This window comes from Delphinus delphis, chromosome 7 (genome assembly GCF_949987515.2).
Source record: "Delphinus delphis chromosome 7, mDelDel1.2, whole genome shotgun sequence".
NCBI classification, from domain to species: domain Eukaryota; kingdom Metazoa; phylum Chordata; class Mammalia; order Artiodactyla; family Delphinidae; genus Delphinus; species Delphinus delphis.
In genome coordinates, this window is record NC_082689.1 from 56,209,106 (window position 1) to 56,353,284 (window position 144,179).

The following is a 144,179-nucleotide window of genomic DNA, read 5'->3' on the forward strand; positions in this document are numbered from 1 at the left end:
CCGTAACGGGAGAGGCCACAACAGTGAGAGGCCTGCGTACCGCAAAAAAAAAAAAAAAAAAAAAAGATGGATCTAATCTAGCTTGAGTGGTCAGGAGGGCGACCCTGAGAAGTTGACATTTAAGCTATCTGAAGGATGATGGTGGAGAGAACATCATGTTCAAGAGGTCTGTGGCAGGAAGAAACATTGATTCAAGGAACAGAAAGAAGGCCAGTGTGACTGAAGTCCAGAGAACAAGCAGGAGAGTGATGATGCTAGAGGGGTGGTGAGTCCGGTCAGATCATGCAGAGCCTCATGGACCTTTGTAAAGGATTTTGATCTTTATTCCAAGGGCAAGAAGAAGAAGGTGAAGTGATTAGGTTTTCAGAAATCTCTTTGGCTACGGAGTTGAAAACCGATTTGGAGAGAATCTTCACATTTTTAAAATCCGTTTTATTCATGAATATCACATTTTATTTCAGATAAAGTTTATGGTTAATAGCATCCTCAGTCTGCAGATATTACCCTGTCCACATTTTTCTTTTCTAACAACAGAAGTCCTGATTCCTCTTTCCCACACTGAAGAATTTTCATTCACACTGTGTAACATCACACTGTGTAACATCTCCCTGGAGAAAAGATAAACGTTTATGAGGTAGCAAGTGTCACAGCTTGTGAAGATGCAGCATCTTTTGTTTGGCTGTTAAAAATAACACACTTTTTACATTTATAGAGATCAAACATAAATAGAATGTTTTATATGTAAGGTGCTAGAAGACAGTTTATCTTTAAATGCTGTAATCTCCTATAATCTGGGGTCCAGTGCTGGGTTCTTTGTGCACTTTGATTGGTGATTCCCACCTTCTGGTGGGTGGCTCTTCCCTTCCACCATCCCTTCCTTCTTTCTCTGAGGATCTTCACATTTAGAATTTCTAGGGGAATGCATGGATTGACTAAAGCCTGAGTCGCATGGGCTGCCTTGGGGAGAGGATGGTGACCAGAACAAAACCGGGGATCTGTTAGAAGGCAAGGAGAAGGAAGTGCATGCTGGGCCAGCAGCACCACAGTGTCTCCTGGTAACCTGTCCATGTCAGCACATCTAGAAAGACTACATTTTTTCCCAATGGCTCCATAACGTTCAACTGTATTGATATGTCATACTTTAATATTTAGCACCTCTCTATGAGTGGACATTTATGTTGTTCCAAGTTTTTACTATTGCAAACGATACTGCAGCTTGGAACACTCTTGAACCTCGATCTTAGCTCTTGTGAGATACATAGAAGTAAAAATGCCAGGTCAGAGTGCATGAAAGTTTTAAATTTTAATAGGTTATGATAAATTTTCCTGAAAAATGTGATGCCAGGTTTGAGCATATTTGAATAATCTTGAAGTAGTGCATAAGACCAGAGCTAGGAAGTCTGACCTTATGACAGCCAGTGAGGAGCAGGGCAGTGATGCAGGGATGAGGTGCTCGGTTTCTGATCTCCCATGATGGTCTTGGTCAGAGTTTGCCTCAAAGCTCGTAAGCCCCAGGTGGAGGTTGGCTGACAAATCCTTTTGTTAAGTAAATCCCTGAACTTCGGGTGTACAACTGCATAGAGGAGCAGCAGCCTTCTGAGAAACTACCACCTAGGAGCTAGAATCCTGGGCAGGTTCGCCTTGCTTAATCCCTCAGTCCTACTCTCTGAGGATCCTGGCAGTATTCAACAAAGCTAACCCCTCCATCCTTCTTGAAATGCTTTCTTTTTCTTGATTTCCATAACAACACACTCTACTATTTTTCCTTTTCCTTCACAGGCCACTGGGTGAACGCCTCACCTTTTTGTTGATGCTCCTCAGATTTTGATTCTTGTCCCTCTTCTTGTTTATCTCCAAACTCTCCTTAGATCACCTCTTTCCTTCCCATGTCCAGTGTCTTTTATATGCTGACAACTCCCAAATTTTTCTTGTTAGCCCAAACCTCTCCTCTGAATTTCAGAATCATATACCCACAAATTAAACTTGTCCAAAGGGACCACTTAATTTCCATTTCCAGTCTATGCCCTCCCTTATCCAGTCTTTCCCATATGGGGAAAAGGCACTTTCATCCACCCAGCTGCTCAAACGAAGGACCTAATAGTCATCTTGGATTCACCCTTTTCTTCACCCTCTCTATAGAGTCTGCCAACAAGACTAGTCTAGTCCATTTCCAAATGGAATCCAACCATTTTTCTGCCTCTTCACTTTCCCACGCTAGTCCAAGCCACCATCTCTTCTCACGTAAACATCTGCCCTCTCATCTATTCTGCGTAAATCAGATTGTGTCACTTTCCTGCTAAAGAACTGCCCAAGGATTTCTGTTGCTCTTTGGGTAAAAGTGTGAATGAATTACCTTGGCCTCCAAGGCCCAGCACCACCCGGCCAGGACCTATGTCCAGCAACCACCTCCTACCACTGTGCTGTCAGCTGGTGTCAGCAGGCCCCACCTCTCTGCTTTCCAGTCAGCTCCTCCGCCTGCCAAGCCTCTGCACATTTCAGGGCCTATTCACTTGCTAGGAGCTTTCCACTCTCTGGTCTTTGCTTAGCCAGCTCCTTTGCCTCCCTCATGTCTTAAGCCTTCCCTAAGCACCTGACATAATACAGGTTCCCTGTACTTGGCATGTACCTCAGCCCTTTGTCTGTTTCCTTCATACTAGTTATTGAAGCTTGCCATTTATTTACTTGTTTGCCTTTTCAGCTCTAGAATGGAAATTCCATGAAAGATGGCACATGTATGTCTTGTCCACTGTGGATTCCTCAGTATTATAGGGAGCAGTAAATATTTCTTGGATGACTGATTAAGAGTCCTATTCATTGCTCTTCTTCTGCCAAGCAAAAGCCTCATGTCCCTGTGATAGTGAATCGCTGGCAGCATCACTCTTTGCTGTATACCATGTAGAACATAGCATTAGTTGATTTTCTGCTTTTACTCTTTAAGTTTCCAAAGAAACAGCAACCTCTTTAGCTGTCTTGGCTGTGAAATTGCCTATTATCTTTTGGGCTTCATCAAATCAGAGACTAGAAACGCAACCAGGTCTTTTTCTCTGTACAACGTATAAAAACCACATCTCAAATAATGTGCTGTACCCTGAGTTAATTTTTATCAAGTGTATTTTCTTTGATTCTGGACCTACATATGCTTTACCATGAAAACATTTAATTAGCCTTAAGGAAGATGTACAAAGGTCTTTGACGGCTTGGAGTGATAAAAGCAGTGTTTGCTCTAGTGGTGTGGAGCTCACGCTGAGGCAGGGTGGAAGTCATTCCCTCAACCAGCCTCAAGGGAATGAGACAGGTCTCTGTGTCTGGGGCTCTCCACGTTCTTTCCTTGAAGCAAGAACACTCCTTTCCCATCTGAGAGCTGATCAGCACATTCAGTGCTCCATCCCTCCCACCTCTTCAAGACTGGTGAAGCAGTAGGTAACTGATGAATTAATCATGACCAGCTATCGGCTCTTTGAGGCATTGAAATCTACTAAATTTAGTAGTTGGCAGGAGAGCAAATAACAAGAGTCCTGTGACTTGAAGCTTGACCCTCTCGCACTTCTAGGGCCTCTTATTCTTAATCTATAAACCAAAGATTTGCATGTTTACCCTCACTTGCCTCCTGGATTCATGAGCTCTCTCTCCCTTTCTCTCTGCCCACACATGTGGATAAGGATGGAGGAGGAGAAGAGGAAGAAAGGGTAAAATCCTTTGTGATCTGAGAAGACATTATGAAAGTACAGTACTTACGGAAGAACTACATGAAACCTTTCCAAACAAAGTAAATCTAGCTTTTAAATGTTATCTGTTAGCACAACATGGACTCCTACCTCAATTCCAGCAGCCTGTAAAATGTCATTATCCTCCTAAACCAAAGTCCATCATTTTTTGGACATATGAGGGCTCTGATTAGCCTGATTTTATTGCACATTAAAAAATTTGAAACCAAATTTGTCCTAACAATGGCCAGTCATATTATAAAGCTATAGTCATTAAAATAGTGAGGTATTGGAGTCAAATCAGATAAATAGATCAGTCAAAAAGAGGGAGCTTATAAACAGAGCCATGCATTATATCGGAGATAACATTGCAAATCACTGAAGAAAGGGTATGGAATAGACCCACCCCAAGGGGAAAAAAATGAGATTTCTACTTTATATCATATGCAAAGATAAATTCTAGATGGATTAAAGGCCTAAAATGTAAATCACATTACTCTAAACCTATGTGGAAAACAATTCTTTTCTTGGAGTGGGAAAGGCTTTCTTTAATAAGATACAAAAACACGCACAATAGAGGAAAAGGTACTTAAATTTGACTATAGCAAAATTTAATTCTTTTATATGGCAGCAAACTAACAAATAAAACCCATTATAAACGAAGTTAAAATACAATCGAACGGAACAAATGGCCCTTTTCTTTTTATTGAGGTATCACTGACATATAACATTATATTAGTTTCAGGTGTTCAACCTTAAAATTATATATATATAAATGATCATCATAATAAGTCTAGTTAGCGTCCATTGTCACACATAGTTACAATTTTTTTCTTGTGATGGGAATTTTAAGATATACTGTCTTAGCTCCTTTCAAATATACAATACAGTATTGTTAACTATAGTCACCATGATGTACATGACATCACTATGACTTATTTATTTTATAACTAGAAGTTTGTAACTTTTGACCACCTTGACATTTTTTCTTTAATAAATAAATGGTGAGAAAGCAAGGGGGAGGAGGGCTGTTAGGAACTAAAAGAAATTTAAGAGAGGTAGCAACCAAATGACATGTGTGGACCTTGTTTGGATTCTGATTCAAAGAAACCAAATGTAAAAAGATGTTAGTGGGTTGGTTGGAGAGATCTGTGTACTGACTGGTGACTACGTGACCATAAAAAATTATTGTTAATGTTTATGGCATGATAATGACACTGTGGTTACTTTTTTAAAAATCCATATATCTTAGAGATGCTATTGAAATATTTATGAATGAAGTGATACAATGCCTGGCATTTGCTTTAAAATAATCTAACAGGTATGTGGAGAAGAGAATGGGGGTGGGTATATAGATAAAAGGAGATTTGCTATATGTTCTTTTTTTTTTCTTCCAGTTTTATTGAGACATAATTGACATATAGCATTGTAAATATGTTCTTAATTATTGAAGCTGGGTGAGGGGTATATGGGAGTTCATTACCTTCTTTTCTTTTATTCACATTTGACATTTTCCATAATGATTTCTTTAAAATACAAGCAATGAATTTATAGCTATGCCTGACGTATAATAAACATTCAATAAATGTTATCTGTTATTATTATATTAATCTTTAAAAAAGACGAGTGACACCTACATTGCTGGTGGGAGTGTAATTTGGTACGGCCTCTACAGAGGATAATTTGGTAATACCTATTAAAATTTAAAAATCACTTAGCTTTAACTAGTACTTTTACTTCTGCCAATTTACCCTACCGGTATTTATACATGTATAAAATAATATATTTATAAGAAACACAAGTGGGTTTTTTTTGTGGTACGCGGGCCTCTCACTGCTGTGGCCTCTCTCGTTGCGGAGCACAGGCTCCGGACGCGCAGGCCCAGTGGCCATGGCTCACGGGCCCAGCTGCTCTGCGGCATGTGGGATCCTCCCAGACCGGGGCACGAACCCGTGTCCCCTGCATCGGCAGGCGGACTCCCAACCACTGCGCCACCAGGGAAGCTCAGAAACACAAGTTTTAATAATAAAAAATTGGAAGCGACATAAAGGTCAATCAGTAGGAACTAGTTAAATAAATTTTGGTCCATCATTATAAAAGAAGACTGCAGCCAAAAATAATAAATAATAAAATAAAATAGAAAAGAGAAGGAATGTAAACTGATTTAGAATGATCTTTAAGATATCTTTAACTGAAAAAATGCAAGATGCAGAATGAATGTATAGTATGCTATCTTATGAGTTTACAAAAGGTACTTGTAGTAGAACATAAAAACTATTTTTTTGCATATGCATAGAACTCTTTGGAAGGGTGCACTAGAACATTGCTTTTCTCTAAGAAGGTAAAATGAATGGGGGGGGGGGGCGGTAATAGACCTAGAAAGATACTTTTCACATTGTACTCTTGTAACTCTTTGGATTTTACCATGTGAATGTATTACCAATTCAAAAATAAGAAAAGAAGATTTATTTTAAAAGAAGATGTATATCATATGCAAAAGATTACTATCCAAGGTACATGTAAAACCCTTACAAACTAGTAATAAAAATATAATAATCCAATAAAAAATAAGAAAATGATATGATAAAAGAAAACCGCTATTGCCAATAAACCTGTGAAAAGATAATTAAACTTACTAATAGCCATGGAGATGAGAAATAAAACCAATACTTAGCCATTTTTTTTAACCATTCAATTGGAAAAAAATTAAATGTCTGACAATATTGATATCATGTATTGACCAGTATGTGGGGGAAATGGTCCAGTCACCTTCTGCTGATGGGAATGTAAATCAGTATAGTCTCTTTCAGTCTTTTGGCAGAACCTAAGTAAAATAGAAATTGTGCATACACTAGGCCCATAGATTCTACTACTGAATATATTTCCTATGAAAACGGTTGTATGTGTGTACAAAGGGACATGCACAAGAATGTTTGTTGCAGCATGGCAGAAAATAGTGAAAAACTGGAAAGAACCTAAATATTCATCAGTAGTGAATTGGACATGTGATATATACATAATGGAAAGAGGCGAAATAGATCTACATACCTCAACTTGGATAGATTGCCAAAAACCTAATGCTAAATAGTGGGGGAGAAAAGCAAGTTGCAGAAACTATAAAGAATGGTGTCATTTATTTAAATAACAAAATACATATAGAAAGTAATACTATATATTACTTGTTGCATACATAAGTGTATAAAACATATATATTTTTAATAGATTGGAAAGATCCACACCCAACTCATGAAAGTGGCTTTCTTTCCCTTGGGTGTGGGTGTGGGAGGAGTGGACTGGTTGAAAGGGATGGAATTTGGAATCTGAAACATACTATTTCTTTAAAAAAAACTTGGAGGAAAATATGACCAGATGTTAATAGTTGTTAACTCTGGGAAGTATGAGTGTGAGAGTTTAACTTTTCTGTGTTTTTAAATTTCCCAAGAAAAGGGGTGAGGTGGGAGGAAACTTTGTCAGGGAAAAAGAATCATATAGATTTCCCTTTGAGCTTTGGAGGACCCCAGCAATGTGCACTTCCCTTTGTAAAAGGAAGAAAAACTGAGTGAATGCTTAACTTTCCCTGGAAAAAACTTTTGCTGATGACAGCTCGTTTCCCTTCTCCTGACTTTTCACCCCGTCCTACACCACAGACAGAGCCAAGAGCACTGTCCAAGGAGAAAGGAAAAAGGAAGCTACTTCTAATACGGGGAAGTTAAGGCTCAATCTGCCCACATGGAATAGTGTTTGTGAAGAATAAGTGATTTCCATGAACATGACTTGTAGGTTTTAAATTAAACTCAGCCACTCTGTGTGTGTATTATTACTAGTATAAATATTACTGGAAAACTTGCTGTATCATGGGGAATAAATAATAGAAAGCGGCTTAAGATGTGGAACCAAAATCCCAAAGAGTATATGCATTTTAAATGACATTCTGAGAGAGTAAGCAATCCTCCCAAATTTTCCAGAAGAAAATATTGCCAAAGACTATTCAGAAATTGTTCAGAAAAGAAAACATTTCAGACAATGTGACATTGACAGATCAGTAAACATATTTGGTGTAAAAGGCCTTCTATTTACATGGGCTCCTTCTACTGTACCCATGAATAAGGCTGACCTTGAACAGGGGGAAAATGACACCCCCAACTCTTGTGATACAATGTGGATGGGGATTGAGCACAATTTGGGTGTTAGGGTAGAAAGGCCATTATCTGGGCCCACTGTTGATGCTAGGCTTGAGCGCAGGTATGAACAAGAAGAGCACAGAGCCTTCTTGGAAGAGGATATTTGAGGCCAGTGAGCATCAAATAGCACCTTTTCTTTGTTTTTACATCTTGATAAAATAGTAGTAGCTTATTGCACCAGTTGGCGGCTACCATACTCTGCTGTTATCCCCTGGATGACAATGACAGAACTGTACATCCGTTCAGTATTCAGGAATGAGACTTGCTTGTTTTGACACCATTGTTTCTGTGAAAGAGAAAGGAACCAGACTGGAGAGGATAGTCATCAATTGGCAGAATCAGTTAAGAATAACAGCAGCCCCAGTGTGTGTCATTTGGGAGAGGTAAAACCTTGACTAGGCCCTGGAACTCATCAGGAAATGTTAGCCCAACTCTTCTTCCCTGAGCTCGGACAACATCTGGTCTCATTTCCACGCCTTCTATGTACCGAGTTGAAGGGAAGCTCACCCCCACCCACAAATCACTTAACCTCTTAGGATGCCTGATACTAAAAAAATAGTATGTTAGCAACCATAGGGATTCCTATTTGTAGAGATAAGTCTTTGCTTCTTACTTAAGCCTTGATTTATTGTCTTTGGTTGTTTGGGGTAGGGGATGGCTGATTTTTAACAAGAAGATAAACTTACAGCTGGAAATTCTTTTAAGCCATAAATACCACTAACTTGCCTGAACCAGGGAAGTTCAAATAAAGACACTGGGATTCAGCAGCTCCTGAAATGTTTTCCTTCTTTTCCCATTGGCCAAGAGAAAGACATGTCCCACCATCAGCAGTGTAGGCGCCAGGGCCTGACCCAGGCCTGGATACTTAAACCATTCAGAGCTCCTCTTGCAAAGAAAGGAAGCAGAAGATGACAAATTGGTCTACACCATTTAACCTCCAAAGGGCGCGCATAACTTTACACAGTAATCTCTGATCGTTTCCTTATCTGCTTTATTTAGTATAAACACTGTCCTTCTTGAGTCCTCTCTGATTCTCCTTCAGGGTCCAGGGATTAATTCTGTGTCATTAGCTGAATTCACCTCCTTTGTTCTGCTCCCTAACATTGCTTCTATCTTCCCTCTTAGTCTTATGCAGATCCTGGAAGATATCAACTCCTAGGGCTAGTGCAGCATCTTATTCACCTTGGCATCTACCACTGCATGGAGCACAGCACCTATCACCTAGTAGGTAAGCAATAAATGCTTGTCCATTGGCCAATTCTGTAGTCCCAGCGCTGTCTACACATTAAACAGCTGGGAGAGCTTTAAACAACAAATGAGAAATGCTGCCCTGATGTCACCCCAGACCAACTGAATCCTGATCTCTGGGTGTGGAGCCCCAGCACTGGCACATTTGGAAAGCTCCACAGGTGATTCTGGTGCATGGAGAAAGTTGGCAACTACTGGGTTAAATAACCTTGCTTTACTTGGCTGTGTTCTGTTTGCTTCCAAGTTTGGAAGAAACCTGTTTGAATTCTTTCAAGGAACAAATATCCCAATCACTGAAAAGATACCAGTGCCATTTCATATGAGAGTAGAATAAGTTTTCTCATCTGTAAAATGGGGATAATAGTAACTACATCTTAAGATTGTTGTAAAAAGTATATGACCTGATTTATCTAAGACTCTTAAAATAGTATCTGGAGTATAAGTATTTGATAAATACAGTCCAATATGAAGAAGAGGGTGATGTGTTTGTTGTTATTATTGTTGTTTTCTTCTTTGGTTAACGATTCCAGTTTCCTCCCAGACTAAGCTCCCAGAATAATTTTTGACTCCAGTCTGTCCTTTGCCCTGTCCGTCTCATCCCTTATCAAGTCCTGTTCCTCGGACCCTGTGCTGTCTGGAACCTGCCCCTTTCTTTTCATTCCCATTGCCCCAGTGCTAATCCTTGCTCCCTTTCCTCTCTCTCCCGGATTATGGCTGTCAACCAGTCTCCTTGCCACTGATCTGTCTGTGTGTCAGTCATCCCTATATGGTTCTCAAATTGCCTTAAAGTCAAGCTGTGACCGCCAAGCTTAAAACTCAACCTATATCCTCATTGCTGTGAAAATTCAAACCCAAGTTTTATGACTTAGACAGTTTGATTACTTTCTCCAAGCCTCCCTTATGTTTAAATGGGGATCATCTAATAAACACTTTCTACTCAATAGGTTGTTGGTGAGAAAGAATATTCTAGAATAACATCTAGAAATCTACATGGCACATGATAAGGGCTTAGTAAATGTTAACTGTTATTATTATTACTGTTATTATTTAATAACATTAATATGTTACTACTGAAAGTTACCAGCAACTCTTGCAGCCATCCTAGATGCTGGCCATATGGAAGTCCTTGCTGTTCCCAGACCATGCCCCTGGATCAGGTCTCTGCTCCCATTGCCTTAACCTTTGGAATGCCTGTTACCCATCTCCAGGTGTCTGAATCCTATCAGTCCTATAGGGCCATCTCCTAGAAGTACTTCCTCTTCTGACTTGGCATAAAAATCTCCTTTTAAGGCAGGGGTTCTCAAACTTTAGCAGACATCTTATTCACCTAAAGGGCTTGTTAAAATACTGATTCCTAGCCCTGAAGATCCTAATTCAGTAGGTCTAGGGTGGGACCCAAGAGTTCACATTTCTAACCAGTTCCGAGGTACTATTGACCTCGCTCATTCACAATTTAAGTAGCACTGCTTTAGGGCCCTGAACACCTTACAACTTCTATTGTAGTTATTTGAGTACAAATTTCTTTGCCAAGGAAACTCTAAGTTCTCAACAGAAGGGCCAACATCTACTTTCCCTTCTATCGGAGGAGGCAGACCTTGGGCTGGGACTTGAATGATGGGCGGGGTCGGGAGCCCTGCAACACGGAGTCCAGGATGGCGTTGGAAGGTATAGGAAGTGGCTTGGTTGTGAGATGGTGAGCGGATGGTATATGAAGGCATAAGGGGAAATAAGCCTAGAGAGATGTGGCAGGTTGGATTTTGAGAGGTGGGTGTTGGGGAGAACCTTGAAAGGCGGGCAGAAGGCTGTACATTTGAGCTTCTAACCTGCAAAAGCCAAGGGCTGAACTGCATGATGTCATGACAAGGGTCTCTCCCGTTACCAAGGCTGCGTGACTTACTCTTGGCATTCCCAACAAGGTGCACCTCTTAGAGGCACCATAGATGTTTGCTCTTCTAGCTCCCAAAGCCTGTCATTCTGCTAATGACTCTTGTCCGTGAAAACATGGACTGTGGCTCTGGAAGTGCCAACTGGTCCTGCATACTGGACAAAACCCGGGCCTTGAGGTCACTGTGACTGGTACCCCCTCCCACAAATTCTGGCTTATTCCTTCTCTGAACACCACTTGTGCTGGTTTGTTTGGAAGTTGCTTGACCAAGAAGCCAGAACCATCACTGCCTCTAGAAATTGGGATCTTTTCTCACTTTCAGCATAAGCTTGGTTTAAGGAGATAATCACGAGAGAGAGAGAGAGAGAGAGAGAGAGAAGGAAATGGCCACCTGGAGGCAACAGATCTGGGCTCAGTGAGAAGCCCTTGGTGCCATTCTGTGGGTTTTTTGCTCTGCCTGCCTCACAGAGTACTGATGAGGTTAAATAATTAATGTCTGTGAATGTACTTTGTAAGCTCTAAAGCACTGCAGGAATATAATTAATTATGTTTATAATTACAGGTAATGTAATTATAATTGTAATTAGTTTGTGTGTGGAAGCAGAATAGATCTATCCCATGCCCGTTTTCTAGTAGGATATCCTTGGTGGATATCCTTGGTGAGATTATCAGTTTGTATATTTGAGCTTGACTCACTCTCTCTGACTTTATTTTCAACATTGGGGATATATGTGAGACTTTGGCTCAAGGACTTCTGGCTGTGTTTTAGAAAATGGGAAAAAATGCATAGCGTGAAGCTGGGAGACCCAATACCTCGGTGGTAACATTCTTTGGCACTTATCTATCAGGTAGATAAAGTTAAGGCAATTTGTTTATGAATTTACCTATATATAGCAATAATGCTTGCAGGGATCCTATGGCTAAACATAAAAAAACAGACACACACACTTGTAATTTGTATAATTGATGTATGTTAATAATTATTCAAAGTGGCAGTTATTACCAGAAATCCACTAGAATTCAATACAATCTCAAACGATCATGCTATTGCTAAATTACGTCTGCTCTATACATCAAGCAATGCGTATTAACGCGAAGCTGAAAAACGTAATATGTTCTACTATTTTGTTTGTTCAGCAAAATGAATAAGCTTGATGGAAGTGCCAGTTAGTTTACTTCCTTCCATTAACATGCTTAATCTTAAAAAATGATGGTGTTTGGGCCCATGTTCTGGAGTGACAGCTGTATTTGTGTCCCAGAGAGATGTACCAAGGCTAGGAATTCTCAGAATTCATCAGAGAAATCTGTGCTGTTAAGATGTAGGACTACTAGAACCATTGTCTGTATTTTTTTCCCATTTGAAAGATCAGTATAATGGCAACCTATGTAACAGGGAAAATGCTCCTGGGGTCTCCCTCCTTGAAACCGCAAGATTCTACCCGAGAAGCTAAATTGTATTTCTTTGGAGTCTCTGACCTTCTGCCTTTGTTCCTATGCACTGTTAATTGTTGTTAATTTCTAACACCTCATTAATTATTTCCATTAAAGATGTGGGAGAGGGAGATGCCCTTCACTCGTGGGTGGTCACACAACTAAACCATTAATAATTTTAAAAAGTGTGTTACTTTAAAAGTGAAAAGTGAATTTGAGCCATTTGCGTAAGAGTCGATGTGTTTCTGATGGCTGGGCTGTGACACTTCGAAATCCTGCCACTGGCAATGTGGCTGGGGACTCCCACAAGGATACAGTCGTGGCTGAGGAAGAAGCTGAGTCTCCTTTTACTTCCCTAATGACTGTAACATTTGGCCTGTAGAGTGTAATGTGCTTTTCAGAGAACTTCTTCTCTTTACAGCTTTTTCTTCCTTTGCAAAAGAAGCCTAGAGGTGGAACAGTTTCCTCCAATGTCACAGCCCAAGTCAGTCACACGATTAGTACTTTACGTGGAGTTCCTGACTCCCACTCCCATTCGACCCACCAGATCATGCCGTGAGGTCAGCGCCGGGGCTGTGACGACTTCCACTCCCACCTCAGGCTTTCACAGAGATGGAGCCAAGGCCATTTCACTGACATTGGGCTGCCAATCTTTGAAAAACTGCTGGGATTGACATTCAGCGTTGAGATTTTTATTTAGTGCCTCTCTTGAAAGTTTAGGCAGAAGATGCTTCCCACAAGTTGTTAGGAGTGTTGAGAATTAAACATTATATTGGAAAAGAAGCAACAAATATGGTCTCTAGGCTTGATCAACCAGGGGAAAATTTTAGGGTGTGGACAGAAGATTTGGGAAAGTGGATGAAAAATTATTTTATGGGTGAAGATTTCAACAATGAAGATCTAGACCTAGAAGTAGATTCGTTGCAAGGATAATATTTTGAACTTAAGGGTGGATATAATTCTTCTAGTTGAACCCCTTGTTTTGCTAATAAGAAAATGGAGATCCAGAGAGGACTGGGAGAACCCTTAGGTATGAAGGTAGGAAATATGAGAACTGGTTACTTAGGGGGCTTCCAATTTTGATTCTGCTTTTCATCTGGACTGTGACCTCAAGAGCAAGGGGTGACATCTCTCTTTCTCCTCTTCTTCCTCCCCTCTCCCCTCCTCTTCTTGTTCTTCTGTGCTAGCATACTGGGGAGATCAGAGGGAACAACTTTCTACTTCCTGGAATAGACTGAAAACTATACCAGGCAGCTTGGGGTATCAGATGACATCATGGACAAAAGGCCAGGTCAGAAATGGAAACAACAGGCTGGTTCTGAGAAACCATTTAACTTCAGGCCCCTCTTCCTTCTCATCTGTAAAACGAGGCACTTATATTTCAAGTCTTAAGGCTTATCAGGCAGTTGGATTCTAGGGTCTAGATTCCCCTATAATTTCTTCCTGTCGTTTAAACAATGTCTTTGAATTGCTATACAGGATGGGAGGGGAGTTTGTGGAAGAATGGATACATGTATATGTATGGCTGAATTCCTTTGCTGTGCACCTGAAACTATCACAACGTTTTTAATTGGCTATACTCCAATATAAAATGAAAAGTTAGAAAAAAATAAACAAACCAAAAAGAATAGTCTATGGTTGACTCAATATTCCACATTTAATTTATTCCTTCTTCTGTGAATGAACATTTAAGTTGTCAGAAGTTGTTTTTTTCTTTAGAAGTCATGCTGCAAGAAACATTTTTGTACAAATATCTTTACATATATGTGTAAAAATTTCTCCAGAGTTTCAATCTTACCAAATACTGCCAAATTCACCTCCAAAGTAACCATACTAATTTACCAATTTCACTCCCTCTACCTCCATCAATCGTGAGGGATCTTCCCTTTGGTTAGAGGTGACGAGGAAGAGCCTAGCTTATATTCATGTTTGCTCCCTCCTCCTTCGCCTCTGCCCTAATAATGATGTCTTTATCACCCTAAGGGGCTGTGCTTTTGAAATATGCAAGTCAGGAAGAAAATGCTTCTTCTGCTTAATGCTCTTTCATCCCTTCCTTGAGCTAAAGAGCAAGAGACATGGTCAGCTGCGTGAATAGGGGAGGAAGAAGGTCAAAGGGGAAAAAAAGAAATGCAAAAAAATCAGATAATATTTAAAAAATTTTACCTTTCAACATATGCATTTTACAAATTACCTTTATTGAAAAATTTAAAAACTACATGAAATCTGAAGTGTCTGGGAAGTCTAGTACTTAGGGCCATTGTTACCGTAACACTCATCATTTCTGTCTTGGATTATGGGATAGTATTTCATTATTTGCATGTGGGTCTTATATTTCCTATAGGAAGGGCAATGATCTGGAATTAGGTAGACCAGCTACCCAGGCAGGGAGAGGAAAAGAGTGAATCCAAGAAACATTTTAAAGGGGAAGAGATTGAATGAAAGGAAGAGTGAGGAGGAGAAGCTCGTGATTTAGAGCCAAGGAAACGAGAATGCTTGTCCCTTTGATAAGAAATGGGAGAGGAGTGTAGCTTGAGACGACAGGTGGAAGTTGATGGATTTGAATCTGGATGCAGAGAGTGTGTTCATCCTCAGGAGAAAGTTCATCCCAAGAGATAATCCTTTTCTTTAAAACTGCAGCCAAGCTGTTATAGCACTTTTGCTGTGTTTCCGTGTGATCCACAAGGCTACCCTACTACTGTGCAGAATGTTGTTTTCCTGCCCACACCAGTCATCCCCCTTCAGCCTGCCAGGCAGCAGCTTTCTGCTTACTTGGTTCTTTCCATTCCCATCACAAGTCCTAGACATCTGAACTTTGCATGAGTGTGTATGAGCATGTGTGCATGTATGCAGATGCACACACACACGCACAACACACACACAAGTAAGTCCACAGACTGGAGACACTGGATTCATACTTTCCCCCAGAGGAAGGGCTAACTTCCTTCCATATCCTTAGAACAGGCTTCCTTGACTTTACCAGAGAGCATCCTTGAATGGGGGGCAGCCCTGCCACAGTCCTTTCATATATTTCTGGAAAGTGAATTACCCCAACCAGGTGAATATTCTACTGGACGTTCCCACTTGGCAGTTGAATGCCTCCCAACTCCACCTTCTTATTAACTCTCTGGTAATATTGCTATTCCTTGCCCCCTTTGAAGTTTTTCAAAAGTAAATTATTCAGCAAATTTTATTCCATTTCCCTCCTGTCACCTTCCACAACATCAAGGCCATAGATACCTCAATGCTGACTGTACCCTCAGTTCAGCCCAGCCAGAGGCAAACAAAACAAGGACATTTCTACCCAGTTTATTTGAAACACTATCTTAAACAGACTGCTCTGAGTCATCAGTGATGTCCTGTTTCTAGGACAAAGAATAATTGTTCTGACCTCATAGTTGCTCTTTTCAAGGACTCAGGTTTAAAGGTTGTGAGGAGCTATTCAAACTCAATTATTTCTAGTTCCCCTCTCACTTTTTCCACTGACTTTAAATGTATGATGGAATGCCTATTCATTGTCATAGACCAGTTCAAGCAACACATGCTTCCAAGATTATAGAACAAAGGTTCATTCATTCCTTTATTTGTGATTTCAACCAACATTTCTTGAGGACCCTGACATGCTAGGCACATACACTAGGTGCTGAAGGTCAAAGATATCCTGAGAGATACCTTCTGGAGTGGAATCCAACTACAAGCAACTGGCTATAGCTAACTTGAAATAAACTTCCTATCGTTTGTGTTGTTGTTGTTTTCTCTACTTTTCTTTTTTTTGTCTTTTCTATATTTATTTATTTATTTTTCATTCTTTATCTCTCTTGTTCTCTTTTTTCATTTTCTCTATTTTCCCCTTCTGTTTCACTGTCTCATTCTGCCATCTTATTTTCAGAAGTCCGATCTTGTCTTCTTCTTGTCTTCTTCTCCCCGACTTCTTTCACAGTGCCAATATTCATCAGTGGACGAAGGACAAACCACCACTCTGCCTAATTAAGTGTCATTTGGCAATCTTAGGCATCCGAGATTATACCAAAAGCATGAAAATATCTGTGTAAATCACTGAATGAGTGGATAAAGTTATTGGAAAAAAGATAAAGGTGTTAAGACTTGGAAAGAAGGACCACATTTTCTGAACAAAAAGTCAGCTCCTGGATTAATCAGGATTGTCTGGGTTTTACTGTGGTAATAAACAGTCTCCAAATGTTGGTGGCTTAATCCAAAAAAAGTTTATTTCTTGCTGATGTACAACGTGGGCCTGTGGAGGACGCGGCTCCACCAAGTCATTTAGGAATCTAGGGTACTGGGCCCTCTGTCATCTCAACACATGCTTCCAAGCTCACTTCTACAGAGGAGGAGAGAGCTGGAGGGTCTTCTGACAATAAAATGCTTTGGCCTGGAAGTGACATACAGTACCTCTGCTTACAGCAACAGACCAGTCACATGGCCTATCCAACCGCAAAGGAGCCGAGCCGTGTAGCCTCCATACTCCTGAGAGGAGAGGACCCTTGACTCTTTGTGACCCTAGTAGTGTCCAGCACAGCGCTCAGGGCCAGCCAGTTTGAAATGAAGACCACAGAAGATCCCAAATGTCTGGCTGCTGTACCTGAAGGACAAGTGTACAACAAATAGCCAGGCTATGTTCTGCACCAACAGACCTCAGTCCTAGTCCCTCTGGTTGCTGCTTCACAAGTGCATCTCTCTGGCTACACAAACTCCTCACCACCTCAGGCAACCTCTTGCACAGATCCTTGTATGTGAAGACAACAATTTATTTTTTTAAAGCTTATTTTTATTTTTTTAGACATCTTTATTGGGGTATAATTGCTTTACAATGGTGTGTTAGTTTCTGCTGTATAACAAAGTGAATCAGCTATACATATACATATATCCCCATATCCCCTCCCTCTTGCGTCTCCCTCCCACCCTCCCTATCCCACCCCTCTAGGTGGACACAAAGCACCGAGCTGATCTCCCTGTGCTGTGCAGGAAGGCAGCATTTTTAATAAACCCATGTGTGTCCTTTTATCCAATAAAGCATCAATCTCAAATTACTAAAATAATTCATCCCTAAGGTTGAAATATTCCTTTTAATTTACTTCTTTAATTAAGGGAGGTGTGGGGTTTGTGAGGCTTGGACCATCAGGAAGCATAACTGTTCTCAGCTAATATGGGGAGGCCATCTCTGGCCTGTGACAGCGTGATGGAGCGAGGCTGCCAGTGAGCCAGTCTGTCAAGGATGACAGGACAGCTCCATCTACTGTGGCCACCAACCTGAATACATAACTAAGTGCATCACCTCCCTCAGACACATTCTCTCAAAGTGAAATTAACTTTATGGGGTGCGCAATTGTAAAGTCTTTTTGGATGTTTTTATGAAACGACCCAGGAGTTTGCAGACAAGTGACTTTTGGGTAGCTGTAAACTAGAGGTCGCATATACTTCTGGACTTCCTGAAACACCAGAGATTGAGATCCTAAGGGTCATTCATCTAAGAGTGAGTACATGCTCATGACTGATCCCTTAATGGAGCCCAGTCTAGAAGAGGAGAAAGCTGACAAAATCAGCTCAACACAGTGGAAATTAAGAGCTGAGACTCCAAATCTAGGCTGATTCTTTGTATCTTGGCTGCCCAATTATGAGCTTTGTGTGACCTTGAGCAAGATATAGATCATGTTTAAACTTTAGTTTCCCATAAAATGAGGATGAAAATGGTACTTGTCTCAGAGGCCTGTTGTAAGAATTAAATGAGGTGATGATACTTAGCATAGAGCCTGGTTCATACCAGGAGGTCAGAAAATGTTACTAGTAGCTATTATATTATTAATATTGTTAGGGTAGCAAGCATGTATGGAGTGTGAACTTAAGCAAAACACTGTGCTAGACACTGAAAGGTATGCTTGAATGAATAGATCAGAGAGTCTGCCTTCAGGGATTTGCAAATGTGTGTGCACGTGTGTGTGTGTGTGTGTGTGTATGAGAGAGAGGGAGCTAGAGAGAGAGAACTGGAAGATGTAAGGGTAGAATGAAGAGAGAAGAACCAGGAGAGAAAAAATACAAGATAGCTAAAATAAAAATAAATAACATTTAATTGTGAGCTTACTCTGTAATAGGCATTTTACATAGATAGATTTTCATATAACAAATCTCCTTTAATGTTCATACAACCCTGGGGGTAGGCATTATTAAAATCCTCATATTGCTCTTGAAGAAAAGAAGCCTTAGAAAGATGAGGTCAGCTGCATGTGTCAGTTGAGGGTGACACATGGGGTTGGGGAAGTGGAGCGGGCACAGGGCTGTGGTTAGCTTGCCTGGAGCACAGGAGAGGGATGGCCAAGTGGAACCTGAGGTACCGGGTGTTCCAGGGAAGTTCTGCTCACCAGCACAGGTGATTATTGCCCACTCAGAGTCCAAGGCCATCTCTGATTTTGTCCACACAGTCATTAGTGGTGTGCTGTTTGACCAAGAAACAGAAGACTGCCTTGAAGCAGTCACCATGTCTTTGAGAGGCTGGAAGACTAAAATACATATTCAAGCTGTGCTTAAGCTCAGCTTCAAATCTTGTGGCAAGCCCAGGACACGCCAAAATGGCCGTCAGTGGCAAACCAGCCCCACACAGGGGCCACGGAAGGCAAAAAACTTCATGGTGATCCAAGGCTCACCACTAGATGGAGCCCGGCTGGACTTGGTGACAAATCTGAGGACCGTGGTTAGAACCCAAACCAACCTCTGTACCTCTCCACCTCCTGTCTGTCTTTTCAGCACTACAAGACCAAGATCATCATTACTACCAGAGTTTTTACTCCACCCCCCCCAACTAATATGTTTTATTACGAATTCAGAAATAAAAAATAGAAGTATAAAGAAACTTCCAGATTCTTCTAGACTTTTGCGCCATTAAACATTTTGGGAAGAAAGGTAATCTCCACGTAAAATCTCCATTAAAATAACCTTGTGGGCTTATCTGAAATTAGCACCTCCGGAATTCTTGCTCTGACTCTTGGTTTCTTGACCTACTTGTGTCTTGATCTTATACTTGATAAGTCCCTCTAATCAGATAAGAAAACAGTTGAGCATTTCTGGACTGTAGGCCAACATTAATGTTATTTGAAAATAGGAGCTGGGCTTGGGGTTTAGGCTTTTCCCTTTTTATTTGTGTATGATTTAGTGTTCATCCTGCACTAGACACTAAAATGCATTGTTTAATTATCTGAGCTCAACACACCATTTTATAATTCATTAGTCAGTTGCTCTTTGCAAAAGCTTATTTCTTATGAAACGAAAGTGGGAATCATGCAACTGGACTATTTATCTCTCTTTAGGGGTTGGGGGTTAATATCTGATAGCTCATAACATCTTTATTATAATGCATTTATAATGATTTACTGGAATCATTCTATGGCTGAGTATCTAATGTCAAAGCAGGGATCTGGCATGAAATAAAATGCTGTATCCTTGGGTAGCTCTAGGGGAAAAAAGGCCTCATCCAATATTTTCTGTGTAATTCTACAAACTCTAATAAGGGTAGGGGTAATTGCCTTAATGTCAATTAAGCTATTAATAATGCCCATCTTGTCATTCCTAAATATAGCAGTGTCTCAATCATACATTACTGTCCCCTGTTAAGACTATACAGAAATGAGATCACAGCTTCTGCAGATCGGGAAGTCTGTCTAGCAGCGAGTCTTTCCTCCTTTACATAAAAGGAAGTTTGGAGGTTGATTTACTTGTTTTTGATGAAAAATTTATACTTAGACACGTATATGTATTTATAAGGGCAAGTGTTGGCAGTCCTGTGAGCAGGGACAATCCATCTTTAAAAACTGTTCCCTGTTCTTATTCTGCTTCTAGATGATCAGAGTAGGGTGCTCCTTATCAGGACCAGTGTTCCAGGGTCCAGGTCCCTGAATGATGGTCCAGACAGTCCCGTAATAACTAGCCAGGCATTTTAGAGTTGGGAGCATTCATTCCAGCTACACGTGGTGCTCTGCTGTGTGCTTGTTGTTCCCAGGCAACTTGGATGCACCCAAGTTCCTCAAGGACAGACAGACGACAGGGTAAAGCACATGAGACTGAGATACTGTCACAAAGAAAAGGGTCCAGTGTTCCATCGGCAAATTTCAGCAGACGCAGTCAAGGGTAAAGGTGATTTGGAATAGGCCTAGGAAGTGAACTGTGGGCTCTCGGTGAATAGAGATAATGTTGCTAACTCTCCCAGACCAGCTCTAAATCAGAGACATTTATCTCACAGCGAAGAAGGACCCAGACAAGACCTCCTTCTGTAGTTGGCACTTATATTTCTCCTGGGCTAAGATTTCTGAGCAGCCACATCCTTTTGCCCCCCTTGTTGGCCATCTTGGTGAAGTGAACTTCTACTTGATGATATTTAGAGCTCATTAATTTGTCCCAAGGAAGCTTATTGTATGGCAGTTTAATGACAGAAACCTGTTTTAATGCAAATGGACATGTAATCCCACTAAGCCACTCTGAGGGTGTAAATTTAAAACAATTGCTAGGAGCTGACACCAGAGTTTAATAAGATGGAGGGCTAGTTCCCAGATCCTGGTACGCGCAGGGGACTCAGCCTGGACACCCAGCCCTGGCAGTTTTAGTGCAGCCGGCGGTTACCATGGCAATCAGAAGGGGGGGAGCTTCAGCCTGCCCCTCTGAGGTGATGGGGATCCAAGCTCTGGAGGAGTGGGTGGGAGTGCAGGGAGCGGGAAAGCTCTGTGCAGGGAGGAAATGAAGGGTGAGTGGGTGTCTTCTGCTCATTATTCCTCAGGGCACGAGGCTGGGGAAGATGTGACTGAGACCCTGGAGGCGGCTTTTGCTCTGGCTTATAAATGCCTCATCCAGGCACATCACCACAGAAAGAGCACAACACATTGCCTGGGACCCCACTTTTTCAGCAAGTAAAGGGGGAAGCCTGTCCCTTGAAAGGGGGCGGAAATGAGACTGAGGAGGGCATTGTTTGTGGATATTTGCTGGATAATAATGCTGTTGGGTACTACAGCATTCTCCTGAGAGCCCTGAATAAGGTTTTTATGGGTGAAGTCATTTTTGTAATAAAGTTGGCTCTAACTCTGGCTCATAAATCATGGGTTCTGGTACAAAAAAAATTACTAAACATGCGTCCGTTACCACATACTGTCCTCCTTTTAAATACTTTGATTTTACTACAAATCTTCCATTGACTGTGATGGGGGAAATACACACAATGAGCAAATGATTCCTTCCGTCCCAGGCAGCAGCCTTACCGGCATCTGGGCCTCCTGGAATGATTTCCTGAGGTGTGATGTTATTTATGGCATGCTTTCTCTATCAAAAAGGCAAACAGCATCCCGAGTGACCCCGGAGCATTTGCATCATTGCTTCTCTTGCTAATTGATTCATCCCTTGGCAGGGCCTGGGACACGAGCTGTTAGCTGGACACTCTCTCCCCACCACAGATTCTGTGGATTAAGGTACATAATAAGCAAAGATGTTAATAAAATTGTTAAATGTCAAAACTGCAAAACTCACACCCATTCCATCAGCTCTCCCGGAATGATTCCATAAAATACCATTTCCTCCCCTTGTCCTTTTCTCAGTCTAAACTTCATAACCTTAGTTAAGAAAGAAGATTAAGAACTGTTATTAACAACACTGATTGTTTAATTTCTTTCATAACTTCTTCGTTTCAAAGAAGAGTCCGGCACAGAATGAAAAGGAATGCTATCATATGAAGTGCATTTCAGACGTAATAAAGCAGAAAGGAGAGGGTGGCCCCAGTGGCAGTTGTAAGAGGGACAAAGTGTGGATCTCTATAGCTCAGTGGCTGCAAAGCAGAAAATGAAGATTGTAAAAACGTCACATAAAGAAAAAATGCACAGTGGATTCGTTCCGCGATGCCCATAATTCAGTAATGCCTTTAAGTAGCTAGAAGAAATATAATAAATGTTTTTCCACAACATTGATCATACTGTATCAGAGGAAATATTAGTGTGCAGGGAGCCATGATTACACTGGTAGTAATTCTTGGTGCAGAAAACTAGTAGAAGATGGGACCCTTTGTAGGCCCAGCTTTTATTGGCTGCAGTTATTTACCTTTAAGAATACGCCTAATACATTGTCCTATAGCTAAATATTTTTGTGAAAATTCAAACCAGCAGTATCAGTAAATCAGAAATCCTGCCACCATTTTATAGAATTTATATATATTTTTTCCTGTAGATGCTCTGATATGTTCCAGAATACAAAACCAGCCAACTGACCATGTAAAAATTCTAGAATGTCTGTAAAACAGATTCTTCTTCTGTATTCTGAACCTGGATAGGAGCAGACAGGTTTATGGCATGTGATTCCATTCAAATGCCAACTGTATATATATAACATCTCTCTAAAGAAATTAAATGGATTATTAGATATATATACTGCAGTAAAACTATACCCAAAGCTGTAAGCCAGGAGAGGATATGCACGTTGTGCAACTGCTTTTTTTTTTTTTTTTTGGTCCTGAAACACTGAAGAAAGCTTTGCAAGGCAGGATTTTTCTTTAGGGAGAAAAGAAGGGAACTGATCCCTCATGCCAGCCTCTGGCTACTCGTACTGGCAAGAGCTGGTAATGTGGTGGCCATGCCATCTTGGTGTAGGAGGTCCCAGCTTGTCAAGGGGAGGTTCTACCTTTGCTCTCGAGGGACCCCAATGTTGACTCTAGAAATCTTTGAATCAGAGTTCCAGGGTGCACAAGATAAGAGCCACCCAGCCAGACTCCAGCAGAACTAAAAGGAGAGGTGAGATCTGGGTGTGCTAATTCTCCATATACTCTCCACAAAGAAGCAAGAAGCCAGAGGCATCTCCAAGTGAAGATACTAGGAGAGCAGTGACAGGAACACGCATTCTTTCGCTTCAGAAACTGGATAATCCCCCTTACAGTTCAAAGGCCTCATAAAAGCAAAAAAAACTGGCTAAAGCCTGCAGATTTTCCTGCTCTGTTTCAGTGTACATCTCCCCTAACTCTCACTGACACAAACGGGAATCGTTTCCCAGACTTTCCTCACGGAGACCATCCCCACCTCTTTGTCCTGACGCTCTCTGCTGAGTGCCCCTCACAGGTTTCACATGCACATGCTCCTTCAATCCGACACAGCTTCTGTGTGGTTCTTTTTCCTCTATTAGGGCACAACGGGGGTATATGAGCTAAAGGGCATTTGGAGCTCTTTATGGAATTATGTCTTGATTGTCTTATTGGAGTTGGATAGTTCAGCTTGTTTGTTAGTTTCTTCCCTCCTCTAACAAGGAGAATTTGAGAGGGTGCCTGTAAGTTCTTCCCGTTGTGAGAACTTTAAGGAAGCAGGCGGATGAAGGGAAAAAAAAACCCAGTATGAGGAGGGAGTCTAAGATTGAGAAACGGCTTGGCACGAGACGACGGTTTCTCAGAAGGAGTGCCGCCTGGGAAGTTGGTAAGCAGTCACCTGATGTGCTCGCCATTGACATGGACATAAATAATTTACTGGCTGAGGTGACCTAACGGGCTTCTGTTGAGAGTTCTTTCCCAGCATAATGGAGGGGGATGCCTTGCTAGCATCCTCTTACAAGTGGCACTGTTCTAGGCACAGCAGCAGCAGCTTTTCTCAGATTGTTTTAAATGAAAATTATTATTTTTTATCTTAGTTAATCGGCTGGCAGTTGAAGGAATGCAATTTAAAACCAGAAGTTGGGGGGAGGCTAATTATCTTTTTGAATTTCCTCTTTAGATCTATTATCACACATGGACATATTACCAAAACTTGTTAAAGATCAGTGAGTAGTCCTGTCCTTTCTTCTCTCTCCTCCCTCCCTCCCTCCCTCCCTTCCTTCCTTCCTTTTTTCTTTCCTTCCTCGTCCTGTTTATTTTCCTTTCCTTTTCTTCTCTTTCCCTTTCTTCTTTCTCTTCATCTTCAATGACTTGGAAAAAATCATAATGAACTTCTTTGAGCAATTCCACAACGATGAAAATGTTCAGGGTCACAGACGCCTTCCCTGGAGTATTTAACAGTGGAGTCAAGTACAGCTTTCACTTCTGCTGTGTGTCTGCAGCATGCACACAGTCTCATCTGTGCTTGCAAAAATGTCTAAGTGTGCTTAGGAGGGTCAGGGAGACCCTTGGAGTGTAGACTCACTATAAATTTAGTTAAATTTTAAAACATCAAAATAAGACTAACAGGACAACAGACTTTGGAAACTACTTAGGAAATAAACAGAGTGAGTTTTGCTTTACTTGGCAACCAGCCTGAATTATTGACTTACACTGTAGCCAGATAAAGAATGTAGACAACATTGGACAATACAGAATATTCAATTATAATTTAAAACTTACTTTGTATTTTAAAATGAGATTCACTTGTAATTATTTCCACAACCGCTGGATGTCACTGTTGCATATGTCTGGGCAGTAAAAACTCAGGCAATCTGAAACTGGTATTTTAAGGGCTGTCATGTTACCTCCTTGACACTCTACCTTTTGATTGAACACAGGCTGTCATGCTAAGAGGACTCTCTTCTCCATTCAGTGCAGTCAGCCCAATTCTCATTTATGGCACTCTACTGGGAATTATTCTAATTTACACAGGATGAGATTCCTCAAACACAATTATCTTCTTCACTATATTTAAAAAGAGTATGGTACTTTTATAATAGTTCCCAACATTGTGTATTAATTATAACTAGCACATTCTGGATACCAAATGGAGTGAAGTCAACACATAACCATAAAATACCCTGAATTTATAAGTGCCTTTTTTCCCCTGTTGTATGAAAGTGCTTACAACGGTTTCATATCTATTTGCTCATCTGTCTTCCTAACATCCCTAGGGGGTTACCTGCTTTAATGCTTTTATGAGTCAAAGTTGACCTGTGAAATAAATTGAATGAAGTAATTATCTGCACTGGCATCCCAGGAGTAAAGCAAAAGCAAACACTGAAAATTTGTTCCAGACAGCTAATTATAGTTTGCAAAAGTAACTCGTTGAAATTTTGGTAGTTCTGTTTTTTTTTCCAATTACTTTAAAAACTTCTTAGTTCCTGGACCGTTTACCTCTTCTTTTAAGCATGCATTAAAAAAAATCCAGGCCATCTTGTACAGCTGACGTTATATAGAAGTTAGATCTGAAGACTTTTCCAAACCTGAAATAAGCCTGGCCCAATAGAAGTGCTAGACTAGAGCATGATCAGTGTAAAAGAAACGAGAGAACCAACTGGGACAGTAGTTAGCTTTCTCTGTAGTTAGAAATGACCACGAGCTTCACTTTAGCTGTTCAGTTTAGTCTCTTTCTTTTTCCTAAAACCTTGGAGTGGTTTTCTTTAGCTTCCTCTCGTGACTTTGCACTAGGGAAGCCAGAGCTGTTCCTGGAGGACTGTTGGCCTAGATTTTAGCGGGGGAGGTGGGAAGGGGAGGCCTCTCTGTTCTAGTGAATAATCAGAGAGTTGTGTTGCCTGCCATCTATGAGATGCTTTGATCCAAAATTTCAGTCATTGTTTCCACATTTAGGGGCTGGAATGAACATCAAAGAAGTGGGTGTACGGAATTTACTGAATTCCAAAGAAGTACAATAACATACAGAGGATATAAGCAAATCCCAGTGGCAAAATTTGCTGCCAATTCTTGCACATAATAGAGGCCCTGAAGTGACAGTCTATCTTTGACAAATGCATAATGATATCAATGCCAAGGGAAGGAACTAGCATGCTGAAAGGTGAATAAAAGAGTTGGGAACAATTCAGTGGACTTACACATTTCCTTAGTGTGTTTTCACACAACAAGGAAAGCAGATGACACAAATGCATTAGGTAATTATTGGACAGGGTTGCAAACTCACCAGCAGTTTTAAATCGACCTGGCTCTTTCAGGATACAGCTCTAAAGATGAAAATAAAATGTGATTAGGAATTACTCATCTTCTGGAGGAAAAAAAAAAGGAACAAGGAAAGTGAAAATAGCTTTCTTGTTCTGTCTTGGATAGTTCCAGGTTTTAAAGCCCATATGTTGTTTGCTGTAACTTCTTCGCCTCCCTGGACCAATGCATTCCAAACGCTTCAGCTAGTGTTAGGGCTTACTTGTATACACAGTCTTTGTTCAAATATGGATTAATTTTGGTTAATTTCAGTGGGTCCACATAAAGTAAAATGCCCAGAACTGAAACCACGGAAATCAGGCCATCATGTGATCATCTAAGAACCTAGTTTTCAAGCTCCTTTAAGTTTTATTTTTGAACGAAAAACAATAAAACGACTGTAAAAAGTTTCCAAAAGCATTGACATTATGAGCAATTGCTAACCAAGGCTATTCCCAGAATGATGGAGCAAATTTGGATATATTTCTAGAAAAGCTAACTGCCCTGCAGTGCTGGCTATAAATATTTCATTCAGAAGGTGATTTAAGAAGTGTCCTATGGTATATGGCTCTTGCCTCCGGGGCCAGGTATCTATTTAGAGGCATATTGTGCTGCTGTCACCAAGGTCAGCACTGGAGGGCAAAGCAGACTCTTGCCCATAAGCTTCCATCCTTTTACTATGGAGATGAGTACTTAAGAGCTTCTGGAGGCTGCTTTAAAAAACCAGACTGGGTGTGGATGTTTAAAGGAGGGAGTCTCAAAAATGCCACAGTACATGGAAACAGCTTACAGGGTTCATGAGCACAGTCTGGTAATGAATCAGGTACGAGTAAGACCAAGACGTGTGTGTTTATTTGAAACCCTCCAGGGTTGAGCAAAAAACTGTGCCAGCTGCAAATAGAGCCAGCGTTTCTGTCCTGTGCATTAGGCAATCAGAGCATATTTGCTTACACACACCAGAACCATTTCCAAAACACCCCCCCACAGTTCTCCAGTGTTGCTCACAAAATTCCTCCTACAGCCTTACACTGCATAATAAAGGAGCTCATAGAAGGATCCTGCTCTGTTTATTGTGCATGTTAAGTAAATGCAATGCTTTTCATTATTTCAAACTCTACAATGAAATGATTGAGTGCCCAGCAACATTAGAAAATGGACAAACAAGTATTCAACTGGCTGGATGAACCATAGCTTTCTGGTATTGAAAGTGTAATATTTATGAATTAATTTAATCATAGAAGAAAATATTGAGTAGGTGACTGAGTAAAATGATGACTGTGTCTTATGTTTTTGCCATGCAGCTGGATAAACATATTCAATGACAAACCTTGGCAAGAACTGCAAAGATGCTCTTGACAATGGCATGAATAAATATCAGGTGCTGCCTAGAATTCACTGCATTTGAGGACCTGAGCAAAGCCAGATGAGTTTTAGCAGGAAAATATGAAGAAGCCATGTATGCACATTAGGATTATGTAAACGTTGGGTTCTTTCTCTGCTGACCAGGAATTGCTCTAATGTTCATTTTCATCTACATCACTGACAGATTTTTTTTTTTTTTACACATTATCTTTGCACTTCTGGGAGTGTACTTTAGCATCAAGACCCAACTTTTGGGGAAGTTCCTGGTAAGTTTTTCAACAACATGGGCTTGGAGAGAAAAGAAATACTTTGCCTAGGCAAAGAAAAGAAATACTTTGCCTAGAGCTGACAAAAAAGATTGTATTTTGTAGTGATCCAATCCAATCTATGTAAAATAGTAAATTTAAAAATTCCTTTAGATTGATTCTTGAATTTCCTTAGAATATGTGGTTTCAGATTCCAAGAAGGACCTTAAGAGAAAACAATAGATGGGTAGATATTTTGAAGAGAGGACATCAGCAATAATAACAGTCACTTAATGAAGCATTTGATCCAGGGCAGAAAGAACTAGTGTGCAAGAGACGATCACAGAAACATGTTTTTGTGGGTTTTTTCCCCACAAGATTGTCATTTTATCAATAAAGAAAATATCTTTTATCAGCTTTATTGAAACATAATTGATATATAACATTGTGTAAGTTTCAGATGTACAGCGTGTTGATTTGATACACATATGTTGTGAAATGATATATATACCACCATAGTGTGAGCTAACACCTCTATCACCTCACATACTTATCATTTCTTTTTTGTGGTGAGAACATTTAAGATCTACTCTTAGCAACTTTCAAGTATATAATACAACATTGTTAATTATAATCACCACGCTGTACATTAGATCCTCCAAACTTTTTCATCTTATAACTGAAAGTTTGACCCACATCTCCCCATTTCCTTCACCCCCAGCCCCTGTTAACTGCCATTCTACTCTCTGTTTCTATGAGTTTGGCTTTTTTAGATTCCACAGATAAGTGAGATCATACAGTATTTGTGTTTCTCTGTCTGCCTTATCAATATTTCACTTAGCATAATGTCCTCCAGGTTCATCCATGTTGTCACAAATGGCAGAATTTACTTCTTTCTCATGGCTGAATAATATTTGATTGTATATATATCACATCTTTTTTATTGAAGTATAAGTGATTTATAATATTATATTAGTTTCAGGTGTAGAGCATAGTGGCTCAGTATTTTTGCAGATTATTCTCCACTATATATATCAAAATAATGACTATAATTCCCTGTATATACCACATCTTCTTTTTCCATTCAGCTGTTGATGGGCCCTTAGGTTGTTTCTGTATCTTGGCTATTGTGAATGATGCTACAGGTATCTCTTCAAGATCCTGATTTTATTTCCATTGGATATATACCCAGAAGCAGGATTTCTGGATCATATGGTAGTTTTAATTTTTTGAGGAACCTCTGTAACTATTTTCCATAGTGGCTGCAACAATTTACATCCCTACCAACAGTGTGCAAGGATTCCATTTTCTCCACATCCTTGCCAATACTTACCACCTCTTATCTTTTTGATAATAGCTATCCTAATATGTGTGAAGTGATATCTAGTTGTGGTTTTGATTTGCATATCCCTGATGATTAGTGATGTTGAGCATCTTTTCATGTACCTGTTGGCCATTTGTATGTCTTCTTTGGAAAGGACCTATCTATTCAGGTCCTTTGCTTATTTTTTAATTGGATTGTTTGGGTTTTTTGCTATTGAGTTGTATGAGTTCTTTCTATATTTTGGACATTAACTAATTGTCAGATACATGATTTGTAAATATTCCCCCCATCCCATAGGTGGGCTTTTCATTTTGTTGATTGTTTCTTTTGCTGCTCAGAAGCTTTTTAGTTTGATGTAGTCCCATTGTTAATTTTTGCTTTTGTTGCTTTTGCTTCTGGTGTCATATCCAAAGAAATATTTTCAAGACCAATGTCAAGGGGGATTTTCCCCTATATTTTCTTCTAAAAGTTTTATGGTTTCACGTCTCATGTTTAAGTCTTTAATCCATTTTGAGTTAATTTTTGTAAGATAGGGGTCCAATTTTATTCTTCTGTATGTGTCTACCCAGTTTTCTGAACACCATTTATTGAAGAGACTATCTTTTCCTCATTGAGTATTCTTGGCTCCCTTATCACATACTAGTTGACTGTATATGCAAGGGTTTACTCATGGGGTCTTTATTCTGCTCCATTGGTGTCTGTGTCTATTTCTTATGCCAGTATAATACTGTTCTGATTACTACAGCTTTGTAGTTTAGTGTGAAATCAGGAAGTGATGCCTCCTGCTTTGTTTTCTTTCTCAGGTTGTTTTGTCTATTTGAGATCTTTTGTTGTTCTATACAAATTTTAGGACTGTTTTTTCTGTTTCTATGAAAAATGGCTTTGCAATTAATAGGGATTGCATTGAATCTATAGATGACTTGAGCAGGATGGAGATTTAAACACTATTAACAAGGAATATCTTTCCATTTACTTGTGTCTTCAGCCGCTTTCCTCAAAGTCTTACAGTTTTCAGTGTACCGGTCTTTTACCTCCTTGGTTAAATTTATTCCTAAGTATTTTGTTGTTGTTGATGCTATTGTGAATGGGACTGTTTTCTTAATTTCTTTTTGAAATATTTCATTGTTAGTGTATAGAAACACATCTGATTTCTGTCTGTTAATTTTATATCCTGCAACTTTACTGAATTCACTGATTAGTTTTAACAGTTTTTTGGTGGAGTTTTTAGGATTTTCTATATATAAGATCATATCATCTGAAGAAAAGACATTTTTAGTTCTTACTTTCCAATTTGGATGCCTTTTATATCATTTTCTTACCTGATTGCTCTGGCCAGGACTTCTAGTACTATGTTGAATAGGAGTGGTGAGAGTGGGCATTCTTATCTTGTTTGTGATATTAGAGGAAAAGACTGAGTATGGTATTAGTTGTGGGTTTGTCATATATGGCCTTTATTATGTTGAAATATCTTCTTTCTATATCCAGTTTGTGGAGAGTTTTTATCATGAAAGAATATTAAATTTTGTCAAATGCTATTTCTGCATCTATTGAGATGATCATCTGATCTTTATCTTTCATTCTATTAATGTGGTATATCACATTTATTGATTTGCACTGTTGAACCACTCTTGCACCCCAGGGGTAAATCCAGTTTGATCATGGTGTATGATCCCTTTAATGTGCTATTGAATTTGGTTTGCTAGTATTTTGTTGAGAATTTATGCATCAATATTCATCAAGGATATTGGTCTATAGTTTTTTTTTTCTTATACTATCCTTATCTGGCCTTGTTATCAGGGTAATGCTAGCCTCATAAAACAAGTTTGAGAGTGTTCCCTCCTCTTAATTTTTTCGAAGAGTTTGGGAAGAATTGGCATTAATTTAAAATATTGGGTAGAATTCACCAGTGAAACCATCTGGTCCTAGGCTTTTCTTTACTTGGAGGTTTTTCAGTCTCCTTACTTGTTATTGCTCTGTTCAGATTTTCTATTTCTTTATGATTCAGTCTTGGTAGATTGTATGTTTCTAGGAATATATCTATTTCTTCTAAGTTATCCAGTTTGTTGACATATAACTGTAATAGTCTCTTGTGATCCTTTGTATTTGTATAGTATCAGTTGTAATGTTTCCTCTTTCATCTCTGGTCTTATGTATTTGAGTCTTCTCTCTTTACTCCATCTAAAGGTTTTAAAATTTTGTTTATCTTTTCAAAAAATCAGCCAGGTTGGGGGGAGAAAAGTTGTAGATGGAAGACTTCATTTTGGATAAGGTCTCTATGCTCTGATGCAAGTTGTCTTATGTTGTTGTCTTTGCTTCTTACATTTATATTTTTTTCTGTGTTTCATGCCCGAGAATTTCCAAATGCAACAACAAAAAAATGAAAACATAGTCCAAGCTATCCCCCTATTCCCCTATTCCCCCAATTTCCAATACTGATTGCTGTTTCTGTATTAAATTTTTTTCCAGCTATACTCTATTCCTAGTATCTGAACACAAAACTCTTATTTCCTGGGTATTATGTTTCCATTTTTTAATTATTGTCTCTAGTATACATGGCATGATGTCTTGAAATACCCCAAAAAGAGGCCAGTTGTTAGCAAATTTTCATAGCTATACAAGGAATCACTGTAAACAGACTTGATGCTATACTTCTCTTGCTACATGCATAGGGGAGACTATATATTACTCCAAAGAAAGAAGAGCTATTTAATATTTTGTATATGTAAAGTATTTAGGACAGTATCTGCATCATAATAAGTCCTTTGTAAATCTTAGCTGCTGTTGCTACTAGTACTAGTGAAAAGCCTGCAGTTATGTTGTGACAAGGGGTCAGTTGGGCTGGTTTCATTAGGTCTACCAACCCCTGCCATGGACCTAACACATGTGTGGTAGATTAGATACCGGCTTCTCACCTGTGAGGGACCTTCTGACCCTTTGGGGAAACCATCTTTGTAGATCTACATTTTTTGCCATTGGCTGCCCCTTGGGAACTGTCAGAGTGTCAAAATGAAACCCTGGGATGTAGCATGCGTGTGGGCTATTGCTCTGAAGCAATGCTTCTCAAACTATACGTGGTGAAGGATCAGTTTCTTTTTTTATTTCCAATCTGTCACAGCCTGATATTTTGCAAAGTGCAATAAAACATAATTTAAAATGGAATAAAAAATCAATATACACAAAATTCAAGTCCCATTTTTGAATTAGATTCAACAGACATAAACTTAGGCTGCCACATGGCTGTCAACAACTCTAAATGCTTCCTCTCAACTCCGTTCTTGTCTCATTTCTGAACAATAACCAACAGATTACAGACAGTGGGCCTCACTTTGAGCAGCAGCGTCACAAAGAACAACGAAGAACCGCAAAGGCCTGTCATTTCCATACTAGTTTCCTTCTGTAGAGCTCAAAGGGCTGTATCGTCAAAGCAGGGGATGCTACGGGTCCACAAGGCTCAGGCCCTACCTTCACTGGTGCAAAGCTGGTGCCCAAGGGGTAACAGATGCCACAAGAGAAAGCTGCTTCTGCCGGGTGCTGGCCATTCTCTCAGCTGGGAATTTACACACAGCTAAGCGGTGGGCTGTTTAGTGCAGATGCACAGGTGTGGAAACAGTCTCTGATAGGCAGGTTTATGGCAAATAAACACATTGTGTGATATACTGTAATCAACTATATAAACAACTTTAAAATTGTCTATACTTCATATTTCCAGCATTTGGTTTTGTTAATCATATGTCTTCTTGACAGCAATTAAATAGCCTTGAGAGAAAATGTACACCTGCTGTCTCCCCTGGGGAAATGACGTCTCTTTTGTGAATGACATAAGTTCTCCATAAAACATAAGCGAAGATAGGAGAATTGAATTTGAAGATATGTCTCCTTCCTCTCTTGTTTTATCTCTAGTTGAATTGGAGGGCACGGTTTAATGTAGCTAAGCTTTTTCTGGATCCCTATTCTAAGATTCTTTTCAAACCCAAATATTTCCCAGATGAGCAAATTGGAGACAGTAGATAAATGAGGTTGTGACAGGTGTCACTTAGTGAGGAAGGAGCCGTGTCTGCCTCACTTGGCCTGTGCTTTCACCCCGCCACCCCCAGTTCTGGACCCCAGCGCTCCCAGTTCTTCCTGATTTCTGCAGCCCATCTCATCTACTTTTCATGAACACCATACTGGTCCTGTTTTCCTTAAAACAGCACATAACAAAATGTTTCCTTTGCTTGAGTCAGGTTCCAAACAAGCTCCATTCATTAGGCTTGGTGTATTAAAAGTCAGTAAACCAAGAGAGAGGTGTCCCCACTCTTGGGATGGGGTGGCAGGCGAACGGCTGCTGCTAGGAGGGCCGGGAGGGCGCTCGGGGCTCAGCATGCGCCAGGTGCCACTGTACCTAGGGTGGGCTGAGTCTCCACTCCGGGCTGGTTCCATGAGGCAACATTTGGGGTGTAGTGGCCTGGAGTATGCTTTGGGTGCCAGCCTGGGGCAGCAATTTGTTCTGGTGGCACCGGAAGGGCGAGTGGCGGCCCCAGGACAAGCACTTCAGGTGTGACAACCACCCACCGTGCTTTAGCTACTTGGATTTGGGGTGGTAGTTCACCGAGACTTCTTCCACCCCAAGCAGGCTGACCTCTTCCAAGCTCCATATATAGTCTTGACCACAAAGCATCACCAAGGCTTCACAAACTGGCTGAGTCCTGTGTCGTGGAGCTGGAACTTGGAGGACCTGAGCCCCACTGTGTTTTGATAAGTTGATGAGTTGGGAGCAGCTGTCCTGAAGAGGAACATACAGCTATGGACTGTATCACCCATTCTTAGAATGGTTCCACCCACTCTACCTATTTTAAGAAAGATGGCTTCAAAAACACCATATTTTTTCAGTGTGAAAACAAAGGCAGAGCTTTATGACCTTGTTAGCAAGTAGAAACCTGACCTGCTTTTGGTCTGATGGAGAGTAAGAATATCCTGATACTTATTGGAACTCTACACATTTTCTTTCTTGGCTCTACAATGATATCCCTGTCAAGGATGAAGTGGAAGTGATTGACGATGGGGTCAGAAATACTCCTGTTATCATGGAGGATACTGCAACTATCAAGGTAAATTCAAACCAGGGAGGTTGCTAGATCACAAGTAGGAGGTGTGCACCACTATGGACAAGGCATCCTAGGACTATCATTAGGACATGGCCATGTCTGACGTCGCAAGTGAATCTGAAATCATTTCAGAACTGGTTCAGACAGTAAGTTTGGGGGGAAACTGTTGTCTCAACATTGGACCAACTAAAGATGGACTGATTGTCATCATCTTCCAAGAAAGGCGTCTTGCTGCTGGGAAGTGGCTGAAAATAATGGGGAGGTTATCTATGCATCTAAACCATGGAGGGTGCAATGGGAAAAGAACACGGTAATTGTATGGTATACCTTAAAAAGATCAGCTTTTTATGTCATTTTACTGTGCTGGTAAAAAAAAAAAAAAGAAGTCTTAAAGCTTCAATCCCTCATAACTACCTTAGCTACAAAGGTAAGGATGCTGGGATCCAGGAAGACCTGAAGTGGTCCACAGGTCTGGGTAAAGGCCTCCTCCTTTCTTCGATCTGACCCTCTGCTCTCCCAGTTGAGTTTGCTTGGGCTGTAAAGCTGACAGGAGCGGAATGATCATTGGAGTTCAAGAGGAAAGTGTCACTGCCTGCTGCTTGCTGCTTTGATTTTCCTCGTATAGTACCGTCATTATAATAAACTAACTTCTCTTCCCCATCCAAAGATGGCTTTTCCAAAGGAGCTGAGTGCATTACACCAATGACTCAATGGACCAAGGATCTGAGCTCCATCGCTAGCGTACTTCACTCTGGACAACAAAAGAAGGGACTGAATAATGAAGCTCTGAGTTCATCCATTCCTACCTTTGGAAATTATCTACAATGGAAACTTCCCTCCATCCTGTGTTTGATAAACTTACTTGATTACTCAATGACTATAGTTAAAGAATAATCCAAGTCACCCTGTTGCCTCTGGGAGGAGGTAGAAAGAGTTTGACAAATTCACCGTCTGATGTTTATTTAGCATCAGTTATCACCAACCCCTCCCAGCAGCACCCCACCCCAGCAAGTACGGGAGAGCCTGGAGGGGAAGGAAGAGGCTTGCTGGGCTGCTTACGTTCACTCTTCAGGAGTCTGTGAAGCAAGCTAAGAGCTCTGAAATTCAGTCTGTTTACAGTGATACCATGAAGAAAATGGATTTATTCTACCCTGCCTTTTCAAATATGATCAAATAAATACATTTGCATGTCAAAAAAATTTATAGGTCTTCTTACCATTTCTTTCTTTGTTTATTTTCCTTGCAATTTTGTTCGTTTGTTATTGTTGAAGAAATTGGCTGTTTGTCCTGGGGTTTCCAGCAGTTTGGATTTTGTTGATTGTGATGTTGTTTAATGTGTTCCTCTGCCATTGTAAGCTGTAAATTGGTAGTCAGATTTAGAGGCTTGATAAGATACAGGTTCAATTATTTTGTCAAGAATATTTCACATGCAGTGTTTTGCACTTCTATTAGAAGGCATAAAATACCTGATTGTCTCTTTTTGGTGATGTGAGCAGCCATTGGTGATCATTGCCCAGATTCATTAATTCACTAGGAGGTTGCAAATGGTGATATCCTAATTCTGTCATTCCTTATTTATTTATTAGTTGAAAAAATTCTGTAAAGAGAAAGTTCCTCTTGATTCTTTCTTTACTCTGAGACCAGTTTCTCGTTTTGTTTTGTTGTTGTTGTTGTTTGTTTCTTTTTAAAACACAATGGATTGGTTCCCTAGCATCCTCTAAAGGTGATTAATGAGTTTAGTTTTTTGGTATCGTACTGAACTTATGGATTTAAATATACTTGATATGTTTCAATCCATTGCATTTAGCATCTCCTACTGATGCTCAAATGATCCCATCTTTAAGCTAGAGCCCAAATCCTTTGGACAGAATCCTAGTAGTTTTCCATCGCTGCTTCCTTACTACGTGGTATGACAAGATATTCCAGATACATTTAATAAACTTCCTGCCTCACACCTGGAATCAGCCATCTTTCCAAGAGGTTTGGTTCCTTTTGGTGGGAAATAGTATTTAGAGACACAATCAGGGTTCTGGAAGTGCTCATTGCTGTTGGGTTAACCATTGTTTACAGGCTTTTCCAGTGGACAGAACTAGAAAATGAGTCTTTTAAAACACATTATGAATTAGTATTGCTACCTCAGATTCATTTTCAGAACTACAGGATTTTTACTTACTGTCATTGATCTTACATTTGTGTCTGCTCTCACCAAAGCTGCAAATCCCAGTTGTCAATGACACCAATATATATACATTTTTTGTTACATACACAACAGTTTCAGAACAGCAATACTAATACTACCACAATATGATTATTGAATCAAAAGACACAAAAACCAGTTAGAAGACATAATGGAAGAAAAGACTGTATGTCTGATAGCTAAAAACAAAATACCTCAGTGTATGTTTAACAAGAAATGTTCAAAACCTATGTGAAGAAAATTATAAGCAGTCATGAAGATATAAAATTAACTTAGTTGGAAAGATGAACTGTGTTCATAGAAAAACGCAACATTGTAAAGATCTTAGTTATTCCTATGTTTATATAAACAATTTCATAAAATTCCAGTAAAAATGCTATCAGGTTTTTTTCCTAGAGCTAAATAAATTGATTATATAGTATGTTTGGAAGAATAAACATGCAAGAATAGCCAGGACACCCCTCAAAAAACTGTATAGTATTAAATCATATCATAAACCTCTACGATTAAAACAGTTTGGTATTAATGTATGAATAGCTAGACAAAGTATAAAATTCAGAAATAGACCTAACTGCATATAAAAATTTAGTTATGATAAAAGTGTCATCCCTAATTAGTGAGGAAAAGATGGACTTTTTAATAAGTGGTATTAGGATAACTGGATAGCCATATGCAAAGAGGTAAAATTGAAGCCATTCCTTATACCGTATTCCAGGACAAATTTAAAATGATGGGGAAATTTACAGGTAAAAGATAACATATTAAAAAAACTGCATGAATTGACCTAAAATCTGACATGGGAATAATTCTCTAAATTACAACTGAAAATCCAAAAGTAAGAGGTACAAAGTTTGACACATACAATTACATGAAAACAAGTGCTTTACATTTAATCCACAGGAGTTACATCAGGCCCATTTTGCAGAAGAGAAATCTGAGACTCAGAGAAATTCAGTATCTTGCTGAAGTTTACAGTTAGTAAGTGGCAGAGGTGGGAAACTGTAACTTATTGCACACTGAGCCACCTAGACTTCTGTTCACCCTAAGCACATTGAGAAAATCAGAATATAGATTTTCCAGATCCCACTCATAATTGGGGAATAAAATCTTATTAATACTAGTAGGCCAGTCCCACTGTTTGATATAGACTTCATGTTGAGTTGAGAAGAGCTTTAAAAGGCATAGGAGGGCTTCCCTGGTGGCGCAGTGGTTGAGAGTCCGCCTGCCGCTTCAGGGGACACGGGTTCGTGACCCTGTCTGGGAAGATCCCACATGCCGCAGAGCGGCTGGGCCCGTGAGCCATGGCCGCTGAGCCTGCGCGTCCGGAGCCTGTGTTCCGCAACGGGAGAGGCCACAACAGTGAGGGGCCCGCGTACTGAAAAAAAAAAAAAAAAGGCATAAGAGTCTGGGGAGAGAGACTTCAGTGTATTTTGAGGTTAAACCTTAAATATAGTATGACACTTATCATGGAAATTTATGCCTCTTAGTTTTTATTCTCTGTCAGAAACTCTCCTATTACTGCAGCACCCTCATCTCATGCTTCCTCGTATCTCTATACAGTGAAACATTGTATCAATCCCAAGAATCCTGTCTTAAATATACGGAAGTTGAAAGAATCTTCAGATCTTTTTGTTTACTATCAGCAAAGACAGTGTCTTGGCTAAGTTATTTTAATGGGAATAATCAAACTGGCTGTTGGGTTTATAAAGAAAGAAGGTGCCAACTGATTGAAGGTTTCACTTCCCAGCTGGTATTTTGTGTTTGTGCAAACTAAGCAATTAGTACCAACCTTTATTTCTGCTCTTCCTGTCATTTAATTTGTTTACATTTTAATTTTTCATTTCCTTCCAATGCATCTCATGCCTACTCAACAAATACTGAATTTCTCTTTCTGTTTCTCCAAGAAACTTTTTAAGCCAATTGTGCTTACTCTCCATTAGGAACATGGTTATTTAAAGGGGCTTGTGAGAACAATGCAATTCATTCATTCATTTCATAAAGATTTATTAAGCACCAACTTATGTATCAGGCATCGTTCTAGGTGTTGGAGATATAAGGAGGATAAGGCAGACAAGTTTTTGTTCTCAAGGATCTTACCTTCTGTAGAAGGAGACAGAGGAAAAGCAATGAACAAACACAAAGCCAGATAATATCAGAGTGATTTGTTCTGTGAATAAAACATTAAACACAGTTATGTGAGAGGGACTGGGGCAGGGAACTTCCTTAGCTTGGATGGTCAGAGAAGTCCCTGTCTAAGATTTGAGTCACATTAAAACCCAGGCAGAAAGATGTCTAAGCAGAAGGAATAAGTGCAAAGGCCCTCAGGCAAGAATGCAGGTGTGTAAAATGACAAGGAAGAACGCATGTAGCTGGAGGGGAATGAACTACACTGAACTGTGACTGACCTCCAAGTAGTTAAGGATTTGCTTATTTGTTAGTTTATTCATTTATATTCTACCTTGTTCCAAAAAGGATTAAAAATAGCTCTTTGAATGTTGCTGTTTCTTAGAGTGCTATAGGCACACCTTTTATCTGAGAAAAATAAAAGTGAGTCCTTTAGCAAGTAAAATCCAACAGATAGGTCTAGGACAGGGCATAAAGACTATGGATGCAGGATGTTCACTTTTTTTTTAGAGGCTCACACACCTTGAAATGTCATTTAAGAAATTATTTTTAGAGAAGACTGTTGCACTGAATTTAATTTCAAATCAACAGACCCATTATATTCTCTAATTAATCATGGCACATGCTATTTACCAAACTCCTGTAAAAACAAATTTCTTTTGTACACATTACAAAGAAATGTTACATAAAATTAAGCACCAAGTAATGACTTTAATTTGCGGTTAGTTAATACTACACAGATGATCACGCGGCTGTAAAGGAAGCCACTTGGGACGTTAACAGATGTGCTGGCACAGAGGAATTGGAAACAGGCAGCCTGTGAGCTCTGGGAATAAAGAGGACCCAAGAGACAGTGGACATTAGATGTTCTGATTCCAGTCACAGGCAGAAACCTGCTGAAGACCTTTGTCCAGAGAAGCCTGTCTGAATGAATTTAGGTTTCTTCATTGGCTTCTAAATTATTTTTTACTTCTTGCCCAGCAAAAAGGTTTTACGAAACGGAATGAAATTTTCCTTTAGCCTGAGCTTTGCTGAATGGCCTTGACTCAAAAGCTCTTCTTTTCAGCTTTGCAAGAAGCTGTAATTGCCCCAAGTTCTATAAGCCACGTTACTTAGCTAATTTCTTGGCACTTAATGAATCCCAAGCTAAGAGACTCAGACTTTACATTTTTGGAAGTGAAAATAAAATAGAGCCAAGCCCTAATATTTGAAAGAAACCAATGTTACATTTCTCTGAGGTCTGCAGGCTACATAAGCAATTATATAAACAGACACACAAAAATGAAAATTCCCTATCCCATGTTGTAGCGGATGGGTTGGAAAACCAGAAGATTTGTGATTAGAATTTATTTAAACCTAAGGAGGAGGGAGGAATGGAAAGTTGGTAGGAGACTGAAGTGGCTCACCTTTCTCTTACAGAACTTTTCTGATATTTTCTCAGTTCCACTTCTTGCTCCCATCTAAAAGCCACGTAAAAGGGGATTTGTGCAGTGAAAGATTCATGGTGCCGAGTCTCAAGAGTGGACTTCAATGTCTTGAGAAGCAGAGACTCCTAAAAGTCATTTAAAGCTCCCAACAATTCACAGTGTGACTCTTGTTTGTTATTTAATCTGTCCATGTGCCTCCTTTTCTTTGTACATGAAATGGGTGTCAAAGAACTGTTTACTTCAAGATGATGTTTAGCTTTCCAAACAGGTGACAAACATCCTCATCATCTAGGTCGCGGATTACGTCGGTACCAACATTGCTTCTCTCAGCCATCTATGGCTGGTCTCTTGTTTCCCAAGGATGCTGGATTAAGTCATTCTTACCATTCTTCCTGGAACAAGATAGGAAGGAAGAAGTCTGTATGACTACGTCCAGAATAAAGGTTCACCATAGTCCTTACCAGGCTTTGGGACAACAAGAAAATGCACTCACACAACCTGGCACACACCCCATTACGGGACTAACGATGAGCTGAAAATAAAAAGGAAACTTAAGGGAAGCCTAAGGAAGGGATTAATCAACAACTCCAAGGCAATACCATGCTGTGCTTATGTTTTTTGCAAATATTGACTTTGAGGAATTAAACATGTGACTAAACTCTATGTCATTGTTCCTGTGAAAGAAAGTTTCTATGTGACTATTTCAGACCAAAGGCAATGCAGAACAGTAGAGGCAAGAGGGAACCCCAGCATAGTGCTGTAACTTTCCTCCCCTGTAGGGAGGGCAAGTGATGTGCATGTGGTTACTGAACATGGTGTATCACATATATAGAGAGATATCTCCCCACACACATGTAATTTGAACTGGGCAAAGGAGGGAGTTAGGAAGGGACCTCTGTTTCTTCTTCTTCTGAGTTTACAAAGCCATCATAGACTTCTCCAGAAGTAGTCTGGGACAGGGAGAGAAGTATGGTCCCAGGGGAGTTGAAAATGGGCATGGGATAGGGAGAGAGAAAGTAAATAGAAGGTTCTGGAGCCCAGACAACTCAAATAGCTTGTAATACAGTCAGAGAAGAAGGGGTGATTTCTTTGGAGATGAGGCTGCAGTGGTTCTGGAAACCAGGGTCCCTCACTGGGCAAGTCATGACTGTTTCAAACAAGATCATCCAGCAGCTGACCAAGAAGCCAAGTGGTAGTGCTTTGATGTGAACTATTTGTACTATATAAGACATGGATGTGTTCTTTCACATAACCTTCTTAGAGCAGTCTGTCTCAGGCCAAATCTTGACTTCATCCCGATGACATGTTTACTGACCCTGTACAGTTGGATTTGGGTGCATGGTACATTAGGTGATTATTCAGCAAATATTCACTCCTGTCCCCAATTCCTGCCCCTCCATACCTTAACAGAGGAGTGTACTTTCCTGCTCCATTGATGTTGGGCTGGGTCATGGGACTTGCTTTGCCCAGTGGAATAGTAGCAGATGTGACAGAAGCAGAGACTGGAAATGTGGTGGTACAGTTGGGCTGGCCCTTCTTGTGTTTCTGCCATGAGAAGATAATGCCAAGGCCAGCCTGATGATCTAAACAGGATGAGAAAATTCATGTACAGCAGATCTTGACCCAATCTGTAGCTTGAAATCAAGGCCAGCCAAACCAAGCTTGGACCAGCCAAACTCCATGTATGAGTGAGAATAAATCATTGTTCTTTTAAGTCACTGACATTGGGAGTGGTTTGTTTTATAACATTTTGTGGCTATAGCTAACTGACACAAGCAGAACTGCTGACTGAGCAGGTGAAGGAGACAAGGAATATGCATTGTATAGTGTTTACAGGGCACACTGGGTCAGTGGGATGGTGACATCCCTGAGCCATGAGTGGTGGGGGCTAGCATATAGGGCATACCCTTGGTGCACGGTAGCACGATGATCTAGCTGGACACAGATCAAGGGTCAGAATGAGGTTGCTTGTGAAGCAGGAGACTACTCTGGGTCTCCTAGTGTGTATACACACACACACACACACACACACACACACACACACACACACACACACACACACACACACACACACATATATACCAGTATGTACCAGTTACTATTGTGGGTACAACTTTGTATGAGTTGGTATCCATGAGAGCTCTTGTTTTTGGAACAAGGAGACAGAGTGTGCTAGTGTTGTTCTTGGTGGTGGTTTCTTTGTTTGTTTGCTTTGTTTTGTTTTGCATGGCTTTGAGAGGGACACAGAGACATGGAGAATTGAAGACATGGTCTAGCCTCTGCCTGCAACTGATTCCCTGGGCCGGGTTACCAGTTGATGGGAGAAGCTGAAGGAGCTATTTTCATGAAGGACTTTGTCATCTGGACCCCAAAGCGGCCCCTCCTGTGCACACTGAAGTGTGGCACAGAACCCAGATGAGGACCATCACCCTTACTGTTCTGAGGAACCCAGAGAGCTCTGGCTCCTTGCAGATTGGTGAGTGAGGGAGATATCGCCTGTGTTACAAACGCTGTGTTCCCATCATGGGCATCATCCATTGCTGCCATGGTGAGGTTCCCTCCTGCTGTGTCATGAGCGGAGGAATAGAAGGTGTTGGAGCGCTTGGGGACTTGCATGAAAGGTGTGCGAGCTAGAGGAGACACTTCTTTGGGATTTCCAGGAATATACTGGGAAGGCTTGCCAGGGAGGCTGGAGCTGGGTGAGGCTGAGAGAAAGCAATCTAAGATAATAATGTTAATGGGACCTCATTTGAATGCACATGTTGATGGGCCACAGAGACATACCAGTTACTTTATGCATGTGCTTGAAAGGTCTAGTTAACCCAATGGCCACTCTCAGTGAAGCTATCATGATGATGCTGGGCGGTCTTCCTTCAATGGCACATTTGCCTCAACAGATGACCCAGCCCTACTAAGGAGAGCATCACCAAACTAGTGCCTCTGTGGAAATTCCACTGCATCACTTTAGGATGATAATAACACAAAGGAAAATAGAGGAGAGAAATCAAAGGATGAGTGAGAAAGGGTGGTGTGGTCGGTGGATCAGTATATTTAGCAGGTATCTCAACATGCATTCAGCTGAGGATCTACCGAGTTCTAAGATAGGAAGTAGTTCCAGACTGTACCGAGAAAAGAGCTTTTCTCTCAGGTACAGACTCCCTGACTCCTCTGTATTGCTTTCTGTGTCTACATTTCAAATTCCCAATAGAATTAGCACATATTGGGTTGGCCAAAAAGGTCGTTCGGGTTTTTCCATGACATCTTATGGAAAAACCCAAATGAACTTTATGGCCAACCCAGTATTTAGGAGGGTATAGATGCGCTTAAACGTGTGGATATTGAATCCCAGCTGTGTCACTCACTAGCTCTATGACTGTGGGCAAGGCACTTAATTTCTTCCTGTCAGTTTTATTCATTCATTCGCTCATTCATTCACGCATCCATCCATCTAACACTTACTGAAATCATACTGTGTGTTCAGGTACTCTGCTAGGCAGTGAAACAAAAGACACACAACCTCTAGCCACATGGAGCATAATATACTAGTGAGGGAGATGGCAAAAACCCCCAATAAATGAACAAATAAATTTAAAAGTATGAAGAGTATTATGAGGAAAACAAACAAGGAGCTGAGATGGAGAAAAAGGTACTTGTATTAGGTAACGTAAGTAGGGAGAACCTTTTTATAGAGGTGTCATAATCTTGGGAATGTGCTTATGCATAAAATTGGGATAACAATAAAGCCTTCCTTGCATCATAGCGAGAGAGGCCTAATCAGATAATGCTATTTTAACACATTTGATTTAGTGCCTGTCACACAGGAAATGGTCAACAAATATTTATTATTATTTCTTCTATCCTTAGCACATAGACTTAGCACATACTACTTAGTACATAAACTTAGCAGACAGAACTTAACACATGACTTTGTACATAGTAGGGACTCAATAAATGTGTGCTGCTGATGGGTTATGAAAAGAATATGGTGGCATGGTGACACCCATCACTGTCCACGGTTTCTGGCAGCATCGGAAGGGCTAAAATTGCTCTCTTAGAAACATACATGTGACAGCAAGGAATACATCAACCTCTGGACCCCCAGAGCGAGCCCCTGCAAGATAATATTGTTCCAGGCAGAAATCAAGAGAAACTTGGTGCTGATTTGTGCCACAGTTGCTTACAGTGTAAACAGAAGCCACCAGGGCTGTCCACTCAGCACTTCTTACCAGTCACAGAAAAAAAATGTTTTTCTTCTTTAAAGGAAAGATGGAAGAAGGGCATTTTTAGTGCAGGCTGCAGCTCTTTACAACATAAATTGCACAGCCCAGGGGAATTGAAATGGATGAAGTGTATGAAAAGTCAGCTAATGAATGGAGTTTGGGTGAAAAAATGATAAAAGAAATTGCTTGATTTTATTTTTCTATCCATAGCGATGCTTGTTTTTAAAGTGGTCAGTGATGCAGGTCTTATTGACATTGAGCATTTGGGGGAAGAAAGCAACAGTACCTCTGTGATTGCACAGTGGTTATAATAGGATTAAGTATAATAATTTATTTGCAAAATAAAATTTCAATTGGATACTAATTCAATTGGATACTAATTTCCAGGGCCCTTGTTTATTAGACAGGAGAAGGAAAGCTACCACAGTGCTGGTCCACTGGTAGCATGGGGGAGAAATTACCTTCAGCTCAAGGATGGTATGTTGGCCAGATTATTAATAGAGATGCAGCTTGGAAAGGGGGGAGAGCACAGATTGAGTGGTGGACAGTGCCATTCTGGTCTTGGTCTGTCACTTGCAGACCTGGGCCTCATTTGTACCTCTTTGGGCCTCCTGATTGATGTGCTCAAAGAGGTTACAGGTATATTGTGATCTAGTGAACCCTCAGCACCTAAGGTCTGGGTTAACTGAGGTCCCAAGCTGGTTGTCAGTCCACGACTCATCAAGGGCAGCCTGAGAGGCTCTGACAGCACGCCGCACAGTACCTGTAAATGGCAGATACCATGAGCTTCTTGGCAAGGCACTGAGCTCTCCCAAGAGGTGCTCTTTACTAAGTACCTCAACTGTCCGCTGCAGAGCACACTGCTGCCCACGGTGGGCAGAGGGTGAAGAGATGCTAGAGACTTGTTCCAGGGGCCCGAGGAGACTCATGTGCAGTCCAAGCCTGGGCTGAGAGAGGAAGATGGAGAGAAGAGGAGGCCAGGCGGGACTCCTGCAAGGCATAGCTCCAAAGGCAGCACTGCACCTCTCTCTTCACATATACTGGGTAGTTAGGCCCATTTAAATGTGCCCTTTTAAAAAAGTCCACGCAGGTGGCTGGGCAAGGGCTCTAACACTGAGTGAACATTCTGCATGTTCAAGCACCTTTCTTGTGAAATACTTAGAACAAAAAAGTTTGATTTGAAATCCATTTCCATTATCAAAAGACATTTTCAACATTTACATCGGTCAAAGAAAATAAAAAAGAAGAGTTCTTCAACTCTTTAAAGATAATTTCAACTGTTGTAAATTTTTGAATGGCTATAAAAAACGGCTTTCAATTTTTTTTTTTTTTTTGCGTTATGCGGGCCTCTCACTGTTGTGGCCTCTCCCATTGCGGAGCACAGGCTCCGGATGCGCAGGCTTAACAGCCATGGCTCACGGGCCCAGCCGCTCCGCGGCATGTGGGATCTTCCCGGACCGGGGCACGAACCCATGTCCCCTGCATCGGCAGGCGGACTCTCAACCACTGCGCCACCAGGGAAGCCCGGCTTTCAATTTTTTATCACCACTTGTGGGAACAAAGTTCCTCATCAATGGTTACTATCAAGAATTTGAAGAGAGATCATTAAAAAGACTTGATCAGGACTTGCTTGTAGCCATTTCAAACATAAAACTTGGTATAAAACAGTTATGTGCATGAAAGCAAGCTCAACTTTCCATTAAAAATTTTGGAAAAGATTTTATTTTGGGCTTTTATACAAATTCAATATTTAATATCCATCTCTAATTCTCTGTATTTTATTTTTATTATCATAGTAATACAATATAAAGAAAATGTAATAAATATTTTCACCTAGCCCATGGAGATGTCCTCAAGTACCCTCCAGTTTATTCCAGTGTGATGAACAAGTATTATCATATTAAAAAATATCTTGGCTTCAGTCACACATAAGAACACCTGGGTGTTAATGCTGTCTTGCTGCTAACTTTCTTTGACAAAATTGCATGAACAACTTGGGCCTCAGTTCTCCCATCTGTAAAATGACTGGATTAGATTAAATTACTCCTAAGTTTTAACTTGAACAGTCTATTTACTTCTATGGTCATGACAAGGATTTATTTCTTATGAGGATACATCTTAGCAATTGATCATGATTTTTGAATAATTTTTTTTTTTTTTTTTTGCGGTACGCGGGCCTCTCACTGTTGTGGCCTCTCCCGTTGCGGAGCACAGGCTCCGGACGCGCAGGCCCAGCGGCTATGGCTCACGGACCCAGCCACTCCGCGGCATGTGGGATCTTCCCAGACCGGGGCACGAACCCGTGTCCCCTGCATTGGCAGGCGGACTCTCAACACCTGTGCCACCAGGGAAGCCCAATTTTTGAATAACTTTAATACAAAATGGTCTGCTACAGACCAAAGAAATTTGTTTGCATAGTACACATAATGGAATTGGGTACGACTTTGTGACCAAAACATTTATTAGTGAAGAAAATCTAGCCATCGCCTTGACTCCAAAGAACTCAAGGTATTATGCTAATAATGCCACAAGCCTATCTGCTCAAGTTAAAATTTCCTTTTCCCTTCAATATTTATTTATTTTGGCTGAGCCGGGTCTTAGTTGCAGCATGCAGGATCTTTTTTAGTTGTGGCATTCGGACTTTTAGCTGTGGAATGTGGACTTTTTAGTTGCGGCATGTGGACATTTTAGTTGCGGCATGTGGGCTCTTTGTTGTGGCACGCATGTGGGATCTAGTTCCCCGACCAGGGATCGAACCCAGGCCCTCTTCATTGGGAGTGTGGAGTCTTACCCACAGGAGCACCAGGGAAGTCCCAAAGTTAAAATTTCTGCAAGTATTTCCCTTGTTCCTTTAAGTTTGGGAACACAGATCAATTTGAAGGAAACCATTGTATCCTTTCCCTTTGCAATCAGACAGCACTGCTGATATGGACTGTGCCCATGTTGATCACTTTTACATCCCAACAGGCCTGCCCATTGGTTTCTAGCCATCTCTTTGCACCTTTGAAAACAACTTTCTCAGATTGAGAGTGAGGCCGAGGATCTGAAAGGCAATCACTACTTTTTTTTTTTTTTTTGCGGTACGCAGGCCTCTTACTGTTGTGGCCTCTCCCGTTGCAGAGCACAGGCTCCGGACACACAGGCTCAGCGGCCACGGCTCATGGGCCTAACCGCAGCATGTGGGATCTTCCCGGACCGGGGCACGAACCCGCGTCTCCTGCATCGGCAGGCGGACTCTCAACCACTGCGCCACCAGGGAAGCCCTCAATCACTGCTTTTTAATCAACTTGTTTTGAGCCAGAATCCTACCCTACCTACCTTCTTGTTCCCAGCCTCCTGCCCCTCTACAAGCAGACATAGAATTTTAAAAAAATAAGTGAGCCAGATACATTCAACAGCCAAGAGCAGATTAAAGCTTCCTGCAGACCCTAAAATCAACATACTTTAAGAAGAGGTCTGGAAAAGTATATCACTGAATATCAGAAAACTTTGAAGCATTAAAGCATCCATTTCAAAGGAAAGGGTTCAGAATACCCGAGCATGTGCTATCCGATCACACATACCATTGAATACGTAAGTGCATGACTCCCAACTGCTTACAGGCACTCTTAAAATTAGAAAATATGTGCAGCCTGGAGAAGCCTGAGTAGGAGAAAAAGTTGTACGTATGTATCGTGATGCCTTGTACTCCCTCTGAGATGTGTAGCCAGTTTTTCTCAGAAGATTGAACATCAAAAGCTATGTGAAGAAGTGATCTAACATTGTCAGCTCATTTGTTCTAAGGATTAGTGTCAGCATCACAGAAAACAGGCACTATAGAGTGGAAGCAAGAGTTCAGGGTTTGGTCTTTGGGTGAAGAAGATAAAATAAAAGTCAGAAATTAGTAAGGTCTTAAAAACAATGGGGTCTCTTGGGTTCCAGCAGGAACTCAAGTTACATAAAAGGAGCATTTAGTAAAGATGAAAGACACCATAGAAAACCATCTGTAAAATTCAAGAGCTTATATTGTGAAGCCATGGGAAGGAAATAACATTTATTAAGCACCATATATAGGGCACCGTGATAGGTGCTTTCAAATCCTTCAAGCTAAGTATAGCTATAGTATCATTTCCTTTCTAATCGGTGAGGAAACTAGGACTAATAAAAAGGTTATGCAATTCGGTATAGCTCATACAGCTGGTAGATGATCGAAACCTGCTAAGCTCAGACTTGGTGTTGACTTAACACATACATGTGATGGATGTGCCTATTTTTTGGCTTAATTAAGGGGAAAGTCTCCAACATCATAATATCTTCCCTACTGGTCCCATGGAGTCCCACAGATGCAGCTATGTTCTTTAAAATCTTGAGGATTTTTAAAAAGTATTTCTGATCTAAATTCACTCAAGGTATAGGGCAACTTAAATGGTTCCCAGGCATTTATTTGAAAAGGAAGCATTTCTTAATGAGCTCTACCAGGAAGCCAAGAATGAGTCCCCATAGGATTGGGGGTATCTCAGGGGAGGGGGTAACTCCTCTGGGTTATGGGTCTGCTGAGGGGGCCATACCACTACAATACGTTTTTTCTACACTTTTTTTTGGCTGCATACTCTGATTCACTCTTCATATGACGATTTTGTATTATTTACTCTAGAGAGAATAGAAAGATAACTGTCTTCCCTTTAACAAGATTGATCAAAATTTGATAGTTTATTAGTGATAGGTTAGAAAAGTTCTTTTAAGCTTCAAAACTTAATACTGTAAATGCCTTATCTGTGACTTTCCACAACAGTTACATTCCAAAAACAGGAAATGCTCCAAGGAAAAGGCAAGGTTCTGAAAACAAGCTTTCTATTTCATACTGTGGCCAGGGCCAACTAGAGGCGGATTCACAGCATAGCTGGAGAAGCTGAAAACTCAAGGTCTTTTCCAAGGCTCTTGCCCACAGGAGAAAGTAGTCAACTGAGCTAGGAGACAAAGAACACTGCTTCAGCCTTGGGGCATCACTGCCCTTGCCTGCGGTAGTCCTGGGGCTGCTGGTTGGACTGGCGCGCTGAGCACAACCTCTCCATCTGCCTGGCCCCTAATGACAGCTCCTTCCAGCAGGCCACCTTGAGCAGTCAGACCCATCTCTTCCTTCGGTGAGAAAGTATTCAAACCAGGCACAGTTCATTACCACTTTGATCTGGGCTTCATGGCCACCTGGTTTCCTGACCCCTTTCTCCAGGTCAGGCCTGGAGAGGAAGAAGAAAGTGAGGACTGAGGGTAGTAGAGAGGCTACAGTCTCCAAAAGCTATGGCCTCAGGTAAGAATGACCTCTCAGGCAAAAGAACTGATAAGGAATTTACAGATATGGCATTGCCAATAAAAGACTGAAGCAAAAAGTCACTTTTTGAAACCATCAATAATAAATGCATTTTGATCAACCATGCTAGAGGAAAGAATGAATTACTTGTCCATCTTCTTTCTAGAAAATATTACAAAATCGTTATAATAGAAAGAGGCACTCAAAGAGTATGAAGTCAAAAAATGTAGGGGAACCAGCATTACAGAACTGTATCAGACTATAAAAATATAGTGCTATTTGACATTTGTCAGTTTTATAAAATTTCTGATTTGATGCCATTTCTTTACTCATTCAAACTAATTTTCTCATTCATACCTGATTTTGCATTCATCTTTTAAAATTCTTTTAAGAAAAAGAATTTTCATACTGTGAAAATTTCATACTGTGAAAGAGTGCCCCATAAGTTTAAGCTTCAGGTGCCATAAATGAGGATCTGTTCCTGGAACTTCTGCTGGGACACAAAAGGCCATGCCCAGTATCCCTGTATTCTCAGGGGGTACCTCTGCTGACAGGGATGTTAGGAATCAGTGCCTAGTTCAGTTTCATGGAAAGAACAATGGACTGGAATGGGACTTCATTTCTATTTCTGGATTAACTTTGTTCTAATTATGTGCCCCTGGGAGACTCTAATGCTCTGTGACCATAGTTTCCCATTAATAAAATGGGATTCTAAATAAGAGCCCCTCCTCATTTCATAGGGATGTCCTTCCTGCATGTAGTATTACAATATAAATGTTAAAACCTTTGTAGAAGAAGATGGCCAACAAAAAGTAAATAGCCATTGGTCTCACTCCTTGCATATTCCTCTGGCTGGCAGCAAACTGAGGTTACTGGTAGCATCTTGGTAAAGATTTACCATCTTACTATGCTGTCGCCACACCACCCTTGAGACCAATTGAAACCTGTCACTCCCTTTCTAAATTTCTAAATTCTAAATTTCCTCAAAGAGGTGTTGTTGGTTGTAGTGGTAGTGAGTTTCCTTTTTTTCTTTTTCTTTTTTTATATATGGAAGAAGTGGAAACACTCATTTCCCTCCTGTTCCCATTTCTCTGTCTTTTTACCTTTTACTCAACCCTTCCTCTTCCAGATCCTCATTAGCCTTCCACACCATCAATAACCCAGTGCCACTGCCTCTACTCCCTATTGGATTCTGACCTGGCTATTATCGTCTTCCGGCTCTTCCAGAGGCTTGTGAAGCATCCTGGAATTGGGCTGTTATTCCATTCCCCCAGTCTGGGCAAGAGATGGTGGAAGAGTAACAGAGGGTTGACCTTGTTCAGATTTAGGGAGGGTCCCCTAGTGATGGAGCCATCAGTGCTTCGTGTTCCTCACTGGCCACCCAGTGGGGTCACTCAGGCTCCTCTGGTCCCTGAGGCAGAGGGACCTGCCTTTTAATTTGCAGGGGAAATAAGAAATGTATTGAAAATATGAGACTTGAATTGACCTAGAGATAATTCCAAAATGTTCTGAAGATGAAAAGGATTGAAAGAAATATCTGATGTGTCAGAATGCATCAGCAGTAATACTGGATAACGCAAAATGAAACTAGACTGTAGAACTATTTCGATGCCAATCCTATTAACTAAACAAATACGAGACTTGTAAGGCTTAGAGACCAGCAAAGACCTTGTTGGTTTGTTTGTTTATTTTTTACTGAAGTATAATTGATTTACAATGTTGTGTTAGTTTTAGGTGTACCACATAGTGATTCAATATTTTTATACATTTTGAAATGACCACCATGATAAGTCTAGTTACCATCTACCACCATACAGAGTTATTAAAATATTATTGAGTATATTCCCTATGCTGTACGTTACATCCCCATGACTTATTTTATAACTGGAAGTTTATACCACTTAATCCCCTTCCCCTGTTTTGCCTATCCCCCCCTCCCCCTCCCCTCTGGCAACCACCAGCAAAGATCTTATTAAATATATAGCTGCCTTTTCAGTGCTGGATAGGAGAATGAGGAATGGAATTTCTCTAGGCTGTAGACAGAAGAGAAATAGGAAGAGGGAAGCTAGTAGTACATGAGAACAACCTCCGTAAATAGAAACTCCTTACATGTATATCATATTTTTGTAATATCATTTTGTACAGGCTTCTATTTTCTCACCAGCCTTTCTCACCTTACTGTCTTGAATTGAGTTGTCTCTTTGACTCCATTAACTCTCCCCTTTCAAAGATCAATTGCCAAATTCACTTACTTGTGTCCAAATACTCATTTACTCAATGCATATTTACCAAGCATCAGCTACATTTAGGGCCCTCTGCTAGATATTGAGTGATATGATCCCTGCCTTCAGAGAGATTACAATCTGGGTAAAAGGCAGCTGTACTCAGATAAATAAATATAGAACAAGACAGGAGATCAATATTATGAGTTCTAAAAAGACAGTGTTTTGAGGATATGGTATATGAGGCAGGAGCTATGAATTTTCAGAGTTTAAGATTTTAACAATGACAGTAGGGATGTGAGAGGGTGTTCAAGGATGTGAGAGGGACAGAAATGAGCCAAGATGTTTTCAGGAAATGACAGGAAGTGGGGACGTCAGGAGAATGGAAGAAGCACCGTCCAATTGTGGAAGGCCCAGTTTGCCACACGATTGGTTCTACATCTTACAAAGATATTGCTCTCGGCAATGTGGGTGATTGGAGAGACAAATAGTCCTGGGGGGAGATAACAATGGCCTGAATGGAGGCTGTAGCAGAGGGAATGGAAAGGAGGGGCTGGGTTTGAGACACTGTGGAGGTGGAATCAACAAGACAGAAAGACCTGTTGAGTTAGGGAGAGGTTGGAACACAAGACTCTCTTCAGAGTTCTGATTCTCTTTAACCTTTCTTTCCCCCATGACACTGTTCACTACTCCCAGCTTCTTGAAGCTCTCTTCTGTTTTATTTAATGAGGGAGCACTACCTTGCTTCTTCTTCTGGTCATGAGCAAAAACTTAATAAATGACCTTTTGTAAGACATTCGGCTCTTCATTCCAACACTCATCTCTCTAAAAGATTAAGTGATTTATGTGACTCGGGTCAAGTTGGAGTTAAGTGGTAGATCTGAGACCCTAAGACTTATCTACCAGACTGAGTTCCATGCCCCAGGGAGGAGAAAAGGGGAAGAGGTTTGGTTGCAGGTGTGTACAGATGTAAGCCTAGAGAATTGAAATGTTCCTAGGACTCTCTTGGCTGGGGAACTTAATGCTTCATACTGGCAGGCAAAAACAGTTTAAAGTTCATTCCCAAGATAGTGAGTTTTAAATAGATATATGATTTGGAATAGTCTACATATAAATCTTCTTCCCAGGCTTCAGCATGAAGCTCAAGTTTGATCCAACAGACTGCAACGAGTCTTTAAGAGCTGTAATGGCCCATCATGTCAGAGGATATTTATGGGTTTACAGGGTCTTCAGATATCTGGATATTGTGCAAGCAAGATAAAAAACCCTCTGAATTTTTTTTCAGAAATAAATGAGTGCTTAGCTAGCTGTGTTTCTTAAATTAAATGACTCAGCCATTGTTCACTTGTAAAATACCCAAGGGTCCTTGTCTACATTTTGGAGGAATGTGCTGCTACATTTCTGTTGGAAGAAAAAAGCAGTTTGGGGGCTGTAGGAAATCACTAACTTCTATTTTTGTTTTTCACACTGCTAACTTAATAAGAAATATGTTGCTGTGTACAAGTTTTCATGACAGGCATTTCTTAGGTCATATCTCCAGTGACAAACAGGGGTGACAGGAACAAAACAGTCCTGTATTAAAAAAACTGATTTGGGACATAGGTCAATAATCTTAGGAACCATTTTGCTAGACTCTTAACTGATTGGATCTACAGGCTAATGTTTGTGCAAATGGAATTCCTGCGGTCAAATCATTGAGTTCTCCCATTCCTAGCAAGTAGTTGAAGAACTTTTTTTACTATTTCACAAGCCCTTTTCTTGGATAAGGAGAAAAATTAATGTTATTTTCTGTTTCTTTATGAAATTCTTGCCATGATATGGAATTAAAGTACTCCCTTTCATTCAATGTTTGAAACAAAACATTTTATAAATAAAGCTTTTCAATAAGTAGCTGGTACTAAAACAGTCAGCTCTGTCAGAGGACATTCAGACTCCCAAGGTCTTCTTTTTTTTGTTAACAGTGAACATCTTTATTTATTTATTTATTTTTATTGGGGTATAGTTGTTTTACCATGTTGTGTTATGTTAGTTTCTACTGTACAGCGAAGTCCCAGAGTCTTCTGTGTACCAGAAGCCAAGGCGCTTTGGCTTACTCAAAGCCAGGGACCAAAGTTTTCCTGATTTGTGTCAGGCAGGTAAATCTGGTCCCACGTGGATCATTTCTTTTTAAAAATGCTTTACCAATCTATACTTTTTGTGAGATCAATATTGAGGAAGGGCTGGATATAATGTTTCCCTCTTGGTTTGGGGTATTGAAATGGGAACATATCATACGATGGCCCTGTCTGGAACAAAGTCAGAGGGCCTGAGGAAGACTGTTACAACCATCATCTCTGCTGTAGCCCTCCAGGAAATCTCCTAAATCCGCAGGAGGGAGGCAGAGTTCTCCAGTTTGTTGATGTGGGGACTTAGGGGATTGAAAAACATGCAGGAAAGAACAGGTACTTTCTACCTCTGCCAAAGTGACCTGTCTTGCCTTTGAGTCAAGTCCTCCTGGATTTGAAGGAGTTGTTGCTTTACTTATCGAAGAAAAACTCAGTTTTTCTGAAGAAGAGCAAACTCAACTTCTATTTATACATGATTTAAGTGACTATTCAGAGAACACTAAAAAGCCATATGTAATGAAGTCTCCCCTAGGAATTACATAGAATTCCAACCAGATATACAAGCACACATTTAAAGAAAAGTAGATGGCTGGACATTAGAGGCACTGGGGCAGCAGAGATGAAGACTTGGTTCCAAGGGGAGAAAGGAATCAATTTTAAAAGCTGAGTCCCAAGTCCTCTATAGTGGATCTTCAGGGAGACTCCAAAATCAACGTTAGGGACTAAACAGCTTTTCAGGTGTATGAAGCTATAAACATTTCCTTGGTTGTGAAAACATTTAATCTTCAGGCAAGGGGAGAAATTCATGTGTGTCTCCCCTTAAGATTTCTCTAATCCAGATCACTGGGTGAACACTTAGAGGAAGTGATAAAAAGTCTTCCTTGAGTTTTTCAACCTCTCGCTAGCACTGTCGTCTGGTGCAAGACCACCAACTCCACCTGGGAGCCAAGGCTTAAGGGATTGGCAATGGATAGGTCTAAGGCGTTATCCTTTGGTTTTGGCCACGAGACTTACCTGGGTAAGCAATGCACACCAGCAAAGACCATTGAGCAGAGAAGGGGCATGACTGGAACTCTGTTCTAGAAAGATCATTCCTGCAGCACTATGGAGGAATGAATTAGAGCAGGAAGAGAATGATGGTAGGAAGCAGAGTCATAGCTTTTCATACCCTTCAAGTGAGAGATGATGAAAGTTTGAAGGAGGACAGAGGCAATTACATTGACCCACCTGTGACTACAGTTATTGCTGTCAAGAGAAACCATGGGCCTAACAAACCTCCACATGACCCCAGACCATGTCAGGCATACCTTAATGGCCTCAGGCCTATGCCTACTTTCTCCCATGCAATCTTCCACACCTTCCTCAGACATGAGTGTACATGTCATAAGCATGCCTGCCTCTAATAGGTTTTAATGGGCATTTTTTACCATAAGAGACTTGTGGCAAATTTATGGTTTTGGCACAGGGCCATTTCCTCATCCTGCTCATAACTAAACCCAGAAGGATCTCCTTTGCCTCTATCATATTTAACTTCTGATCACAAAGACAGGCGAGGCAGGGATGGGCAAATGATGACAGCCCAATAAACAGCCTCTCTCTCTCAGGATGAGCAAGGTCAGGAGGGTACTCTAAAGCTGAGATCAGCGTGGACTCACAGACTAATAATAAACAAATGATTATTACAGCTTTGTACTGAGCAGTTGCTTTGTACCAGACTCTGGGTAGTTAGTATTCCTATTAAACAAAGAGAAAAACCAAGGCTTATGTAAAATTTAAGAAACCTTAAATACACATTAAACTTGTACATTGTTATATGTCAATTATATCTCAATAGTACTGGGACAAAAATACACAGTCTATGACACACACACCAAAAAAGAAAGCTTAAAATTTCATAGGTAGTAGGTGGCAGAGCATGGGATCAAATCCAAGTCTGTCTTATTCCTGAGCTCAAGCTCCATGACCTTGTGCCAAGAAGACACTGGCACCTCGCCATCGCCTGCACAGATGCTAATCTATTTCTGTACAACCCCATAGTGTAAGGTCAAACTAAACCAAACAGCAGGCATTTCTTCCAGTCTAATTCAATATAGGAAGAAGAGTCTGTCCCAAGTCATGAGAGACTCTCTTAGATTTAATCCAGTACTTGGAACCTTGTCCTTGGCAGAAGGACATTTATCAAAGGATCCAGACCAGATGAAACCTCAGACCCACTACAGCATGGGTCCAATCTTTCCTATGAGAAAGGAACAGAATGTATCCAGCACCCACCATGTCCTTCCTTCCAGGGCTGGTCATTAGACTCATCTCAGTCACCTTGCAGGAACTTATTGGCATGGACTCAATTCATAAAACTTATAAACCAGTAGACAGTCTTGGCAGACTTACAAAAAGCCTCAGGTGAGGTTTTGTACCTGGGCACTGATGATTTGTAACCTCAATGAGCACTAGGTTGCCGTATCTGCCAAGGGAAGTGGGTCTATCAGCCAGGTCTCCAAGATCAAGCCTTCACCTGCCACTGTGAATTGTCAGCTAAAAAAGTCACTCAGTCCCAAATGGAGAAGCTGCTCCTGGCCATCACTTAAGAGTGCATTGCAAAGAACCTCTAAAAAGTCTGATGGCATAGAAAAAGTAAACAGAAGATTAATATCCAACATTTATATACAAGCAATACATCATTAATGATCATTATGGAGAACTTGCTTAGTTCAAATGAGGTTCCAGAAGACTGGAAGCATTTCACTGTAGCACCAGTATTTATAATAGCCACCCTGGGGAACAGCAGGCCCATCAACTTGACAGAACTAATATGCAAGGTAATGGAAATAAGCAGAGGTGAAACGGAGCCACACGGACACTGAATTATCTTGGGAACCAAACTCCATGCAAATAGAGACTGCCCTGTTTATTAGCAGAGTGGAGAGGACATTCCTCAGACACCTTAGGTCACACTTGAACTTACCATTTGAAACTGGCACATCAAGTCACCCTGCTGCTTAAAAATCACAGCAAAGAACATTTTGAGGAAATTTGAGGACGGAGTTTGTCCATGGGGTTCGGGAAGAAGCATGCTGTTGGAGAAGAGGGTGGTCTCCCAAGAAACTCACTGTGCAGCATTTTCCAATTCACTTAACCTACCCTCTTATTACTTTCCTCAACTATAAAATGTGGATAGTATTGCCCAGCCTCCTGTCTTACAGTTTGTGCAAAACAAAATAGAAGAGCCTCTTTGAAAGTGCTTGGTAGTGTGTAAGACAGGAGAGGGAAATGCAAATGGCTCAGTGGACGACAGGAGGGCACAGCGGGGATTTCGCAAACAGGTGATACACACCCCTGGAAAGGGCCCTTCAGCTCTTGCCCAGGGTTGCCTTGCAGGATGCAGTCCCCATGTCACAGGTCCTCCTATGTTAAAGCAAAATTGGAAATACCTTTTGTGCATATGAGAAATCTCCCAATTTTCAAATGCAGCAACTAAAACAAAAATTTCTAAAAGTCTATTCATGCAGACGGCATCCTATTCATGGACTATCAGTTTGCAACCTCTCCCTAATGGATCATCCTTCATAAGAGCAACTGGGAATTTTATTAGTTGATAATAATAGCTAACATTTACAGAATACTTACTAAGCACTAGGTACTCTTCTAAAAATTATAGGAAGTAGTCCCAAGAAGCCCACGAGACAGGTAATTTCATAATCCCCATTTTACACACGTGGAAACTGGGTGAGATTATCACTGGCTAAAGTTATCTGAATTTTATGGAAGCTTTGATTTTTTTTTTTAATTCAGCAGAGTGTAATGTAGAATTCCCCTGCTCTCAACTTTTCTTAACAAAACCCTTCTCTGTGATTGTTCCAAGGAAATATTTTCTTAAAGCGTGATTAATTGTATATATTGCCTATAAATAAAGACAGAGAATTTGTCCACATTTCCTCTTATACTTTTCTTTAGCTTACCCTGACTTGTGGAGTTAGTAAACAAAATAAAACTAACAATTCATTTTTATTTTGTCAAACAATAATCAATATTGAGGCTGCAAAGAACAAAGAGCTTTATTTGGGGGTCTTAAGAACTGCAATTCAGAAGACACAGATTCAGGTAAAACTGAAAGAGTATTCTGGGAAAGAGAAAACGTCTTTAACAAGGTTGTTAAAGTTGCCAGGCGAGAATTGTGATTGACTCTGATGTAGGTTGGGAGATACTTGTCCTTTAAGGAATCACAAGTTATTTTAGGGTAAGGGTTTGATAAGTAGATAGGCTGTCACGTTATTTTAGGGTAAGGATCCAATAGGTATCTTGAGTAGGACAATGAGTGATCAAAACGTCAGATTTTGTGCACGCTGAGACGTGCAGAAGTCCCACTTCCTCAATGGCCGCCCGGCTCCATGTTAGAGAGCTCTCTTAGCAACATCGACTTGATTGTGATTGTCCTTTCAGTTTACCTGGGCAAGTGGCCAGCGGAGGCAGTGTTTAGCCTGACTTAGCTACTAGAGCTGAACATGGAGTGGAAGAGGTGAGCTGCACAGTGTCCGTCTTGTGTCGACTTCCAACACAAGGGCACTGAGTCCAGAGGTGGCACAACAGTGTTTCATCTTCTTGTTATTGTGAATTAAAGACTCCAGCATAAGTCCTTCATCTGGAAAATAATATCTTGAGGGGGTCTTCAAGTTCAAGAAAGGTATTTCCAAGAAGATGTAGGAATAAAGAGAGAGGACGCGGACTGCAGAGGAGAGGTCTCTGTTTCTGTGTGAGCAGTCAAGGGGTCAGGTGGGTATCGGAATGATGCGACTCCCTCATCCGGTCTCCTACTTCCTTGGTCGGCCTTTGTCAATATCTTCGCTGATTAGCATGACTGCCAGAGAGTACATGGAAGAACACCTGAAAAGCAATGTTCCTTGTGGGGCAATTAGTAGAAAATGATCATTTGTTGTGATTGTTTGCAAAGGGCTAATGGTGAAAGACATTTCCTGATGACCTAAAATCCCGAAGTATGCAGGAGCTGATTGTTTTTCAGTCTGAGTTGGTATTCCTCCCCTCCTAGCACTCCCATTTTCCATACTTCAGTTTTCTCGGCCCAGCCATTGCCAGCATTCTCTTGCAGCACGGGCGTGAAGGACTCCCAGATGGTAGAAGGCTGTTAGAAAGATAAGGAGCTGGCCAAGGAAGGTCACAGTGAAGGGAAGTAAGAAATGGAATCTTACCAAGGGTCAGTGGGTGGCACTCGGAAGATTCCGGTGCACATGAGTGATGGACTTGGGCAAAAGAGAAGACCAAGTGGGCAGCACAGACACAGAGGAGCCTCAGCTCTGTCCGTGGGGCTCCGGGCCTGCACCCCTCCTCTTCCCGTCCGTCACAGGCTGAGTGCTTCCCCAAGGAACGGGGGAATTAGAACAGGATGTGTGTAACCCCCAAGGGAATCTGAAACAAAAGCAAAACAAAAAAGAAACTTCCTTTCATGTGCCCTTCACCAAAAGGGCATTCATTCTGAGAGGCAGAGAGAGTTCTCTTAAAATGGCGTTTCCTTGGCCTGTGAGAGGGAACTAGTCAGTGAATTCTCAGAAGCAACGATAAAGGTAGTCTGGGGATTATGACAACTTGTAGGTATCCTTGATATTAATCATGAAAGGAAATATCAACCATTAGAACCTTCCCAAGAATAGGTTATACTGGGACAGAGGGCAGAACACTACTAATTTCTTTTTAAAGGAGCCACACGCCTCCCCCTGCACCACCCCCAAAATGCAGCCTGTGCAACACATTCAATTGTGTCTGCATTTACAGAGCTTTGGTACATGCCTAGGACTGTGCTAGGTGTTTCTTTGTATGGCCATTAAGAGAAGGCTTTTTTCATTAAGCAAAGACATCACACTGGGGATGGAGCTAATGGGGTCAGGAGTGGTTTTCATGCTCCTCAAGCTTAATGGGGAATTTATGTCCCGGTCCTTGATTTGAGAAGGGAGAACTGTCTTCTGCACATTCCACAAGTGGGCATCTCAGAAGGTGAGGGCATCACGGGTATGGAAGAAGTCATGGGGCTTTCAGACAACCTGCAGCCCACTGCAGGCCCAAACCTAATGCTCTGTGGAGAACTAGACCCCGTTAATCTGGGGGACTGCTTTGCAAGTGCCAAGTTTCCTGCAACTTGCGATGATTTGGAATGAGGAGTAGAGGCAGGCCCAGAGCAAAATGAGCTGAGCCGGGAAAGGGGAGAATAGATTCAGAATGTAAAAGCAGGGTTCTCTGATGCGCTGAGGAACTGACACATGGAAAAGGTAATGCATTATTGACAAACATGTATGCTGGCTGCAAAAATAATTAACACAAGCAGAAAAGAAATAGGAATGAAATGGAGCAGAAAGACTTTGAAAGATTGTGAAGTGGCCGCTGAAATTGCCAAGCTGATGTCAGAGAGATGATTAAAATTTTCCAATAGAACAGGTGACTAGGTAGTTAGGAAAGTGGGATGTAAACCGAGAGAGAGTGGATCGTTCTGTGAATCTACACTGAGGTACTAATCAGCATTTCATGTGAAACTTTTCAGTGCACATTTTAGCAGATGGAGGAGGGTCTTAAAAGCTGATAGCTAAACCGAGTCTGGCTGCCTTTCTGTTCCATAATAACCGTCCTTGGAATGGGTACTTGCTCCTGTGAGCACTGCAGGACCACTTCTTCGAATAGAATTCCAGACATATCGATATGCTCACAAAGGCAAGATATCTGCAAAACTCCAGGACCAAGGGAGAGGAAGGGGAAGCAATGAGAGGTTTCAGTCTTCCTAAGTAGAGGTGCCTGGATGAACAGGCTCTAAACAGGTAAGCTGAAGGCTCAGTAATCAGAACTCAAAATGAAGATCGAGTAGCAACAAGGAGAGATTCATCTGCAGGCCAAACTACATGCGTGCACGCAGGCACGCACATACACATTCTTGTAGAAACTGTATTGCTGCCATAACAAAAACAATTAGATGGTGGATTGTGGGTATGTTAAAAGGGAATAATTGTTCATGATCAGAATGACTTTTTCGCTCATTCAACAGAAAAAGACTCTTATTTTTTATTTGTTGGCAAAGCCAAATTAGAAAAAATATATATCTTTATGACCATAGGAGACAAATGAGTGATACCAAATACCACTAAAAATGCTATTAATCTACAGTGATATAAAATTACCATCTCAGCACAAAGAAAGCCTATATAATCTGAATTTTTCTAGCATCATAAAAACGAATGAGAAGCGAAATTGAGAGTAAGTAGGCTTTTGAGATGCCATTAAGAGTTACATGCATTGTTAACAAATGTGGCTAGACAGACTGGTGATTTACCTTGAGAAACAAATCTATAGAGACACAGAAAACTTCCAGATGAGACCAACTCACTGCCCTTCTCGTTGGTTGATGACACCTTTGAGGGTGTTATTCTTCTTTTTTAGATATTTAAGTGTGGCTGACTAGCCATTGACTTCAGGGATTATTTCCCTCTGTTTTCATTTGCTCATTTTCTGCACATTTCAGAAGCCAGAAGTAGTTTGGGGTGGGGTGAGGGTGTGGCAAGGAAGGGAATACAGGTCAGGGGTTTCTGCCTCTGTCACCTTAAAAAAATTGAATGCCAGCATCTAATACCATTTACATTCATTCAGAACCTTTTATTCTCTCCTCTTCCTCAATGTCACCCATTTCCTGCAAGCACAAAACCTTTCCACTTGCATCACCTTCATCTGCATGTTGAGACTCTGCAGGTCCTATGGTCTCTAAGGACCTTCTAACAGCATTGCCAATAACCCTGTGAGACAGTCTGGAGTTGTCCTCACTTTGGTTTCCTTCCTAACAGCCAACAGTTAGCCTCAGGAGTCATCTCCCCCTTTCTCCTGCCTTTATACCCACATGTACAATGATAGCTATGGCCCAATTCTTACCACATCCAACAACTACTGGGTAAGTTGCCATATAATTATTATTGTCGACGAGCCAGCTTCTAGCATAGTTTCTGATTTACTCTCCCACATCCACCACTTTCCTCTATTTATCCCAAAGGATTCCCATTCCTTGGATAAGGCTCCTTAGTGATAAGGAGCCCTGCAACATCAGATGGAGAGGGAGTCCAATGTAATTCTGTTCCTCACCACCTGCATGTCCTCTACCCCACTATGCCATCCTCCAAGTCTTTTTTTCTCTTATGTGCCTTCCGATGCTTTTCTATAGCACCCCAAAGAAAGCCTCATTTCCGTCTCCTTCTCTCTACACCTCTGATTCATTTCTCCTTGTCTACAGAGTTATTATTTGTAAGAATAGCAAAAAATTGTTGAGCTCTTACTGTGAGCCAGGCAATGGACTTTGCATTTTATTTGGATTATCTCGTTTATTCTTCATTATGGTTTTATGAGGAAAGTACTACTATTTTCATGTCCACTTTATAGAGTGGAGAACTGAGGCTTTTAGATGAAATAACTTGCCCAAGTTTACAGAGCTAGGAAACAACAGCAGCAGGCATGGGACCACGCATTCCTGTTGTGTCTGTTGTGCTGGAAGGCCTTGCACTGTGAAGCCGGGGGCGACTCACTGACTGCTGGTGCAGCAGCGCAGGACAGAGATGCTGACATCTTGCCTCCAGTCCACTAAGTCCCAACCAACCTCCCTGGCAGAGCACCTAGTGATGGCTGCCATGGAAATGACCTTTCTCTGCACCTGCTCAGGCGACTTCCAACTGCGAGGTGGGGGGAAGGGGCTCCCTGCAACCTTGTCTGATTCTAGTCTGAGCCCCTTCTTCAGCTAACCTGCCTCAGGACAGGGGACACACCAAGGAGCGTTAGGCAGCAAGCAGCCACCTGTGGTCCAACTTGCCCTTGGAGAAACAACATTGAAACAGACTTAACATACTTCCTAACAAGACCTGCCTTTTCTTTCACACTTTTCTCTCACAGCCTCCTAGAAATGTACAACTATCCACATCATCCCCCTTGATGCAACCCTTGCCTGCAACTTATTAACTGGACTGCTTATCAAGAACTGATGAAAAATCTGAATACAGTAAAAATTGAATCCAGACACAAGAGAGATTCCCTGCAAATTCTTTCCTGTCATCTGTTCCTGCCCTTTGCTTAAATAGGCTATATTCTTAAATGCATTACTTTTATTTCCCCAAATGAAATTTTCAAAATCAACTGAAGTATTTGAAAGTGAATAAAACATCATGTATTATTGCTATCATCATGATCAGTTCTGCATTTGATGTAACGAGCTAAATATCAGATTGGTTTTAGCCCCAGCTCAGCTGTTGAACTTCAAAATTTAGGATGTTTCCCCCCTGTAAACCTCAATTGCCACCACCAACCCCGCCACCTATCAGAAGGGTTTTGAAGAGCAAAGGTTACTAGATTCTGATTTTTTTTTTTCAAGTATTACAATCCTGATTTTAAAACAACTTCACTGATGATGTGCTCAGAAATTCTTGAAATTTATATAGGGCTTTAGAAGCTAAACTTTTTCTATATGTCTTACAATTTTTCCACCAACTTAATTGTGTCACTGGCATAGTCTTCCTTAATAGAATTCAGCACCTAAAACCATGCTAGCCTGGAGATTTAGCACCACTGCTTTTGTGTTTTCAAGGCCATTGTTCTCTCACCACTTTTCATTTGAAGTACAATTACCTGGGCATCCAGTGTCACCATGTGCTTTCCCTACATCATAGTAAGTAGGAACGGGACAGAGATGGCTAACTGAGGAAGCAGGGGGGACCAGGGAAGAGCACATCTGGGCATTTGGGGATGGCGTGTTAGAACCCGTGGCTTAGGAGGAGGGGGCTGAGTGGATGAAAGGAATCAGCAGGTCTGAAGCAAGTGATGGTGGAGGGAAGACAGGAGCCCGACAACACTCTCGCGGTTTGCCTGTCCCCAGAGAACAGGATCTGGTCTCTCCTCTCCGCCAGCTGGGCCTACTGAGTTTCTCCTTTTGGTTCTCTTTCTTCCCCTGGTAATCAGTTCCCTGCCTCACTCTCTCCTGCTGTGGCTGCACTAAGTCTCTCCTGCTCTTTTCCTTTCTCCCAGACCTTGCCTTCGGCTGTGCCAGTGGTGTCCTTTTGTCCCTGCTGCTGGCTCCAGGGCCCCAAGCATTCCTGTTGCCAAAATCTACTGGCTTTGGGGGCTGTGACTGCACTTTTTTGTTGAGGAGGGACCAGGAGGTTTGTGTGTCTCTAGTGGGCTGGAGCTTAAAATGTGAACTCCTGGGCTACCTTCTAGGTGCTGCTCCCCATTTACTACACATGCGAACGATGTGGTTAGTGCCCTGGGTCACTAGGTCACCCTTTAGCATAGACAGTATATGCAACAGAGGGTTTACCTTGTAATAGTGCCCTGGAAAGTTGATCTGGACACATTGGTTTGTGGAGCAGATGGGAAGGAGTCGAGTGTGAGCCCTGCACGAACCTTGTGGATCCTGGGCACCTTCCATGCCCAGCCTCAGCTCCAGGCTTGGGCCTTGCCGCTCAATTAGAAGCTACAGGACAGGAAGGAATGAATGAATGAATGGGTGAAGGGTTGAATAATGCTATCTGGAAACAAAGAAAGACTGGAACGTGGAAGTCAAGGGATCGTACAGGCAGTGAAGGGCACTAGTTTCTGGGCCCCTGCAGCTCATGCCCAGCACTCAGGGAAGCCACACTGCCAGTGGCAGCTCTGAGGAGCTAGGACACTGCACAGAAGGCAGAGAAGCATATAAACAGGCTGCACTGCTCCACGGCTTAAGATTAATATTCCTACTTAATACTGGTTCTAGGGTATGAATTTTTAGACTATAATTCTTTAAAATTTATTATAGTTTTAAACTTAATTGGGTGAAAATATTTCTTGGTGGAGGAGGGGATGCAATTACCCAATTATCAAAGCTAGAATGAATCCTAGGAGGGGCACTAAAACTACCTTTAAGTACTGAGAGGATTTTATTACAGCAACTCTTAAAACAATAATGAATGTACGTGTTCCTCAGTATTTTTTGTTTTTACAATAGAAAAGGAACACACAATTTTCAAACAGAAAACAGATTTGCATTTGTGGAGAAGAAATAAGAAAGGGCTATGGGCCAGTGAATTCTCCTTGCAAACCCTCACCACCTAAAATTGTTTTTTCTTTGACGTTAAGGAAAAGGGGGTGGGGTGTGGAGGGGAACTCTAGTGCGGTGACAGACAATGAAATGGAGATGTGGGAACTAGCATTAAAAATACGCTGGCATTTTCCCAAACAGGGAGTGCTGACAAGTATAATCCTATTACTAAAATCACATCAGCAATGAGATAAATGAAATAAAAACAGGATCCCCTGAGACCAGAGTGGCTACTTGTCCACAAAATCTTAGTGCGTTGTATCAATCTGTCCCCACAAAAATAGTATGTAGTTGAAAACAATGTTAAGGAGGATTTTAAAACACATCATTGAGATTCCAGCACCTTTTAAAATAAACAGCGCTGAATACCAACACAGGTAAAATGTCATTGTGAGATGGGGATCTGATATTCGACGGCATGCTTTATGGCTTTCCAGCGTGTGATAAAATCTGTTCACCAGATGTACTATTTGTCTTCTGTGTAGCATACTTGAGCATCCTGTAGGCCTGAGGCCCATTTATTTCATGTAATTGCCTTTTCTGTGCACACCTTAGGGCACCCTAATTCTCCATTTTATTTCAGGCACTGTACAGGGTACCATCTGGTAGTTTAAAACTCATCCCGTTTTACTGCACTACCACAGTGGCTGTATTCAGCCATACTGCAGGCTTTCAGGTGGGGAAGGACTTCTTACTACCAGCTATTTATTTGTGCCTGAAATAAAGTCGCCTTGAACTATCAACATGCAGGATTCACACGTTGATCATCACTGGTCCATACAAGCTTGACAGAAGTTCCCGGGCAACCTGCAGACTCAAAGCAGTTTTGAACTGCTTCACGCACAGCTGTTAACTTATGGAATTGGGATTCTAAATTCTTCGCCTACTTCTGCACGTAATCATATCTTTTTAGTATCTCATTTGTATTACTTCAGTTCAGATGAGCACACAAATAAATGTATTCCATCACATCTGGAAAAGTACCTCAGAGAAATCGCTTAATATACAAAGCTGCACACCTCATTACGAGGTTCGTCACTCATTTCCAACCCAGCCTTACCTCTGTTCCTCATCAACGTGGCTTTTGTTTCACTGTTGTTTTCATTAAATTGTTAAATCATTTTTCAAGGGAATTTGCAAGATTTTGAAAAGGCGAGTTTGGAAATAATATACTTGGCAGAAGGAAAATAAATCTCAGGACCTCGAAGCTTTTCTGCAGCGGATCCCGGATGAGAGCGCCTTCCCCCAACTTGTGCACAAATTAGATAGGAAGTAACTCCGCTCTCCTGAGAATTCATCTCCCCCTCCACATCAACCCTCACACGGATGCGCCCACACAGCTGGGCAAGCCACTTTAACAAAGGGTCCCTGATATGCAAATAACACACACCCAGCTGCACGTTTCCAAATGAGTCATTGTTCACCTGCTGGTTCCTGCCTCACCAAATCCCTCTTGCTGCCTATGTTCTGTATTCCCCCTTCTCTCCCTTCCCTCCCAGTCCAACAGCTAAGGTCTGTCGGCTTCTGGAATGGCAATGAAAAGGCTGCAGCAAGAACAGGCCAGGCGGGGCGGTAGGGCAAAGTGAGTGATGAGTTGGCTTACCAGCCACTGCTGCCTCTTGACGTGTGTTATCTCGGCATTGCCCAGGGAGATTACCAGTCTTTGGCCAGAGACACAGAAAGACTTCCAGTGTACAATCTGCTAGCTGGCACCAGTGACCTGTGTAAATCAACAAACCAGTCAGGAGATGCTGCTGTTACCACAGGCACCTTGGCCCTTCCTTCTGGTGTTGGGTGACCACGGCTCAACCAGAGTTGGGGATGGAAGGATATTTAAGGTGGAAAAGGGCTGGCTAGAGACCCTTTTGCAGCAGATTCTTTACATGTTTTGCATTCGTGGCAATGACAAATGTAGCTAAATGCACCTGGTTGTAGCTGTCTGCTGCGATCTAAAGCCTGTTTGAGTGAAAAGAATAACTCCGTCTGTTATTTATTGTTGGAAGCAGAGTTTACTTTGCTGTCTTTAACCTCAGCAGAAATCAGCAATGCCAGCTTGAGAGCAAACTGATGAGTTCTACGCAACGGAGCAAAGAGTCGTTGGCTGGAGTCTTGTAAATCAGCAGAAGACCAGTGACCGAATAGATTCGTATTTATTTTCCTGGAGTTACCCCCTTCTTTGACTCTCAGGTAATCTCATTCTATAAAAATGTTAATGCTGGTCCGAATATGAAGGGTGATTTTCCCCCCACAGCTCTGTCAAACATATCTTCCCAATAATTAAATGTGCATCCTTGGGCTCTAAGAGCAGTCTTGTTGAACAAAGCAACCGCAAATCCAACTAACCTTTGAAGAATGAGGGTGTCAAAGTATAAGCAGATGTTTTAATTTGCACAATGCTGAGAATTTTTGGATGCCAAATGTTCCTGAAATAGTTATTGTATCTCAACAGAGGAAGAAAGACACACTCGGAAATAACCTACAAACCTCTCAGTTACAGCGACACTTTCTCATTCAGCAGAAGTGATATCGGAAGTGTTATTAAGAAAGCTATATATTAATCAGCATCTAACAAGAAAGTAAGATGACTTTATAATTATAAAACAAGAGGGCATAGCAAAATTTTATATGTACACACACATACACACAGTCTCTATAAAGTCCATAGCCAGGTTAAAAACAGATTTAAAAGAAAACACTCATGCTATCCCTTGTGTATGCATTAAAGATTTCTAAAATGATTTAGGGGATGTATGCTATTTTTTAAAAAAGGAGGATACATACTCTAGCCATGAAATTATAGCATCATGTTGTCTGGCTAGTTGAACTTGCATTGCTTTGGGGAAATGTTAGCACACGTTTTTCACAAGTGGATGAGTGCAGGAAAGATTTATATTACACATAAGGAAAAATGTCCTGACTTTCAGAAGAGTTGTGAGAAGTCCAAATAGTTTACCCAAGAAGGCTGTGGAATTTACCTCCTGGAGATTTTTAGCAGCAGACAAGAGACCCATATGTTTGGGTTTATTTCAGACTAGTTTGAAATGAATAGAATGGGCTCATCAAGAGTTTCCCAGTCTTTCTCATTTTGTCACATGCCTAGGAACAGCCTAAAGTCCAGCTGCCATCCACCAAGCCAGGCCTCTATACAGCCTTCCTCTGAAGCCATCTTCCGTCAGGTCCTAGTCATCGCTTACTAGACCCTCCTGATAGAAAAGGTTAAGCTAAGGAATTCTCATGTGGTGTTGGTGGGTTGGGGAAGGGGGGACTGTAAATTGGTGCAGTCTCCATGGTGGATAGTTTTTCAAAATCCACCAAAATTAAAGTGTATATCTCTCTGTTCCTACAATTACATTTCCAGGACTTTATCTTACAGATCTAGTCACATGTTTCAAAAGGACCTAAAAATTAGTGATTTACTGCAGCAGTGTTTGTAATAGCAAATAATGGGGAACAACTTAAATTTCCATCCAAAGAAGACTGATTAGGGCTTCCCTGGTGGCGCAGTGGTTGAGAGTCCGCCTGCCGATGCAGGGGACACGGGTTCGTGCCCCGGTCCGGGAGGGTCCCACATGCCGCGGAGTGGCTGGGCCCGTGAGCCATGGCCACTGAGCCTGCGCGTCTGGAGCCTGTGCTCCGCAACGGGAGAGGCCACACAGTGAGAGGCCCGCGTACTGCAAAAAAAAAAAAAAAAAAAAAAAGACGACTGATTAAATGAGTTAAGGCACATATGTGTTAAAAGAAAGAGGCAGCTCTATACGTCCCTGTAAAAAGGATCTCAAAGATACTAATAAATGAAAAGATTAGAATATCATGTATAATATGCTCCTGTTGGTTTTAAGAAGTAGAAAAGAGACTTTTCACAGTATAAAAAATAACTTTTGAACTATTATACCTTTTGGATTTGCACTGTATACTTACTAAATTAAATAAACCAAAATAAATGACTAGGGAAATAAGAAAACCTTTTTTCCAAGCTAAAATCCCCCAAATAAAGTAGGAGATTTATTCTGTGTCATTTCTGTTCTCCCTCCATCTTTGTCAGGAAGCCCCTAGTATAAGGTGGCATCCAGTGAGGACAGGCCTGTTTGACTCTGTTTTCTCTTCTCCTTCCTGCAGCTTTAAATTTCAGAAGAGAGAAAAGAGGAAGAAAGTGGCAGAGCCTGGTGAGAGGACACTAGAGAACATGTCCTTGCTTCACAATTTGGTTGCCATATAAACGTGAATTGAGTAGAGCTTCCTGAGGTTGCACAGAGGGCTAAACTTCTGCTAGGACCATGGGAAAAGCCTAGAGGGGCCAATGGCCAAGGGATGACCACTTCCATAGAGGAAACACTCTGACCAGGCCCCACTAGGCACAAGGTGAGTGTTCAGCCCAACCATTGGGGTTCCCTTTATTAAGGTCTGTGTCAATAAAGCCCGGTAGAAACGTAACTCAGCAACATTAATTCTGGAAAGTCTCAGCTAGAACTCTCTGAAAATTATTTGAAAACACAGTTGTGGAATCACTTGAAGGAAGAATCAAGCATCTGTACTTAACACTACAATTGAGTGCAGCAGTTGGAATATGGTAGTTAGCAGGTATGGGCCTACCTCTGAGAGATGAGAGATGAAAGTGTGCAACCATTCTAGGCTGTTTCATCATAAGGGATATATATCTACCTTACTGAATTAATACGAGGGCTCTTTGTTATAATCTAATCAAGAGTCTGCCACAGTGCTGAGCACAGAGACTGGATCAAAAGACCATGGCCAGTGGGTTCTCTGCCAAAATACTTGCCACCTCAGCCACTTTGACTCTTTCCCAGCTGGTTCCTACATGGATGAGGCAGAGACCCTCTAGTGGGGTCACGAGAGAGACCCTCATCCCATTGCGGACACTAGGCTGGTAAGTTAGCGATACTTCTCAACCAAATCTAAAAAGTCAAGACACCAGTCCACAAAAGACCAGAATCACTGTGCAGGCAACTGTTTAACGTGGTAGAGATAATATTTCTCCGCCTAAAAATATCGTACTTAAAAGAAAGGAGGGCTTCCCTGGTGGCGCAGTGGTTGAGAGTCCGCCTGCCGATGCAGGGGACACGGGTTCGTGCCCCGGTCCGGGAGGATCCCACATGCCATGGAGCGGCTGGGCCCGTGAGCCATGGCTGCTGAGCTTGCGGGTCTGGAGCCTGTGCTCCGCAATGGGAGAGGCCACAACAGTGAGAGGCCCGCGTACCGCAAAAAAAAAAAAAGGAGACCTCAGTTCCAGGCTCCTACTCTTGAGGGTTTTATTTAAAGTATACCCCATCTTTACTTGCAGCTGAGAGGCTGAAGATTAAAAATTAGCCACTGTATAGTAGCTGAGCAGTAACAATTTTTCATAAAGGTTTTTACTACACATTTGGGATTATAATTTCAATATTATGCAAATGCATTTTATGGATCTGTAATACGGAATGTGTACTGGCGTTAATGTGCATTAGCGGGTGAGCACAGAAAGGCTCCAAGTGAGCCATTTTGGTGTCTGCTTTCAATGTGTATTATGAACAATAAGTAAAATGTTCTGGTTTAGAACAAATAATATAAAATCTGAATTCCTCTTGATATTCATCAGTGATGAACAGCCCTACGCAACTCCCAAGGAATTCTTCCATTGGACACAATTAAAAACTGGCTCTTAACCAATATATTCCTGTTTATGGCTTCTCTTCTTGGATGCGATGTGAAAGTAAAACAGATACATTTAATAGGGAAAGGGGTAGTTTCCCCCTGTTGATCAGAATCAGGCATTAATCAGATGCGTGCATTAGGAAGGGCGTGACCCCTTCCATGTCAAGGTAGTGGCCCAGGCTACTTCTGTTTTCAGAGGTTCTAAGTATTATGAAGTGAAGAAACATCTAAACAGGGTTACAAAGCTTGTGGCGTATATTTTCAATTAATAAACAGATTTCATGCCTTTACCACAAAATATTTCAGACAAGATAACTGTTGTTCTAAACGTATTTAAATAACATGTAAATAATATTCCTTAATAGTTGTTGCAAGCCTTGTGATCCAACATGGGGACCCAGGTTGAATTTTGTCTGACATGTGTTTTCTTTAACTCTGTCAGTGTGTCTTTGTGGGTGGTTACAGATTAGAAAAGACGTTCAAAGACTAACTGAAGGCTCTTCCTGAATGCAGAGGCCTGAGCCAAACTGCTCTCCAGGCTTCTCTGAAATAAAGCTTAAAAAATGTTTCTTTCCTTTTTAATTTCTTTAATATTTCCACATTCTAATCTTGCATGATGGCAAAGAAAGCAAGACTAAGCAATGTCACATGTACTGAAGGTGGTAGCTGAGTATATTCAACAAGTAATGCAAAATTTCTATTTGCATTGATTTATTTAGGACCTTGGGGTCTATTGATCTTTTTTCTTCCACGTGTGTTTAACACCTGCCTCCTTCTCTGGCAGTCTGGAGGAAGGCAAGGTTGCACTGTCTAACAATTATAGGCTGGGCATTCAGTTGAGTAAGAGTAATGTAAAAATCTTCTCTATCAAACAGGCATCCTTAACTTAATGTATTTCAAAATGCCACAGATTCCATGACTTATCTTCAAAATGGTAATAAAAATATCCATGCATTGAGTTCTTACTGTGTTAAGTGTTTTATGTGCATTGTCTCAATTAAGTCACAAAGTAATCTCCCAAAGTAGGTTTTACAATCCCTGTGAAATGGCTGAAGAATCTGGGGTTTAAAAAGATTAGGTAATTTGTACAGTCACACAGCTCTGTAGGCCTGTCTAATTTTTCAACCCAAATTCTTGATCACTGTATAGCCCTGGGTCTACTATTAATATGGTGGCCAGTAGTCTTGGCTTCCTTTACCATGTAAATTACAGCAGTGGTGTTTGGTCCTTCAATCTGACACGGACACTACAATTAATATTAAAGTCTGATTCAATTTCAACCGGTCATTACATCACTGTTGTCTACCTTGCTGCAGTTGCTAACTGCTTTCCATTTCCCCCTGACATTTCTCCATTCTAGATAAAAGTCTGTGGAAGGAAAGATGGATACAGCAAGAAGGTCTATCCAAGAACTTAGTAAATAGGTGCTGAACAAATAATTCAGATTTTTAAGTTCTCCCATCAAATTCAACAAAAAGTCTTTGACTACCTGCAGAGTGTAAGCTATGATTTCTGTTCCTGAGTCGTTAAAATTTCAAAAATCCCAAATGAAAGCCTATTGGTAGTAGGGCAGCCCTTCCAAGTATTAATTTACAATCAGTTTTGAAAGGAGCTGAGTATATTGTGTCCAAATTTGAAGATGAGCTATGGGCTCTATGCCAATAAGCAGATAAGGCTCCTACCCCAACAGGTAAAATATGAGATGCTGAATAAGAAAGCCTGAAGTACAGTAGAGCAGGCCTGAGCAAACAAGTAGCACATCCTCTTGAAATATTCCCAGCACCATTTGCTGAGCCTTTTCTGGGCACTAGCCCTCTCTTAATCGTCACAGCACCCTGTAATGTAAATAATATTGTCTTCATTTTGCAGATGAGGAAATTGAGGCTCAGGTAAAGTAAACCATCTAGCATCACATTGTTAATAAGTTGTTGAATGAGTATTTAATTCCTGGTCTGCTTGATTTCAGAGAACGTGAGAGAGAAACAAAGAGAAGATAATGATTTTTTATTTTTAATAGTCACTATCCTCTTTTTTTATTGTGGTATAAGATACATAACATAAAATTTACCATTTTAACCAGTTTTGAGTATGCAATTCAGTGGCATCAAATACTTCACAATGTTGTACAACCATCATCACTATCTATTTCCAGAACTTTCTCATCATGACAAACAGAAACTCTGTACCCATTAAACAACCTGAACTGGGTTTTAAAGGAGGAGTGGGAAAGAAAATGTGGTGGGTCAGAATGGCATTGCAGACACAGGAGACACACAGAGTGTTATGTGTGTAGGAACTACAAGCAGCTGATTGCTGATTTTTGTTTTAAATAGACCCCCTTCTCCAGTGCTGTGTGGAGGTTGGATTTGAAGAAGAGAAAGCTGGGAGCAAGAGACCAGTAGAGCTGTTGCCGTGGTACAGGTGAGCTATGATGGTGTAAACCCGGTGGTGTTAGTAGCCATGAAGAGAGGGTAGAATCAATCAACTCATACAAATAACATCAATCTTTAGTGACTGACTGAATAGATGGGATGGAGGAGGAGGATTTTTAATAGTCACATAATGATTTTTAAAGAATGAATCTCACTATTCTGAAACCCTATAGCAAGTTTTGCCTTTACTGTGGTCCTTATCAAATTCTGCTTTGTTGTTTCTGATCTTCTTAATATCACCCTTACTTAATTATAAGCTACTCTATTTGGGAGAGGGGAGCACGTGCAGACCATTTGTTACATCCTTCACAGGCCTTGTTAAGTGCCTGAGGCAAAGTAGATATTCAATAGGTATTTCATTTATTCCTCATATATTTACTGCGTGTGTACTCTGTGGCCAAGTCCAGTAAAGAGGACAAGCCATGCCCTCCAGGAGCTTCCAGCCCAGTGGAGAAGGTGGTTAAAGAAGCAAGGCTCTCACCTGGGTGTGGATGTGCTCTAATAGGGGAAGCAGGGGCAGACGTCTAGCTGGAGGGCTCAGCAGAGGTTTCCCAGAGATGTCATCTGAACCCACTCCTGGAGCGTAAGAGCCAGGCAGAGTAGGGAGGACATCACAAGCAGAGGGAACAAACAGGGATGTACAAAGGCCCCCCCAGTCAGAGATAAGCTGTGGATGGCCTGTTCCAAGAATTCCAAGTCATCTGGAGCTTACTGTTCACATGTAGGGTGAGGGGGCTGCTGTGGGAAGGGAAGGCAGGGGCAGAGGAGGACCAGCAGGAGGGGTGGTGTAGAGGTTCAAGGGACCAAGTGCCCCACACTAAAGCGCTTGTCCTTTGTCCTGGCCATTCTGGGGATGGTTTTTAACAGGGGAGAGGGAGGATCTTGCCTTCTGGAGAAGAGAAGGCCATTTTGCATGTAATTTGGAAGGACACACATATTTTATCATTATTCTTAGAGCCCCCCACATCTGTTTTCTCTCTTCATTAATCTGTGGGAGCCACCTGGACTAAAATACTGAAGGAATCTTCATTTTGAATATCCTTGTGTTTAGGCATCAGAGTTTAGTGCTCAGAGATTTAATTAGAGCTGCATTGAGGCACTTTTTATCTTAACAATCTCTCTGTAGGCAGAGGCAACAGAATAACAGGAATCAATATAAACAACCTAAGTGGAATACCTCGGAAAGAAAGAAATATTATTTTTGCTGATGCACAAGTTTTATTCTGAAAAATCATGAAGGTCTCCATTAGGAAATCATTCTTCCTTGGCATTGTGTTGCATGCTCAACAAATAGAAGGTAAATATGCTAAAATTCGTGTCTTTTTCATGAAAATAACACATAACTATAAAGCTCTTTGTTTTCACCCAACTGCTGAAAACATTTGTGTAGGCAATTTCAGTAAACATTTGGAGAATTGGAAGTGCTGTCTCCTACACATATGGTTCTTTATGAAGAGGTAATTTTTATCTATGTTCTACTCAATTGAATATTTATAAGTCTGTTTGGCCTCAAAGGTGCCTGATCTCCCCCCAAAATACAATCGCCCTGTACAGCTAAAGTGAGATTTATTCAGTTACCCTTTAAGAACTTTGTGAGTTATTTTCATTTTCTCCCCATGAATTTATTCCCAGTACAATCCTAAATTTGTCTAATTTGCTGTGTTATTGCAATTAGTCAACTCTCCCTTAGTTACACAAATAATAGCCTTATAAGTTTGAGGCTGTAAATCACTCATCCATTAAAAATGCCATTTCCTTGTACTGCAAATTCGATTCATTTAGAAGAGAAAAAACCATGGCATGGAACAGAATTATGCAATGTCATGGACACATTAACATTTGGATCAAAATTTTACATTGTGTCAGCCAGTAAACAGTATAAATGGTCCAGATTTGCAATAAATAATTGTCTATTAATACACTGGCATGCTGTAGCAAATTACAGTCGCACTTCAGTAAACAGAGCTGTAGGTAGGCTCCAGGGCTGAGGGAAGCAAGTGCCACAATTGGTTTGAGTGGAAAGAGCCTGTCTTTCAGGGATGCAGGGCCACATTTCTCCAGCAACTGGGAGCATGGCTGTGGGTTCAAGGCCCCTTTTTGTAAACGCAGGAGGAAGACCCACTGGGCCCTTACTGTAGCTGGAACATGGGACACCGGGACGCAGCCCCTTGCCGTAAAACCTACAGGAAGCGTAGATGCTGAACTCAACAAGGGCATCCCTCATGTTTTCTAAAGGTGAAAGGGATGGCAGCACATTTTATTAACTAGAAAACTCTTCCTGGTGCACGGGACCGACCTGGAGGGGAAATAGGCTTATGGCTGAAACAGCCACAATATTGGGTGTTGATTATGGAGCCACTAAAGGACCCCCCCGAAGCCAGGATCTCCCCAGAGTCTGCCTTACGTGTAGCCAGATTTAGGCCCTCCTTCCATCTCTCCCCTCCAGAATCTTCCTCATTAGCCAATTGAAGAAACTAAAATTAATACTATTTTCATTGTTTGGCTTAAGGCTTTTAAGCCCTGACAAAATGCAAACAAGGTGTCAGGAATGGCTGGTAAATAGATACATTCACATTCATTAACATCTTGGCCTTCAGCAGATTATCAAGTAACCAAAATCAGGGTACTGAGTAGGATGAGCTGGAACTCAGAACAAGTAACCTTTCCTATGGGTGAGGGGAGAATGAAGTGTTGCCCAGAAGACATCATGAGGGCACAGGGCGTGACAGGGCGCAGGGAGCACACAGAAGGGATCAGGGAAAGATTCAGAAAAGTGGCTAACATTTGTATAGTTTATCTGTGAAAGTACTGCCACTACTATTATCATCCCCATTTCCCAGATGAGAAAACAGAGACCCAGAGATGTTACAGAACCTGCTCATCAAGAGTATCCAGCCAGTGTGACAATTTATACGGAAGAATCAGGTATCTCCAAAAGCTAATTTATCTTAGTCCATAATTTAGCCCAAGGCTTTCTAGGAATAATAGAATTTACTGATCTTAAGGCCATGTAGTTCAATTAATTGAAATTGTCCCTTAGCAAATACCAAAGTTTTATGGAATTCTCTGTAATACAGATTCTAGGGACTTCCCTGGCAGTCCAGTGGTTAAGACTTCGCCTTCCAATGAAGCAGGTGCGGGTTCGATCCCTGGTCGGGGAGCTAAGATCCCACATGCCTCAGGGTCCAAAAACCAAAACAGAAAACAGAAGCAATAGTGTAACAAATTCAATAAAGACTTTAAAAATGGTCCACATCAAAAAAAATCTTAAAAAAAAATAGATTCTAGATTCAATTCAAAACGTTAAATTTATTTTTTTCTACTACTATCCTATTCGGTGTCACTCAGCTCATAAAGAAAAAAATGTTCTCTATTTGCCTCCAAATTTAGTATTCATTTTCTCTACATCTGTACATTTAAAATACATAGAAAAGTTAAAGCAGCTTTATAAATCATATTTTAACAAAAGTATCGATATCTTAAAAAGCTGGCCATCTAGAGATATATGATTTTTCTTGATTGAATTAGATACTATTTTCATCAAAATTATAAGAAAAATTTATTGAGCACTTATTAAGTATAGGGTATTGTCCTGAATTTTAGATGATTGCCTAATTTTGCTTTTCATGTCTTCTGAAAGCGGAGCTTAATTTGGAGTTATTTCTCGAGAATGGGGAGCAGCTGTGACTGATTTATTTAAATACTTTAGAACACTTGAAAATTGTTTTTCTAATTCACCAGAGAATTATTAAATCCTTGTGATTGTATACCCTCTTGAGCAGTATTAGTTTCTCTCTCATGTTTGGACAATTGCTGTGGTCTCATAGCTGTGACTTTGCCAACTATAGCTACTTATTCTTGAGTACCACTGGGCTAATCCCCATAAAGGTCATTTTTATGACATCATTCTCCTACTCAAAACTTTCAGTGGTTCCTCACATTCTTCCAAACAAACTCTCAAGCTTGCATTCGAGGACTCTGCCATTTGGGTACTGCCTACTGTTCAGTACACATTTCCTATTGCTTCCTTTTGCAAACCCTCTGTGGCTGCCACGTCCTCTGACCCCCAGGATGCTGCACCCTCCATCCAGCATCTTCCATTCCATCAGCCTCCAACGTCTCTACCATTCTCTCCAGACCCCCTCCCACGCACTCCCCACATCTTCTTTGAAATCTTTTTTTGATTATCTAAGCTCCTTTCCTCTCTAAAATCCACAATTTAACATTTACCACAGAAGTTGAAAAGTTTTAGAATGGGCAGGGACATGACTGGGGCCATTTATTATCCTTTTACACAGCTCCTCTCAATCTTGATTCAGTGGAATTGTACTGGATTAAGGATGAGAAGACCTGACTCTCCCATCTTCTCCACAGCGGACCTTGGGCCAGCCATATGAGCTCTGTGAGACTCAGTTACCACATCTGTAAAATGGAGATACCTCGCCTACCTGCTCCACAAGTTTGTTTTGAACATCAAATGTGATCATTCATAAGAAAGTGATTCATAAATTCTAAAGCACTAAGTGCTGTTACCATGTCAGATGTCCTTGTACACAGCACAGCCCTCCTGTCTCCCCCACCCCATCCATGCAGTGCTAAAGAACATGGTAGTAGGATGGAGCCAATGAGGACTTGGCAAATACTCTAAAAAAGATGTTCCATAATTCAAGGGTATATCTCTCTGTATTGAAGAGAATTTGACAGATTGTTCATTGTATCCCCCTCAGATGGCTTTCTGGGTTGTGGAAATTTCTGCCACCTCCTTCTACCATATTGGAACTGGGAGGATTTCTGGAATCATCAGGTTCCACCCGGTGCTTAGAGGTACGACCTAAATCTTTAGCTGTCTTTCTCCCATAGAAAATGGTAAACAAATCCTTGTTGGCAAAATGAAGGAATATTTCTTTCTTTTTTTTTTTTTTTTTTTTTGCCTCTCACTGTTGTGGCCTCTCTTGTTGTGGAGCACAGGCTCCGGACACACGTGCAGGCTCAGCGCCATGGATCACAGGCCCAGCCGCTCCGCGGCATATGGGATCTTCCCGGACCAGGGAATGAACCCGTGTCCCCTGCATCGGCAGGCGGACTCAACCACTGCGCCACCAGGGAAGCCCGAATATTTATTTCTTATCTTTCAATGAGAATATAATAAATTTTGGTTATTTATATTTACACTTACAAGCACATCTGCTCATGTTATTTCAACCACATTCCTCAAATACACCTTTCTTCAGTGCTAACTGCTCCAAACATCTAAATATCAGCATAGGTACAGAAACTGTTGACTGTTAATACTTTTCACATTTCCTTGCTGAATGTATGCTTTAGAGAAACTTAAGATGATCTGTCTGATCGAGAGGCCCCTTGGTCCTCGAAATGTTCTTACTTTTAGCGTTGAAACAACAATAATGATTTGCGTCATTTGTGCACTACACACCAATGACACGAGCTAATTGTGTATCTACTATATAATGTCTATTATTACATGCATAACTACACATTAACTCCGTTGGAAACACTGGTAATTACACAGTATGTTACATTAATGCACCTGTGTTATCATCTGATTGCCATATCGTTAATTCAAGTGACCTCTATAAATCTGTTTCCACCATCATTTCCTCATTCTGGGCCTCTTTACAGCACTTTACAGACTGTTAGGAAAACAATCAATTAATCACTTGAACTGCACAGTTAAAACTATTTTTAGAGAAGAGGATCTGAAGTGTGATCTATTGCATTTTTTGTCTGTTTTTCATCACTTCTCCTTTGCTTGATATATGCAAACAACTTTAGATAGAGCTACATTCCATTTCCTTTTGTGTGAAATTAGAACTATTTTCACTTTGGAGAGAATCGCAGCAAGTTTTTGATTAAAAAAAATTTTTAACCTGTCTGGTTCACAAACAGAATCACAGCCTAGACAGGTCTAAGTTCACGCTAAAAAATGTCGATCAAATGTTCACACCAACACATTTAACAAAGGCAAGTTCACGTTTGCTGCTAAAACCTGAGTTGACTCCCAGTCAATTTGCATATCTATCTGGTTACACCAAACTGGACTTTTCTACTATCAATATGGTCCTCACCATCCCCTGTCCTTACAAGTCCCTCATTCAACTGCAAAGCGACTCCAGCCCAAAAGATGAAAACCCCATCAGCATTTTCATAGTTAACGACAGGGCTACAAAACAGAAAGTAACAGCAGGAATCTGAAGCCAGTGCTTTTATTGGACTAACTAACGATATAAATAAAATGGTCCCTGACTGAGCTTCAGAGAATCACTGTCTCTTTATCAGGCCATAGAAAACAGATCCAGGAGGGCAATAAATACGGCACATAACAGAGTGGAATTAAATGATTAGGCCTGAATTAACACCCTTTTTCTGAGCCTCACTTAGTGTTCCATGGCCCCAATGAAACACTCCAATTCACAAACGCTCAAGGCCCATTTAATTTTTATTTCAAGCTAGTTCAGAAGAAGGGATTACCTATAACTCCCCCCATTCCATTGTATAACTCTTGAAGTAACAACACTGATCCTGTCTAGATAACTGTGAGGAAAATAGGCTGTGCCAAAGGACTCACAGATTCTATCCAGAATCTTGCGTCTAAGAAGTCACATTAATTAAAAGGGCCCAAATCCCTGCCCTGTGAAAGTGACAAGGCTGCCCTCGATGGGAAATTAATGAATTAATTAAATCAACTTGATTGGTTCCCATGGTACTGAGAACATAACTCAGCAAATGTCGGTCCACATTTTTTACTTTTTGAAGTGTGACTTTACTATGACAAAGATCCTAAGTCCTAACTGCAAAATGGAATTTAATATCGCCTTGGAGGATAATACATGGTGGCCCCATTCCCCATTATGCTATATGCAATATAAGGTGAGTTAAACTTAAACCGTATTAGAAGGAAATTAATACTGTTCTACCCTTTTCCATTTATACAACGACTCTAGATGTTAGAGGACTTCACTATACCAGTGAAGTACTTAGAAATTTCAGATGAAATATGCAGCCCGATGAAACTGAGGCATAAAATCCACTTTGAATACCTGTGACGTGAAATGATGTATGAGATGGAGGGATATTTATAAGGCAAGGTACTTGAGAGTCAAAAGGTAAGGGGGCTTGCAGTTTTGAGCAACTACTAGATGCTTAGTTTTGGGCTGTTTGCTCATTTAATCCTCACAACGTCCTGTAAAGTAGTTATGATCATTTCCATTTTACAAATAAGGACACTCAGGCTCAAGGAGTAGTGTATATCTGCCCAAGTTCACACAGAAAGTGTGATATTCAAATTCAGTTCTAGCTGACTCTGAAGCTATACCTTTCCATCAGTACTATGGTATCCCTTGCTTAAGAGTGTTAGCGTCCCTAGAGCTTTGACTTAGAATTTTCTAGAATAACCAAAGAAGCCAGCCATCATGTAGAAGAGGGGTGAGATTGATTCAATAGAGTACCAAGAGGTAGAGAAAGAACCAAAGGGTTTTGGCTCTCTGTGAGAAAATTTTTTATAAAATCCCAGGAGATCCAGACATTTAACCAATTGAGGAACTCCCCTGGAAAGTAGATGAACCAGACTATCCAAGTTTGCTTCGGGTTGTGAGTTATGGCCTGAGTGGAGTCCAGAATTTATCTGTTATTGTCACCTCAAGAAGCATCATGAGCCCTGACTGGAATAGAGCAGGAGAATCCTTCCACATTCTCAAGAATATGGAGCCTGACCATACCCAAGGTTTCCCTAACAGCTCATTATAGCACGTAGTTGTGTACATGACAGTTTGGGAGGGACGCCTATTAGATCAAACCTTCTCTCTCTTGATACTTTGGACAACAAAATTACTGTAATCCTAACTCAAGTGTATGCTTGAGTACCTTCAGTGAAACATACAGTGACACACACATAAGTTTCTCATGGACTGGCACAGGCATTGAAGACTACATTGTGGAGAAGTTACAATAACGATGTTTTTTCTTTAAAGATAGGGCTTCCCTGGTGGCACAGTGGTTGAGAGTCCACCTGCTGATGCAGGGGACACGGGTTCATGCCCCGGTCCGGGAGGATCCCACATGTCCCGGAGCGGCTGGGCCCATGAGCCATGGCCGCTGAGCCTGCTCGTCCGGAGCCTGTGCTCCGCAACGGGAGAGGTCACAGCAGTGAGAGGCCCGCGAACTACAAAAAAAGAAATATTCACTTCAGCTTAAGAATGTCGAACTGTGTCTATCTGTTAAATTATGATTAGACATTTAATAGGCAGAAAAGCATCTAATTGCATATTCTATGCAGTATCCTTATACATTATTAGTACCCAATAAATTAATTAAAATGCTTTTGACAATTGATGTTACATGGTAATAATTATATCTATTCCTTTATGAGTGATGAATCCCTTGAAATTTTGTTCTGAGAAAAGATCTTTGTTTACTAAAAAGAGATACTAATATGATTTCAGTGAGTTTACTGATTTTTCATTCCTTGGCCAGCGATTCCTAAGAAGCAAAGGTCTAGATTATAATTGCTCACATCTGAGTCTCAGCTTTAGTGATTGTTCTTGGCTATGGTTTTTAAAAATAACAAGACCCCTGATATCTTCTGGCCTAGACTTAGACACAATCCCAGGCTTTCCTTTGACCTTCACTTTTCAGTAGTAATTTAAGTGAAGTGAAATCTGTCTCCACTGTGTCAGCAATAAGAGCCAAACTACATCTTTGAACTTAAATCCATGATGCTAAACTACAAAGCTACTTCTAGAAGTAGCTGCCTGACCATCTTGGTTTCTTCAAGGTCTAAACCCTTTCATTTGAGTTTGACAATATATTTTTATTTTGAGCTAGATTGTTGTTGTTTTTTAAAGAAAATGTTGGGGGTAGGAGTTTATTAATTAATTTATTTATTTTTGCTGTGTTGGGTCTTCGTTTCTGTGCGAGGGCTTTCTCTAGTTGTGGCAAACGGGGCCCACTCTTCATCACGGTGCGCGGGCCTCTTACTATCGCGGCCTCTCTTGTTGCGGAGCACAGGCTCCAGATGCGCAGGCTCAGTAGTTGTGGCTCACGGGCCCAGTCACTCCGCGGCATGCGGGATCCTCCCAGACCAGGGCTCGAACCCGTGTCCCCTGCATTAGCAGGCAGATTCTCAACGGCTGCACCACCAGGGAAGCCCTTGAGCTAGATTTTGAAGAAGCAAAACTGTTCAGGAAATTATTTTGTCAGATCTTCTACTTTTCTGATTTGACATTACAGAAGCTATCTTCTTGGGTGAATATAGAAATTCTCTGCACCCCAGGCCAAGTCTCAGCTCAAAGTTCCTCTTTATTATATGGGACTTACTGTTATTGTGATTTGAAACCATTCTGTTCACCTATAGTATTTATTTACCTGTTTATTATCCATCTCCTTTCTCTGATATGTCTGTTCCAGAAGAGATGAGGCAGTGCTTGTCTTTTTCGCCACAGTCCTCTAGGCCTAGAATACTTCCTGGAACATAGTAGAAGCCCAATAAATTGTTTACTGACCAGATGAATTGCTATAAATAGAAAAGGTCACAGTCGATATCACTAAAGCATTTAGGTCTCAATACCATTTTTCCCTTCCCCAAATAAAAACTTTACACTTTTCTAATCTCCTACAATAAAAATTTCACTAGCTAAGTCCTTAGCAATATTAATTCCTCACTTCTGTCACTGTCTTTCTCAGGGCCCGAGGCTGAGCCAAACATGACTGAGGTTTTCAAAAGATATATTTTTAATACAATGTTAAAATATACTCACTAGGGGAAGGCTCATAAAATTCAGCTTCAGCCACAAACTGGACTATGGGCTGCCAAGTGTTGCATAAATAAATCATCAAGTCATTTTGGCATCCTGTGGGCCAGAAGGAATATCTCCCTCAGTAGATTTAAAGAGACATGATTCTGAAAGAAACAGGAGCAAAGTGAGTGATTAAATGTGTCCTCTCATATTATTCTTCTAGAGTTTGGACAGGTTCCTTGAAGTGGTAATTGTCCATTTTACCAAGGGCAGATTCTCTTTTATCTCTTTAATTGAAATCCCTTGTGGAGTTGAAAGAATCCATTCCAATATCCACAGCAAATGCCCCCATCCACTTTGCAACTATTGGTACACTTGAAAGAGGAAAATACAACCCAGCAGTCGGAAGAGCAGGTTACAAGGACAGTTTGTGGCCATGTACGTGTAGCATGGATTCAGATAAGTCAAAGGTCAAGCAAAAGAAATCATGGATGACAGTGAAAAGTGGTCTGTGCTATGAAGGAATCTGGGGTGGAGGCACTGCTTGATGGGTAGATTCTGCATCAGTCGCCCAGGGAGGGTGTCCAGACTAGAGCTCACCTATGCTTGTTCCACACACACACATGCACACACACAAACACTGCGACCGTCTGCTTCCCTGGTCAAGTCTCCCTGGCTTATCCAATCCAGCTTGCTCAACTGCTGAATGAAGTGGCCTTTGGAAACTTACCAGAATGAAGAACACAATAAAAACGATGTGATGTATCCCATTTCCTGTGGATTCAGAAGCCAGGCCGGGAATCTGAATCCTTTCCATGACCTCAAAAAAAAAAAAAAAAAAAAAAAGGAAAAGCAACTCTGAGGTTTGCAGAAAGCTCTTTTTCAACACTATTTATAAAAAGAGACTGTGTAACCATCAGGGCCAGTGGGGGCAGAACTGCAGCATCTCTTTTCAGAACAGTTGATTAAAACATGGTACCACTGATGTACGAACGTACAAACTCCAACTCATCCGGAGTAACGCCTCAAGATCTGATGTATGCAGTACCTGTGGGAACACACATTCAGACACAGAAACATCAGGCAGGTCCACTTGTACCCCCAGATCTGAATGCGTACACATACGCAGACCCGTGCACACACACACATATGCAGCGATCCCCTTCTTGACAAACATCCCTTTTTTGCTGCCTTGTCTTACATGTAACCATGGCCCAAAATTAAAAATTGTGCTTTGTATTTACTAAAACCCAGGCCAGTTCAGTTTTTACTCTCAGGAAGAAATTTCTTACCTGGCTACTATCTGTATCTGTCTTAGTCAGTAGCTGATAGGCCCTCCTTGGGTTATTAACCAGTTAGTTTCTCCCAAAAAGGAGATGATTCGCTTCTAACATTACTCAGGGTGTCAAGACATGCAGGTACCAGATCCTCTCATCCTAGTTTATCTTTCATTTAATCTCTAGATTTCTCAGCTCCAGCTGTCAGCTGGCTTCCACTTAATAGCACATTTTTATCTGTTGTTATTGGTGATGGTGGGTTTTTTTTGGGGGGGGGGGTCAGTAACAACTCAATCACCAATATAATGATGACAGAATTGACAAATTCTGCATTAATGGATTTCCTTCCTGCACCTAGGCTCCAAGCTGCCAAAAGCCAGAAACGGTAAAATAGATTCCAGGCAGTTACAGGTTAAGGATCATTTGCATAAATTAGCAAATTTTGCAAATGAATTCATCTAGTGAGAAGTAAGACACGGGACACTGCATTTTAATAATTGACATTCCACATGAAATGCCTTGTTCTTGAGGAGGAAATTGAGCTCCAGGTTGCTATTAGAACCAGCGGAGCAGCACAAGTGGAAAGAAATGCCATCCCCCATTATGTGAGTTACTGCTCTTGCATAACAACTACCCGCATTCTGGTGGACTTCTTTTAATAAAAGTACTAGTGCGTGCTCACCGAGAGGGAGAATTGCGAGGAACCTACTCATCAGCAGCATCGAACAGGAAATGAAAATAAAGAGTTCTCTAGGATGCGGCCAGTAACTCTTTACATTCTCTTTCCAAAGTCATCTTTCATTTTCCATTTGGTTTGTCAGCCGGTCACCCCACCCCCTTCCTTTCCAGTTTTATGAAACACTCAGGAGATTATTTAAAACATACAGAGTGTGGGTAAATATTTTTAATTATCCAATTTGGAGGTTGTCTCTCATCCTGTTGCTTAAATTACAAATAAAGATAAGTGGGCAGTGTTGCTGCCTCCTTCTGGCCTAATTTGTTTAAGAACACGCCACGTCGCAGATATTGGTGGGAATGCCAAATTAATGCCTTTCCTAAGGTGTTAGCCAGCCAGTCAAAGTCAGGGTATCCAGAATGTCGGAAGTACAAACTGCTCACATGTACAGTCCAAGAGCTGGAAACAAGTCTACCCTTAATAGTGTTTCCTGGCATAATTTATAATTAACATAAAGTGAATTAAATCACTCACTCGATAGACTTTTTTCCAAGTTCATGTAGAGTAAGCGTGTCATATCGATTAATTCTCAGTGAACTGCAGCAGCCAATAAAATTTCTCCCAGACACTGATAATAATCCAAGATATTGATGGAAGAGGTATCATCATTAATATGGGTATAAGCCTCAAATCATGTACAGAGAACAGGCAGACACAGTTCCTTCCTTGGAAAAGGAACAAGATTATTGCTAGCTGCCTGTTGTTCTTTCCAATTTGTTAAGCTTTCTGTCTGTTCTCACTTTTCACACTGATAGCCTTTTAATTTTGCCTGCACAACTAAATTCCCCTAGTGGAGCTGTCTGTTTTCAGAGGATATCTAATCTGAAAAAGTTAATACACATGAACAAATTAAACAGATTCAAATAGAAAGGATGGATTATATTGCCCATATAATTGAGACATTTTCAGTGGCCTTTTTACATGTTCAAAACCACAAATAATTGATATATTAAAAAATTAATGCAACCAGATCTTCTGTCTGTATAATTCAAACAGGCATCTTAACTGATATTTGGGGGGAGTTTTTTTTTTTTTTTCTGAATTAACCAGTTGATTTTGGTACTATGTAGGCAAAGCTCCAAAGCCCTACATGTCTTTGTTGATAATATGTGACTATAAAAGAAAGGAACCGACAGCCATTTGATTTATCACTTCTGAGCTTGTGTTAAATGACACGTCACTGATTCACCAAGCTTTTCCTAAACAATAACACCTGTTAGCCATAAATGTTTATGATTTTATATGCATCTTTCTTTCACCTAGGGAATACTAGTTGCTCTCGGGTTAAATAAGTTTGATAGTTTGAGAGGACAATCTTTTGTCTGTGTCTTCCTCGGCATGCTCATGGCAATATCGAATGAGGGAATCCTGACAAGCCTGTTGGCTTGTGAGATGAGCTGCCGTGGCTCTTCTCCCAATAAAGGGTGTGTTCAGACTTGGCTTATGTATAGACCAATAAAGAGAAATTTCCACTGTTCTCTTCAGCAGGCTGAGGATAAATAGCTCTTCCGTTTCTAACATTTAATGTTCACAGACACAAAAACAACTGCTCTGAATATTAAGCCAACATTCGTATTTTTTTTTTTCCTATGAAGGGGAGAAATCCTTGACTATGAAACAATGGAGGGTCCAGATATAATCTTTCCCATTTTAGAACTGTTTTATTGCATTTTGTTTTCCTTAACAAAGAGGCACTCTAGCCTTAATCTGGTTACTGGATGAAGCATCAACTCACGTGCTTCAACAATTTTCTCTGCAACCTGAGAGCTTAGGACTCCACGGAATGAAATCTCATTCCTGAAGGCAGTGCAGCCATAGCACCGAATGCCCTCTGACAAGGCTGTTACTGCAGGGTTGAGTGCAGCAAATGCTTTCTGTTTTCACATTCTAGAGCAAGGAATAGCATAAATTATCCCTAACTCTTGATTCTGTGATGAAGTAGCCGTCTGGTCTGATAGTACAGTGACAGTGATATAGGAGTGAACACTCTATGCTTGGTCTACTGCACAGAAAAGGACAATAGGACATATTTTAAAATGTCAGGATCCATCAGAACCATATGCAGGAAAGTTCTCATTTGTGAAAATAGATAGTATTGAAGATACATTATGATGCAAATCTAATCATGGCTGCTGGGCTGCTGAATTAAATTAAGGACAAATCTGAATGTCTCCAATTAAAAATGTGTTACTCCTTTTCCTGCCGTGTTTGCCATCTCTGTAAAAAGATGCTTTATTATACTTCTTTCAGGAGGTTGTGTCACAAAGGCTGTTGACCTACCTACTCCTCTCCTTTGATACGTGTATGTGGAACTCTTAGGCTGTAGATGTAGGATGAGTTTAACTATTTCCAGTCAGTTATTAGTGAAAATTGTGTTCACCACTATATGTGTGTTAAGGTATATGCATCACTGGCGTGGGGGCTATTGAGAAATCACAAGTGTGTGACCACAAGGTGTGTCAACAGACTAGTAAGAGGTATATTTTTCTGATAGCCCCCCTTTGAATTTATTCATCGTCCATTCAGTCACTCAGTATTAAATGAGTACTTTTCATATACCAAGCACTGAATTTGGGGTGTCTGTGAAGTTTGGGGGAGGAGAACAATAATTTATTTTGATAGTCCTAGTGTGGTTGATGAACATTACGTTAGTATGAGTGATTTGCAGCTACACAGTGATCACCTAGGAATGCCCAGAGGCAGTGTCTGTATCATTGCTATAAGAAGACAGTCAGATGACTGTCAGGGCTGCAAGATCTTAGGTGGAACAGATGGGAAGCTGGCTGAGGCCAGGGAGAAGACGACCTGCTCATTGGGTGGGTGTTGTGGGTGCCAAAGCCAGCTGGTAGATGCTGGTATAGGCACAGAGTCCAGAAGATCTAGGAAACTTGCCTATGTTTCAAGCAGTCAGAACCAGGAGGTCTAACCCAAAGGGAAGAACACTGTATCAAGACCTGAGTAATAATGAGTACCTCTGTCTCTTAGTGGAGGACAACTTTGAATAAAAATTGAGCCTTATGAGATGCTAAGGCTGCTACTGCAGCCACCAAGAAGCCTGCGTGCAAGCACAGGTTACTATCCACACCCCCCTCCCGCAAGCCTGTGCAGACGCCACTGCCAGGTTCCCGTCATACAGGGATAACTTCCCCGGGAGAACACACGGCGCGCCTCAGGCTCGTGCAACGTCATGCCAGCCTCTGCTGCCGCAGGCTCGCCCCTCATCTGTACCCCTCCCTCCCCCTGGCCTGAGTGAGCCAGAGCCCCTGAATCAGCGGCTCCTTTAACCCCGTCCTGGGTGAGCGAAGAACAGACGCCCTCCGGCGACCTACACGCAGAGGCGGGGCCAAATCCAAAGCTGAGCCCCGGGAGCTGTGCGAACAAAGAAGAGAAAGGGAAATCTCTCCCAGCAGCCTCAGGAGCAGCAGATTAAATCTCCACAGTCAACTTGATGTACCCTGCATCTGTGGAATACCTGAGTAGACAACGAATCATCCCAAATTGAGGAGGTGGACTTTGGGAGCAACGATATATATATATTCTTCCCTTTTTCTCTTCTTGTAAGTGTGTATGTGTATGCTTCTGTGTGTGATTTTTGTCTGTATAGCTTTGCTTTTACCATTTGTCCTAGGGTTCTGTCTCTCCGTTTTTGTTTTTTTTTTTTTAGTATAGCTTCTAGCACACGTTATCATTGGTGGATTTGTTTTTTGGTTCGTTGCTCTCTTCTTTCTTTTTCTATTTTTTTATTTTTAATTTTTTTATTACTTTAAAAATTATTTTAATAATTATTTTTTATTTTAATAACTTTATTTTATTTTACTTTATTTTATTTTTTCTTCTTCTTTCTTTCTTTCTTTTTCTCCCTTTTATTCTGAGCCGTGTGGATGACAGGCTCTTGGTACTCCAGCCAGGCGTCAGGGCTGTGCCTCTGAGGTGGGAGAGCCAAGTTCAGGACACTGGTCCACAAGAGACCTCCCAGCTCCACATAATATCAAAAGGCGAAAATCTCCCAGAGATCTCCATCTCAGCGCCAAGACCCAGCTCCACTCAATGACCAGCAAGCTACAGTGCTGGACACCCTATGCCAAAAAAACTAGCAAGACAGGAACACAACGCCATCCATTAGCAGAGAGGCTGCCTAAAATCATAATAAGGCCACAGACACCCCAAAACGCACCACCAGACGTGGACCTGCCCACCAGAAAGACAAGATCCAACCTCATCCACCAGAACACAGGCACCAGTCCCCTCCACCAGGAAGCCTACACAACCCACTGAACCAACTTTAGCCACTGGGGACAAACACTAAAAACAATGGGAATTACGAACCTGCAGCCTGTGAAAAGGAGACCCCAAACACAGTAAGTTAAGCAAAATGAGAAGACAAAGAAACACACAGCAGATGAAGGAGCAAGGCAAAAACCCACCAGACCTAACAAATGAAGAGGAAATAGGCAGTCTACCTGAAAAAGAATTGAGAATAATGACAGTAAAGATGATCCAAAATCTTGGAAATAGAATGGAGAGAATACAAGAAATGTTTAACAAGGACCTAGAAGAACTAAAGAGCAAACAAACAGTGATGAACAACACAATAAATGAAATTAAAAATTCTCTAGAAGGGATCAATAGCAGAATAACTGAGGCAGAAGAATGGATAAGTGACTTGGAAGATAAAACAGTGGAAATAACTACTTCAGAGCAGAATAAAGAAAAAAGAATGAAGAGAATTGAGGACAGTCTCAGAGACCTCTGGAACAACATTAAACGCACCAACATTCGAATTATAGGGGTCCCAGAAGAAGAAGAGAAAAAGAAAGGGACTGAGAAAATATTTGAAGAGATTATAGTTGAAAACTTCCCTAATATGGGAAAGGAAACAGTTAATCAAGTCCAGGAAGCACAGAGAGTCACAAACAGGATAAATCCAAGGAGAAACACACCAAGACACATATTAATCAAGCTATCAAAAATTTAATACAAAGAAAAAATATTAAAAGCTGCAAGGGAAAAACAACAAATAACACACAAGGGAATCCCCATAAGGTTAACAGCTGATCTTTCAACAGAAACTCTGCAAGCCAGAAGGGACTGGCAGGACATATTTAAAGTGATGAAGGAGAAAAACCTACAACCAAGATTACTTTACCCAGCAAGGATCTCATTCAGATTTGATGGAGAAATTAAAACCTTTACAGACAAGCAAAAGCTAAGAGAATTCAGCACCACCAACCCAGCTTTACAACAAATGCTAAAGGAACTACTCTAGGCAGGGAACACAAGAGAAGGAAAAGACCTACAGTAACAAACCCAAAACAATTAAGAAAATGGTAATAGGAACATATATATTGATAATTACCTTAAAGGTAAATGGATTAAATGTGCCAACCAAAAGACGTAGACTGGCTGAATGGATACAAAAACAAGACCCATATATATGCTGTCTACAAGAGACCCACCTCAGACCTAGGGACACATACAGACTGAAAGTGAGGGGATGGAAAAAGATATTCCATGCAAATGGAAATCAAAAGAAAGCTGGAGTAGCAATTCTCATATCAGAAAAAATAGACTTTAAAACAAAGACTATTACAAGAGGCAAAGAAGGACACAACATAATGATAAAGGGATCAATCCAAGAAGAAGAGATAACAATTGTAAATATTTATGCACCCAACACAGAAGCACCCCAATACAGAAGGCAAATGCTAACAGCCATGAAAGGGGAAATCGACAGTAACACAATAATAGTAGGGGATTTTAACACCCCACTTTCACCAATGGTCAGATCAACCAAACTGAAAAAAAATAAGGAAACACAAGCTTTAAATAATACATTAAACAAGATGGACTTAATTGATATTTATAGGACATTCCATCCAAAAACAGCAGAATACACATTTTTCTCAAGTGCTCATGGAACATTCTTCAGGATAGATCATATCTTGGGTCACAAATCAAGCCTTGGTAAATTTAAGAAAATTGAAATCATATCAAATATCTTTTCCGACCACCATGCTATGAGACTAGATATCAATTACAGGAAAAGATCTGTAAAAAATACAAATACATGGAAGCTAAACAATACACTACTTAATAACCAAGAGATCACTGAAGAAATCAAAGAGGAAATCAAAAAATACCTAGAAACAAATGACAATGAAAACACGATGACCCAAAACCTATGGATACAGCAAAAGCAGTTCTAAGAGGGAAGTTTGTAGCAACACAATCCTACCTTAAGAAACAAGAAACATCTCAATTAAACAACCTAACTTTACACCTAAAGCAATTAGAGAAAGAAGAACAAAAAAAACCCGAAGTTAGCAGAAGGAAAGAAATCATAAAGATCAGAGCAGAAATAAATGAAAAAATAAAAATGAAGGAAACAATAGCAAAGATCAATAAAACTAAAAGCTGGTCCTTTGAGAAGATAAACAAAATTGATAAACCATTAGCCAGACTCATCAAGGAAAAAAGGGAGAGGACTCAAATCAATAGAATTAGAAATGAAAAAGGAGAAGTAACAACTGACACTGCAGAAATACAAAGGATCATGAGAGATTACTACAAGCAACTGTATGCCAATAAAATGTACAACCTAGAAGAAATGGATAAATTCTTAGAAATGCACAACCTTCCAAGACTGAACCAGGAAGAAATAAGAAACATAAACAGACCAATCACAAGCACTGAAATTGAAACTGTGATTAAAAATCTTCCAACAAACAAAAGCCCAGGAACAGATGGCTTCACAGGTGAATTCTATCAAACATTTAGAGAAGAGCTAACTCCTATCCTCCTCAAACTCTTCCAGAATATAGCAGAGGGAGGAACACTCCCAAACTCATTCTACGAGGCCACCATCACCCTGATACCAAAACCAGGCAAAGATGTCACAAAGAAAGAAAACTACAGGCCAATATCACTGATGAACATAGATGCAAAAATCCTCAACAAAATATTAGCAAACAGAATCCAACAGCACATTAAAAGGATCATACCCCATGATCAAGAGGGGTTTATCCTAGGGGCTTCCCTGGTGGCGCAGTGGTTGAGAGTCCGCCTGCCGATGCAGGGGACGCGGGTTCGTGCCCCAGTTCGGGAGGATCCCACATACCGCGGAGCGGCTGGGCCCGTGAGCCATGGCCGCTGGGCCTGCGCGTCCGGAGCCTGTGCTCCGCAATGGGAGAGGCCACAACAGTGAGAGGTCCGTGTACCACAAAAAAAAAAAAAAAAAAAAAAGAGGGGTTTATCCCAGGAATGCAAGGATTCTTCAATATATGCAAATCAATCAATGTGATACACCATATTAACAAATTGAAGGAGAAAAACCATATGATCATCTCAATAGATGCAGAGAAAGCTTTCAACAAAATTCAACACACATTTATGATAAAAACTCTCCAGAAAGTAGGCATAGAGGGAACTTTCCTCAACATAATAAAGGCCATATATGACAAACCCACAGCCAACATCGTCCTCAATGGTGAAAAACTGAAAGCATTCTCACTAAGATCAGGAACACGACAAGGTTGCCCACTCTCACCACTGTTATTCAACATAGTTTTGGAAGTTTTAGCCAAAGCAATCAGAGAAGAAGAAGGAATTCAAATCGGAAAAGAAGTAAAGCTGTCACTGTTTGCAGATGACATGATACTATACATAGAGAATCCTAAAGATGCTACCAGAAAACTATTAGAGCTAAGCAATGAAATTGGTAAAGTAGCAGGATACAAAATTAATGCACAGAAACCTCTTGCATTCCTATACACTAGTGATGAAAAATCTGAAAGTGAAATTAAGAAAACACTCCCATTTACCATTGCAAGAAAAAGAATAAAATACCTAGGAATAAACCTACCTAAAGATACAAAAGACCTATATGCAGAAAATTATAAGACACTGATGAAAGAAATTAAAGATGATACAAATAGATGGAGAGATATACGATGTTCTTGGATTAGAAGAATCAACATTGTGAAAATGACTATACTACCCAAAGCAATCTACAGATTCAATCCTTATCAAACTACCACTGGCATTTTTCACAGAACTAGAACAAAAAATTTTATAATTTGTATGGAAACAAAAACGACCCCAAGGGCTTCCCCGGTGGCTCAGTGGTTGAGAGTCCGCCTGCCGATGCAGGGGACACGGGTTCGTGACCCGGTCCAGGAAGATCCCACATGCCGCGGAGCGGCTGGGCCCGTGAGCCATGGCCGCTGAGCCTGCGCATCCGGAGCCTGTGCTCCGCAACGGGAGAGGCCACAACAGTGAGAGGCCCACGTACCGCAAAAAAAAAAAAAATCTACAAACAATAAATGCTGGAGAGGGTGTGGAGAAAAGGGAACCCTCTTGCACTGTTGGTGGGAATGTAAATTGATACAGCCACTATGGAGAACAGTATGGAGGTTCCTTAAAAAACTAAAAATAGAACTACCATATGACCCAGCAATCCCACTACTGGGCATATACCCTGAGAAAACCATAATTCAAAGAGTCATGTACCAAAATGTTCACTGCAGCTCTATTTACAATAGCCAGGACATGGAAGCAACCTAAGTGTCCATCAACAGTGAATGGATAAAGAAGATGTGGCACATATATACAACGGAATATTACTCAGCCATAAAAAGAAATGAAATTGAGTTATTTGTAATGAGGTGGATGGACCTAGAGTCTGTCATACAGAGTGAAATAAGTCAGAAGGAGAAAAACAAATACTGTATGTTAACACATATATATGGACTCTAAAATAAAAATGGTCATGAAGAACCTAGGGGCAAGACGGGAATAGAGACACAGACCTATTAGAGAATGGACTTGAGGATGCGGGGAGGGGGAAGGGTAAGCTATGACAAAGTGAGAGAGAGGCATGGACATATATACACTACCAAACGTAAAATAGATAGCTAGTGGGAAGCAGCCGCATAGCAAGGGAAATCAGCTCAGTGCTTTGTGCCCACCTAGAGGGGTGGGATAGGGAGGGTGGGAGGGAGGGAGATGCAAGAGGGAAGAGATATGGGGACATATGTATATGTATAACTGATTCACTTTGTTATAAAGCGGAAGCTAACACACCATTGTAAAGCAATTATACTCCAATAAAGATGTTTAAAAAAAATTGATCCTTTATTATCTTAATTCTAATAGATACACTGTTTCTGTGTGGGGCCCAGATATTGGGAAATAGTCATTGCTTTTCTTTTTGAAGGAGTAAGGAATTCACATATTTAGTAGTTATTGAGTGCCTGTTCTATGCCACAAATAGCTCAAATTCACCATGCACAGAACAGCCCCATTGCCTCCTCCACACTCAGCCTTCTCTTGCTCTCTCCCAGGGAATATGGCTCCATTATCACCATCTCCCAAGCCTGAAACCTGGAAGTCATCAACATTCACTTACAACTCTCTACCCAACTATCAATAGCTCACCAAGTACTGTAGAGCCTATCGCCAAGTATTTGATCACTATCGTCACCACTGCCATAATTCCCAAATCATCATCTCTGGACTGCAATCGCTTCCCAGGTGAGGTCTCTAAGATGAAAATCTAATAATGTATTGTCCTGAAATGAATCCCACGATGACTCTACATTGACTCTGGAAGCAAATCTAAGATCTGGCCACTGTCCATTTCCCCAGCCTCATCTCCCACTCCTCCTACCCCCTGAAGTATCATTACAGCCGGGCTCAACCACTTGCACACTGCCTTTGTCTTCCAGAGTATAGCCTTCCACTGGGGGGTCTTCCCATTTCCTTTATTCCAATCTCCATCTAAATTAACAAGATTTTCTGCTTCCTTTCTAAAAGTTGTCTCAAAGGTAAACCAGGCCTTTGTCTAGGAGCATTGCTCCCCAGGCCTTAGTCTGGTTGTTGTCCTTCCTCCCCACACGAGAGATTATCCCTTGATAGTCTCACCCACTTCGAGAAGAGAATTCTGCTGCCTCCCTGAGCAAAATGCCTCTCAACCCTGGATTCCCTTTGGAAGGGAGAGGTTTGCTTCTTCCTCAGAATATTCCTAGAATCTTATGCTTGGCACCATGAAAAGCCCCTTACTCAAGTGAAACCCTACTTCCTGCCTACATGTGGTGTGTCTTTGACCTTTATCACCCAAACAGTAAAACAATATCTTTACCAAAAAGTAATCTTAATATTCATACAACAAGAATAACTTATAAAAAATGAGGGAGAAGGAATTATCTTATGAGTTATATTCTGCTTTTATATGTCTAATCATAAGCATGGATGTTATGTATACATTTGAATATGTCCCATTAAACAGGAGCTTTTAAAAAAAAATAGTAACATTGAAAGAGGCTGTATTTTCACAGAATCAGATGCAATAAGTTTGCAGCACTCCCTCAGAATGCTGAAAACTCCCTGAATCAGGCAGGTGCTGTTCACTGAATATCCATGTGTCCCCATCCTGTGTGATTGCATCTGGGCAATGGGCCATGAACAAGAGGCACTCCTGGGCTGAAGCATTCAGGAATCAGTGTGCAATGCTCTGACTCTCTTTTCTCCTGCCATTATACAAAGAAGGGCATGTACTGAGATGGAGGATCCATATGATACAAACAGCCTGGGTCTCTGTGTCACAGCATGGAGGGCAGCTCCCCTGAAGAGTTAGCTGACTAACATTAGGACTTAGCAGGAATAAGAAATAAACCGTTATTGTGTTAAGTAACTGGGACTCCAGGGTTATATTTTTACCACATCAGAGCCCATGCTATCTTGACATAAACATTTCATTATCTCAGATTCCAACATACACAGAATACTGAAGGATATTTAAAATTGATGGAGGTATTGATGTAGGGAATCATACCAATTAATGTCAGTTTTTATAAAGATTCAGTTCATCTTATCTGAATATACTGGAGACAAGGAGAATATCAATAAGTAGCCTGAAAGCGTTCAATGCTGGCATATTATTTAAGTTCATATGAACTTTTATCACTGAAAGTCTAGACAGGTTAAGAAGTTGGACTCACACCAAAAACACATGCACTGCAGCAAATCATTTTGAAGACTCAATAGAAGCTTTAAATATAGGTTATGTAAAATGAAACCTTTTATATCTAAATTTGATTAAAGCCCAGCAGTTCAAAGAAGATTTAGGGCACAATTTGTCTGATGGAACTACTTGAGGCACAAATCTATTCAGTTTTGGAAAATACATTCCATATTGAAGAGACTGTTTTCCTTTCTATGGTGGATATATAATCCACATTCAGCCACTCATCATCAAATTCTTGGTCTTTGGAAAGATGTTGAACTTGAATATCTTCTCTTTGTTGCCCACTTATTAATTACTAACGATTTACCTGCCTCCTGCACATCAGCCTTAAAATAGTAGTCAAAGCAAGACAGCAACCTGGTAAGTTTTATAGTTTTGTTTCAGTTCTGACAAACATAATGTTAACAGTAAGGGTTACTGGTTGACTATATAGATCATTAAAAAAATATTTTAATGATCTGGGCTTGAGCAGCACTGCATCCTGCTGAACCAGAGGAGGTTGCTGCAAGTTTTATCTCCATGAAATTAAATTAATGTACTGGTCGAATGAAATTATTTCATACTGTAAATTCTTCTTGAATGCTAAAGTGAGGAAATTCTATCTGAGGAGTAGAGAAACAAGTTTAGCAGGATAGGGACCCCCAACATTCACGATGATAACGTAAAGATTTTTCTCCTGGAGTCTTTTTCCACTGAAGTCAAGCAATCGTTTGCGTTTGTGTGGCTGGTGGTTGGCAGATCCCATCTAGAGAGAGTTCTCGAGGGTCTACAAACTGTGTAACAATCATTGTAGTACTGGGGAAAATAGCTCACTCTGATGTTAAAGGGAACGTTACCCTATGTGGGAGACTAAATCCCGAAGTCTTTATTGACCAAGTCAGACGATGCTGCAAGCTGTTCAAGTATATTTTTCATAAAGAGAGTTGCTACAAAGAGATAGCACATTTCTTTGTGCTGTCTTTGTGCTGTCCTCTGAGGCTATCTTATCTAACTTTGTTGGCTTTTGTGGGCTTCATGGTAGTGTTTGCAAATCCAAGAGAGGATGCAAAGTCACACAGTCACCAAACCCAGAGCAGGCAGTGTCTATTTCAACTCCGTTATTCCTCATATGTGATTAACAGGGATGCCCAGCCCAAGAGTCAGGTGTTGGATCACAGAGGGTCACCTACAAAGTGGCATCTTTGCTGCATCCTAGAGACCTGAGTTTTACCACTGCTACTGCAGAACACTCTCAGCTCTGACTGGTCAGTGCACACCACGGCTTCCAGAATCCAGGAAGTCAGCCAGTCTGTCTTTTTTTTTTCTTTCTTTTTTCTTTATCCATTCATTTACCTACTTAATTTATTTATCCGTGGCTGCGTTGGGTCCTCGCCACCTCGTGCGGGCTCCCTCTAGCTGCGGCAAGCGGGGGACCAGTCCTCGCTGCAATGCGCGGGCCTCTCACCGCGCCTCTCCCGCCGCGGAGCACGGGCCCCAGGCGTGCGGGCTTCATCAGCTGTGGCTCGCGGGCTCTAGAGCACAGGCTCAGTAGTTGTGGCTCACGGGCCTAGCTGCTTCGCGGCACGCGGGATCCTCCCGGACCAGGGCTCGAACCCGTGTCCCCTGCACTGGCAGGCGGACTCCCAACCACTGCGCCACCAGGGAAGCCGCCGGGAAGCCCCCAGTCAGTCTGTCTTTGAGCTTGGGTTGATAACAGCGCTCACTTTATTCACACCCCATAGAGACTGTTGGCAGTAAGAAGCTGACAGGCAGTATAGCTCTTGCCTCTAGAGCTTAAAGAGCAGGATTTAGAGACCCTTTCTGAGCAAACTTGCTGTGTGAATCTGTATGACTAACTCTTGGCTCAGTCCCTCCAAGAAGAAAAGAGATGCACCCAGGGATCTGCCTGGTAGCATAACTGTGTTAGTCACCTTTGGATGCCCCTCTTTCCATAGCTCACCTTGGGGAGAACGGTGGAGTGGAGGCCATAGGAACTGTAGGTGAGTCTTAGGTACGGTTCTCTGAGAAAGAGACTCAGAGACAGCAACTTACATGGAGAGGACTCATTGGTCAGAGCTCAAGAGCCACACCTGTTAGAGAGTAAGGGAAGGAGGACTGTGCAGAAGGGGAAGTTGAGCTGTGATGAGGTTGCAACAGGAGTCTCAGATTAGCCTTTAGGGAGGTCTGGAGCTAGGATGGCCTGATTCAGACACGCCCCCAAATTGAGGCAAGGATGCTGGGCTTTGTACCCACTTATAGTCCAGGCACTAGATGTGGGTTGTCTCCAAGGAAGACAGGTAACCTGGGTAAGGCAGCTTCCTTTGGTCAGGGCAATTCCTGAGGAGAGTCTCAACCATGAGCTGCCAGCAGATAGCACTCCTGACAGCTGCAGGGAATGACACCATGATCCAAAAGGAGGAAATTTATTTTACTGAAGTATAGTTGATTGACAATGTTGTATTAATTTCTACTGTACAGCAAAGTGATTCAATTATACATATGTATACATTCTTTTTCATATTCCTTTCTATTATGGTTTGTCATAGGATATTGAATATAGTTCTCTGTGCTATACAGTAGGACCTTGTTGTTTATCCATTCTCTATGTAATAGTTTACAACTGCTAATCCCAAACTCCCAATCCATCCCTCTCCCACTCCCCATCCCCCGTGGCAACCATAAATCTATTCTCTATGTCTGTGAGTCTGTTTCTGTTTCGTAGATAGCTTCATTTGTGTCACATTTTAGGTTCCACATATAAGTGATATCATATGGTATTTGTCTTTCTCTTTCTGATTTACTTCACTTAGTATGATAATCTCTAGGTCCATCCATGTTGCTGAAAATGGCATTATTTCGTTCTTTTTTATGGCTGAGTAGTATTCCATTGTATATACCTACCACATCTTTTTTAATCTATTCATCTGTTAATGGACTTTTAGATTGTTCCCATGTCTTGGCTATTGTGAATAGTGCTGCAATGAACATTGGGGTGCATGTATCTTTTCAAATTATAGTTTTCTCTGGATACATGCCCAGGAATGGAATTACAGGATCATATGGCAACTCTGTTTTTAGTTTTTTGAGGAACCTCCATAGTATTTTCCATAGTGGCTGTACCAATTTACATTCTAAAGGGCTAATTATTAAGTAAGCAGTAAGACCATACTTTATTAGAGAGGTAAGTGAAGTGACTCTATGATTTTGCTTACATGACCTAGTAATAATCAAGCCATCTATGGTCCACCCACTAAAATTGCTCCCGCTTGGAGTGGAACCCTGAATTGGTTATCTTTCAGACCAAACTTGACCTTTAAGGTCTCTGTGGGAGGCATACTCACAGCCCATGATTATCAGGTCCCCAGCAACAACCTTAGATCTTGGGCTTTCAGAAGACTACCAGCCTCAAATTTCCCTTGTAAAGAGACATTATAAGGATAGAGCCCATGGGAGCCCTTGCCATTAATAGTTTCAACCTGAATGACTTCTCAAGGTCAATTCAGGTCTTATACTACATTTAAAAAAATGCATATACTTGTACATCATCAGAAATTCAGAAAATACAGAATGACAAAAATGAAGAATTAAAATTACCTCTAATCCCACCACTGCTTACATAGTAGTATATATTGATCATTCTAGTTTTTTTTTTTCCTACCCATATGCAAGTCCTATTTTTAAAAAGTAATTTTACTGTGGAGACAGACAGCTCTGGATTCAAATCCTGGTTCCACCACTTACTCGTGGTGTGACCTCCAGTAATTTACCATTGATTTTTTTGTTCATGTATAAAATGGGAATAATTACACTCATGGAATTTTGTTAGGCTTTAAAATGAGGTGATATCTGAAAACCATCTACTTCCACAGCCTGGTGCAAAACAAACGTTCAATAAATGTTACATACTTTACTTCCCCACCCAAGTGGCTAAATTGGAAAAACCACATAGAACCCAACTTCAAGAACTGAGTTATGATCTGAGAAGAACCTCCTTAAAAAGATCTCAAGATTCATTGCTTAAATTAATTCCAAACTTTTTCAAGCTATTAAGAGGCAATGCACAATTTGATTCAGATATGTAACGTGAGACTATGTAATTAAACATACATATCCTGAAATTAATTTTACATTCGCTTTTATAATACAGTACACTTATATATAGAATAACACATGGTTCTTGATTAAACAGCAGACTGCCGTTCAATCAAACAGCTCAAGATAGACCATAAAATGAGAAAATGCAGCATCAGCACCAAAATATGGTTATGGGATTTTAATATTCACATCCACACTCTTACCTAGGTAACATAAAAATAAATGTTTCAGACAGAAAATGTTAAGAAAATATTAAGCATTAGGTATATCACATTCGTGCTTAAACACTATTGGCTCATCTAGATTTATTGTAAGTAAGACAAGAGAAATTTGGAGATTTCTCTTTCAAAGTGGAGTTAATTAGGACCAATATAATTTGGCTTAAAATTTTCAATTATGGAAGTAAAAAACCTTTAAGGTCATTTGAGTTTATTATTTTCTATATTTCTTAGTTTATTTTCAAAATAAAATCTACTGAACTACGCACATATTATGATGGAAATATTTTGTAAATCTCAGCTCTACATAATCCAAACTCTTGCACAGTTATGGGAGGAGGGAAGGGATACGTCAGATCTGCAGATGATTCTCCAAAATCTTGTTTCACTCTTTAATGTGATTTGCTCCCCTTCTACAAATCTTTATCTGAGCAGTAAAAAAGACAGTAAAACTGGCCATTTGAATTTCATTTTACTCCCCGTCCTATGTTGGAAGGCTTCTGAGGTAGGGAAAACCTGTGCTCTACTCACACTCAGGTGCCCCCTGTTCCTTACACAAAACTTCTTTCCCCTCAATCTGATCCTGCTCAAAGAAGACCTAGCTAAAATACCCCAGAGTTTTCAATGTAAGCTTTTTGTTGAAGTATGCCATGTTGCGAGATAACGCTCTGGGGGGGTCTCACGTTTCTGCCTATCTTATGAGTAGAGAGGCACCAATAACTTTTATTCTCGACTATCTTTGCAAGGATGATTATGAAGAGAACAGCCTTGGAAGATAGTGTCTCCCTCCCAAGCGGAGGACAGGCTTGTGTACTATCTACTATAATGAAGATATTGTCTCCCTCCTTGCCAAACGTGGGGCAGGTTTGCTTGTATTCCATACTGTATGAAAGATTTGGGTTCCCTAAGCTTGGGGTTCCTCAGCTGACACAAACCCATTGTGTGTGCAGCATCCATCTGAGCCTCCCCTGGGCAACTTGGAGCCGGGGGAGCAAGGGAAACCAGGGCAAACACAAAGCTCATGCTGCTGGCCGGGCTGTGAGTCGTCAATTCCTTTGTCTCTGACCCAGGGATATCAGGTCTCCCGCCAGCAGCCACGAAACCGTGGCAGGCTTGCAACGAGGACAGATCTCAGACCCTTCACAGTTCTTGACATATGGTACATTAAAATGGTGCCCAGATCCTAAGTGTACAGATGGGTACATTTTTATGAAGTGAACACATTCACCTAAATAAAACCCAAGAAACAATGTAACCAGAATCTCAGAATCGGGCTTCTCTGGTGGCGCAGTGGTTGAGAGTCCACCTGCCGATGCAGGGGACACGAGTTCGTGCCCCGGTCCGGGAAGATCCCCCATGGCGCGGAGCGGCTGGGCCCGTGAGCCATGGCCGCTGAGCCTGCGCGTCCGGAGCCTGTGCTCCGCAATGGGAGAGGCCACAACAGTGAGAGGCCCACGTAGCGCAAAAAAAAAAAAAAAAAAAAAAAATCTCAGAATTCCCCTCCTGCCTCCCTACCAGTCACAACCCCAACACAGGTAACCTCTACCCTGACTTCTAACACCAGAGGTTAGTTCTGCCTTTCTTGAACTTTAGACAAATGGAATCAGACAGTGTGTATTCTCCTGTGTGGCTTATTCTGCTCAATATTATGTTGGTGAAATTTATTCATGTTGTTGCATATAGTTTCTTCATTGTCATTACTGAATGGTATTCCGTCATGTGAATATACCACGTTTCCTGAATTCTGTATCTTCTTCTGAACTCCTGCAATCCTTTATTAGTACCTTTCCTGTTCAACTCACCACTTTTTACCCTGTATTTTAGTTACTAAAGTATATATTTATTATTGCCTGTCCTAGACTATTCACTCCTTGTAGACTTAAGCCTCAAGAGAACCTGGGCACTGTATTCATTCATTCATTCATTCAACTATTCTAGAAACATTCATAGAGAGCCACTATGTCTGCAGTACATTAGAGGCCAGCATTGTCCTCATTCACGTAACGAATACTAGAAAATATTTGGTGAATGCTTGAGTGGGAAATAGCAGGAAGCAAAGCTAAAAAAGTCCACAAGGAAGTGGCTGAGGAAATTTACCAAATAGAAAATGTGTCTTGACTAGAGCTGATTGTATTGCATGAGGAATGAGACTAGTTTTTACCAAAGATTCAAGGACTTGTATGGCAAACTGCCTAGTAAAATCTTCACATGATTATCCTGTGGGCATCTTAATGAAAGAAAACTTGTGATTTACACATCCCCAAATTTGTTTGTCCACAAAAGATGGAAAATCTTTTCCATCTCATTAAAATGCACCACAATCCATTCAGTTGCTCAAGCAAAATATATTAGCATCATTTTCTCTGTCTTTTATTCCGAACATCCAGTGAATTAATAAGCCCTGTGGACTCCATCTCTAAAGCGCATTCCAAATCTGGACTTGTGTCCATCTCTGCTACTGTTTAGTCCTGATCATTTCCCTACTTCTCGTCTGCTCAAGCCACAAAAAAACCACAGTTATCCTTTGGAAACATAAGTCAGGTCATATTACATCCTTGCTTAAAACCCTCTGATAGTATCTCATTGCTCTTAGAACAAAATGCAAACTCTTTACTCCAGTTTTAGAAGTACATTCTTAAATGTGACTTTATCTTGTCCTCATCTGCTCAGTTCCAGCCACCTGGCCTTTTGTTCACCAAGCTTGCCTTGCCTTATGGACTTTGCTGAGGTGAGTTTAAAGGAAATAGGTAACACGTGCACATTGATGATTTAGGGTCTTTCTATGACAAAAGAGTGAGACCATACCGGACTTAGCAGTGACTTAGCAAGTTCCTCTGCTTTTATAGTTTCTTTTCCTTCTGTAGGCTCCAAGAATGCATGCAGTAATAACACAATGAGCCTGAGAACCATTCCCCAATTTAAAGGTGCTTGAGAACATACTAGAGTATACAAGAAAATTAAATAGCTGGTTTTCCCCAGGACCTTCATTGTCATGTTTGAGCTGCATTCACAGGTATTATTCATAGCATGTCTAGCACCATGATGACCTTTCAGATCTTATTAGCTTTGTTGAGGTTGGTAGAATTACATTTACATTGATTTCTAAAGGGCGGTGTATTTGAGAGCATGCTTGGATGGTGTTTACCAAGTGGGGCTGACGGGGTAAACATAGATAAAGAATTAAGAATGCTCCAGAGCCAGCCAGATGATAAAGGCAAATCTTATTTAAGAATAATTGGATTTATGTTACCCATAAATCTGAATTGTATCTGGGAAATTCTCCTTTATATCCAATCAGTGTATGGATGGGGTTAGAATAGGAATAACATCTAATCTCTCAAGATCACTGCTTGACCATGGAGAATATTTCCTATTTTGTTTCCAGCACAGAAAACTGAGAAATTCCAGTGTGTGACCATAGTGCAGCCTCTGCTCAACTCATGATGGATGTCCAATACGTATTAAATGATGTCACTTGGACAGAAGTCTCTGACAATGTGGGAAGACAACCCATTAATGTTCATTATTATAGGATTTTCATCTGAACATGTGTCATCTTGACTTAGTCAAAAGATTTTACTTGGTTGGACATTCGGATTGGTGATGCTACGTGTGATACACTCTTAGGTCTGAGCAGCTTCTGAATTACACGTGGCCAGACAACCTCTCTACAGGAGGCTGATGGACCAGTGGCTAAGGGTCCAAGTGTTGGAGACAAATATACCTGGGTTTGAATCTTGGCTCCATTCCTTACTGGCCATAGGCTTTTGGGTAAATTATTTAACTTTGCTGCATTTCAGAGTTCCACCTGTAAAATGAGAATTAATGATAATCTCTACTTTTCAGAGGCCTTGTGAGGATTCTGTGAGGGGAGGCATGTAGAGAGATGAAAGGGTTGTGAGTGCTGCCTCTTCCCACCCCACTGCCAGCTTGACTGACTGACATAGAGTTTCTTGTTTCTGAGTGTTGCCAGCCCACCTGAACCTCCACCATTAGCATCAACAGGTGGGGACTTGCCCAGCATCCATGCTGGCCCAGTGGGCAAGTTTGAGGTCAGGTCCCAGCCAGTCTCACCTCAGCTGTGTCTCTGAGAGCAGCTGGCCCTTCCCTGCCTTTCTCCTCTGTGCCTCTTTCCTCCCCTCTCTCCTCCTCCTGCATCAGTAGTGGGTTGCTAGGAAAAGGACCTGCAGTCCAGAGACATGTTTAGGTGAAGTAATATCTCAACTGTACAGTAAACAATTGTAGTGGTCCCCTATTCCTGGCTCTGTTTTTTTTTTTTCCTGAAAAAATGCAGACCTCACTTTATTTAAGAAGGCTCTCTGAATATTTTTAAGGTTATACCAAATACAGAGACAAATAAAACCCAACACTGTAACTTGTTACACCACATGAAACAGGAATTGGGTAGAACTTGTGCATCTCAGAACCCAACAGCCAACTTGGGAGAAGCTGATATCTTTACAACCTTGCATTCAATGCATTTATATAGATAATAACATTATTATACAACTTCTTACTGTTACTCTTTGAGTCATCACAGGCCTTACAACCTTTCATTTTTATTAAAATTCCAATTTTCCCTTTCACCTATTCTATTTTATAAGATGAGATAGGTGAGTGGAATGCAGTGGAAATCACTTCTCATTTCTCATTTTTTCTCCATACTTAACTCTCAATCTGTTCTTACTGTGATTATACTTCCAAAGTGAATTATTTGTCAAACTCAATAAGCATTTCCTTTCTAATTGCCTGACTCAGTAGAGATGTTGTAACTTAAGTGACGGTTATAGCCTGGAGTCAAAGCCTGGCAAAGCATGGCCCCGTGGTCACTGTACAAAAAGTGGGTGAATCCTTCAGAGCCTTGGAAACCCAGAGTCCAGTTTCGAGTCTGAGACTCCAAGTCATAATGCAGCTTTGAAGGTCCAGCCTTCTGCATCTCTGAAAGTGAAAATTAAAGCTTTAACTTCTCTTTAGAAGTTTCATAATGAACTTCCTCAACCTCTCTTACTATATAAAACTCTGACATAATATATTCCTGGTAGGTCACATGTAAATCTGTGGGCCACAGATGGACAAATACCCTAAACCCTCTTCACCTGGCCCTGTTTTTCCTCCTACTGCTCTGATCTCTTATATGTCTGTTTCTCTTCACCTCCTTCCAGCAGCCTCTGGTTTCACCTCCTTTCATTGCATGTTCTCCCATCATTTGCAGAAGCCCAGTGCTGCAACTCAAATGTACAAGGCTCTCAATCAGAAATATTATTAACGACTGGTACTGACCAGTCAGAAGGGTCTGTGGCAGAGGTAGCTCTGGGGCAGAATCCAGAGACCCCTGCAGGCCAGGAGTCAATCCTTCAGTTGTTGGACTCTGAGGGGAAATCCTGGAGGGGCCCCCGGGAAGGGACAGAGCAACCAGGTGGCAGCCTGGCAATGGCCCACTCAGGGGGTTTGGGCAATGGCTATTTACACAGAAATACTTTAGCTGTTAGGCTGTACCTGTGTGTACCATTTAAATATCAGCCCTGATCCCAGCCGTCTCCATTTTCAAAACAAGTTACCATTTAATTTTTCTTCTTTCCCTTTTTCTCCCCTTCTCTTCTCATCTTTTGTCCATTCTTTCAACTGGTAAATGTCAAATAGCACACACACACACACACACACAGGGCAAAATACCCACTCCTTCCTGCAAAGAAGTCAAGTGGAGCCCGGGCTCAGGAGATTTGAGGCGAGTCTGTTCATTTCCTAGGGCTGCTGTAGCAAAGTACCGCAACGGCTCCCAGTTCTGGAGGCTGGAAGTCTGAGATCAAAGTGTTGGCAGGGCCACGTGCCCTCTGAAACCTGTAGGGAAGGGATCTTCCAGCTTCCGACAGTCCCAGACGTTCCTTGGCTCGGGCAGCATAGTCTCTGCCCCCGTCTTCACATAGTGCTCTCCCTGTGTCTTTTCCCACATCTTCACTCTGCATCTGTCTGTGGCCAAATTTCTCCATGTTATGAGGGCACCGGTCTTACTGTGTTAGGGCGCACCCTAATGACCTCATCGTAAGTTGCTTAAATCTGCAAAGGCCCTATTCCCAAATAAGGTGACATTTCTCAGATTGAGGGTTAGAACTTCAACGTCTTTTTTGAGGGGATGTAATTCAACCCATACCAGGGGTTCTTCCGCATTAGGTAGTCCCTGGGTACAAAATTCATGAGATTCTCTGTCCTTGTGCCAACACCTCAATTTAAAAACTAAGAGCCTTCACTCTCTACTCAGACATAAACCATGCTGGGCTGAGGAAGTTTGCTCAATTTCTGAGAGCAACAATGCTCACCAAGCTTCAATAACTTCAGAGATCTCTATGAGCAACCTACCCACTTTACAGATAAGGAAGCTGAGAGCCAGATGCATGATTTACCTGAGACTTCAGAGCTTGAAGAGTCACAGCCAAAAGTAGAACCCACGTCTCTACTCTCCTTTCACTATTCCAAGTAATATGAGGTAAGGTGTTGGTTTAACAAACATTGCATCTACCTTACTTGGAGGGCTACTTTAATCTTCACCTTACCTTGTCTGTGTAAGGTAAGCTTAGACATAGCTTCTAAGATAATCCCCGAGGAAATATTTCTCAGAGACATCAGTGCATCCAATGGGTCTCTAAGAGCAATAATGAGAATCAGTGGGTAAGGCATTCTAACAATCCCCAAATGTGTTTTTAACACTGTTATTGTTGTTTTAACATTGAATACACTTAACCAGGAAATCCAAACTTCTTTCTGAAGCATTCCAACTGTTGTGTTTATACCCAGTTGCCATACAACATTTGCTCCTACTGTGTTTTAGTTGGCAAGGGCTGGAGGAAGGGTTTCAGGAGCCAAGTAGCCTCAGATAGGGAATCTTTCCAATCCCCGGGGATCTGGCATAGCCCCAGAATCAATAGTCACAGGGACAGACGCCAACACTCATCTCATCCAGTGCTTTAGCTAACCTTGGACCAGCCCCCTGTTTAGACGCTGAAACTGAATAGGAAAAACCAGCTGAAAAAATAGAGCCCTGAAAATGTTATAGATAAATAAGTAAAAGCTGCACTTTTTTCCATTAGGGAAAAAAGGGGAATACTGCAGAGGATATATGAAATGTTCACTCCCTCCCTCCAAAAATCTCAAATACAGCCATGTTGCCAATCTCCTGAATTAAAAATGGATAAACATGGCAATGTTTTACTATCATTACATATTTTCCAGACACAGGGTATTTCCGACTTTCATTATACAATTTGGAGACTGTGAAATGAAAATATACATGATTTAAATGGCAGTGTATAAATCTGACATCTTTCTCTATAAGACATATCATTTATTTATCCAGCAAACTTCGAGCACCTATTATTACATACCAGCACTGTGCTGGTATGAATGAATCTGGGCCCCAGAAGTGCTTAGAGACCGTCAAGGAAGATGTCCACCAACTACAGTTCGCTGTGTCACTTGCTATAATGAAAGTATATGGACAGTGCTGTAGGGGTATATATGAATGATTAATTCTGCCTCAGAAGGAGAAGTGGAAGATGGGGGGTACACGCTGAGAAAAGGTTTGGTCTAATTGGTGTTTTAGAGAGACGACCACAGCAGCAGTGCAGAGTCAGGCAGACAGCACATTCTGTGCACCTACTCTACACCCTGGCATTTTGCGTGAATATTTTTAAATTCCTGCAGCTGTGTCTTTCTCCGAAGATAGATGGGTATGCGGAGATTCTTTGTGACCGTTCTAACATAGCCTGCCGTGAAGAGGGTAGAGCTCTGAGGGGCAAGCTTCATTTGTCTGCAGATAGACCTGGTGCAGGGTGAGCTGCAGCAGCTCTGATGATGTAATACCCCGTCCAGGGAAAGGGTGCATTTGTTCACTTTTCTGACCAAGCACCACGTTACAGCCTCTAACTGAGGATGTACCAGGAACTGTAGTTGTCCTAGAGGTGTGGGTATGGGGTGGGTAGAGGAGAGGTGAGGAGGAAAAGAAGGGGGCAGGGAGGAGAGCAGGATCAGAGAAGCGGGGGCTGCAGGAGGGGAACTCCTCTGGCTTCATTTGGATATTGCTCTCCTGGACTCCAAATGGAAAATCGAACTGAACCCCCATGATTAAAAAGTGCAATACACGGCTTCCCTGGTGGCGCAGTGGTTGAGAATCTGCCTGCCAATGCAGGGGACACAGGTTTGCGCCCTGGTCTGGGAGGATGCCACATGCCGCGGAGCAACTAGGCCCGTGAGCCACACCTACTGAGCCTGCGCGTCTGGAGCCTGTGCTCCGCAAAAAGAGAGGCCGCGACAGTGAGAGGCCCGCGCACCGCGATGGAGAGTGGCCCTCGCTTGCCACAACTAGAGAAAACCCTCGCACAGAAACGAAGACCCAACACAGCCAAAACATAAAATAAATAAATTTTAAAAAGAATAAGGAGACAAGAAAAATCAATATAAAATATTAAAAAATAAATGCAATACATGCTAAGAAAGTCTAAAGTTATTTATACCAGGCATTAAAGTGTTTTGCATGAGACTATAGTATGACAGAGACAACCCAAGAATTATGTCTTTCATTAAAAGGTTTGCAACTCAGTGTGCTGTGATCTAACTACAGCGGTTTTCCTGTCTTGGTGACTTTTTTTTATTTTAAACAGGGCCTTACAAACCAAGGAATGCAAATGCATCAGGAACACTCAGCCTCAGGGTTTTAACTTATTGTCAAGTCTTCCTAATCACTTCCTTTCAGCACTTTACCTGCTTGTGCCAGGAGAAAGGTGAATAGTTATACCGCCATTGCCCCTCAACCCCATGTCTCCTAAACCCAGCTATAAAGTAAACTGTCATTTCTTTCTTCATTATTCAAAGTTAGCATTCGCTAGTTCAAAGCCCATTGGAGATTATGCATCAAGAATGATCTACATTAAGGTTGGGATTAAAGGAAAATCAGTTACATGAAAGAAAGGTGTTTTTGCCACAAATCTTGTGTGTGCATGTCAAGAAGTATATTCATTGCCTAATTTGAAAAGAAACCAGGACAACTCGCAGAGATATATACCTGCATCTGGCCAGTCCTTCCATAAAGACACTTTCTGTTTGAAGTTTGCCTGTGAAGTTAGAGGAAAAACATCTTTCCCTGGTGAGCACATGTAGCTTATTCAAAAAATAAATAAATAAACCAATAATGCTAGGTGTAATTCTGATTTTAGGCACTCATGAAGAATACAATCAAAAGTTGATTCATCCTAGACATGTTTAGACAGGGCAAGAAAACTAGGTTTACAAGTAAGGCTGAGAGATTTCGGTTGGCTCTAAGGAGAGGTTGGATGAACTTTCAAAATCCCTTCCAACCCAGTGATTGAATAAGTTTATCAGTTATTGCCTAACTATATTCGTGATCTTGCAGGCTTGTTTGGAGCAACCATTTGCTGATTTGATGCAAATCTTTGTGATGCCTGATGTGAATCAAGGGACCCACAATGGGCTGGGCACTAAATCAGGTGCTTTTCACAAATCGTTCCATTTACTCCTCAGATCAGTCCCTCGATTCAGATATTACAAATTTCTACTATGTATCATCCTCTGCAGCATTATTTATCACATACTTTACACTATTATTAAACTGGAAACTGAGGTCTCAGATCTGATGCAATACTGAATTTGAAAGTACGGTGATTATGTTCTGTGGAACGTCTAGAACACTATGAAAGTTCACAGTGCATAGAAAACAACAAAAATTAATAATGCCTGTATTTTTGCTGGACCAGTTTTGCCACATATAGAGAGAACATACTGTGAAATCAAATGTCTGATGTGAATTTACCAAGGTGCTGGTACGCCGGAGCGATTCTGACTGCAGAGGCTAAGTGCCTTCTGGTCTCTGTGATGTTCCTAATTCCACCCTGGCTCCTGCCACGTCTGGCATTAGGGATGGGTTTGATAAATGTGTGTGGAACTAAGCTTAGGCACCATAACCGCTCTTCCAGGCCCCTCCTAAAGTGCCCTGAGTCCTCTCGTTTCCAAATATTATGGTGGGAAGGTCAGAGGGGTGAGACCTTTCCATGTGTTTCTGGCATCCTCTCTGATCAAGGCTTGATAAGCAAGGGTGTTATCTGAGGCCTCCAAAGCAGATGCTCAGAGTCTATTTCTACTTTTAACTCAAAGGCAGATTTTGCTGAAGGACTTTAGGGGTCTGGCTAGGGGCTCTGTGATCTGTAGACTTTGAGTAGAAGCACTCTTCTCCGGTAACCTGGGGAGGGTGCAGAATATTTCAGTGGGGAAAACATACCTCTGTCTCATAGTTTTGCACCCAGCTTAGCCATTTTATCACTTCCATCTGGCTTTGCTCTTTTATAACAAAAACATCAAAGTGGACTTGGCAAGGATCATCCCCCAAATGTGCTTTCATTGTCTAGGTTAGTGAATCTCTGTCCAGTCCATAAAGAAGAACATTTTACTGCGGTTAATGTCACTTGCTTCATGGAAAGCACTAACTTAGCAACTGTACCTAACTGTGACTAAATCTAATGGCTTTATAATTAATGAGAAAATGAGCATTTGTTGAGTTCCTTAACTTGAGCCAGGCGATGTATTTATTACTACCCTGTTTTGAATTATCTATCTTACGGGTGAGGAAACTGAGGCTCAGAAAGATTGAACAATCTGCTCACAGTCATGGAGTGAAAGTGGAGTTAGTGACTGAGTTAGGATTTTCACTCAGATCCGTTGTGAGAAGTGAGCCCAACTCTTTCTACTAGACTCTAAGACCTTTATTACATCAACACAGACACAGAAGTACGGGATCCTAACTCTGCCTCTGTATCCTGACATGGTATGAGTTACTCAGGGCTGTCACTCTGTTCTAAGGAGGACACATCAAGCACTGCCCAGGGTCAATAGCCACCTCTGTGAATACAAACACCGCAGGATGGCTGCTGGGTGTGCTCAAGGTTTGGATAGAGACCTGTGGCCAACTCAGCATCCCTGAAGAGCCTGGATGGTTGTTACCACAGTGTTTCCGAGCAACACAACACCAGGGGGAAGCCTTTGAGGCTCTGGATGGACAGGACTTTGTTGACGCAACTGAGAGAGTACTGGGGTGCTGGGGTACTGGGGTGCTGGCGAGCATTGGACAGCAGTAGCGCCAACGTGCGACCACACTTTGCAAATAAAATGATTCCTGTTTTTGTCAATGAGTTCTTCCTTAAACACCTAAAATTTATACAAAAGTATAGATGAAAAGCACCAGGCTGAGCATGACTTTATCCACTGCGCACAGTACCCTCTTTAAATGAAGGGAAGTAACTATATCATTCAAACGATCTCACACGTTTGTAAACAGCCCACTCTCTTCCTTGTGGAACCAAGTTAATGAGAGAAATGAACAGAATCAGCACGCTTTTCCATTCTGTTGGCACATTTTTAATCAGCTTGGGTGAGGAGGTGTCTGTTTCTCAGTTTGGTTAAAAATACTGTATGGTTAAAAATCTAGAGCTGAATTACTTATCACTCGATTGACAGAAGAGTGCTTAGGTATTACTTATTTCCCAGGGAGAACCCATAAGATAGTGCAGCAGCCTTGACTCTGTTTTCAGACATGAAGAAGAAGCTACAGCACAGAGAGGTCAACCATCTGCTTCAAAGTACACAGCAGGTGATGAATTCTAACACATGCTCTGAGTTTCGAGCCAGAGCCACTTTGCTTAAATAGCCAATAGAATGTCAGTAGGCAGAGATGTAAAAATGATAGGGTAGCAGTACAAAAGCTTTTCTGAGATATCATGCCTATTCTCAGATGAATTCTTGAAATCACAGTTTGGAGCAAAACATAAAATCTAACAAATCTATGCTATACAAACTTCTTAATTTGCACTTATTTAACAGCATCTTGATGAAGGGTTTTGCCTGTGAAAAAGGTTTCAATTTGGTAGCTACAGATATTTTTCTTTTCTTTCAGTGTGAACATTTACTAAACATCTTTCTATATGGCCTCTACTTAATTTCTGCTCACAGCCTGTAAGAAATGGAACTGAATTCAGGAGGTTAAGTGGCTTGGCTAAAGCCTTAGGGTCGGTAAGTGGTAGAACCAGTATTGGGGACTCAAGCATGTGCTCTTGCCAAAACCCTGCCTGGAACCTGCTCAGTTAGGCTTTCTAGAAGGGCCTCCTACTCATACGAATTGGATAGGACATGGAGACCATAAAGAAGACCCAAGCCAGATGCTCAAAGAACCCCTCACAGGCCCAAGGTTGACCCACAATAAAATGGTAAAGTATGTTTTGGATGGTTTCACTGATGGTGTGGCCTTCCCCACCTCTAGGGTCATTTGGACTTCATAACTATCACCAGCAGCCTTGGAATCTCATTCTTGCCCTGTTTTTGATCCAGATATTTTCTAACTCTCTCCATCCTCAAAATCTTCCCCTTCAAAAATATCTACAGCTACCAATAGATGAATAACTAGTGAATCAGATTATCCAAGACTGTTTTTGACACTGACCCCGTAGAGACACTCTTATCCATAGACATGACTGTGGAAATTTCAGACACATCAGCAGATGAGTGGAGAAATCTTACAGGAGGATTGAGGATCTTATAGTAACCCAACAACCACTCCACCTTCCTGGACTGGATATGGCTGGCCCTAGACCAGCTACAAGTGTGTGTCATGTCCTTGTCTCAGACTCAGGAAAAGCTAGATCAGGGAGTAGTTTGGATGATACATTTTTGTTTATAAATAATGGAAACTGATAATCTAGCCTAAGGAAAAAAAGTACTTTAAGTATTAATATACGGAGGCAAGAACTCAAGGAGAACCAAGAAAAAGTTGAACAATCAAGTTTCAGAAAGAAGGAGAACAGGGACTCCTGGGGATGCAGGAGTAGGATTTCAAAATCTTTTTCTTGCTGTTAATGTGACTCGGTTCCCAATTCCCAGACTGACTCTCAGCCCAAAGTTTTGAAAGAAGGAGCCAGACTGATCCAGTCTGAGTCAGGTGATCACTTTGATCCACTCTACTCTAGCCTGTGAGGCAGGGTCATGAGGTCCAAACACAGTGTGGGGAGGGGAAGAGAGAGTTTTCAAAGAAAGATATCTAGTAGGAGGCAGATAGTGACCACCCTTGGTCAACTCTCTTCATTTTACACAAGTGGAATCAGGGGCCCAGAAAGGTGACGCGACTGCCTCAAGGCCAAGTAGCTAGTAGTGGAAGAGCGGCACTAAGATACAGCCCCACCCTCCCGCCAGCTCCTGGGACAGGGCTCTTTGATCCGTCCTGCTGCTTTTGTTCCTTGCATGTTTTATGGCCTCAATCGGTCTTCCCCCACCTGTCCTTCCCACTGCCCACACAGCAGTCTTCCAAAAGCCCGAATCTGATCATGACATGGCTCTGCTAAGTAGCCATCTATCACCTCTAGTCCAAACTCCTTAGCACTGCAGGCAAAGCCCTTTTAATCCCACCTCACAGAGTGTACAAGTCTGCTCAGGCTGCCATAACAAAATACCACTGACTGGGTAGCTTAAGCTACAGAAATTAATTTTCTCACAATTCTGAGGGTTGGGACATCCAAGATCAAGGTGATGGTAAGGTTGGTTTCATTCTGAGGCCTCTCCTCTTGGCTAGTAGGTGGTTGCCATCTCACTGTGGGCTCACAAGACCTCTGCTTTGTGTGCTCATGGAGAGAGACCTCTGGTGTTTCTTCATCTTCTTATAAGGACACCAGCCCTATTGGATGAGAGCCCCATCTTTAAGACCTCGTTTCACTTTAATTACCTACATAAAATCCCTGTCTCCACATATAGTCACAGTAGGTGTAGGGGTGTCAACCCATGAAAGTTGGGGGAACACAGTTCAGTGCATAACATGGAGCTTTTCCCATTCTGCAGCATGGTCACTCCCTTCCCCATCCCCCTTACATTTGGCCACTGGGCCTACCTCAGCCCAACCCCATAAGCCTTGCTTTTTCAGATTCCCTCCCCTTGGAATGTACTCTATTCTTTATTCTCTGCTTGTACTTCAAGTCCCAACTCAATGGCTGTAACACCATGAAGTTTTAGGCATGGACATCTTTTGAGTTAGACACCCCCCCCCCCACTCCGTGCGCTTCTTTAGCGCTGTCATGCCTGTGTGTCACTGGGTGTGTCCTATGTATGGGCCGCATGTATATATCATTGCCTTTGCCACATTCTATTTTAATAAATTTGTGTATGTGTTGGTCTTTTAAGTAGACTGTGAATTCCTGGAGGGTGGGAACTATCTTATTGCTTTTAATCTTCTCTCTCTCCTGTCTACCCAGTATTTGGCACATGGTAGATACTCAATAAGTATTGGTTGAATAAATAGGCAGCATGATTATAGAAAGGAAAGACTACCTACCATATTCTTTGCCTCCATTTCATCACCATCTCTTTCAGGAAAAACATCTCATGAACAATGGAGAGATATATGTGCAACAAAAATTGAAGGAGAAGGAAAGCAGAGAGTAGAAATTCGAACATTTTTCTAAAGTGATAAGGAAAGCAGAATTTTGCTTATTCACTAATGACAATGGGGACACCGACCTCAGATTATGAGGTTTTGCACACTGGGTCCCTGGTGCATAAACAAGGGAAGAATTAATCATACTTTTTCATGTTGCTCTCTAATACTGCTACCAGGTTATATGGAAATTGCAGTGGGAAACCCCATGAAACACCCCGATAGGCAGATGAGAAACAAAGATGATAAAATACATGAGTACCACACCGTAAGACTCACTTTTTCATTCATTTTGACAAGGATAATGTAGTTTTAATTACTAATGATAATATGTATCGCTTCCTAGTAAATGTCTTGTGGTGTATTTTGTAAACCTTTCATCTTAGAAAAGCACAGTCCTCCCAAATTTGTTCATTAAACTTTTGTTAGAAACTAAGAGGTTATTGGCTGTCAGGGGAAAATGAGCAAGTTTATGAATTGGCAAAGAGGCATTAATAGACTTCTCCTATAGCAGTTGTGTACTATGAAAATTAGAGAGCAAGAGGCAGTGGTCTTTTAAAATATTTTTATTTAATTGGCATTATAATTTCAAAATTAATAAATTGAAGAAAGGCCATATTCAATTCTGTCTCAAAATGACTGAATAGTTGATTAAAACCTAGTTTCATTTTCAAGGTCAAAGAAGTGCTATATAAAATGTGTTTGCAGACAAGGTAGCAGAGGTAGACAATTGTTTTACTTTGTTTATGTTTTACACAACTCAGTGTTCCTATCAATGTGTGTTTGTCCTTGTAACAAATCACACACAATTATCAATAAGAATTCAAAGAATACAGCGAAGGTGTGAAATTATACAAATCATTCCACTGCAAAGAAAAGGCCCCAGAGGTGAACTGTATATTGAATTTTTCAAAGGAAAATTATGTGTTTGTGAGTGTGTGTCACTTGATGAAATGATTGTCCTGAAAAATTAAATCTTACCTTGAAAGAAATGAGTAAGAATGAGAAAAATCACCATAAATTCTCTCTGCATAAAGGAATTGTACCTTTTTACAAAAGAATTCTTCTCTAAGTCTCTAACCATAGTATATGCTACATGTCAATCACACGTATCTTCACATATGGGGTAATATAAATACGTACTTTTATCTGCACTACATTCTTTGGACCTAGTTCACACTCATGTCAAAGGGAAATAAAGAACTTTGGTATCATCTAATTCTGTTTCTCAAAGCATAGCCCATGGACTGCCTATGTTAGAATCCCCTGGGATACTTGTTGAAAATACTTCTCGGGTTCTAATCAAGACCTGCTGAATCAGAATCTCAAAGGTAAATCTTATGATGAGGCATATTAGGGAACCACTTGTCTAGATAATTCAGGCAAGACTTATTTCCAAACCATCCAATTGGTTTCAATACATTGGTAACAAAGAGTGAATCCCGGCAGATTCAAAGGTGGTGGAGGGCTTCCCTGGTGGCGCAGTGGTTGAGAGTCCACCTGCCGATGCAGGGGTCACGGGTTCATGCCCCGGTCCAGGAAGATCCCACATGCCGCGGAGTGGCTGGGCCTGTGAGCCATGGCCGCTGAGCCTGCGCGTCCGGAGCCTGTGCTCCACAACGGGAGAGGCCACAACAGTGAGAGGCCCGCGTACCGCAAAAAAAAAAAAAAAAAAAAAAGGTGGTGGAAAGGCTTTTGTGACTTAGAGAAAAGCTTCAATTGCAGAATGCTTTTCAAAAAAATGGAGTTTTATATTTTTAAGTGTTGTCTATACTATAAATGAAGACATAAATGAGTACTAATAGATTAAATGAGGAGCATTCATGAAAAAGTTATTATTCGCAGCCTGTCCTATATATTAGTGCCTCCTAAACATAAAGCTTTTCTAATATTCAAGACTTGGTTACCGGATGCAGTGGTGAAAATGTCATGAAGAAATTCATCGTTTCTGAGTCCCTGTTTGTAAAAGCTATACTTTTCTTAGACTACATTCTCTACTTGAGAGGAAGATCCAGGAACTGATAAAATAAGAAATTTCAAACCTTTTGCTAAATAAGTCTTACATAGACATTGTCTGAATTAGAGGAAGAGCTCAAGTTAATGGAACATGAATTGACATTTGAGTGAAAGAGTTCTGTAGAGTATCTTGACCATGGAGTGTGGGACATCTTGGCAACAAACAACAAAATGATGAAATCCATCATTTCACCTCTGGATTGCTCAAAAGAATATAAATGTAAATTTCAATATAAATATAACCTCAATATGACATGCTTTGCTCTAATGTTCTTCAGGGTTAAGCTTGGATTCCTGGATTTTATGACTTTTAAGAAATGTACCTGGATCCCTCAACACTGCTCTTGGATCACTGGAAGGGTCCCAGATCTCAGTCTCTGGGATAATCTTTAACAAAGCTGTGAAATGGGTAAATTTTCCGTTCTTGCCACTATAACCCACACCTTTCTCTGCTGTAGCCTCTGTTTTTGGAACAGGTAATATATAAGGCACTGGTTAAGTCCATACTGCTTGCATCCAGAAAGAGGTTTTGTTTGAATCATGGCTTTGTGACTTACTAGTTTTGTGCCCTTGGGAAATGCACTTAACCTCTCTATACCTAATGAGGTATCTGTCTTATCTACCATGCTATCTGTGTTGCCTATCATGCCAGACTAAATGGAATAAAGCATGTTACACATGTAGCAAGACACCTGGTACACAGTGAGCATTCACTGTGGCCTATTTGCCTACCATCTCACCCCCATCCCACTTCCCAGTGGTCTCTGAGCAAACTTAGCTCCGAAGGGTTCCTGCTGCAGGTGTTCCCCAGGCCTTGATCAAGGGCTATTCTAGCTACTCTGCCCTTGACAGTTAAGTGGTTAGGATTGGGTCCATGTATCCTCCTTCCCATGGCATTTGCATTTGAAGGGAGCATTAGACAGGACTCATTTGATTGCAAGTGGCAGCAACCTAACTTGAATTAGCTAAGGAAAGGGGGCATTTATTGGCTTCTGTAATCAAGAAGTGCAGGGATGTAGCTAAGGACGATTGCCTCTCATCTCTATTTCTCTCTACCAATTGGTCTCATCTCCTCCCTCTGCCTATAGGCTTCCTCACTGCACAAAAGCCATGGTCACTGGCACCTACAGGCTCATATCCTCATTTCCAGAGAGGAAGGGGCTCTTATCTCTCAGCTCCAAACAGAAGTCCTGGGGAAGGACTCAGGAGGGTCCAGTTGGGCCCCCTGTTCACCCTTCAACCAGTTGTGATTGCCAGAGCTTAGCGAGGGCTCGATCCCTCTGAACTGGACTACATGGTGACAGCAGGGGCAAGAGAGGTGGACCTCCAGAAGAATGGATGGAGGTAGCACAGGCACGACTTTGGGGAGAAGTCTTGTAAGGTAAGCAGAGATGTTCTGTCTCTTTTCTTGAAGTGGAGGAATGAATTACTAATGACAATTTCAAATAGCAACTGCTGCTCTATAGAGAATGGAGATGCATGACGTGAAGACCTAGAGCCCTCCAAATACATGTCTTGTTGCAACAGGACTTTTTTATTTGGTCACCAAACTGTTACCTAAACGAGTAGAAAACCAAGATCTTACAGATAAAGCCGCCTGATTCCGTTTTGAAATGTGCCCACTTGCATGGCTGTTTGCTACATGTTTTAAAAGCATTGATGAGCTATCTGTGCCTGAGCAGGAGTCCCTGAATGACTGATGTAGTGCAGTGGTTCTCAAAGTGGGGCTCCAGGCCAGCATTGCCAGGGAACTCTCTAGCAATATAAATTCTTGGGTCCCACTCCAGACTTAATGGATCAGAAATTCTAGGGATGGAGCCCAGGAATCTGCATTTTAACAAGCCCTCCAGATGACTCTGATGTACCATGTCAAAGTTCGAGAAGCAACGGTGTAGAGTATGCCATGGTAGCTGGCCCAGATTCCCCCCTTCAGGACAGCAGTACTTCAGAACTCATTCCCTCAAACTCTGGGGGTTTGGCAGCTGCCAGCTCTTAGCTGAGTCCTTCTCCTGAAGAGAGTCACCTTCTCCAAGGTCAAACTTCCTTTCTGGGGTATCCTGTATTCCTGATTGGGCTATGGAGGTAAGGAGGGGACATCCAAAGTCTTGACCCCCTTTCCTTAACTTGGGACACCTTTAAAGGTCCATCCCAGTCCAGAGCTCCCCATGGAAACCACTGAGGACTTTGGCATGACTATGTCGCTGCTCAGCCCCTCCCTCCACCCGAGCCTGATGATCTTGCTGCTTCACAGCACAGCCCAATAAACTCCCTGCATGCAAATCACCATTTCCAAGTCTGTTTCCAGGACAACCAAACTAAGACACCTGGCTCCTCTAGGTAAGAGTTAGGACCACCCACAGCCACTCCCATAAGAGAGAGGGCGGCATAGCCACCATTCTGGAATAGCCCAAGGCAACAGGATGCCCTTTCGGTCCCTCTCAGATGAAAAGATCTGTACTTCTTCCAGTGCAGTTTCCAGGGGACCCTACTGGGAATATTCTGTTCAGGCCCCTTCTATGCCAACACTATGTGCTAATCCCTGTGCTGGTGGTGAGAAATTATAACCCATGACCATTCACTCCCCTCTTAGGTTAGAACCTCCCCTTCTTCTCCACCAGGGATCCAAAGCATCAAAAGCCTCTCTTGTATTTTTCCCCACTCACCATGTTTGCATCCTTATGTAAAAGGCAACTCATTTAGAGGAAAAAGGATCTGCTTTTAATGTCATGTCTGGACTGAAAATTATCTTCAGTGCTACCAGGATGGGTACCCTCCTGAAAACCTGGCCACCTAGTCTGCTTGGGCATAAGACCTGCCCTGGGCCGTGTAGCAGAACTTTCCTCACTCATCCTCTGAGATCGCAGGGACAGGAAGCAATCCAAATCCTCCACGTGCAAAGCTGTGGCATTCACAACTCCCCACCATCTGGCCTGACCCATATCTCCACCTTCATTCTCATCCACACACACTTTCACCCAGCAACACTCAGCCGCTCATCACTCCCTAATACCAGCAGGGCTTTTCATCTATGAGCCTTTGTCCAGCTTGACCGTACACGGCTTCTCTCGTCTCCTAAATGACAAGTTCCTTGAGGCCTGGGGTCATGTCTTGGACAACTTCATAGCCCCCATAGGCCTGGTACAAGTGCTTTCACATAATGCAGAGAGGATCCAAAATATTTGGTATATTGCTGTCACCAATACAGAGAAATACTAGCCTGTTGTTACTTCTGAGACATTTTTATAAACACAGTCCTGTCCTCCAAAAGAAACATGAGCATTAAAATAAATAAAAACAATATTCCTAACAATCTGTGCCCAGGGTGACCATGTGTAGTGCTTTGCCCCCTAGAACAGTCCTGATTTACTCCTGCTGTCTGCTTATAATTATTAATACTAGTGTCCCAGATTGGATGATAAATTTTATGGTCACCCTACTTATGCAACTCAAACCATTAGCTGAAGTGTGCTCTGCTTACCTGTTTTTAGGAAAATAGCACAATAAGAACTTTAAAAACAGCGTGTGCCTTGCACGTATTTTTACCTGCATGTTCTCACACACTTCTCTTCCTGTACACACATTTCAAATGAATTTTTACTCAGGGCCAGTGCACAGAGTTTTTCCACACCAGGGTTTTGAGGGACGCTCTCCAACAGATGGACACTGGTACAAGCCAGGTCAGAGCCTCCGTTTAGGGCCCAGGGACTGGTCTCCTTTTTGCCAATGACAGAATGTGGAGGCCATTTGAGGGTCCCTGGTTTCTCTCATTCAACTTAACCAAAGCTAATGATTTCTGCTGGAGGTCAGATATATCCCCTGTAAGGCTTTTCAGTAAGATTACTTAAGATTAGCATAGGAGGATTGAGGGGATTGTGACTGGTTTCTCTGCTCTCAAGATGCAAACAGCTTCTGCTAACAGAAAATGTCCCAACCTCACAGAAATGGTGAGTGGGACCTTAATGTATTCTTTTTATATTTGCTTCAGTTAATCATCAAGTAATTAGATAATAATAAATAACTCATAAATACATGTTTCATCTAATCCTCGCAATAGCCCTATTAGATGCTATTGCAATTACTATTTTATGCATTTTCATATTTATAGCTAATATTAATAATAGCTCCCATTTGTTAGTGTTTACTATGTATCAGGCACTGCAGAAGCAATTTATAGATATTAGCCTGTTTCATCCTTGCCACACTAGCTGAATAGAGGTCTATTGTTTACTACCCTCCATGTCCCCTCAAATACAAAACAGGACCTTGTCTTGTTCACAGCTGTATCCGCTGTAGACACACCGAGAGTTGTGTTTGGCACAAAGCAGGTTCTCAGTAAATACTTTTTGAATGAATGAATAAATGAATGAGTGAATGAATGAATGAGTCAACAAACCTGTGAGGAAAGTGTTCTTATCTGCGTTTTGCAGATGAGAAAACCAAGGCTTGAAAAGGGCAAGGAATTTGCCAAGATCTCGTAGATCACAAATCAGGGACTGTGAGATCGCAACTTCTTAAACGTGACAATATATCCCCTCCCCCATTTTCCTGATCAGAAAGTTAAGTGACCTGCTCAGGACCAGCTAAGCACTAAATTATTAGAACTCAGACCCAGGAACTCTGACTCCAAACAGCACTACTTTCTCCTTGTCATGATGGTGGGTGGGGTCAACCCCATGGGCTGAGCACGTACAGCCATGCACACAGTGTTCTTTGCCGGGGAGAAGGGTGGGCAGTTGCCTCAAGTAAAATACAAATCCTTCTGGCGGGAGGAAGCTTGATCACAATCTCCTGACTTACCTCTGGGCATTAGTGTTCAGCCAACTGAGAATGAATTAGTGACCAGAATTTATTATCTAGGCTAGGGTAATGCCTGCAATTTAGACAAACTATAAAATTTCGGTGATTTAAGATAATAGCTTCTTATTTCTTAATCATGTGATATATAAGACAGGCGTCTTGGTGAGTGGACATCCTTAGTCCAGTGGAACTTCAGTGACCCAGACTCCTTCCATATTGTGGCTCTAGCATCCTAAAAGCTCAAGTCCTCTGATTTCAGTTGAAGAAAGCTTCTTAAACACTCTGGCCAAGAATAGACATGCCTACTGCAAACAGATCATTGGTAAGAACTAGTCCATGGCTCTGCCCAGGTGCAAGTGCGGCTGGGAAATGTAGACACCGGGCAGTCATTTCTCAGGGCACTGTGAAAGGGGGAGAACAAATATTTGGTGGTGGCTAGACATCACAGCCATTATGAGAAAAGGGGCCAGGGAAGAGATGGGAGACAGGATTCTGGGCTGCCATTTAGAGAAGGGTGGGAATTAAAAGGAAGCAGTGGGAAGAGGGCAGCAAATGCCAACTCTGCCAGCCTTAGAGTCTTTTGTAGGCTTTTCCTCTTCGGTAGTGATGGAGGTGAAGCAAACTTGTCTTTGCTGCCAGTTTGATGCACACTTGGAGAAGAGCTTGCAACCTCTCATCTTAATTATTATCAAGCCTCCACACTCAAAAGTACTACCCAACAGATTTGCAGTTTCCATGCATGCCCACCCTTGCCTTCTCCATTTGAGTTGTAAATTATGAATCATGCAAAAATTGGACAATATCATAAAAGCCACAAGATGTATTGAGTGCTGTAGCTTTCAGTTATCTTAGTTCATTAAACAGAAAAATAGGTGCACTTTTTTCTTTATAGGAAAACGTTATCAAGTAATGTCACGTAATATTTCAAAATAGAATTTGTCTTTATCAACCAAGTAGTGAATAATAAGGAAACACTGAATTTTTTTTTTTTTTTTTTTTTTTTTCGGTATGCGGGCCTCTCACTGTTGTGGCTTCTCCCGTTGCGGAGCACAGGCTCCGAACGCGCAGGCTCAGCAGCCATGGCTCATGGGCCCAGCCGCTCCGCGGCATGTGGGATCTTCCCGGACCGGGGAACGAACCCGTGTCCCCTGCATCGGCAGGTGGACTCTCAACCACTGCGCCACCAGGGAAGTCCTGAATGTTCTTTTTAAGAAATGATTTGAAATTAATTTCAATCCCTTCTGATGGTTCAGGAAAAGAGAAATGTAGGCTTTGGTAGGTTTCTTAATTGTAGATTGCTATAGTAATTTTAAAACAACAAATAATAATAAAGTAATGATTTTATCATGCTGCCAGTGGGCTTGACAGCAAACAGTATATTTTGAAAAAATAAATTTGCCACAGCAATATATGCCAATGACTAGACTCTCGACATCACTTTCAGATTAGAAAGCTTCATAGGATCATATTCATGTATTTTAGAAAGTTATTTACTCTGATAGAGATAAAAATATTAAAAGTATAATTATTCACGGTCTTTATCATCTCCTGCCTCCCAAGGAGGATCCTCTTGTACCAGGAGTAATGGATATGGTGGGATGATAGGTAGAGATGCAGACCTGGAGAAACTGAGAGGCTTACTGGCTCTGCATATGTGTGAACATGAAGCTTTCCGCAGAAAACCAAAAGAGCAGAGAGTGGGGAGAAGGTGAGAGGTTCTTAGCCAGTTAGGGAAGACCTGAGAACTTTTCAGAAGCTGAACTGAGCTGCTACTAAGAGGAAGGGACTGTGGGCAGATAATTCATGTCAAGAGGAATATTCAGAAGTCTCACTTGGTGCTATCATAACCATGGTTGCTGGAGAGGACCCCTCCTGAACTCCACCTACAGGAGGCCTTAGCTTTGGAGAACGGAGCCTAGCAGATTGAGATAGTGATAGTAACAGCTGATGCTTACATAAACACACTTCCTATTTGCCAAATAACAAGCTCAGCTCATGAACTACATTAACTCTTTTGCCGGCCTCTCACTGCCGTGGCCTCTCCCGTTGCGGAGCACAGCCTCCGGACGCGCAGGCTCAGCGGCCATGGCTCACTGGCCCAGCTGCTCCACGGCATGTGGGATCTTCCCTGACCGGGGCACGAACCCGTGTCCCCTGCGCTGGCAGGCGGACTCTCAACCACTGCGCCACCAGGGAAGCCCTACATTAACTCTTTTAATCCTTACAACTTTATGAGGTAACACTATTATTAATCCTCTTTAACAGATGAGAAAACTGAGGCACAGAAAGGATACACCAGCTAGTAAGCAGTATAGTTGGGACTCAGGCCCAGGCCGTCCAGCTCCAGGGTCTGTGGGCTGGACGACTATACTCTATCACCTCTCAGGCACTTGAAAAGTCAATCTAGTCAACACATAAGCCTTATGTCATAGGCACAAAGATCTCAACTAAACTGAGTCAAGCTGCACCCTTTCACACACACTACTCCATGTGTGAACACCCCTGTAAGAGAACGGCATATAATTGTAAGTGCCAAAATGCCAAGCTGTTCACATGCTCACGATATTGAGTTCATTATTTGCTAAATTTTAAGAAATAAGATTAAGGTGGGGGGGGGGTTTCCTCATGGTCCAGTGGTTAGGACTCTGTGCTTTCACTGCCAAGGGCCCGGGTTCAATCCCTGGTCAGGGAGCTAAGATCCCACAAGCCACACAGCGTGGCCAAAAAAAAACAGAAACAAAGAAAAAAAATTAAGAAAATGAAGGTACAAGGAATCACTCTTTTTCCAGATCTTACTTGTCTCTGGCCTATTTTCTATGATTACATGCATTTGATAATAACTAAGTAATATTGCAAAAGATCTCTGCAGCATTTAGACAGGCTCTTCACTTTAAGGGCTTCATTTTGACTGGCAATGAAATGAATTCATAGGAAACCACAGACGCTCATTTGTCCAGTTCTTGGTCTCTGCAGGTCTTTTTTTTTTTAAAGTTAACTTTATCCCCCAGCCCTGCTGGGTCTACATCGAGACAAATATCAGGGAGAAGGGTACATTCCATAGATGGTCTGGGATACTTATTGAAGTTAAGACCACAGACTCCTGTACCCAATCTGGAATTTGATCATTCTTAAGTTGATTCTAGAGCAAAGTCATTCTCCCAGAGTTCATAATGAAATAAGATAAAGAACGTAGAACCAAAATGATAAATGGGTATCTGGGGAGCCAAATGAAGGGGTGAATTACTCCAATCAAAAGAGATTGGGGGCTTCCCTGCTGGCGCAGTGGTTGAGAGTCTGCCTGCTAATGCAGGGGACACGGATTCGAGCCCTGGTCTGAGAGGATCCCACATGCCGCGGAGCAACTAGGCCCGTGAGCCACAACTACTGAGCCTGCGCGTCTGGAGCCTGTGCTCCGCAACAAGAGAGGCCGCGATAGTGAGAGGCCCATGCACCGCGATGAAGAGCGGCCCCCGCTTGCCACAACTAGAGAAAGCCCTCGCACAGAAATGAAGAACCAACACAGCAAAAATAAATAAATTAATTAATAAACTCCTACCCCCAACATCTTCAAAAAAAAAAAGAGAGATTGGGGTGCTCTGGGAAATACTAATTTAACTGATGATGAGCTCTGGATAAATTGGAGGATAAATTGACATTAGAATCAAAGTAATCCTTTGCTCTCTTCCAGGTTGAGTCCGTGACTATAAAATGGCCTGCATGTCTTAGATTTATTTTTTTCATATCATGTATCATCACCAAGAAGTAAACTGCAGTTTATTCACTAGATAAACTCCATGAGTGGTCATGACCTCCAGGATGTGTCTTTCATGGATTTAGATAGGGACGAGGACTCTACCCTTGCCTTCTTCCAAAAGTAAGAAGAGGACAGAATTCTACCTTTCACAGTTCGAGAGACAGTGATGCTTTGTTCTGCAGAACTAAGTTGGAAAATTAGGTTTCATCAAGGGGTATCCATTAGGCTATCTTCTTTGGGTTGACAGTAAATGTTGTGGACCCAGTCACACTGGCAGTGAGTTTACCAACGAGATGTCAGCTTAAGGACTGATCTTTAGTCCTGAGGGCAAAGAGGCTTAGATGACCAGTAGCAGCAAATAGCTGCAATTTGGTCCATCTGCTCCAGAGTCAGGGCTGCTGCTTCTACCTAATGATAAATTGCATGGATCATGTAGGTTACAGAACTCCTATCACTTTCAAAGAAAAGACATTATGTTTTGACATTGCCAATTTCTAGAAGTGTCACAAAGTGCTACGAGGAATGGCTCATTTAATTTCAGTTTATAAGTTAAACAAAACAGAAAACCAAGATCATAAATCTAAAATGTTCCAAATATTTAAACTTGGAATATGTCAACTTCATAGAATTGGGGACAAAATTTATGCTACCAAAACTTCACACCAAGACCACCTTCAGAATAAAAGGTTAAGAAGCTCAGAGTTAGAAAGTTTGTCCTGCTTGCAAATGAGGAAGAAAGAATTCTCTCTGCCTCTCTCTCTCTCTCTCTCTCCCTGTGGTAGGAGTACAATTATAGGAGGTAATTTTTCATTATTTTAGCTTATTTTGTCCTACTGAGGCTTTAAACTTCACTTTCAGCTCTTCATTTGCCATTAATATCTTCTTTTCAAAAAGCCAGAAATAAATTTAACCTTTGAGACTAGCAAGCTCCTCAGGCCTTTTGGATGGTAAGCCAGGAGGAGCCCCCAGAAACAGTGCTCTGGGCATCTTCGACTATTTTTACGAGGTAGGTCGCACATCTGTGCAACCATATGCAGCCAGGGGTCTCACCTCTGGGCTCCCCTCACGGCAGCCTCGTGGAGCTTCATTTGTCTTAGGAGGGGAAGTGGTGGCGTGGAGCCTGCCCAATTCTGGACCTGCGATTCCAAGGTGGAGAGAGTCCAAGGTTGTTGCTCAGTCCATTAAGCAATCCTTTTTAGCTGAAGGGGTTCATCTATCAATCTGATTTTCAGCCAGTAATCTGCTTATTTAGAGGTTTAATTACATTTTCAGGTCACCTGAGCACTTCTCCTAGATCTTTAATAAAATGATTCCTTATTTTATTTATCCCACGGTTTATTTTACATGGGCTGTCCAGTGCTGGGATGGAATGGGGGGGCGGCAATTACTTATAAAAAGATAAGTGAGATTTCCACCTTCAGAGTGTCCAGAGTTAACGCAGGAATTATTTGGGTGTCGGGGCACCACGATGATCGCAGATTGATCTAAAACTGCATGTAGCAGCCACCATTCCTGAAACAGAAAGTCAAATACTGATTTCCCAGGGCTTTTATGACCCATTTAACAACAGGCATTTTGGATTGGTTATTTCTTAGGGCTGGAGAGAATTTTCCAGCCATCCTCCTTTTGAGTATCCTCTTAATTATCTTCTCTGAGAGATGGGTAAAAATTGATGCTCAGCCCTAGCCCTAAATACACACACACACACACACACACACACACACACATGCCATAAAGGAGGCTGACACAGCTTGTGGTATCTAACATTAAGTTAGCTTGGATTAAGGGTATTTCGATATTTTCTTACAAAAACTACCAAATTGGGTGAGAGGGAGGTCCCATTGGGTATGTCTGCTAAAAAATTCTCCCTAATTGACATCAAGCCAGTTAATTTCTTTGTAATAAAGTGTTGAGTGATTCCAGGGCCAGCCAGACCAGCCAAGGCAGGTCCATACAGAGACCTCTACCCTGTTTGGCTCTCAGAATGGAACATCTAATGTTTTGCCAAATTTTCAAAAATGCTGGGGGAGTAGGAACAGCGTTTTTAATATTTTTCTCTTTGGGCTACTAATTATGTAGCAAAGGGTATAAAGAGGGCTTTACAAATCATTATTTCCATTACTAAGGTGTTAGAACCAGTTCCACCGAGAGCTCTCCTCCTATTTGCGCAGCTGCTATTCTCATGGGAGGCGGCCGCTGTGATGCCGCTGGAAGCGGGGCTTCTGTTCTGTTTCCCCAGCACTTGGAAGAAAAACAAAACAGGCCTAATAAAAAACACACACGGGAAATGCTTTATTATTTCATCATCCTCACCTACTGCGCTCTGGCACTGCTCTGTGATTAGGAAGGACTTCTCCCTCTTGGAGGCTCCCTCTGCCGAGGGGAGGCCGAGCAGGGTGGTGGGAGCCTGACACTCTGTCATTTCCTGTCAGATCGTTTTGGAGGAATTTGCTCTTATTTCCTCCTGGCCACATCCCCATGACTCCACCCCTCCCTCCCCAGCTCAGCGTTGGCCACACGCCCCACATTCAAGTTGTATAACTTGCTCAGTGTTTTGAGGGGGTCGGAGGGGGCTGGAAACTCTGGACACCAAACACAAGCTGTTGTAACCTCCAAAAGCTGAGAAATGGGTCAAAACCACTGAGTGGATCCTAACCTCCCAAGAGGGTCGAGGTACCCCCTTTGCTGAACAACCAGTGGGCTCTGGGTGGAGGGGTGTCAGGGTGCTGAAGTGAGTCCGAATATTAATTCAAACTGTAATCTTCCCACGTGCATTTTCTTGACTTTCCACCAGAAAGGGGTCAGAAAGCAGACATTCCCCAAATCTCATTGGACCATTAGTAAGTGAATAACTCCTTTCATAAAAAAAAAAGTCTCCATTTCTTTATTCCACACAGAGTGCAACCTGGATATAATAGACAATGCATTTATTCACAGGGAACTCAGCACCCTACCCCCATCAAATAATCCAGGCATGGTCAAGCAGGTGTGGCTACCCAGGAAACTGGAATGCTTTAGCTCAGACCTCGATGGGGCCACTAATGCCTGTCTGTAGTAAAGCATCAGTAACAGCTCTTTCCTATGGCAACTTGGAAAAGGTATCATGTCTTCTGCACAGAAGATGCTTAATAATTATTTGGTAGATTTTCAATAAATATCTGATGAATTGAGTTGGGACTATATATCAGAGGCTATATGCCCAGTTTTATGTCACTGAAAACCACAAGGTACCTTCAGGCTGTGCCCCCATATATTGCCACTCTCTTGGGGGCCAACACCACATACTAACATCACTAAGTAGTAAGAGACTTATGGGCAACTCTTCCTCGATGCAATTTCCGCCAGACTGGCTTATATAATGGGTAGCTGTTTTCCAATATCTGTCAAACTAGTTAGTGACGTGAGTAATACAGTACTGTACTTAAATATTTAATTCAGTGCATGGTATCTTCTCAATGAATATCTGTTAAATAGATCAATGAATAAGTGTGATGTTGGTATAAGTACCAAAGAGTTGGGGGGGGGGGTTCTTTATGGTGAGAATTGGTCTGTGTGGGTAGATCTGCCTAAATGTATGGTAGTTCTGCCTAAATTTAATTCCCAATGAAAATGTAGAAATGAATCATGAAAAGTAACTTGTCAAATGGAAAATTTTAGAGATGAGAACAAACTGATCCTTCAAAGCAGAAGTGGGTCAATATGCCTGCCACCAATAGATGACAGGAAAAGTTCTGTCTGGCGTGTCTGTACTTTGTTTTGAGGCATTTGGTAATCATTAATGGAACATTATTAATCCCTTACAGTTGAGAACCACAAAAGCACTGAGAATCTTAAAGATACTAAGTGTATGATTACGACAGAAACAATCAACTTTTTTTAAAGCCAAAGGGCTAACACAATGTGAAAGTGCTGAGAAAAAACAAACATTGCTCATAGATAGGGAATGAAACTTTGACAGGAAGGGTAATTCAGAAGGACAAAGTAGTTTTCCAACTTGTGGAGAGATATGTGCCTAGGTGGTAGATGGGTGTTGCCAAGAGATGGATGAAACAGGAGACACGTTTGTCTGGTCTATTATAGTGATTTTCAACCCTCACTGCATATTTGAATCACCCAAAGAGCTTTTATAAAATACAGAGTCCAGGGCCACATCCAGATCAATTAAATCAGAAGCTCTAGTGGTACAGGCATCAGGAATTTTTAAAGCTCCCACATCATCCCAATGTGTAGTCCAGGCGGGCCATAGCAAAGGGGCTCAGGTTTTAACATCAGAATCACCTGAAGGGCTTATAAAGTGATGGTTTGCTGGGCCCAATCCCCCCGGGGTTCCTGGTTCACCAGGTGTGGGGCGAAGGCTAAGAATGTGTGGTTCTAACAAGTTTCCAGTTGATGCTGATGCTGCTGTTTAGGAGCCACACTTTGAGAACCACTAGCCTAGAGGCTCAACCTCAACATTTAGATGCTATTAACCTGATATTAATTCAGGAGAAACCTAATGGTTCGTTCCTGACTTTTTGGTGATAATGCACCAGAGAAAATGTTTTTTACCATCTGTGGTTGGTTCTTTAGTTTCAAGGGTCATGTGACTCTACACATGATGAAACTAAGTGCTGGGACAGAGGGTGAGATGCTGCAGTTGCTAAGTTGTTTCCTATACAGTTGGGTAGATCATCAAGAAATATGACCACCTCAGTACAGATAGAATTGGTCTGTTTTAGAAGAAGACACCAGATAAAAACATATATCATGTTCATTGCAGCAGTATTCACAATAGCCAGGACATGGAATAAACCTAAGTGTCCATCGACAGATGAACGGATTAAGATGATGTGGCACTTATAGACAATGGAATATTACTCAGCCATAAAAAGAAATGAAATTGAGTTATTTGTAGTGAGGTGGATGGACCTAGAGTTTGACATACAGAGTGAAGTAAGTCAGAAAAAGAAAAATAAATACTGTATACTAACACATATATATGGAATCTAAAAAAAAAAAAGTGGTTCTGAAGAACCTAGGGGCAGGACAGGAATAAAAACGCAGATGTAGGGAATGGACCTGAGGACCTGGGGAGGGGGAAGGGTAAGCTGGGACGAAGTGAGAGCGTGGCATGGACATATATACACTGCCAAATGTAAAATAGCTAGTGGGAAGCAGCTACATAGCACAGGGAGATCAGCTCCGTGCTTTGTGACCACCTAGAGGGGTGGGATAGGGAGGGTGGGAGGGAGATGCAAGAGGGAGGGGATATGGGAATATATGTATATGTATAGCTGATTCACTTTGTTATACAACAGAAACTAACACACAATTGTAAAGCAATTATACTCCAATAAAGGTGTTAAAAAAAAACATATATCAGCATGGAGAAGAGAATGGCTGGGTTTAAACCATGTCAGAAGTTCATCTTGGGACTGCAAGTTCATACCCTTCCTTCACTGGGTATTACCAACAAATGAACTTACAAGCACACATTTGGAACTTCTATGTTAACCAATGTAATTTTGCCGTATTTGTAACACTAAAATTGTCATACGTAGTATGGAATGAACACCGTTCAAAGTTACTTGAAAGAAAATAAAACTTTAAGAATTTGGCTTGGAAGAGTCAGGAAGTAAAAAAAAAGACTGCCTTAATTACCATACCAATTACTATTAATTCCTAGCCAATAATTGTTCCAAGGAAGAGCCCAGGTTTCACTTCCCTCATCATCTCTCTATGGCCACATGCCCATCTTCTCACTGCATCAGTCACAGACACAGCTCATGGAACCATCACAGGCTGACAAGAGTAACCATCTGCAGTGCTCCAGTGGGTGTGGCCACAATTCCTTCTTCCCTAACCCTTTCCATTCACTTCTAGTCATCTTTGAGTTCTCCAACAGAGTTACATAGGCTATCATTTCTAAAGCTCTCCATTAAGAAATGCAATCATGTTTTCAAGTCTTCTCTTTTAAAAGACACTTTTTTTAAGGACTAGTGAAAATAGTGTAGTAGCCAGCCAGACTGAAGGGAACTTGTAAGCCCATTCATGACTTACTGAGGTTTTGGGGTGTCCATGGGCAACTCTCTTGTGGCATTACATCCAATGCAGCTCTATCTATTCTTCCAATCTTTCCATTAAAATTGGATCATGTGATACGTATGTTTTTTATTTTCAATGATAAATGGTGGGCATACAGAATTTAACTTGTTCTTCAAGAACCTGTGATACGTACAATCTTTGGATTCATCCTGTATTTTGAATGCGAGTTGGCTTTCATGTGGAAACCTGTCAAGTAAGCCATAAAGCATTAAAACTCCAATTGAAGATAAAATGATGGGGTTGTGGCTGCTTGATGGAGGGAAGATTGGACCATATGTGTGAGTGAGGAACACAAAGGAAAAATATGCATTTTTATGGTTAAAAATTATAGCATATTTTCAGGATATGTACTCAAATATGTTTGATCTGATTAATCAAATCAGAATGTTTAGAAATAAGACATTCTGACTAATATTCCAATTAACTGAGTATTGATCAAAATTTGGGGGTGGGGTAGGAGGAGAAATCCTTATTTGAAATTTTTTGAGAGAGGAAAAAATATACTCATCAAATTTCTCATCTTAGAGGTTCATAAAATAAAATTATTCTTTTAAAATTGTAAAACTTGATGTTTGTGTTAATTAAGGTCTACTAAATGTAGAGATCAGTTTCGTTGTTACTTATTTAGTTGGCTTTTCAGTGTCAGATTAACCTAATAATTACCAAATAATGACTTCATTTGGGGGGCATTACAAAGATGAACAGGAAAGGTTACAACCACTTTAGTTATATAGGAAAAGTGCATGGATCCTTTTTATTGTTTAAACACACTTTACTGTTTAACATGTTTAATGTAAAAAATATCCTGTTGGTGTCAGTTTTTGCTTGAACACATTTTTCTTTTAAGAGTGTCTTTTTCAGTAAAGCTGTGGGAGATTTTTCTTCCTGGTATTTAAAGTAAGATAAAGTTAAGCTAAGTTCTTTCCCTGACTATCCCCTTCCCCCTCCAAAGCGTTAATAACCGCAATCCTAAGATTTATGGTGAGTGAAAAAGAAAAATAAGTAAATTATCTGACTGAGGAGTCATTCTTCCTCTCTCTGACCATACAGACTATTTTAAATGCTGCTAGCAGCAGTCTAATTAAAATAATTTCTGTCATAAGTCTGTGAAATATGCAGCCACAGCCCAGCTCAATGTTCTCGAGCAAGAATGACAAATCTCTGCTTAATTGGTACTTAATATGGTAGTGAAGGATTAGTAATTCTCCAGGATAAAAGGAGATAACAAATAGAAATCTCTTGCTTGGGGCAGAGAGTCTTGGAAGATGAACAGACCAAATGGTGCTTACCCCCAAACTGTTCCTATCAAGGGTTGTTATTTTGGCCATCATTTATGAAATAACAGATAATTAATGCACATTTTATGGCTAACTCTAAGTCCTAATTAAATACAACTATGTACAAAGAATGTGAACAGCCTGACTTACAAAGACCAAAATAAATACTGGCAGAATTATAGCGACCGCTGCAGGCTCATTATCTTATCTTGAGGATAAGCACCTTGGCAGGGGCATAAGCTGCTTCTGAGGTACAGCCATTAAGCTGAGATTCATAGTGCATTTTAGAAAAACTGGGAAACACAGAAAAGTAGAAAGAGGAAAACCATTCATAGTCTCATTGCTAATAAGTGGGGTAAAAAGTTGGGAGCACTGCTAGTAAGTTGGAGTATTTCCTTCCTGTTTTGTTTTTCCCAGTGCATACTTATTATGAGTTACTCCTTCTACAAATTGTTGCAGGACATTTTGTGCTTTGCTTTTTTCACTTAATATTAAATGGAGACATTTACATATGCTTTTATGAATACTTAGAATAAATATCGCTTTTAATGTTTGCACAGTATTCTGTCAAGTAGATAATAGTAGCTATTATCTATCTTGTGCTGACCATGTATGTGCCAGATGCTATTTTAAGGGCTTTATATGTATAAAGTCATTAAATCAACAATGGCCCTATGAGTTAAGTCCTTTCATCATCTGCATTTTGTAGATGTGGATACTGATGCACAGAAATACTGTGTTAATTGGTACAAGGCTACATAAAGTGGTTAGTAGAGGCAGGATTTGAATGAGGGCAATCTGACAACAAAAACTATGTTTTTAATCACTCCACTGTACCATCCCTTGACGCACTACCTCGAATTAACCCAGACAGTGCTCTAGATCAGAGTGTGTAAACTTTCTCTGTAGAGGGTCAAACATTCTATATTTTGTGGGCTGTATACAGTTTTTTATGGTATATTCTTCTTCTTCCTCTTTATTTAAATGACATTTTAAAAATGTAAAAGCTATTCTTAACTTACTGGCCATACAAAAACAGACCATGGGGCAGATTTGGCCCATAAGCCAACTCCAGCTCTAGATTAAAAGTGAGTTAAACTTAAGTTTGTATGAGTAGCAATTAAGGTAATTAATTTTCAAAAGTTTTTGACATTGGATAAACCAAATAATTGATTTGATTGAATGAATGATTCTCTGTTCAATTCGCAATATTAATATTATAAATAGACTACGTATGCATTTGTGTGTATATTTATTTATAACTGCAATTGAAATGACTGAAATATTTAAGTTTTCATCAACACTGAAAATTTTGAGTCATTGTGACAAGAAGTCAACTCAAGGCCAAAATGAATTTATTCTTGGTAAATCTCACAAGGTTAATAGGAAGTCACAAGCTGCAATTAAACCATCAATTCATCACTGTTGATGGGCCACATAAAGTTATGGTGTGTTCTGTTCATCTCTTTATGGTAGCAGTTCTCAAAGAGTGCTCCTGAAACCAGCAGCAGTGGCATCATCTGGCATTGTCTTGTTAGAAATGCAAATTCTTGGACCTCATCCCAGAAATACTGAATCAAAAACTCTGCAGGTGGAGCATATTCAAGTTTGAGGACCACTGTTCTAGGGAAATCCAGTTGCAAACAGATTATTTTTGAGAATAAAGCTCTGTTTATATGTGTATGTCCATGTGCACACATATGCACAAACAAAAACAAAAAAATTATTTGTGAACTAAAAATACCCCACGTTATGATACTGTATTATGATACATTATGGAAACACCATGTAGACAAGCCACCAAAATCAGAATGAGCAAATTTTAGGGTTGCATATGTATCTTATGCAGACATATGAATGAATCTGTGTTCTCATGCCTATCTTGTCATATGACACTCTATTGATTTTGTCATAGCTATTTCCCAGGTCATTACCTAAGCATGCCATTCTTTAAAACATTAGGGGATTTAAGACTTAAATGTCTGAAAACTTCCTTTTAAATTGAACGTCCTCAATTATTGACACTACACCTGAAAATTTAATTGACAAGTTTACTGTAATAAACTGTGTCATTTAAAAATGTCACTGTCAAGATTTAGGTTATGGGTAAGATGGAGAAAATAGACTCCTCCCTACTCTCTCTCTGAATGCAGCTATAAAACCTGGACAGAATGTGTGGAGTAGTTATCTGAGGATGCTGAAAAGTAAATAATAAATAGCAAATTGGAGAAGAAGACCAAACCTCAAAGTACCACTGAACTGCTGTGAGTTTACCATTAGTTTTTCCCTGTTGCATGGTCCTGGAGGCAGGCATAGCTGCAAAAGTACATGGCAGAGCCTACATTTCTGACTGAGGGCCTCAAAAGAGCGGGTCCCAGGAAGCCAGAAAGCACTAGGGAGTTTGTGGAAAGGGAGGAGTTCATGATTGCAGCCAAGTAAAGTTATTTATTGACTCCAAGACACTAAGAGTTGCACATAAATGGATCTCATCCTAATCAGCATATACAAGACTTTGAAAAGTGAATAGATAGACTCCTATCCAGGTCTCAGACTTACCACTGGCTGGTGCACACATGAGACAGATCTAAATAGCATTGGGCCTTCAAAACTGAAATGTGATGGGGACCATAATCCAAAAAAAGCAAGTTGGAACTTGCAACCTGAACATAATTTGGCTAATTGCCTGCTGAAACAAAAATACCAATATTTTCTATAGGTTTTAAACAAGACCCAGTCTCATAATAAAATATTCAAAATTTTCAGGATGTAATCTAAAATTACTTACCATAGGAAGAACCAGGAAAATTCAATTCCCATGGGAAAAAACAGTCAACAAATGTCAAAATAACACATTCACATTACCTAATAGAATTTAAAGCAGGCATTATTTAAATGTTTAAACAAGCAATGACAAACTCTCTTAAAGCAATTAGAAAAATAGAAAGTCTCAGAAGAAAAACAGAAAATTTAAAAAAGAACCCAATGAAAATTTTAGCACTAAAAATACAGCAACTGAAATAAAAAACTCACTGGATGGGCTCAATAGCAGAATGGAGATGACAAAGGAAAGAGTCCGTGAATGGAAATTTGGTCAATAGAAATTATGCAAACCCAACAACAAAGAGAAAATAAGATTGAAAAAAATTAACAGAGACATAGGTATCAGTGGGAAAATAATAAAAGGCCTAATATTTATGCCAATTGAATCTCAGAAGAAGAGGCTAAATAGCGTGGTACTAAAAACAGCAACAACATAAAATAGATAACTAATGAGGACCTACTGTATAGCACAGGGAACACTACTCAATACTCTGTAATGGCCTATGTGGGAAAAGAATCTAAAAAAGAGTGGATATATGTATACATATAACAGATTCACCCTTGCTATATAGCACAAACTAACACAACATTGTAAATCAACTGTACTCCAATAAAAATTATTTAAAAAATTAAAAACTAAAAATAAAAACAACAACAAGAATTGCAGAAATAATGACTGAAAACTTCCCAAAGTTGGTGAAAGATATAAACCTAAAGGTTCAAGAAGCTCAGTGAAAAAAATAAAAACACAGTGAATTCCCTAAAGGACAAACTCAGAGATCCATGCCTAGATACATCATAATCAAACTGCTGAAAACTCAAAGCAAAGAAAAAATCTTGAAAGTAAACAGAGAAAGACAGCATATTATCTATAGGAGAATAAGGATTCTAATTACTGCAGCTTTCTCATCAAAAGTCATGGAGACAAGTGGGAAGTGGAACAATAGTTTTCAAGTGCTGAAAGAAAAGAACTATCAACACAGAATTCTGTGTCTAGAGAAAATATCCTTTAGGATGAAGGTGAAATAAACATTCTTAGATGAAGGTAAACTAAGATAATTTATTGCTAAAGGACGTTTTTCAGAAAGAAGGGAAATGATATTAGAAGGAAACTTGCAACATCAAGAATGAGATACAACAGAAATGATGGATATCTGGGTGAATATAATAGACTATTCTCCTCTTGAGTTCTTTAAAAAACGTTTGATGATGGGGCTTCCCTGGTGGCGCAGTGGTTGAGAGTCTGCCTGCTGATGCAGGGGACACAGGTTTGTGCCCCGGTCCAGGAAGATCCCACATGCCACGGAGTGGCTGGGCCTGTGAGCCATGGGGTCACTGAGCCTGCGCATCTGGAGCCTGTGCTCCACAATGGGAGAGGCCACAACAGTGAGAGGCCTGAGTACCGCAAAAAAAAAAAAAAAAAAAAAAAAGTTTGATGGTTGAAAGGAAAAATTATAGCATTGTCTGATAGACTTTTCAATGTGTGTAGATGTAATATATGACAACTATAACATCTAAGGGGGAGAATATAAAAGGATCAATATGGTGGTAAGTTTTCTACTTTCCACTTGAAATGGTAAAGTATTGAGTCCAAGAAGATTATGAAAAGTTAACTGTATATACTGCAATCCTTAGAGTAACCACTAAAAACCTATACAAAGAGATATAGTTAAAAATACAATAAATTAAGATGGGATACTAAAAAAATGGTTCAAATAATCCAAAAGAAGACAGGAAAGGGGAAACAGATGAATTAAAAACAGATAATAGGGACTTCCCTGGTGGTCCAGTGGTTGAGACTTTGCCTTCCAATGCAGGGGGTGCAGGTTCAATCCCTGGTCAGGGAGCTAGGATCCCACATGGCTTGCAGCCAAAGGACCAAAACATAAAACAGAAGCAATATTGTGACAAATTCAATAAAGACTTTAAAAATGGTCCACATCAAAAAAATCTTTTTAAAAAAACCCCCAAACCAAAAAAAGATAATAAAAAATAAAATGATAGACCTAAATCTAAATATATCAATAATTACATTAAATATAAATGGTCTACACACATCATTCAAAAAACAGAGATTATCAGAATGAAGTTTTTAAAACTTCATGTCCCTCCACTATATGCTTTCTACAAGAAACTCACTTCACACATAATGATAGAGGTAGATTAAAAGTAAAAGGATATGCCACATATAAATAATAAATGGAAGAAGCAAAATAAAAAATGGAAAAAGATATGCCACAAAAACATGAATTAAAATGACTCTTCCGTCTGCTTTTCCTGGGAAAATATCTGCCATTCAAGAACTCTGACACTACAATATGAAGTAAACTCATTCACTTAAGTGAAATGTTTTCAGTGATCATCAGCCCTGCTTAAGCTGTTTCTTATTTTCAAGTGGGCTAAATACAAGCTTAATTAGGAGCTAATGAATCTTTCTTCTGTCATTTCAAAGGGAGCCTTACACTTTCATGGATTTTTTTGTGTAGTGAGAAACACCGCAAAATACAAAGATTGATTTTAATTCTAAGGCAAAATCAACCTGAATATTCACATATAAACATTCAAATGAGAGAAACACATAGCCCTCAGACTTACATGTGGCTCTAAGTGTTTATTGAATACTCATAAATACATCAGATTTGTACATGAGCTCCCAGATAGACATGCATATGCAGGCAGGTCACAGCTCCTTGGAAAACCACCCATGTTCTCTTCCTCAGCTATGGTATGTAACACATATGGTTCCTGTCAGTAGCACTCATTTAGAGAGATAAAAATCCTCCAACAGCTAAGTTCAGCCTCTCTCCAGTGGCCCTTTCCTTTGATTTCCAAGATATCAAGTGGCTATTCACTAAACCCTATAATTACCAACCTCACCCAGTCCCACCTCTAATAGAAAAGGAAAGAAATGGCCTGTTTAAAAAACTTTGTTCCAATACATTGCATAATTAACATATCTTAATTCTTTCTGGTAGTAGCCTTCTTGTTAACTTTTTGAAGAAAGAAAAGACAATTGAAAGATACATGTGTTGATTAACTGCATATAAAAATTTGAAAAATAACCTAGGGGCATATAGCATTATTTTTATTGTTAATATACAGTATTAAATATATTCGGTAGCTTTGTAATAAACAATAGTCACGGCATGGGGAAGTTTCTTTCTTGAAAACTTTTGAAGATATGAAGCTAGCATTGTTTTCTTCAAAGCTGGCTTGAATTCAACTTGAAACATTGTTTTCCTTCTTTTTTGTTCTTCCTGTCCTTAACTTTTCTTCTGCAATGTGAAAATACAAGGCAGATGTCTTCATCTCACTGGAATGCTTTTAACCTTAATGAAGGGTTGTAATAAATCAGTACTTTTCAACCTGCTTTCTATCATCAACACATACATACTTTTTGAGATATTAGTCTCCACAGAGATAATTAGAAATAATTAGGACAAGTTAGAACTTAGAGTTATTAGTTTGTTAATGGACATATCATTGCTATTTGTTAACTACCTTTAATATGCAGAAAGTTATTGTGTTCATATGTCTAGAAATTGTAGTTACTGGACAAGATCTTTTCTAAGTCATCAATCATTTATTTTTATGTTAGAATGTGTGTGGAATATGTATGCATATTTATGTGCACACACAGATACACATACTTTAAAGGACTATTAAGATATTATTGGGTGAGTTTTTGAAAGTTACATGTGTAGATTATATCAATTTACAAATAAACTAGGAAATAAAGAGCATTTTCACTTTAAGATTTTCATAATTAATATAAAATTAGAATTTGCCTTTTCTTGGCCAGATAAGGTATTGCATTATTTCACATTTTCTATTTTTTATTTACTCAGGAGTCACAGTTGTCAATTTCTTCAATAAACAAAAATTCAGTACTCTGAACTCCTCTCATTAATACACAGAAGAAAAATAACCTGCAAAGCTGCAGCCCAAAAAGAGGGAGGTAGTATAAATAACCTCATAAAATGTGACATCTTGGTGACCTATTTTAAACGGATGAAATTTGGCAATAGCAAAACAAGTCGTTACTTTCCAAGATCACATGAATTAAGATGCAGCTAGGATTACTGCTAAAACCCTCAGCTAACAATGACTGAATGTGAAAATGTGATAGATTTGAATAGCTTCCCAGTGTACTAAGCTAGGATAAATTTATCTGATGGTGACATCCATAAGAAAATTTTATAAGGCAGACTAACTACCTATCTTGATTCTCAAATGTTTAAAAAGCTGTTCTGACTTCCAATGAATCAAACCTACTCATTCACCTTTCAAGAGGCCATAAAGTTTCATGCCTGAAATTCTGGATCAGAAATCATGAGATTTAGGTTATGGGCTTCCTTCTCTGCATAGAAGAAGTAGGCCACCCCAATTCTGTGGAATCCTTCTACCACTTTATGTTTCCCTCTCATCTGGGTGACCAGGTTATAAAAGCTTTTTTTGTATATTTGAGTCCACAGGGTGATGAAGTCTGAAGACTCAGCTTCCAATGTCAGCTCCGCCACTTGGGTGACATTAAGAAAATCACTTGCCTTGCCAAATCTCAGTTGTGTCATTTATAAAATAGGGCTGAGGGTATTCTGAGGATGTGTGTGAAACTGCTGTGAACAGAACAGCAAAGTGATATTCAGCCTTCCAGGCAAGCTGTAGATGCTGTTGGTGGCTTGATCTTTATTGACCTGCCTGACCTTTAGCATTGCTAACTGCTCTTTCCCTTTCCAATTCCTTTACAACACAGCATACATTCTGGTCATAATTCCAGGCAGAACTGTACGGGATCTCAAAACTGATCAGTTTGAGAAACAGGGGTCCAGAGAGGAAGCCAAGATCCCTCAAGAAATCAGGATTTGAATCTAGGTCTTTAAACCACTGGTGCAACTCTCTTCCCTCTCTCTTTTATTCACTAATTCAGTCATTCCACAAACATTTATTGAGCACGTATTTTGTGCTGGGTACAGGGCTACTCTAATCTCTCTTTCAAATAATGGTCTGTAAAAGCATTAGAACATCTTTCAATGCTGCTGTCTATGGCTGAGTTAAGATTCTGGTTATAATTTAATCATTATTAAATAATTATTAAATCATAGTACTTTTCTGTTGCTGTTATTGTTGTCACTGTTACTATTGCTAAGGAAGCCTTCTTTTAAGTGTGTACTTAGAAAGAGATCTAAGGTAGAGCTCAGATTAAAGCAGGTCTGCTCTGGGTGAAGCAAGAGTAACCCTGACCCAGACCTCCCAGGATACTTCAGCCAAACTCCTGGAGCGTTAATGGTGTCAGAGTCTGAGAACCATGGCTTTGCATGATTCTCTTTCTTGGGCTTGACTTAATTAGAGGTTTCATCTCAAGACAGAGTATGGAAGCATTTACTATTATTTCAAGAAGCCAGAGAAGCTTAGTTCAGTCAAAGAAGGTTAAAGTGCTTTCTTTCCATCATTCCTTGAGATATAGCAAATGAGAACTTTGCGTTTCCTTGTTTGGGAAGATGCTTCCTTTGGGTATCCATATGTTACTTTGGCTCTCACTGGCTACCGTTCTCAAACACACAGGTCTGTTACCTATTCTAAGTCACTGCTTCCTCTTCCTGCTTCTCAGACCAAAATAAATGATTTGGGTCTTTAGAAAAAAAAAAAACTTCTAACTCCAAATGAGTGAGGTTGTTCATTAACCTGGTTACAGTCTGTAATACTATGCTGGTGGTATTAACAAACTCATCCTCAGAGTGTATTTTGCAGCTCCAAAGTCTTCTTTTCTCTCTCCCAGGAGCATGGGTGGTGGGTTTGATGTTTTGATAAAGTTCTCCCATCACTATAAATACACCATCAGTGAAGACTATTGAGTTGGGAACACATCAGGGCTAATTATGGTGAACAAGTCAAAATACTAAAAATACATATTAATAGATCTTCTTATGGAATCTGAAACAGCTGTATTTGTCTAGATTAAGAAGAGGTATATGACATGCAATAAATGGACTATTTTGAACTAAGGGGTTTTGGCAAAAGGTTACATTTAAAACACAGGATAATTTAGTGGCACCAATTTATTTTATGAAGAATAAATGTAATAGAAGAAAACCTTGCTTTGAATAATTGAGTTTGGAATGTCCAATCCAATTTTTGCACATTTACAGTCAATCCATGGGCTAAATGGCTTTCAGTTGTCTCTAGGATTAATGTGTGACATCTCCAGTTTACATATGCCTTGGACTAAGCCCATTTCTGTCAACCACTTTGAAGGCATATAGCCAACGTTTAGTTTCACGTTTGGGTTATGAAATGTATTTTGCTGTAACTCTATCTGTTTGCTAGATGTTTTATTATCAGAGCTCCACTTTCTTCTTTGTGGTCAGTGGACCGCATCAGCTTCAACTGACTTAATCCCCAAGATCTTTCACACTAAATGACTTGTTTTGCTTGTTCACAAGAAGAAAAGAAAGGAAAACAGTATTTCTGCTCCATGTGAGTCTACAGGTAAATTACATAGAATTAAAGCAGTTGGCCCTATGGTTTATTATGCAGACATAATTGGATAAAGAGGGCTGGTGCTATTAACCAACACTATTTTTATCCAAAATAAATTCATCTTATTTGAATAAGTGATTTTTTACTATATTTCAGATAGATTCCTATGAGTTTATGTTTCCCTATTTTGTTCATGTACAATATATTTGGGAAAGAAAAAATGATCATTCCAAGTGTTTTCTAAAAATAAAAAGCTGGGATTTGATTTTTTCAAATCTCTGCTTAAAGATGAAGTAGTCCTTTAAGAGTTGAGGGCAGGTATCATCCTTCCAGGAGTCCAACTCAATTTATAAAGAATTTCTCTGTGTCGGGCTTCCCTGGTGGTGCAGTGGTTGAGAGTCCGCCTGCCAATGCAGGGGACGCGGGTTCGTGCCCCGGTCCGGGAAGATCCCACATGCCGCGGAGCGGCTGGGCCCGTGAGCCATGGCAGCTGAGCCTGCGCGTCCGGAGCCTGAGCTCCGCAACGGGAGAGGCCACAGCAGTGAGAGGCCCGCGTACCGCAAAAAAAAAAAAAAAAAGAATTTCTCTGTGGTTTTAAGGACCACAGTCATTCTAGCTTACTAGAGCAAGCCACTGTTGACCACAGATGAGGAGGAGAATCTTGCTAAGGGGGAACCCCAAGCCACCATGGAAAGGACACACTGAGCAGGGCAGAACTAAAAAACAACCCAACAGGATTTTTTATTTGTTAGTATCCTTTCACACCCTCTAATATAGTGTTCCAAATCCTACTTTCTACGGAAGATGAATAAAAATAAGGAGCATCATTTTTCCCCCCTCTATCATAAGTCTGTCCATGGAAAGCACTGTATCCTAAAGACTCAGGACTAGGATAGTGTGTTTGCTTCTTTCCTCACCCTGCTCCCCTGCCATTTCTCTCTCCTTTGCAACAACCTTACCAAAGTGCAATAGAGCAAATATGAAGCCTGAGATAGAGATGGAAATGAATGGACAGGTGACTGACCAACAACTGTCTCAGCTCATCCATTGTCCACTGGACATACGGACAAAGAGGGGACTTGTTTTGCTGGTTAAAAAGAAAGAAAGAAAGAGAAAGAAAGAAAGAAAGAAAGAAAGAAAGAAAGAAAGAAAGAAAGAAAGAAAGAAAGAAAGAAAGAAAGAAAGAAAGAAGGAAAGAAAGAAAGAAAGGAAGGAAGGAAGGAAGGAAGGAAGGGAGAAAGGAAGGAAGAAAGAAAGAGCGAGCTCACCAAAACTACACAAAAGAAAGATCAGAAATGCCATATTGTGTGACTGTAAATTGATTCCTTTCAGGAGGAGCAATTGGGCAGTGTTATTTCCCAAATACTTGGTGTCAAGAAGTCCAGTTATAGGAATTTATCCTAAAATAATCATAAATATATATACACCAAGAGTTAGCTACAAGTGTGTTCATTGCAGCATTATTTATAATGGTATAAAACTAGAAACAATTTCAATTTCCAGCATAATGTTTTGGTTAATATATGATACAATCACCATTAAAAATGATGCTACCAAAGAATATTTAATAAGATGGAAAGATTCTGTGATATATTATGTAACAAGAAAAGATTACATTAAAAAATATGTGTGTGTGTGTGTGTGTGTGTGTGCGTGTGTGTGTAAAATAAATACTGGAAGAATCTATACTAAAATGTTAACAGCATATATCTCTGTATTGTGATATTCTGGGTTATTCATATATTTCTAGATGTTCTACAATAAATATGAATTGCTTTAAATAAAAATAAAATATTTTTTAAATATTGGAAAAAGAGAAGCATCCTGAAGGAGATGAAATGGCTTTGTAGAAATTGAATGAATGATTAATTATTTAGAAATCTGCATTTTAAGTGCAATCCAAGATAAAACATGATTTCTTTGTAGAAAGGCTTAATTGTTTCCTTAGAAAAACTGTCTTCAACTTGGCAATTTAGTAGCCTATCCATTCACATGTTTTACTTTTATTATTTTCTTCCCGAGAAACAAAGTTCAGATTTATAGCACCTGCTGTTGCTTTTAATGTAGTAGTCGCACCTAATTTCTATAGCACAGTGAAATTCCACCACTCTCCATTCCTCATTTTGCCTTCAGCAACAAGCAGTCTGGGAGACATAAAACCAAGATATTTTCCAAGGGCAGGTAGCAGACACTTTCATTAAATATGTAATACCAAAACCACTCTAAGCGAGAAGGGCATTTGCTAAAAAGGTTGCAAGTAAGCACCAGATAATTTCAAGCTGCTCAGATCCGGCAACTTTTGATGTTGGAAATAAGCCCCTAAGTCAAAGAGGTCTTTGAAAAGTATC

At 40.9% G+C, this 144,179-nt stretch overlaps 1 pseudogene; it reads left to right on the forward strand.

Annotated features, from left to right (window-relative positions):
• The first annotated feature begins 33,671 nt into the window (after window positions 1-33,671).
• Window positions 33,672-34,865, forward strand: LOC132427867 (tissue alpha-L-fucosidase pseudogene; annotated as a pseudogene).
• The last annotated feature ends 109,314 nt before the right edge of the window (window positions 34,866-144,179 follow it).